This window comes from Polyodon spathula, chromosome 21, assembly GCF_017654505.1.
Source record: "Polyodon spathula isolate WHYD16114869_AA chromosome 21, ASM1765450v1, whole genome shotgun sequence".
In the NCBI taxonomy this organism is placed as follows: domain Eukaryota; kingdom Metazoa; phylum Chordata; class Actinopteri; order Acipenseriformes; family Polyodontidae; genus Polyodon; species Polyodon spathula.
This window is the reverse complement of record NC_054554.1, coordinates 17,041,701-17,185,879: the sequence shown is the minus strand read 5'-3', so window position 1 is coordinate 17,185,879 and position 144,179 is coordinate 17,041,701. Positions and strand designations below refer to the sequence as shown.

The following is a 144,179-nucleotide window of genomic DNA, read 5'->3' as shown; positions in this document are numbered from 1 at the left end:
CAAGAAAGGTTGTAGGAACCGGCCAGTCAGCCAAGGCTTTCAGCTTAGCAACCAGCAGTCTGATCTGGCCCCCCCTACTCAATACCCCAAATACTCCGACTCACTCTTCCCAATGGCACACTTCTTTGGGTTAGCAGTGAGCCCCGCCTCCCGCAAGGATTGCAGCACCACCGCCACCTTACACAGCTGACTCGGCCAGTCCTCACTGTGGATAACCACATCAGCTATGTAAGCAGCGGTGTACTGCTGATGGGGCCGCAAGATACGATCTGTCATCTGCTGGAAAGTGGCAGGTGCTCCGTGCAACCCAAAGGGCATGGTCCTAAATTGGTACAACCCGAAGGGAATCGAAAACGCCGTCCTCTCTCTAGATTCCGGAGTCAGGGGTATCTACCAGTACCCCTTCGTTAAATCCAGTGTCGTCATAAAATGAGCTGTGCCTAGACGCTCCAACAACTCATCTACCCGGGGCATCGAATAAGCGTCAAACTTTGATTTCTCATTGATTCGTTTGAAATCAATGCAAAATCGAGTTGACCCATCTGGCTTATCAACTAAAACCACCGGGTTGTTCCAGTCACTTTGGGACTCTTCTATTACCCCTAGTCTCAGCATTTCATCAATTTCCACTTTTATGCTCAGGTATACAATACGGCCTCTGGTGAACTAGCGCCCCCGGTTCAATATAAATGTGATGATGGGCTACTCGAGTCTGCCCCGGGATGGAAGAGAACACGTCAGGAAACTCTGCCACCAGACCATGCGCCTGACATTTCTGTGCCAGTGTCAGATTCTCCGCAATCTGTACCGATCCTTTTCTTGCCAACAGAGAAAGATCAGGTCCCAGGTCTGGGACATCATCTGCGTGCACCACTAACAACTCCTCTGGTTGCAACCAAGGCTTTAAGAGGTTGATATGATAAATGTGTCTTTCTCTCCGTCGCTCCGGCAGGCAGATCTCATAGTCCACCTTCCCAACCTGGCGTGTAACCTCAAAGGGTCCTTGCCACTTAGCCAAGAGCTTCGACTCGAAACTGGGTAATAATAGAAGTACCTTATCCCCCGGCTGAAATGTGCACAACCGGGCTCCTTGGTTGTACTGTGTCTCCTGTCTGTGCTCAGCCTGCTGCAAATTGTCATGCGCCCATTTCCCAACAGAGTCAAGATGTTTGCGCAGGTCCAACACATACCGGATGGCATTGGTCGAATTGTCCTGCTGCTCCTCCCACATCTCTCTGACCAGATCGAACACGCCCCGGGGTCTCTGCCCATACAACAGCTCGAATGGTGAAAACCCAGTGGAAGCCTGGGGTACCTCTCTGATTGCAAAGAGAAGGGGAGGAATCAGCTGATCCCAGTAACGCACAACACCACAAATAAACCTGCGCAACATGTTCTTAAGGGTCTAAACGAGGCAGTCTTCCCAGCGACAGCGAGTGGAAGCGAGTGGGAGAAGTACAGGCGTGGAAAAGTACAGAGCAGTTTCGAAGCAGAAAGGAGAAATTGCATCTTGAATTGCTTTAATCAGAAAACAGAGGACATTGGGGAAACACAGCAGCAGCTCAAAGTCAAACAGCCGCGTGTGTTTTTCTGATAACAAACAAGCTGAAACTCGGAGCAGCTGATTCAAATTCAGCGCCGTTTTGAGACACAGGCGAGGGGAGGAGCCAACAGCACAGCAGAACAACGCAGTTAAACGAGGCAGTCTTCCCAGCGACAGCGAGTGGAAGCGACAGCGAGTGGGAGAAGTACAGGCGTGGAAAAGTACAGAGCAGTTTCGAAGCAGTTTGAAAGCAGGCTGACGGCTGCAGAAGAAACTAAACTTCAAAAAAAAAAACCTCAACATGGTTTTCAAGCCAATAATCTGTGACACCTGCTTGATGTGGGAAATCCGAGAAAACCCAGCGGAGCTAAACCAAGTGTGCGTAAAGTGCCGCGCGATCCAGGATTTGCATAAACTAGTAAGTATGCTAGAAATGGAGCTGGAAGAAGCGAGACAGCAACAGGATCTTGAGGAACTGGCACACCCACAATTCATGGAAGTCTGCATCACCCCTAACAGACTGAAAGCCACCAGGGAGATAGAAGGTCAGAACAGCTGGGTTCAGGTAGGCAGAAGCAGGGAAAAAAAGAAACTTCGTCAAACACAACCACCAGAAATCAAAACAACCAACAGATTTGAGTCACTTCAGAATTTTGATGAGCAGAACCAACAACAAGAGAATGAAAGGAACAACATCCAGGACCCTATTGACAGTGGTGACCAGACAGCAAAAAGAAGGGAGGTCATGATTGTTGGGGACTCCATATTGAGAAACACAGCAAGTTCAGTTCGCAGTTTGGACCCCCTTACTACAACAGTGTGCTGCCTTCCGGGAGCCTCGGTCAAGCACATCACTGAGAACGTGGACAGGCTCCTAGAACGAACAGGAGACGACCCGGTAGTAGTATATACCATCTGTATAGACGGGATGGATTGCATTTAAATAACAAGGGAACTAGTCTACTCGGAGAAAAGATCCTCGAGCAGGTTCGGAAGCATTTAAACTAGAAAGGAAGGGGGGAGAAATAACAAAAAAAACAGAAGGGAGACCGCATCAACAACAACTCAGGTAAGACAACATTAAATGTCTAAATGCTAAAGTATCAGAAACAAAATTCTAGAACTTGAAGCTACTGCACTAACAGGTAACTATGATGTGATAGGTGTTACAGAAACGTGGTTATCTGAGAGTGATGGGGACGAATATAATATTTGTGGGTATACACTGTATAGGAAAGACAGGCAGGACAGAAGAGGAGGAGGGGTAGCGCTATACATAAGAAACAGTCTTGAAGACCAGGTGTTAAACCTGGACAAAGAAAATAAAACCGAATCAATATGGGTCAGAATAACGGACAAAAATTCAAAAGGCATAATAATAGGAGCATGCTATAGACCGCCAGATTCAGACGGTGAGCACAATAATCTGTTATACAATGACATTAGAAATGTGTGTAGCAAAGGAGAAGCCATACTAATGGGGGATTTCAACTTCCCCCAAATAAAATGGGAAAACCCGGTGGGTAGCGCGAAGGATGAAATAGAAATGGTGGAAATGACAAATGACTGCTTCCTAACACAATTTGTGAGGAACTGGCACACTAACACTACTGGTACTGGCATTCGAGGACATAATCCTACCTGCACCTGCGTCACCTGCTGGCCAATAGTCATACTCACATTGATCTTGGGATAGGAGCATACATCCCCATGAATAACATTTAATATGCACCCGTCCCAATATATGTTTGTGCCCCGGTGAGATTAGGATCTCCTGTACTAGAGACTGACCACACCTTTAATCCAGGAGAGCCTGGGTTTTTGCACCATCCACCGTCACAGGAATAACAAAACCTGTGTGCTGAAGTGACTGAGGTAATTGAAAGCACCTACCTGGTTGGCCAAGGTCACACTCCATCACGGGGCAGTCCCGGGCAAGTTGGCCCACCTCCCTACGCGTCCAACACCTTGGTGGGCTGGTTTCTCTCCTTGAAGCTTTGGCAACAGATGGAAACACTGGAGCCATAAAAGGGGCTCACCGATAAGGTGTCCACGCGAGGCCCAGGTCCGACACTGCAGCAGCTCGTGGGTAGCCCCACCCTGCCCCAGTTCCAGGGCCGGGAGCTCCTGCCGACACCCCCCAACCAAATCCTTGACTACCCCTTCCCCCCAGTCCCTTCGCCATCTCCGGGGCCAGTTGAGGGGATGATCCGGTAGCTGCACTCCTCGCAGGCAGACTCGCAGGCGTTGGCTCCGCTGCCTGCTACTGCTCTGCTAATTCGACCGCCCGGTCCAGAGTATCCGGTGCCTGACGCTGGACCCACAGCCGAGGTCTCAGGGCTAGACACTCCAAGAAGCACTCCACCACGATGATCTCCACCAGCCTGGCTTTGGTGTTCATGTCCTGGTTCAGCCAACCTAGGGCGTAATCTTTCAGGCAGTCGGCAATGGCTCATGAGCGCTCTCCTGCCGCAAACTGCTCATCCCGGAATTTTCTTCAGTACCCCTCGGGCGTGGTCCCCACGCAATTAAGGATGACCGCTTTCAGTGTGAGGTAATCAATCATGCTCTCCGGGGACAGCGTCCTCACCGCTGCTTGCGCCTCTCCCGTGAGCTGAGGCAGCAAGTAGCTAGCCCACTGCGCTGGAGCCCACTTGGCCGAGGTCGCCATGGCCTCAAACACCTTTAAGTAGGCTTCTGGTCGATCCTTGGCCGTCATTTTTGCTGGCCATTGCAACTGGGAGTCTGGAGCTGCTGGTCTAGCCGCCCCCTGCACTGCAGAGGTGAAAGATAGTCTGCTTCTTCTGTGGGTTCACTGCTTGGGGCAATGCCAGTGAATCCCACCTCTTACACCACTTTTGGAAGGGTGGTGGGTAATTCACTGACACAGGAGACAGACAGGTGGACTTGACAACACCACACAGGTGCCCAGTTTTATTTCACAGGTGTTTGTTTCTTTAACCTGCAGAGAGCACTGTTTGTCCGTGGTCTGCTTACCAGCTATGGTAAACAGAACCACGGGAATACCAAATGATGGTAAACAGTTCAGGGTGCAAGCGCACTAGCAGGTGCTTCAAACAATAATTCAAGAATAGAAGGCAAAAAGAAAAAGGTAAAATAAAACAGTAATAAAACTACAAAGAAAAGGTGCTGCACTTGGCAGTGATCTCCCGGTCACTGCGACTCGTGCGACCCAGATCACCGACCTACGCTACCGGCTAACTAGCCTGCTCTGTTACAATATTCCGGGGTCTGCCAAAGGGTTTCCCGCTCTCACTGTCTCGCTGTGAAACTCTCAGTTTCTTTTTCTTCCGGCTGGTTCTCGGTCCTGGACCAGCGCTTCCGCACTCTTGGCACGTCTAAAAGGGCAGACCTGAGGAAACAGAAGAGCATTATTTTATAGGGCTAACAATCTGCCAAAAACCCGCGTCCCAGCCATTCAGAGAGAGGGAAAGTTCACATACCCACTTTCCCATCTCCCCGTGTCACTGCCATGACTCACAGGAGGCTGTGGGACTACTGCTGCCCTCTTCCTGCAGCACTGTGAACACGCCAGCAGAGTGAGCACAGATCCCCCTGCTACTATATATATATATATATATATATATATATATATATATATATATATATATATATATATATATATATATTAGTGACTGTTCTGACACGTCCCTTTGTGCTATTATAAGTCTATTATTAGATCCTTTTGGATGGAAGGCCTCAGTTGCAAGGGTGGGAAGGCCTGTGGTTTTTTGATGGACTCAGATTCAATTAAAATGTGTGGGAATGAGAATTTAGAGATGGGAGCCCAACTGTGAGGCGAGTGAGTACAAATGGATTTTCCAGACAGTGATTTACGTGTAACAATTAAAATTTTATTTAATATTACACGAGGAAAAAAAGAAAAATAATAAAAAAAAGATGTGAGGGAGGGAGTGCGGGAGTAATCAAAAACAAAGGAACGGGAGCCTCTTAGTCCTCGTCGCGTTCTGCTTTAATCCAAAAATAAAACAAAAGGAATAAAAACAGAAAAGAACCAGTTAGTAAAGCCCCCGTTCGTGACACAGTCCACAACAACCAAGTACTCCTCCAGCCTGTTTCTCCCCGCCTCTATTCCTTAGGACCAACCCCGAACACAGTAGCACGTTCCCTTTAGTATGCAAACCCCGCCCCGGTAGTCAGTGGATCACCAATCCCAAACTGACAGGTATCCTTAATTTCACTTGACTCCAGTGGCTGGAATTTACATACTCGTACTTCCGCCCCTCACCAAGGTGCCGCCCCTTAAAAAGATGACTTTTGTCATGGTCACAAGACCTTGGTAAGGGAAATCCCGAGTTGGTTTGATGCCTTCTACTGTTGGGAGGCTGAATTGCAGACCGAAACCCCTTTGACTCATCACACCAACTAATAAGATTTAAGTTTTTGCAGGTATAAGACCCTGGTCACCCACACCTGTGATGTAAAACATTGGTTGCACAGGACTGTTGTGGTGTTTGCAGAGCCATTTCCAGCTGAGCCAGGAGGAGAATTTGAATCTTGCTGGGAACAAGCTGACTTATTGAATGTGGATTGGATGCTATAGAATGAAATGCATTGCTAATAGTAATGTTGTAGGATTCTGTATTTTCGAAATACTCAATTTATCAATTTAAATACTCAATTTAAACCAATTTAAATATTAAACTGCAGCTGTATAAAATGTAATTGTAGTGATCGCATATTCAATTAAAAAAAAAAAAAAAACGTGCCAGTTTTGCCTTGGGAGTAACTTTAAATCAACAATGATGCATTCACTATCACATTGTCTTTCTGGAGACACCAGAAGATTCAATCAACTAATGTTTCCTACTGCTTAAGAGCGGGGTCTTGTATCAGAATCTTCTAGTGGGAGACCCCTTGAAGAGGAAGAAGATGACTTATTTGTTTTTATATATAGCAAAGATGTTTCCCAGATAAGTACTCCCTCAACAACAAGCAACAAAGCTGAGCTGGAGATGCTTCATTTTCTTAAAGACCAAAGGAAGGATGTGGCATCTTTAGAGCAATTCTTTTTCATAAAGAAGCAGTTTATATGCTTTAATACCATTCTTCCTTCCTCTGCTCCTGTTGAGAGGCTTGTCTCTTTTGCTGGCTTGATTTTCAGCCCCCAAAGAAATTGACTGTTAAATGACCTCTTCCAGAAACTTGTTTTGCTGAAGGAGAACTGACAGAGAACTATACAGTGTCACACATCAATCTAATACATCAATGTGTACTGAAAACTATACTAATATTAGACATTAAATAAATACTGTTTGAATATTCAAAGGTTTTTTCTTCCTATAGAATTACTCCCCCTACCCCCTACTAAAACTTTCTGGTGTTGAAAATTGTTATTTATTTTAAAACTGCATCTTGACAGCAAACAAATAAAGGTGCTTGGAACAGTAACTGTCTCTGAAGAGTCCTTTATCAAAATGCTGAATCTCTCACATATTCCCTAAAGAGCAAATTTGAAGGGTTACTCTTCTAACAACCCTCCAAAAGCATTCCAAAATGTTCAGGTTCAGGCCTTATTATCTAATGGGGGGGGGGGGGTGGCGAACTATATAAAAAAAATAATAATCTGTTTTGTTTATTAAATGTATTTTGTAATTTCAAATAGTATTTTCCAATAAAATACATTTCCCGAGTATTTTGCCCAACCCTGAGTACACGTTATAAATAATTTAAAGTTAAGCTGTTATACAAGTAAAATAATTATTGTTGAAAGAACATATTACAAGTTTATTATAACAGAAGAGTTGATCTGCTTGACATATGATGTTGACTACACACACGTGATATGTATGCTTATAATATATATATATATAATATAGATATATATTATATATATATATATATATATATATATATATATATATATATACAGTCAAACCCATTTACAATGTACCTGGGATATAACGTACACACTGATATAAAGAACCAGTATCATGGAACTGAATAAAATCATATTAAATCCTGTTTAAATTCTCCTTTTAGTACGTACTCTGATAGTGCAAACTTCCTGTTATTACACACGCACCGCAATGGCACGCAGTGGTCTGTGCTGCGTATGTTGCTACTCATAGGCCAACATCTTGCAGCTTAAACTTGACCTTGCTTTCTATTACTCTAATTTATGCAGTATTATCATGGCCAGTGCTAAACAATCATCAACTTCGCTTAAGGACAAACTGTACATTATTGGAGAAATCTTAAAGGGACGAAAGCAGTCAGAATGATATTGTCAAAGAGCTCAAGTTTAAAAAGCAGCAGTCGCTGAGGCAATCGTCTAAGGCACTGTCCACACTAGAGCAAAAAAATCAACAACTAAGTTTAAAACTCATTTACCTGAACCCTAGCCCATCAGTATTAAAGCGTCCAGATTGCCATACTAAGACTAGGTTAGTTAACCTAGTTGTTTTTGAAAAAACACTTTGCTGGATGACTGTACCTCAGAAACCACTGTAATGTATACACGTTCTTCTTTCTTTTTCCCCCCTCGTTACCTACCAATGGAATATGACAAGAATAAATATTGTGTATTTTAATTCGACTTGTTTTCTTTATTCTCGTATCATATAAACAGGGGGATATGGCAACATACTACCACAAAGCACTAGGGGAAATCGGACTCGAACACGGGTCACTTCCAGATTACAGTTAAACCAGTTTAAAAATGAGTAAGTTTCAAACTTGGTTATTGAACTCAGTTATGAACCGTGTTTAGTATGATGCAAATTGATTTAAGCATCGTTGAACAGGTTCTCTTTCAATTCGGAGATTGCCACCAAACATCGTTATGGGATACACTCCTGCCTATTGGTAGATGTCACTAAGCACCTATATCAAAGCTGTCGATAGGCCCCCCCCCCTCAGTGACCTCCTCGGTCCCACCTCCTGAGGGTACTTAACCATCTCGCAGGGGGAGGAACATCCTCTTTCGCTTCTCACATTTGTATGGTAAGACCTCTGTGTTGCATTGAGCCCTCTTTTCTTCTAAAAAGTCATACGTAAGCTACTGCTAGTTCCCATGCACTTTGTGCTGAAAGCCGGCCTCAATGCTTTTCCCGGAATCAGTAGTTTAAAAATGTGTAGCTTTTTTATTCTATTTCTGACTATTAGCGCCTGCGCATGTCAGGCTGCTTCTTTCTGTCTGTCCGTCTTAGTACAGTAAGTATTATTGTTAAGACTGTGTTTTTCACCCTTTCTTACTTCGGAGAGCGCTGTTACTCCACGGGGCCGGGCTTGCCTTGTGCCCGTTGTCGAGTTCACCCACCGGCCATCTGCGGGCCATTGTAAATCTTAGCTTTAGTCATTACTTTTGGGGATTTAAAAAAAACTTCAAATGAGACCATGTTGTGGTCTGAGTTTGGCAGTGGTTCTCTGACCTCTGTTTTAGTTATTCTATCTTCGTTTTTTGAAAAGACTAACAAGGCATGCCTCCCCTCTAGTCGGTGCCTTGACAAATTGTGTTAGGATGCAGTCATTTGTCATTTCCACCATTTCTATTTCATCCTTCGCGCTACCCACTGGGTTTTCCCATTTTATTTAGGGGAAGTTGAAATCCCCCATTAGTATGGCTTCTCCTTTGCTACACGCATTTCTAATGTCATTGTATAACAGATTATTGTGCTCACCGTCTGAATCTGGCGGTCTATAGCATGCTCCTATTATTATGCCCTTTGAATTTTTGTCCGTTATTCTGACCCATATTGATTCGGTTTTATTTTCTTTGTCCAGGTTTAACACCTGGGCTTCAAGACTGTTTCTTATGTATAGCGCTACCCCTCCTCCTCTTCTGTCCTGCCTGTCTTTCCTATACAGTGTATACCCACAAATATTATATTCGTCCCCATCACTCTCAGACAACCACATTTCTGTAACACCTATCACATCATAGTTACCTGTTAGTGCAGTAGCTTCAAGTTCTAGAATTTTATTTCTGATACTTCTAGCATTTAGATAAATACATTTAATGGTTGTCTTACCTGAGTTGTTGTTCTTGTTTTGATGCGGTCTCCCTTCTGTTTTTTTGTTGATTTCTCCCCCCTTCCTTTCTAGTTTAAATGCTTCTGAACCTGCTCGAGGATCTTTTCTCCGAGTAGACTGGTTCCCTTGTTATTTAAATGCAGTCCATCCCGTCTATACAGATAGTCCTCGTTGTAGAATGTGGTCCAATGATCAAGATAGGTGAAGCATTCCCGTGTGCACCACATCTTCAGCCATGCGTTTTGATTAATTATTTCCAGCTGTCCATATGGTCCTTTGCAAGGTGCCGGTAGTATACCAAACAATATCACAGTTTTCTCTTTTAATTTCCTTCCTAGCTCTCTGAATTTGTTTTGCAGGGATTTTGGTCTGTCTCTTCCAGTGTTGTTTGTACCGATGTGGACGACTACTACCGGGTCGTCTCCTGTTCGTTCTAGGAGCCTGTCCACATTCTCAGTGATGTGCTTGACCGAGGCTCCCGGAAGGCAGCACACTGTTGTAGTAAGGGGGTCCAAACTACGAATTGAACTTGCTGTGTTTCTCAATATGGAGTCCCCAACAATCATGACCTCCCTTCTTTTTGCTGTCTGGTCACCACTGTCAATGGGATCCTGGATGTTGTTCCTTTCATTCTCTTGTTGTTGGTTCTGCTCATCAAAATTCTGAAGTGACTCAAATCTGTTCGTTGTTTTGATTTCTGGTGGTTGTGTTTGACGAAGTTTTGTTTTTTTCCCTGCTTCTGCCTACTTGAACCCAGCTGTTCTGACCTTCTATCTCCCTGGTGGCTTTCAGTCTGTTAGGGGTGATGCAGACTTGAATTGTGGGTGTGCCAGTTCCTCAAGATCCTGTTGCTGACTCACTTCTTCCAGCTCCATTTCTAGCATACTTACTAGTTTATGCAAATCCTGGATCGCGCGGCACTTTACGCACACTTGGTTTAGCTCCTCTGGGTTTTCTCGGATTTCCCACATCAAGCAGGTGTCACAGATTACTGGCTTGGAGACCATGTTGAGGGTTTTTTAAATTGAGTTTCTTCTGCAGTTGTCAACCTTCTTTCAAACTGCTTCTAAACTGCTCTGTACTTTTCCACGCCTGTACTTCTCCCACTCGCTGTTGGTGGGAAGACACCCTCGTTTAACTTTTCAGCCCTGCGTACTCACCTTGAAAAAGTCGCGTGGGGGTGTTCTTCGTCCCCCTCAGCGGGCCCCTCCCACTCATGCCTCCCCTGTGCTCAGGTGTCCATTTCGACCTGCAGCCGCTCCCCGTCGCCTCCAGCTAGACTGGTGAAAAAGTCCCGGCAGGCGTGGGATATTATGGACATGAAAGCTCAGATCGGTCGTATCATGGAGATTTTGGAGAGGCAGGCCGAACAGGGCTTCGGCCGTGGACCCCTGTGTTGCCTACCACCCACCCCCTGAGCTGGTCACAATCTCTGTGCCACCCGTTGTTTCCTCCAGGGGAGTACAGGGCGAGCGGATTTACTGGGCTCTCTGCTCAGAGGAGGACGTGCTTTCCATCGCTGCCTCGTGGGGGGAGTCCACGTTCTCTTCGGATATGGAGGTCGAGGCGGAGCCTGAATTCCAGGCTGATATGGCTTCTAGTTCAGAGGCTGCCACTGACAGGGTCTGTGCCGGTGCTTATGGGGCGTGCGGCAGTGTACTTACAGGTCCCTTGGACAGCACAAACAGAGCCACGCCATTCCGTCTTTCGACCACATGACGTGGCTCCGCGAGCTCAACCCTTCCCAGCGTTCCCTGATTTTATGGAGGAGGTGCATTCCTCTTGGAACCACCCTGCTACAGTGCCGGCACAATTGAGACATAGTTCTCCTCTGGCCTGGCTGGAAGGGGTGGAGAAGCTGGGCCTGGACGGGTTTCTCCCTGTGGACTCCACCATTGCGGTCTTGGTTAAGGCTCCGCCGGTGGGAGATATGCCCAAGGACCCTGTGTGCCCGAGCCTGCAGTGCACATCCGTAGAGCCTATGTGGCAGGAGCTCGGAGTACCTGCCTAGCGAACACGTCCAGCATGCTCACTGTATACCTGGACAGAGTTTTGCATGATGCCCCTCTACCAGAGCCAGTGGCCATGGAACTGCGACTGCTGTCGCACACTTTGCTCCAGATCTCTGGCCTGCAGGGTCAGACCCTGGGCCAGATCCTGGCAGGCCTAGTGGTCGCGCGCAGGTGCCTGACACTAATAAGGCTGGTGGCCTCAGACCCCATTCCACAACAGCTGCACTACTGGTGCACTTGCACCTCTAATGTGTGGGTGCTTGCAACCGTACAATATGGTTACGCGCTTCAGTTTCATTTGGGACCCCCTCCTTTTCGCGACATCACGACTACCTTCGTGATGGATCCGCTTTAGGCCTCGGTGCTCCAGACCGAAGTGGCAGCCTTGCGGGGCAAGCACACCATTCGTCTCGTAGATCCTACCTTTCTCAGAGAGTGTTTCTACTTTCTTGTACCGAAGTGGGATGGTGGCTTTCGCCCCATCCTGGACTTGCGGTTTCTAAACCGGTTTCTAAAACATCGTCACATACTCCAGTCTGTCTGGCTGGGCGACTGGTTCACCACGGCGGACTTATGGGACGTGTATTTTCACGTTCCCATTCGTCCACAGCACAGGAAATACCTCTGCTTCATCTTTGCAACGCGTACGAGTTTTCTGTGCTGCGTTCGGCCTCCCAAGCTCCCCATACGTTTTCAAAGTGCGTAGACACTATCCTCACCACCTTGCAGCTGCAAGGAGTCAGAGTGATGAATTACCTTGATGACTGATTGATCTGTACCCAGTCGTGGGAGGGAGCGGTGGCCCACACGACGCTAGTGACGGAGCATCTACTGAGGCTGGGCCTCACCATCAATGATACCATGATTCGGCTGACGCCTGCACAGTGCATAACATATGTGGGGCCCCGGCTGGACTCCACCACGATGCGCACATACCTGTCAGACGACAGGTGGTAGCTTTACAACACCACCTCTCCCTGTTTCAGCAGGGATCGAAGGTGTCCCTTGTTTTGTGCCAACAACTTCTGGGTCTGAGGGCAGCAGCAGTATCGAGCTGGGTTTATTACGCTACAGGTGTGGCTCAGTGCTTTCAGGTTGCATCCCAAATGTGACAGGCATCGTCGGCTGACAGTGTGTCTTGTGTACGGCGGCCCTGCGCTGGTAGAGGATTCCCTCTCACCTGCGTCAAGGAGTCCATATGGGGGCAATTTACACCCGACAGACGCCTCCACCTCGGGTTGGGGCACGGTCTGCGAAGCCAGATTAGTCAATGGCCCCTGGTCGGGCCGCCGGACATCCCTGCATATCAGCATGTTGGAGCTGCAAGGGGTGTTCCTTGCCATCCAGTACTTCCTACCCGTGTTGCGGAACACGGGTAGGAATCCGCACAGACAATACTTCAGTGGTGGCATAGGTCAACCACCAGGGTGGCCTTCGGTCCTTGGGATTACCGTCTAGCCTTCAGGCTGCTGATTGAAGGGTTGCTGAGGCTTGCTGTCGATTCGGGTGACGCATGTTCCAGGTATGGAGATTCGGGAGGCGGACCTCCTCTAGAGGGAGACCCCGCACCCATCAGAGTGGCGGTTCCACCCTCAGGTGGTGGAGTGCATTTGGGAATGTTTCGGGAAGGCGCTGCGGCGGTCCACTCGGCGTTGATGCCTTAGCCCTCATATGGCCCAGAGTGCTCCTTTATGAGTTCCAGCCTCTGCCATTGCTCCCATTCTTTCTCAAAAAGGTCCAGTCGGAGAAGGCTTCAGTTCACCTAGTGGCCCCCAAGTGGGCCAGGAGAATCCCAGTCGGGGGAGAAACACATTCCAGGCGGGCAGGCATCGGCTATGGGTCTCGACCCTGAAAGGAACCGTTGGTCAGCGTTAGGGCTGTCAGACGCGGTCTTGGGTACACTGCAGATTGCTAGGGAGCATTCCACTTGGTCATTGTATGCCTATAAGTGGAAACATTTTCAAGATTGGTGCCGTACTAACGGTCATGATCCAATCTCCAGTACCATGCCTGCCATCTTGCAGTTTCTGCAAGATTTGCTTGAGGCTGGTCAATCACCTTCCAATCTGAACGTTTACCTAGCGGCTCTTTCTGCTTGCCATGCCCCTGTTGACTCAATGTCCCTGGGCATGCCTCGAAGTAAGAAAGGGTGAAAAACACAGTCTTAACAATAATACTTACTGTACTAAGACGGACAGACAGAAAGAAGCAGCCTGACATGCGCAGGCGCTGATAGTCAGAAATAGAATAAAAAAGCTACACATTTTTAAACTACTGATTCCAGGAAAAGCATTGGGCCGGCTTTCAGCACAAAGTGCAGGGGAACTAGCAGTAGCTTACGTATGACTTTTTAGAAGAAAAGAGGGCTCAATGCAACACAGAGGTCTTACCATACAAATGTGAGAAGCGAAAGAGGATGTTCATCCCCCTGCAAGATGGTTAAGTACCCTCAGGAGGTGGGACTGAGGAGGTCACTGAGGGGAGGGGGCCTATCGGCAGCTTTGATATAGGAGCTCAGTGACACCTGCCAAAAGGCAGGAGTGTATCTCATAACGATGTTTGGTGGCCATCTTCTTTTTCAGGTAACCTGGTTTACAGTAGGTAAACTAACATTCTGAACCCTTAACTCGGTTCTAAAATGTTAATGTGGCCAGGGCCTAAAAACTTCTTGAAGTGGCGTATAGGCAATGATTGTACCTGATTGTACTGTACCTGAACTGGCAGTTTGTATGGTTATGTTCATTGATTTGTATATTATTATTATTATTATTATTATTATTATTATTATTATTATTATTATTATTATTAGTATTATTATTATTATCAGTTTTATTATTTCTATAATTTAGTATTACTGTACTGTATTTACTTATTCGTTTGTTTATTTTACTAATTACAGTACAGTATTATTCAGTACATTAATTACATGTATTTTGTTATTTTTTATAATTCATTTAGCTGACCATCTTTATCCAATTACTGTATTAAATAATTAAAATTCTGAATATTACACACTGTATAGTAATATACACTGTCTCTCAAAAGTATTCACCCCCCCCTTTGGACTTTTCCACATTTTATTGTGTTACAACATGGAATCAAATTGGATTTATGTAATAACCTGAGATCCAAGATGCAATAGTATAACTTTAATCACAGTGTCTTTACTAGAACAATCTCTGTTGAAACCTACACATTAGAGTTCTCTAACTAAGGACTTTCTTGACAACCCCCCCCCACTGGTATCCTAGGAGAGGGTAAGTATATAGGGCGCTACTGACCTCTAGTGGCATAACTTGAACTGCATTATATACATAAGCATTCACATTACTACATTCCCCCCCCCCCCCCCCCCCCTTAAGATTTCAGCTTCTCTAAAATTTGGAAACAGTTAAACACAGTTATAAACAAAATGTAACACTAATACACTAAATGTCTCTGAACTATTGCTGTAACAACAACTACACACAATTGTAATCCTTAACTGTACATAAACATTTAATTTCAAAACTTTTTTTCTCATTTTTTTATTTACAAATCAAAGTCCTTCAGGTAACCAGGCTTTTTGACAGTTCTTTGGGAACGATACACAACTTGTGCCATGCTTTGATTGTCCCTGCCCACCTTTGGGGAACTCCCAGTTTGTTCCTCTGTTTTCAAAGCAAGCTGCTCTGAGACAGTGTCCGCATTGCTTGGAACAAGTTCATCTGGCATGGTTACTCTAGCTGGTGGTTGTAGAACCTCTGCAGGTGTGTCCTGCACAATATCCTCTGACCCAATGGTGTTGTCCTGTTGTCTAGACAGGATCTGAGCTATGTGTCTGCGTACTATTCTGCCATCTCCCAGCATTACCTTGAAAGATACAGAACCAGTCACTGTTGCAATGACTCCTGGTATCCACTTGGGACCGTAACTGAAGTTTCTTGTCATCACAGAGTCTCTGTCTCCAAAACTCCTCCCCTTTGTGTGCTTGTCGTGGTGTTCCTTTTGTTTATTCTGCTTAAGTTCCACTTTCCTCTTTAAATCGGGATGCACTAAATCAAGCGTAGACCGAAGTTTCCTCCCTAGTAGCATCTATGCTGGAGAGAGTCCTGTGGTAGTTTGCGGTGTTAACCTATAGTTGACTAGTACTCTTGACACTTTAGTTGACATACTTCCTTCTCCCGCTTTCTTCATCATCGTCTTGAATATTTGAACGGCTCGTTCTGCGAGACAGTTGGAAGACGCATGAAACAGGGTTGATGTAACATGGACAATGCCATTTTTGTTCATGAATTCCTTGAACTCTGAGCTGACAAAACAGGTGCCGTTATCAGAAACTACCATTTCTGGTAATCTGTGATTGCTAAAACTTTTTTGCAAACAGTCAATTGTAACAGCTGATGTTGCTGAAGTTACCAGGTAAACATCCATCCATTTGGAATGAGCATCTATGAGTATCAAAAACATCTGCCCCATAAATGGTCCTGCATAATCTAGGTGTAATCGCTTCCAGGGTCTGTCTGGCCACTCCCAGGGATGTAACGGGGCTGTGGCTGGTACTTTCCGGTGTTCCTGACACTTGCTACATGCCTTTACCCGTGTCTCTATCTCCTCATCTAGTTTGGGCCACCAGAAATAACTTCTGGCCAGAGCCTTCATGCGCAAAACCCCTGGACGGCACTGATGCAGCTGTTCCAACACAGCCTGTCGTCCTCGCTGTCATGTCATGTGCCCCCCACAAGACACAACCATCTTGCACACTCAATTCTGTCTTCCTAGCAGAATAAGGTGTAAAATCTGTTCCTTCCCCCTGCTGTGGACACCCCTTAAAACGTGCTCTCTCACCCTAGACAGTATGGAATTTTTACCTGTCCACACTCTCACCTCCTCTGCAGTCACCATCGCTATGTCTTCCATCATCAGCACCCTGTCTTCCAGACCTGTGGATTGGGAAGTGTCCGGCAGTGGCACACGACTCAAGGTGTCTGTGTTGCTGTGGTCCTTACCCGCCTTGTAGTCTATCACGTACTCATACGCCCGCAGTGTCACAGACCACCTCTGGATCCTCGGTGACACCATCTGTGGAACAACCTTCATTTCGTTGAAGAGTGAAAGAAGTGGTTTATGATCTGTGCATATGGTGACCTTTCAGAGATACTTGTGAAACCGTTGCACCGAAAATCACAGCCCGTCCCTCTTTATCCAGCTGAGAGTAATTTCGTTCAGCTGATGTGAGTGTTCTTGACATAAAACCTGTGGGTCTCTCCCACCCATCTGGCATGAGGTGTGAAAGTACTGCACCTACTCTGTAGGGGGAGGCGTCACAGGACAGAATCAGCTCTTTCTCACTGTTGTAATGCACAAGTATATCTGTGGATTGCATGAGCTTTTTAGATTTCTCAAAAGCAGCCTCCTGCTCTTTTTTCCATTGCCATTTTGTGTCTTTTCTCAACAATTTGTGCAGTGGAGCCAACAGTGTTGACAGGTTAGGTAAAAACCTGTTATAATAGTTCAACAGTCCTAAGTAAGCCTTAAGCTCTGTTATGTTGGTAGGTGCAGGTGCATTTTGGATAGCTTGTACCTTGTTCTTAAGTGGGTGTAGTCCTGTGGCATCCACTTTGTGACCAAGAAACTCAGCCTCACTTCCCAGAAAGGTACACTGACTTCTCTTTAGCCGTAGGCCTGCCTCCTCCACTCTCTGAAGTACCTCGCTTAGCATCTGCAGGTGCTCCTGATCATTCTTGACCGTCACCATGATGTCGTCCAAGTAAATGGTTACATGGGGAATTCCCTGCAGCAAACCCTCCATAATTTTCTGAAAGATAGCTGGACTGGATGAAACCCCGAAAGGAAGACGGTTTACAATAAATAACCCTTTGTGTGTGTTTATAGTTACATACTTTTTTGATTCCTCATCCAATATTACCTGTTGATAGGTATGACTCATGTCTAATTTGTTGAATTTTGCCCCTCCTGAGAGCTTTGCAAGAAGATCTTCAATTCTGGGAATGGGATACTGTTCCAGTTTGGATACCAGATTTACAGTAAGTTTGTAATCTCCGCATATCCTCACAGAGTTATCAAGCTTTAACACTGGGACTATGGGAGCTGCCCACTCAGAGAATTTCACTGGTTCAATTATTTTGTCTCTCAAGAGGTGGTCCAGCTCAGCCTCCACCTTCGGTTTCATAGCACAAGGCACAGGTCTTGGCTTAAAGAACCTTGGTGTTGCCTCTTTGTCAACATATATTTTAGCCGGTGGGCCTCGCAATGTCCCCAATTCCTCTTTGAATACATTCTAATGCACACACCCTGGAGTGTTGTTTTGTCTCTACCTATCTGGTTTACAGTGCCCCAGTTTAATTCCAACTCCTTAATCCAACCACGGCCCAGTAGTCCTTTGGTCCCAGTTTGGTCCTTTGCCAGACACTACTACTACTACTGCAGCACCCAATATTTTCACTCTTTCACCTGTATAGATTCTGAGATGCAGGGAACATGTCTTTAGCTCAGGTACTTTTGCCCCATTCCTTAGTTTTGAGTACCCTGTTTCATTCATAATTGTAACACTGGACCCCGTGTCAACCTCAAATTGCACATCCTACTTGTTGACATTTAACTGTAAGGTGATAGGCGCTACCTTGGGAATGCTTGTCTCTGTTATGTTATTCATAGTGAACACGTCTTCACCGTCACTTGCATCTGTTTCAGAATTTTCGCTAATGTGATGAGCCCCATGTTTTTTTTTTTACTTTTCTCTGCTTTTGTTTTCCTCCCCCTCTAGGTTTTGTTTTCTCCACAGGTGAGTTCGCCTTGCACGCTTTCCTGATGTGCCCCTTTTTTCCGCATCTGTGACACATTTCTTTAAGAAAACGACAGTCATTCACCATGTGCTCACCACCGCATCTACAACATGCCCTCATAGTTCCGCCAGTTCGTGGTTCCCTCCACGTTTTTAGCTTTTGCACTGTAGCCTGGCTAGCATGTTTACAGTTAGCACCATTGCTTCCTTTGCTTTGCCATTGTAAATCCTGAACGTCTTTGTTCGCTGTCTCCAATGCCTGAGCAAGCTTCAATGCTTTTTCAAATGTTAACTCGGTTTCTGCTAACAGCCTGCGCTGAATACGATCATCGTCTATACCACAGACTAGCCTGTCCCGTAACATTTCCTTTAACCTCCATAGTTGCAATGTTGAGTCAGTTCTCGTAGTACTGCCACATATTCAGTCACACTCTCATTTGCCTGTTTGTTTCTCGAGTTAAATTTAAAGCGTTGAACTATTTCGCTCGGCTTTAGGTTGTAGTGCGTTTTCAACAGTTCGACTAAATAGTCAAACGATTTGTCCCCTGGCTTATCTGGGCTTAACAAATTTCTCATCAGACTATATGTTTGGCTTCCCACCGAACTTAAGAGAATCGCCCTTTTTTTATTGCCGTTATCAATCTCATTTGCTTGAAAAAAATGCGACAGCACTTTATTCCTCCCATGTCTGTAGTTGACTATCAAATGGCGTGGTTGTTCCTACCGTGGCAGCCATGTTCCGTTGTCTGTGAATGCTCTCGCTAACGTTAGCAGATTGTGCCGAAGCTATGCAGCTACACTTATCTCCTCTCCTTCGTTGTCTCTGTTTTCAACGACCTAAGACAAATTGTCTGATTTCCTCATCGCCATATGTAATAACCCGAGATCCAAGATGCAAGAGTATAACTTTAATCAAAGTGTCTTTAATAGAACAATATGTGTTGAAACCTACACATTAGTGTACTCTAACTAAGGACTTAGCGATTGTTGGCCACTGTTATTATTGACTGCATTAGAAAAAACTACTCGCACCATAATGCAATTTCGCGCCAAAGGGATTGAATTTTACACTGCAGTGTCAATCAATACAGAGCCGCAATCAGGATGGAGAATCGCCTGCACATCTCGCCGTTAACAGACGTCGTTATAAGAACATAGAACATAAGAAAGTTTAAGGATAAGTTCCGCCCAGAACGGGGGTGTCTTGGTCTCTTTTTCTCTTGGTTTTACGTTGGGTGGACGTTGTGACTGTGAGGGAGAAAGAAGTAAAACAAGGGAGACTACGCAGATGGCCCCTGGTTTTATGAAGACGAGTCAGTGAGTTAAGAAAAAAAAAAAAAACATTCGCGTTTCAACATAGTATAGCTTCAACAGTATGCGTTAGAATTGCAAACGCCGGTTAATTTTATTAAGACTAACATCGTGACTGGCTTAAATGGAATGAATTACAAGCTTGGACTGAAGCAAGCCAAGTGAGCTCGCGTGACAGCCTGTCTAGGATAATTCCAGTTACTGGCGCATACTCTAAAGAGGCCTGTCTGTGTGTGCTGAAGGCATCGTACTGACGTTTTCTGCGACCTGCCTGTGCATTTTCTTTTTCCGGAACGCCGTGTCTTCTGTCTGCTTCTATCCACAACATCTACGAAGGAGATTTGTGAGTAGCAAATAAATAAATAAAATAAAAAGTCCTCCTTATGACTGAAAAAGAAAATACCACGAAGTGGGTGAAATCAATTGGTTAATGTTAACGTGCACTAATGGAAAATAAATAATACAATGACAGAATGGGCCCCAACGAGTTATGCTAGCTCTATATAGAACAAAAGGAACGAAGTTTACACGAGTTTGCATTGCATTGGACTTGCTTTTGTTTTCTTTGTGAATGATATATGGTATGTAATGTGTTATGTATGTATGTTATTGTTTAATTTAGGGGAATCTGGGGTTATTTTGAAGTGTTGGTAATATCTAAGAACACTACCAGATATTTAAGTATTAAATGCGATAGTGCTCTTTGACATTAAGTTGGGTCTATTATTTTTTTCCTCATGTACAATCAACTCTGCGTTTCACTGGAGTTGTGAGTGTATTTAACTGTTTAAATATATTGCTGCATATTACTGCTGTAAAAAGAAAAAAGGGGGCATATATTTAAATTTCCTGGGAGATACTAAAGTGGCACATTGGTTTAAAGTGTACAGTATTATCCAGGTGGAGGCACCACACCATAGTCGTTGATATTCATTCTTGAAGATATCTGCATAAAGAATAGGGCAATACCAGTCAGCTCAACACCAACCACTGGGAACCAGGATCTTCTTGTATGCATACTACTGTAAACCCCAACTCAGTATCGGCTACTCAGACAAGTAAATACGTTCTAAATATTGCTTGGTTTGCTCTGGTAGCTCAGAGTGACCAGAGTGGGGTTCCGCTTCTTTGAAAGATTGCTCAAGCTCCATCAAGTTGGATGGTGACCTTTGGTGAACAGCAATTTTCAATTCTTTCCACATATTCTCAATTGGATTGAGAAACGGGCTTTGACTGGGCCACTCCAGGACATTGACCTTTTTTGTTTTTAAGCCACTCCAGTGTGGCTTTGGTTGTATGTTTGGGGTCATTGTCCTGCTGGAAGATGAATCTTCTCCCAAGTCACAGGTCTCTTGCAGACTTCAGCAGGTTTTCCTCCAGGATTTCTCTGTACTTTGCTGCATCAGTACATTTTACCCTCTATCTTCACAAGCTTTCCAGGTCCTGATGCAGAGAAGCATCTGCATAGCATGATGCTGCCACCACCATGCTTCACAGTAGGAATGGTGTTCTCAGGATGATGTGCAGTGTTAGGCTTGCCCCAAACATAGCTCTTAATGTTGAGGCCAAAAAGCTCTATTTTGGTCTCATCAGACCGTAGAATCTACTTCCACTTGGTCTTAGAGTCTCCCACATGCCTTCTGGCAAACACTAACTGAGATTTGATGTGAGTTTTTTTCAACAATGGCTTTCTTTTTGCCACTCTCCCATAAAGGCCAGTTTTGTGACACATCAGGGCTATTGTTGCTGTATGCACAGTGTCTCCCAGCTCAGCTGTGGAAGACTGTAACTCCTTTAGAGTTGCCATAGGCCTCTGGTGGCCTCCCTGACTAGTGTACTTCTTGCCCGGATACTGTTTTTGAGGACGGCCTATTCTAGACAGATTCATAGTTGTGCCATATTCTCTCCATTTGTTAATAATGGACTTTACTGTGGTCAGGGGATATTTAATGCCTTGGAAATGTTCTTATGTCCTACACTTGATTGGTGCTTTTGAAGAACCTTATTCCGGATTTGCTTTGAATGTTCCTTCGTCTTCATGTTGTAGTTTTTGTTAGGAAATGTACTAACCAACTGTGGGACCTCCCAGAGACAAGTATTTAACCTGAAATCATGTGAAACACCTTAACTGCACACAGGTGGACTCCAATCGACTAATTATGTGACTTCTAAAGACAATTGGTTGCACCAGAGCTTATCTAGGTGTGTCATAACAAAGGGGGTGAATATTTATGCAATCAATTATTTTCAGTTTTATATTTGTAATAAATGTAGAACATTTTGTTGATATTATTTTTTACTTTGACATTATGGACTTTTTATTGTGGATCAGTTGCAAAAACTCCTAATTAAATCCATTTTGATTCCATGTTGTAACACAATAAAATGTGGAAAAGTCCAAGGGGGGTGAATACTTTTGAGAGCTACTGTACAATACTAGTTACATGTTACATTGTTTTATATTGTTTCTTCTGTAATACACCTTTATACTACATACATTTTTTATGTACATCAATCAATTAGTACTGTACTAGGTTTTTGTGCTGATTTGGTGGCTATATTGCACGTACCTGGTTGTTACATACCTCGGTTATAACATACTGTTTTTACGGTCCCAAGGCAGTATGTTGTATCAGAGTTTCACTATATATATATATATATATATATATATATATATATATATATATATATATATATATATATATATATATATATATATATATATTCTTTTGAAAAGTCCAGTATAGCAGTAAAAAAAATAAGAGTCTGTGTAAAGACATCGCACTGGCTTGAGGTCACGCTGATCAAAAAACAGCTGTGAAATGAGCTGGGCTTTCCCTTATTTAAGAAGCTGCTGGTGCAGAAGCCTGTAACCTTGACAGATGCAGACATCTCATTTAATTAGCTTGAGACTCCAAACAGTGAGGAATAGCGGGGCAAACAGAGAAGCTAAGGTGTCCAGATTTTTATTAAATAATACTCAAAAGATTTAAACAAGCACAAAACAAAAGGGCACAAGGGCCAAACAAAGAAATAGTAAAAAAAATAGTATGCTGGTTGTGAACAATTTGTTTTGTTCCTTTTTTCCCCCAGACTTACGTCTCTCCTCTCACAGTCCACCTTGAGCGGAGACAGCTGCAGGCTTTTATATTCTGGCCATAGTGTGCACGAGATTAAATATGGGTGCGTGACTGTCAGCTAGTTAAATAATCAGTAGCTGATCAGTCATGCATCCTCACAAGGATTTTTAAAATAAAAACAATAACCTGGCAGATGACGTCTCGCTCGTCCGGCCAAACAATACGTAATAATAATAATAACAAATAACAATGTCGGACAGCTTTTGCAGTCCCATTTATACATAAATCAAAACAATAGTAAACAAAGAGGCGGGACACTCCACCACAACCTGTTATACACAATGAGATATAAATCATCAAACTAAGGTAAGCTAATTCTTCTTCCTTTTCCGTTTCTTACTTTATAGTTTATAATAGTGTGTAGTGACTTTTCAAACAGAAAAGCTAAATAACTGGACATCTACTAATCATGTGATTCCACATGTTGGTCACCGTCAAAATAAACCAGGGAATGCAAACAGTTTGATATCCACACCATTTATATTAAACTATTTATGTTTTAAAACAGCAGGTATCGCACAAAAAAAAAAAAAAAAAAAAAATTACTGTTGTTTGAACTTGCAACATGAAGTCCTTGAAGAACACAAGGCCTTAGCCCGCTGCACCACTGTGCTGTTGTTGAAATGCGTTCATTTTTTAAGCTTACGTCTACGGAAGAGCCCTAGGGTAATGCGAGAGAAAAAAAAATCCCAAAAATGTCACCTTTTAAAGTCTAAATTTTGCCTTATTAAAGTCGAAATTCCAATTTTAAAAACACGAAATTCCAACATTCTACACTAGACCACGAGCTGTTCATGCGCAACTTCAAAGATCCACCAACTGTCACTCAGGGAAGCATTTTATGATGACTTGTCATCGAAATGGCTGATGATAGTGACATTATTGATTTTCTACAGGGTCGTGGACTTCAAGAAGAGTTACTTGGTGTTCTGCAGGAACAAAAGGTGAGTTCTGTTTGAATGTTTAATGGTTAAAGAAAAACACGTTCTTTAAACAATTCTCTTGTGTATTTATTCATGAGCTCTGAACAATAAACACGAGGGGAAAGAATGTGTCAAATGTCAAAGTGGATATGAGAATGGCAGTGAAGAAGCCAATTTGCTTGAAAACATTAAAAGTAGACAGGACATTTCCATCAATGGATTTAAAAAGTCTGGAATTAATGATGCGATCAGAAAACAGAGGCAGTGTAAGTTACTGCACCTGCTACTGTAGTAGGACTGTTCTTTTATGTTAAGAATTTTTATGTTTTTTTTTTTTTTTTTACAAGGGTCAAGATTTGGCCTAATTTTCATTAGTGCAATTGCTTGATATATAAAAAGGAATTTTATTCCAGTCTTGTGATAAGAATAGTGCAAATCAAATTTATGGGGAAAAGGGGCTTACCATCCTTTCACCTGTTGTGTGAAACGTTTTTCGTTAATCAATTCATGTAATTTTAGACTGAATTGTCTCTTACTTTTCAGATTGACAGGCATGTCGTGATGTTAAGGAGGTAGAACTAGAAAAGTATTGTTGCTAAAGAGTGCAGCAAAACATGAGATCATGCAGGAGGGAAAGTCCCTTTTCTTCTCAGATGGAAAGTCCAGTAAAGGACATGAATCCCTGTTTGAATTTGAGGTGTGGGATTTTAAGCAGAATTCTCTAGACATAGATGCTACCGTTGGTTCTATGGATGAAGCTGTCAAGCTTCCCAAGTTAAGATTTTACATCACTACTGTGCTAAAAAGAAGCCCGGTGCTGGATAGTGGAACTGAAGTGCCTACAAGTGCCTCTAGTTCTGATGGACCTCTTCCTTATATCACCTGAAGGGGTAACAGAAAATGAAACTGAAAATGTTGCAGGCAAACTCCTGAAGAAACAAGGAGTGAACTGCCACACTGTAGCTCAGACACTGTAGCGTTAGCAACAGTTTCAGCAGGATTTACTGAAGAATATCCACCATACAGTGCTAACCACAGTGACATTAGCTTTGGTCCTGTGTTAGGGACTAAAGAAGACCTAAACGAAACATTAATGTATTTGCCAGAACAGATTCCCTCTAGTCCTCCTGATCGAGAGAGTGTTAAGGCAATAAGAATGTGAACTGTCTAAATGACATGATAGCTGAATTTGCAGACCCAGACATGTTGTATTGGCCACTGGATATCAAACGTATACTTTCCAACAACACAGGAGCAGCAGGAAGTGGATCTGGGGTATTTAGAGATGTCATTAGCAATTTTTGGCATGATGTTTTTGACCATTGTACCCTTGGAGCAGCATTAAAAGTACCATACATCAGACATGACTTCACTGCAGAAACATGGAGGGCTATTGGCAGAATTTTTGTAAAGGTTACCAAGATTGTGGTTACTTCAAAACTTGCATTCCCTTTCATTGAAGAGGTACTTTATGGCGCTGTGTACAGTGATCTGACTGCACATTTTCTTCAGTTTGTTAGCTATTCAGAGCGAGAAATTATCAGTCAATCTTTAGATTCTGATACAATCTTTCCTCTGTTGATATTGATGACCTCCTTGAAATTCTTGATACCCATGGATGTCGGCAAGCAGTGCCTGAGAAGAACTTTAATGCACATAGGATCAAGGTTTCTTACTGTTTTCTGATCATTTTTCAATTTGTAAAATTTATAAAATCGAACGAAATGGCAAGCAGTGTTCCAAAGCATCCCAAAAGAGTCGATTCAGTCTTTTTGAAGTTTTGGAGGAGACAGATAATAGTGAAAGTGATGGCGAAAATTACTTTCTGGGTTGGAGAGTGCTGATTCAACGCATTTGAAGATGGATTGGAGCTTATTCAGGATTTGTAAGTATATGGATCCACACTACTATTATTATTCTTATTATTGATATTATTATTATTATTATTATTATTATTATTATTCGTAATTTTCAATATGCATTTTTACTGTAAATGATATTAGAAAATGCAACCATATGACTCTCAAGGGGCACATAAAAATAACATTTTTTAAAATAATTTTTATTGCATAGTAAAGAGCAACACCATGTCTCATCTATGTTGTGCTGCTGTATACGGTCACTGATCTCTATGATGCAATACAAGTTGCAAGAAGTAATTGTTGCTTCCCGTCTGTCTTTATTATTTTCTCATTGATGTTCATTGATTTAGATTATTGCATTTTTTATATTTCATCTAGAGACAGTGTAGTTTTCTTAGCCTTTCTAACTTCCTTTTTGATAAGTCAAAAAGGAAGTTAGAAGGCCAAGAGAGAAATAGAAATGAACATTGCTAAGGGGGCTAAAAGCAATTCCAAAATGTTTTTCCAATATTACAGCAGCAAGAGAACATTCAAAGAGAAGGTTAAATGTCTAAGAGATACAAATGGCAAAATCGTAGATGAAGAAAAAAAATAGCAAATATATTAAATGATTACTTTTCACAAGTTTTTACAAAGGAGGATATGGACAACATGCCCCAAATGTCATCCAGTTCCTATCCAGTTTTAAATAACTTTAGCATAACCGAGGCAGGAGTGTTAAAGGGACTAGGAGCTCTTAAAATAAACAAATCCCCTGGGCCAGATGAGATCCTCCCAATAGTACTCAAAGAAATTAAAGAAGTTATTTACAAACCGCTAACCAAGATCATACAACAGTCTCTTGACACAGGGGTGGTACCGACAGACTGGAAAATTGCAAACGTAATACCGATCCACAAAAAGGGAAACAAAACTGAACCAGGTAACTACAGACCAGTAAGCCTGACTTCTATTATATGCAAACTTATGGAAACTATAATAAGATCCAAAATGGAAAATTACCTATATGGTAACAGGGTACTGGGAGACAGTCAACATGGTTTTAGGAAAGGGAGATCGTGCCTAACTAACTTGCTTGATTTTTTTGAGGATGCAACATCCATAATGGATAATTGCAAAGCATATGACATGGTTTATTTAGATTTCCAGAAAGCTTTTGACAAAGTCCCGCACAAAAGATTAATTCTCAAACTGAACGCAGTTGGGATTCAAGGAAACACATGTACATGGATTAGGGAGTGGTTAACATGTAGAAAACAGAAAGTACTGATTAGAGGAAAAACCTCAGAATGGAGTGTGGTAACCAGCGGTGTACCACAGGGATCAGTATTAGGTCCTCTGCTATTCCTAATCTACATTAATGATTTAGATTCTGGTATAGTAAGCAAACTTGTTAAATTTGCAGATGACACAAAAGTAGGAGGAGTGGCAAACACTGTTGCAGCAGCAAAGGTCATTCAAAATGATCTAGACAAGATTCAGAACTGGGCAGACACATGGCAAATGACATTTAATAGAGAAAAGTGTAAGGTACTGCACGCAGGAAATAAAAATGCACATTATAAATATCATATGGGAGATATTGAAATTGGAGAAGGAATCTATGAAAAAGACCTAGGAGTTTTTGTTGACTCAGAAATGTCTTCATCTAGGCAATGTGGGGAAGCTATAAAAAAGGCTAACAAGATGCTCGGATACATTGTGAAAAGTGTTGAATTTAAATCAAGGGAAGTAATGTTAAAACTGTACAATGCACTAGTAAGACCTCATCTTGAATATTGTGTTCAGTTCTGGTCACCTCGCTATAAAAAAGATATTGCTGCTCTAGAAAGAGTGCAAAGAAGAGCGACCAGAATTATTCCGGGCTTAAAAGGCATGTCATATGCAGACAGGCTAAAAGAATTGAATCTGTTCAGTCTTGAACAAAGAAGACTATGTGGCGACCTAATTCAAGCATTCAAAATTCTAAAAGGTATTGACAGTGTCGACCCAAGGGACTTTTTCAGTCTGAAAAAAGAAACAAGGACCAGGGGTCACAAATGGAGTTTAGAAAAAGGGGCATTCAGAACAGAAAATAGGAGACACTTTTTTACACAGAGAATTGTGAGGGTCTGGAATCAACTCCCCAGTAATGTTGTTGAAGCTGACACCCTGGGATCCTTCAAGAAGCTGCTTGATGAGATTTTGGGAACAATAAGCTACTAACAACCAAACGAGCAAGATGGGCCGAATGGCCTCCTCTCGTTTGTAAACTTTCTTATGTTCTTATGTTCTTATTGAGATAATGCTTCATTCCTCCTGAAAAGTGATGAAATTAAAAGCTATTTTATCATGTATACTTGCATGCCTTTGGTATATCATAGAATAAAGCAAAGAAGCTGTGCAAAGAGATGAATTATTGTTTATTCTACAAAGATATTCTGAAATGGCCTGGACACATTTGTTGGTACCCCTTAGAAAAGATAATAAATAATTGGATTATAGTGATATTTCAAACTAATTAGTTTCTTTAATTAGTATCACACATGTCTCCAATCTTGTGATCAGTCATTCAGCCTATTTAAATGGAGAAAAGTAGTCACTGTGCTGTTTGGTATCATTGTGTGCACCACACTGAACATGGATCAGAGAAAGCAAAGGAAAGAGTTGTCTGAGGAGATCAGAAAGAAAATAATAGACAAGCATAGTAAAGGTAAAGGCTACAAGACCATCTCCAAGCAGCTTGATGTTCCTGTGACAACAGTTGCAAATATTATTAAGAAGTTTAAGGTGCATGGAACTGTAGCCAACCACCCTGGGTGCGGCTGCAAGAGGAAAATCAACCCCAGATTGAACAGAAGAATAGTGCGAATGGTAGAAAAAGAACCAAGGATAACTGCCAAAGAGATCCAAGGTGAAGGTACGTCAGTTTCTGATCGCACCATCCGTCACTTTTTGAGCGAAAGTGGGCTCCATGGAAGAAGACCCGGGAGGACTCCACTTTTGAAAGAAAAACATAAAAAAGCCAGACTGGAATTTGCTAAAATGCATATTGACAAGCCTCAATCCTTCTGGTAGAGTGTCCTTTGAACAGATGAGTCAAAACTGGAGCTTTTTGGCAAGTCACATCAGCTTTATGTTCACAGACGAAAAAATGAAATTTTCAAAGAAAAGAACACCATACCTACAGTGAAACATGGAGTAGACTCGGTTATGTTTTGGGGCTGCTTTGCTGCGCCTGGCACAGGGTGCCTTGAATCTGTGCAGGGCACAATGAAATCTCAAGACTATCAAGGCATTCTGGAGAGAAACGTACTGCCCAGTGTCAGAAAGCTCTGTCTCAGTCGCAGGTCATGGGTCCTCCAACAGGATAATGACCCAAAACACACAGCTAAAAGCACCCAAGAATAGATAAGAACAAAACATTGGACTATTCTGAAGTGGCCTTCTACGAGTCCTGATCTGAATCCTATTGAACATCTATGGAAAGAGCTGAAACTTGCAGTCTGGAGAAGGCACCCATCAAACCTGAGACAGCTGAAGCAGTTTGCTCAGGAAGAGTGGGCCACACTACCTGCTAACAGGTGCAGAAGTCTCATTGAGAGCTACAGAAAACATTTGATTGCAGTGATTGCCTCTAAAGGTTGTGCAACAAAATATTAGGTTAGCGGTCAATCATTTTTGTTCTTGCCATTTCATTTGTTTTATTATTTACAATATTATGTTGAATAAAAAATCAAAAGCAAAGTCTATTAAATATGGAATAAACTGGTGGATTCCAATTACTTTTGTCAGTTTCAAGTTATTTCAGAGAAAATTGTGCATTCTTTGTTTTTTGTGGAGGGGTACCAACAAATTTGAGCACGTCTGTAAGTGGGGTTTTGAGTCATGTAGTGGCAAATTATTGTTTAGTGATTTTATTTTAGTTCAGTCTCCCACCCCTGTAGCTGTGTGTGCCTTCATGTCCAGGTCACTTTTATATATGCTTTCACTGGTCAGAGCACAAACAAACCTGGTGTCTGTGATGTCCGTGAGACATTATACAAAGGAGCCAGCTATTTTCTACAGCAGTATCGGTGCTGTGTTTTAGTGGCGGAGGTCCCGGGCTTGTGGCTCACCCTGTGTGATGCGCCTCCCTGCGTTACCAGAGATTGATACAATATTTTGACTTAATATGACCAAAATAGGTCAAAAGTGCTGCAAACATTACATGTTACCATTTTGGTTTGTCTTTACTTTTTTTTCCAGAGAAAATAGCAAATATTTATTTGAATAAGTTTTGACAGCACAAATTTTAATATGTCCTTGTTAGATTTGAAAAGCACCATAGTATTTTTGCCCTATAGGAGCTTGCATTTAAAAATAAAATATGCTTCCCTTTCAATGGAATGACAACCATTACCAAATGGGAAGAGCCCTCTCTGACCTTCAATCACTGAGCATATATAAAAAGCTGCTTATCAGGGCCCTGCTGTGAGGAAGAAGTCCCCCGTCCCCCCCTCCTGCTCAAGAGGGTCATCCTCACAGTAGCTTATCTCCATTTTCTCTCTCACTTCACTGAGACAGGTCACAGATTGCTTTGTGCTTACTTGTGCTTACTTGTCCGAAACTGGCTTAATTTGTTGGTTCTAACTGCAAACTTAAAACATACATGGTAAAATTAGCACTTTCGAGCATTGCTAGAGAGTGTTTTTGCCTTATTCTCACGTTAGTTTACTGACTAGAACTGGTTTTGGCCCCTCTGAGATTGGCAAGTGGCCATTACTCTCCTTACCACTACCTTGTGTAGTTGTTTTTCACACCGTGTTTGAGCTGTTGTGGTGCTGTAGGGTGACCCAGTGTCGTCGCGGCGTTTTCCTTTATGCCGATTTACTTGGCCTCAGTGACCTAAAAAAAAAAAAAAAACAGCTCGGGCCAACACGCCCCTCTCAAGCCTCTGGCTTTCCAAGCATGGCTGCGCTTGTCCTTGGAGCCGACGCAGATCGACTCAGCTACATCAGCCCGGCATCGACCGCGTTTGTAACACCCTTTGAGCACCTACCCCGGCTCCGATTGATTCAGCACCGGTGAGAACATCTTCGGCGCCGAGTACAGCTCAGCACTGACCGCTCTCCCGATTGTCACCGACCTCGGCACCGATTGACTCGGCACCTACAGTGCTCTCTTCAATACTGATCTCGGCATCGACTGCTCAGCACCGACCGCGCTCTCCCTCGGCGCTAACCTCCACTCCGATTGACTCGGCACCCAGTACTCAGCACCGACCACGCTTCCTCGCCATTACACTCGGCACTGATTGCCAGCCAGCTCCGCCTGCACTCCACGCCATGTCAGTGCACTCCACTGGGTCCTCCGCTGGGTTTCACCAGTGTAACTAGTGCGCGGCGAAGCTGCCCAGACATGATGAGCACTCATCCTGCCCCAGATGCTTGGGGCTAGACCATGTGGCCAAAGCACTGGCGGAGGAGTTGGACTGCTCTCCATGCAGGAAGTTCTCCAAAAGAACTAAACGCAGGAGAGATGCCCTCTCCCCAATGAAGTCTCTCTCCCCGAGCCAAGGAAGAATGAAATTCGTGGTCCAGGGCCCTTCACAAAGGTCCTCTAAGACCACCCACCCCCCCACCACTGTGACCAGGGAGCTCCCCCACACACCTGGGTCACCTTCCCCTTCTCCACCACCGGTGCAGAGGCGTAGACACCTCTCAAGGAAAGCGAGATGGTCATTGCCGAGGCGGTAATGCTCGAGAGGGGCATTCACCAGGGAACAGGCCGTCACCGCGCAGGTACTGCTCTCCTTCCCCGCGCAGACGCAGACGATCCCCATCGGAGTCGCCTCAGAGGCACCCAAGCTCGTCTGAGCGGAGTTTTCAGGAGCTGGTGGAGACTTTGAGGGCTCAACAGACAATGCTAGAGACCCTACTCAAAGCACAGGGTAGACTGGCTCCTACCACTGGGCAGCCCCAACTTCCCCAGTCTCACTCCCCATCCCCAGCACCTAGACATCCTAGACCAGGCGAGCTGTCCTTCATAGCGTCAAGGTCAAACTTGTCTGACCCAGCCTGACGCTGCCTGACCCACCTTGTCTGACGCAGAGGGAAGAGTTCCGGGCCCTTATGCAGCGTGCAGCTGCAGCCACGGACATTCCTTGGCTGACAGAATAGGAGGGAAAGGGGAACCGCACATGCTTTGCCCAGTTCGGGCTCTGCGCTGTTACCTGGATAAGACTGCATCCTGGAGAAGTCCAACCAGCTGTTTGTCTGTTATGAGGCCCGCTCTAGAGGTCAGACCCTATCGAAGCAACGTCTAGCGCACTGGGTGGCAGATGCTATATGCTTGCCGGGGGACATTATGGCCCATTCTACCAGGGGCCAGGCAACTTCGTAGGCTTTCCTTCATGGCGCCTCCTTGGATGAGCTCTGCAATGCTGCTTCATGGAGATGTAGTCAGACATTTGCATGTTTTTACCGCCTTGATCTTGCTGACCTCTGATTTCGAAAGAAAATAGCGATATGCTACTGTGAGGATGACCCTCTTGAGCAAGATGTGGGAGGGACTTCCTCCTCACAGCAGGGCCCCGATAGGGCAGCTTTTTTATATATGCTCAGTGATTGACGGTCAGAGAGGGCTCTTCTCATTTGGTAATGGTTTATTCTCTTTCAGGGAACCATGGTTATGGTAATAACTTAACGTTTTTCTCCTTTTCATTCTTTGTTCATTCATAACTGTGGTAGATTAGGTGGAGGGTCAGGCAACACTGGTACCAATCTATTTAACTGTTAAGTCTTTAATTGTTTGTTAATTGTTAAATCATTATGGAATATAAAAAAAAAAATCCTGTTTGTGTAGACTGTGTACAGCCGGAGTTATAGCCATGTATTCAGAGAAGATACTGTGTTTTAATTGGAACAGCATAAAAAAAAGTCGAATTTACTTTTTTTCTGTAACCTGGGCAAGGGTTCAGAGTAAAAAGAAACGGTCACGCTTTATTTTAAGAGTCGTTTGTTTTGTTTATTGTTAAACGTTATTAATATTGAGCTGGTGTTAGACATTAAAATCTGTATGAACCAATGTAACAGGCAGTAACAGGCACTTGGAAACTAATCCAATAAATTCAAATTTTTTATTGTTTGTTTTTACTGCTCTTTATTAATTAATTTACTTATTTATGCTCATGTAGCTATTACTTGCTTGTATTGCTTTTCAGTATTTTCATTTCTGTATTCTTAAATGTTTTTATTTTATTTTATTTCTCTTGTTCAGCACTGAGGCAATTTTTTTGTGAAAGGTGCTATATAAAAATAAAGATTGACTGATTAATTGATTGATTATGGGGATAGTTTTATTATAATCCTTGTCTTGTTTCCAAACGTTAAGGATAGATTTTATCATTTAAAATCTCTTGCTTTTTAAAAATATTTTATGTAATCCTTTGTTATGTTATTTTAATGTTCTTAAGTTAAATCAATTAAATGATGCTTATATGATCTTATTTAAAAAAAAAAAGTTATATTAATATTTGTAAATTTTAAATTAAACTTACGAATATGTATTGTATGTACTTCTAATTCAATGTATATATAAATTTTTCAACAGATGTGTAAATAAAAAAAATATTCATAGAAGCAAGTAGGTAACAAGTACGTAACAAGTGGGGGGGGGGGGTGGCGCTCCCGAGTGGCGCTCCGCACAGATGTGCCCTACAGCCTGGAGATTGCAAGTTCAAATCCAGGCTATGTCACTTTGTCACCGACCGTGACCGGGAGTTCCTAGGGGGTGGCTCTCAATTGGCTGAGCACTGCCTGGGGGGAGGGAGGGCTAGGTTGGCCAGGATGTCCTCAGCTCACAGCGCACCAGCAACCCCTGTGCTCTGGCCTGGCGCCTGCAGGCTTGCCTGTAAGTCGCCCAGGGCTGCGTTGTCCTCTGATGCGGTAGCTCTGAGGTGGCTGCATGGTTAATCTGCAGTGTGCAAAGAAGAGGTCGGCTGACGGCACACACTTTGGAAGACAACGTGTGCTCGTCTTTGCCCTCTTGAGTCAGCACAGGGGTGGTAGTGGTGAGCTGAGCCTAAAAAATAATTGGACATGACTAAATTGGGGAGAAAATAATAAAAAATAATTGGTGACAACTAAATTTTCAAAAATAAATAAATAAAAGATTTTTAACAGCAAGATTATTAATGCATATGGGTATTTTTAAAAGTGTTACAAGCCTAAAATATGTTCATGTTTGCTAAAAAAAGCTCAACTTGGGTGGCTAAGAATGTATTTTCCTTCCTTGTTGTTTTCCAGTTAAGTAGAAGTCCAGAGTATTGAAATGTGACTAATTGGCTTGTTAATGAACCTGAAAATCAATTGTTGTTTCAATTAAATCAGAGAAGGGGTTGAAACAATTTGAGTGCCGAGTGCCAGGCCACTAAAGAGCTAGGGTCCTGGAAGGTATCCTAGGACAATGCTGTGAGTGTTCTTAGGCTCTACTGCGCTAAAAATGCTGTTCTCAGTGTGCCGGACATTCTGAACTGTTTTATTATAGACTACAACGGAATGTCAACGGAAGTTTTAAATGAGTTCATAAAAAATGCATATATTTATTTAATATTTATTTGAAATATTATATTACTACTTCAAAACAACAGCAGCAACAAAACATTTTGTATTAGTCAAGAATAATTGTAAAATGTATGACATTATCGAATGACACTTGCTGTTAGATCTCCCTCCCGACCTGAGTGGGTATTAGATAAAGGGAGCAGAGTACCCTGGACTAAAAGGGACGACACTTTATTTCCGTGGGTAGGTGTAAGTCATCCGGCTAGAAAGGGGACTGAGCTACAGTACCCAAACTCAATGACCCGAACAGGAAACTGCATGGCATCCGTGGACTGGAGAAGCTGATGCGCTTGTTAACCAAGGGGTCATGAGGGAGGGTATAAAATAGGGGTGTAGCAAAGTAATCTGTTCCTTTGTAAATGGTAAGACAAACAACCTAAAAGGAGTCCCTGCATTTAAAATAAACAGGGAGTGTTCTGTTAGTCTGTCTTGTAAACGTTGTTTGTTTGTTTTCAAGATTACTAGCACGATCCAGAGCTGCAGCCACAGGCCAGCATTAAACCCGGACACCTGCACTTCACTTTCCACTAGGAACTGTCTTTTCAAGACAAGCCTTAATTCACACACTGTAGGAACTGTGTCTGTGTCTTTATGTTTTGTGTGGATGATAACTGGACTTTTGGTTGCGGGTACATGCCGCTGTATCACTTCCATCATTTATTATTTACAGGTATTCACCATAAGGCTCTGGACATTGTAAACCATTTTTATTAACACCCTTGCACCTGTTTCTAATTGTCTTTGTGATGTGTACCTGCATTGCACTCACCTGTATCTACTCACTACTTTGCCACACGTGGTGTCACAGTGGGATGGACTACACAGCACTGTCGGTGCTGCTGGATCAGCTGGACAGCAAATGGGAGTCTGTGGAGAGATGGAGAGAGGAGCGGTACACGACTCTGAGTGAGAGACTCGGGCTGGCGATACCGCCCACAACAGCAGCAGCAGCAGCAGCACGTTATGGTGGCCACAACAATGAGGACACATAAAATTATGGTGGAGGATGACCGAGAAGCATACCTGGTAGCATTTGAGCGGCTGGCTACCACTGGGTCATGGCCCCAACAGTTCTGGGCAAGTCAATTGGGACCCTACCTGATTGGTGAAGCACAAGCAACATAGCAGGCTGTCACAAAGACGGCCAGATTGGGGAACATCAAACCAGAAACAGGAACCAGGAAATATGCAGCTGTACCGAGTCTCGATTGCTAATCAATCACTCATGGAGTCGCAGTACAACTGCACTTGAATTAATAAAGTGCAATTCCTCGTGCTCACATATTATTATTTTTTACTTGCTCGTGAAGTGCTGTGCAATTCTCATGCCTAAATACAAATATACACACTTGTGTTACACAGACCAGTTTATATCCCGTGTACCAATGACTATACACCAACATTAACACACAACACAAAATACACGCAGGGGCGGGCACTTTGCCACACAGGCAATGACTGATGACGACGCTGATCAATATGACCTGGTAAAACTGGCCATTCTCCACTGTCTCACTATAACAGAGGAACCCCATCATGTGAGGCTCAGGGAGTACAAAAGGTCCTCAAATACACGCCCCTGGGTGGTTGCACAAAAGCTGTGTGACCACATGGTACACTGGCTCATCCCCTCGCTAAAAGCAAGTGCACAGATGGGGGAGGCCATTGTAATAGAGCAGTTTTGCCATGTGGTCGGTGCTGAGATCCAAGCATGGTATGGCGCCACACCCTGACACACTGGACCAAGCTGTGAAGCTGGCAGAGGACTTTGAGGACTGCCTAGTGTCAAACCAGTCTGGGCTACTCACCGCTCCAGTTCAGTGGAGCATCCTAGCACCATCTCCTCTCTCTGCTCCACCATTAGGACCAGGTCAACGACCTCCTAGACCACTGGTCTAATCTTCCATGGAGATTAAGGTTGTCCCCCAGCTGGTGTAGAGGTGCTTCCCCTGCCCCGTTGCATCAACAGCTGCGGAACAAATATCTAACCCCTGTGCCCTCCTTTCTCGCTACCTGTTCTAGTGTCCCGCTGCTTTGATTATTTTGTTGTTGTTGTTATTATATTGTGTTTATGTGCAGTCGGTCGAGCAACGACTGTCTTATTTACTGTTTGAGACCGGCAAAAAGCCGGTCTTTGTATTGTGTAGTCGGGTAATCGGGTTAAAACCCCTTCCCTAATACCCTTGTGGGAATGTGGCTGGAGCCTTAAGGTAATTATTATATCAAATTAGGTAATTAAGGCTCCAGCCACAGACTATAAAAAGACGCAGTTCAAGCTCATTAGGGGTAGAGTGTTAGAGGAGAGACGTAAGTCTGTGGAAAAGTATTAAAACTGCAAACAATTGCTATACGTGCTGGCTAAAAACTTGTTTATTTGTTTAGCCAACGTGCCTTTTTGTTTATGTTTGTTTAAATCTTCTATTTTCTATTATTATTTAATAAATCACTGTGTCCCTGTGCCTCAGTTTCACCCACCATTCCTTGTTTTGGAGTCTAAAAGCCACCCTTTCACATACCCCTAAAGATTCTTATAAATAAAATCAAACAAAATTAAAATTGCATTAAATTCTACTTTTTTAAGTACATCTCAGTCTTAAGGAACTGTATTGTGGCCTTACATGGCTTCTTGTTTCACTAGGGGTATAAAAATGAGGTAACATGCATGTAAAGTCCATTTGTCTTCCATTACCATGGGGAAAGGCAAAGAACTCACAAATGAAGAAACAAATGGTTGTTGACCTTCATAAAGAAGTAGATTGGTTGTTGGCCATCATAAGAAGAAGTAGATTGGAGTAAAATAGAGAAAACATCCACAGAAAAAGGATGGCTGTTCTTCAAAAATGTAGTATCAAAAATGTAGTATTACAAATGTAGTATTACATCCCTAAAGTAGACAAATCTAAATGTAAAACTAAATTGCCAAAATAGTTTAATAGATCAATTAAAAAAAATATTCAGTGAAAAAAGGCACTTTACAGAGTGTTTGAAAGGGACCAAAAACAAAGTACACAGAAATAGTACATGGAACTGCAAACGCAAGTCAAAAAGGAAGTTAGAAAGGCCAAGAGAGAAATAGAAATGAACATTGCTAAGGGGGCTAAAACCAATTCCAAAATGTTTTTCCAATATTCTAACAGCAAGAGAACATTCAAAGAGGAGGTTAAATCGCAAAATCATAGATGAAGAAAAAAAATAGCAAATATATTAAATGATTACTTTTCACAAGTTTTTACAAAGGAGGATACGGACAACATGCCCCACATGTCAACCTGTTCCTATTTAATTTTAAATAACTTTAGCATAAGTGAGGCAGAAGTGTTAAAGAGACTAGGAGCTCTTAAAATAAACAAATCCCCTGGGCCGAGATCCTCCCAATAGTACTCAAAGAAATGAAAGAAGTAATTTACAAACTGCTAACCAAGATCATGCAACAGTCTCTTGAAACAGCGGTTGTACCGACAGACTGGAAAATCGCAAACATAATACCGATCCACAAAAAGGGAAACAAAACTGAACCAGGTAACTACAGACCAGTAAGCCTGACTTCTATTATATGCAAACTTATGGAAACTATAATAAGATCCAAAATGGAAAATTACCTATATGGTAACAGGGTCCTGGGAGATTGTCAACATGGTTTTAGGAAAGGGAGATCGTGTCTAACTAACTTGCTTGATTTTTTTGAGGATGCAACATCGATAATGGATAATTGCAAAGCATATGACATGGTTTATTTAGATTTCCAGAAAGCTTTTGACAAAGTCCCGCACAAAAGATTAATTCTCAAACTGAACGCAGTTGGGATTCAAGGAAACACATGTACATGGATTAGGGAGTGGTTAACATGTAGAAAACAGAAAGTACTGATTAGAGGAAAAACCTCAGAATAGAGTGTGGTAACCAGCGGGATCAGTATTAGGTCCTCTGCTATTCCTAATCTACATTAATGATTTAGATTCTGATATAATAAGCAAACTTGTTAAATTTGCAGACGACACAAAAGTAGGAGGAGTGGCAAACACTGTTGCAGCAGCAAAGGTCATTCAAAATGATCTAGACAAGATTCAGAACTGGGCAGACATAGTAAATGACATTGTGGCAGAGCACAGCTCTGCTCTTTAGAAATTGGCAGGGATGGGGTTAAATTCCCCTACCTGCCAGGGTTCATTGTGTTCAGGTGGCTGGGGTTGATTAGATGATTAGTTTAATTAACGATCAATCAGCACCCAGCCACCTGACATAAAAGGAGGCCTCTGCTTCCCATTAAAGAAGACGGAGCTGAGGAAGCAAGTTGGGTTTTTGGGTTTTTGGTTGTTTGGAAAGTTTGAATCCAGTGAAGGCATTGCCCAGCCTGGAAATTGTTATTTTTGTAAGTTTTTGTTTTTTTGTCTTTTTGGGTTTAAATTGCTTTGTTTTGGCCCTTGTGCCCTTTCATTTTTGTGTTTATTTATAATAAAATAGTTATTTTTTTGAACTGCAGTCTGTCTTTGGGCCTCTATCCACTCGCCAGCCTGCCACAGACATTTAATAGAGAAAAGTGTAAGTTACTGCACGCAGAAAATAAAAATGTGCATTATAAATATCATATGGGAGATACTGAAATTAAAGAAGGAATCTATGAAAAAGACCTAGGAGTTTTTGTTGACTCAGAAATGTCTTCATCTAGACAATGTGGGGAAGCTATAAAAAAGGCCAACAAGATGCTCGGGAACATTGTGAAAAGTGTTGAATTTAAATCAGGGGAAGTAATTTTAAAACTGTACAATGCATTAGTAAGACCCCATCTTGAATATTGTGTTCAGTTCTGGTCATCTCACTATAAAAGGATATTGCTGCTCTAAAAAGAGTGCAAAGAAGAGCGACCAGAATTATTCTGGGTTTAAAAGGCACAAATGGAGATTAGGGGCATTCAGAACAGAACATAGGAGGCACTTTTTTACACAGAGAATTGTGAGGGTCTGGAACTAACTCCCCAGTAATGTTGTTGAAGCTGACACCCTGGGATCCTTCAAGAAGCTGCTTAATGAGATTCTGGGATCAATAAGCTACTAACAACCAAAAAAGCAAGATGGGCTGAATGGCCTCCTCTCATTTATAATCTTTCTTATGTTCTTAAATCAGGTAATAGGCACAAAAAATAGCTAAAAACCTAAATATACTATTAGGGCAATAATTAAGAAGTTCAAAACCAGTGGAACAGTGCATCTTGCCCTCATGTAAAGTGAGGAAGATGGTTCAGGAGGCAAAGAAAAATCCAAGGGCCACAGTTGGAGAATTACAGAACTTGGTTAATTCTTGGGGTCACCAAGTCTCCAAATCTACAATTAGATGCCACCTCCATGCCAATAGCCTATTTGGAAATGTTGCCAGAAAAAAGCCTTTATTGAGAGCAACTAACAAATGTAAGCGTAGAGTTTGCTAAACAGCATTGGTACTTGGATTGGAACCGGGTGCTATGGTCAGATGAGACGAAAATAGAGCTCTTTGGCCACGCACACCAGCAGTGAGTTTGGCATCGAAAGAAGGATGTGCATGCAGAAAAGAACTTCATACCTACTGTAAAATATGGTGGTGGATCTTTGATTTTATGGGGCTGTTTTGCTTCCACTGGTCCTGGGGACCTTGTTAAGGTCAACGGCATCATGAAACTTGGTTGCCTCTGGCAGGAGGCTGAAATGTGGCTGCAAGTGGATCTTCCAGCAAGACAATGACAACAAACACACATCAAAATCCACAAAGAAATGGTTAATTGACCACAAAATCAACATTTTGCAATGGCCATCTCAGTCTCCGGACTTGAATCCCATTGAAAACCTCTGGTTTGAAATGAAAAGGGCAGTCTGTAAGTGCAGAACGAAGGAGATCAAGGATCTGGAAAGATTCTGTATGATGGAATGGTCTAAGATCTCTTCCAACGTATTCTCCAATCTCATAAAAAATTATAGACAAAGGCTCAGTGCCATTATCCTTTGAAGGGGAGGGTGCACAAAGTATTGAAAACAAGGGTGCCAGTAATTGTGACACTTAATTTTTTTGGAAATAAATTTATAATTTGAGAAATACGTAATTTTGGTTGATTCCCTTGAATCATTAATAAAGTACAATATATTCCACATGTTGCAAAATCACAATATAGCTCATTACCTGTGTTGTTTATTTTATACAGCCTTTTTCCTCATCTTTATCAAGGTTGCCAATAAATTTGGCGGTACCTGTGTTTATATAATCAATAACCTGATAGTTCCCCCACAGTAAAAGCACAGCAAAGTGTAATAAAGCACAGTGAAAGCAGTGGTAAGCATTGTAAAGCACAGAGGTGTGATAAAGCAAATTAATAAACATGGCAAACCAGAGTAATCTATGTTAAATGTATAGTATATAAATATAGGGGAAAAACTGCAAAATTGCAAAAGTGCATCACTATTGAGCCTTCCTGTGGTTTTGTGGGCATGTTGATGGAATACTGAAGACGGGAGGTCCCACCTAATGACCCCTGTGAAGTGCCTCTCCCAGCCCATTCTATACGGCTGCCATGGTGCTAGTGAGGCTGCAAATAAGCGGATCCCTAGAGCCAGCATTACAAGTCAGCCAACAACACCAGGCCAATAGGAAATCCACAGTACCTGGAGGAACAGCGGTGAAGGCTCTTATATTACAAGGAAGTTACGTCTTGGTTGGTTCATCATTTTATCTTGATGAAAGCCGAGTCCAATTGTGGCAATGTTGCCCCGACCCTGTGTGTATTTTGTGTTGTATATTTTGTGTTAATGTTGGTGTATAGTCATTGGTACACAGGATATAAATGGGTCTGTGAAACACAAGTTATTAATTCATGTGCAGTTGTATCGAGACTCCAATTGAATGATTGATTAACAATCGAGTCTCGGTACAGCTGCATAAAAGCTACATGTTTTCACTCACTCAGGGTTGTGTGTTTGGTGAGTGGAGAACAGGGGTGATGATAATAATAATAATAATAATAATAAATAATAATAATAATAATAATAATAATAATAATAATAATAATAGTTAAATATCAGCTCACCGTGTTTATCTGTGTAGTCCGTTCCTGTGTGTTTTGTCTTTACAACCTTTTATTTTCTGTCTGTTTCATTATTAAACGCTGAGCGAAACCAATCGCTCAGCTTCACCAAACTCCACCCCTCTGTTGTTTATTTCCTGGTTCCTGGTTTCTGGTCTGACGTCACCCACTGCAGCCGTCTTTGTGACACGTGTTGTCATCATGGGATTACCAGCACCTCCTAGACGCACACCAGAGCAGGAACCGCAGTTTTTTTGGAAATTAAAAAAAAAGGAAGGTTGGAGAGATGGCTGCATTGACCCAGAGGAGCTCCTCGGCAGCCTGGAGGACCAAGGTTGGTGCTTCACCTGCAGGGTGTATGGGCACGTGGTGACTGTCTGCCCCTTCCAAGAGGAGGAGGAGGAACCGGCTCAGGAGAGGAAGGTGAGGAGAAGGAGTGGCAGGAAAAAGCTGCAGCAGCAACTGCAGCAACAGGAGGAGGAGGTCGGGGATGACAGTTGGAAAGTTTTTTTAAAGAACCTTGTGGCAGAGTTGCGCCCCAGCTACGGGGTGTATGGGCACATGTTGGCTATCTGCCCCAGGCAATATACAGAGGGGGAGGAGCCTGTGCGCCCAGCGTCCAGACAGGGGGACAGTGAGCGTCCAGCGCCCAGACAGGGGGGACCGCGGGAATCCAAAGCCCAAGGGACAGCTGTTTCCACCTCCATCAGCAGAGGAAGAATGCCTGTTGGGTCCCCATCCACCAGCAGAGGATGAATGCCTGCTGGGTCCCTGTCCACCAGCAGAGGATGAATGCCTGCTGGGTCCTTTTCCACCAGCGGAGGATGAATGCCTGCTGGTACCACTTCCCCCACCATCATGAGGAGAGGAGCTGGAGCTGCCTCTGCCTCCATCACTATCAGGGGGAGAGGAGCAGGAGCTGCCTCTCCCTTCACCAGAAGGACCAGAACTAGATGCTTGTGGTCCTCAGCAGCCCTTGGGGAAGCATGGGGAAGAACCGCCCGGCCGCAGTGGCCGAAAAGTGGGCCAAAACCCGCATCTCAGCTTGTCCTAACTCCCCATACATCTTCGCCCAAGGATGCCTGCCTCGCTTCGCCCAAGGATGCCTGCCTGGCATCGCCTGGGGTTGCCAGCCGCTTCGCATCGTCTAGGGTTGCCTGCTGCTTCTCATCACCTGGGGTTGCCTGCCACTCCCCGTCACCTGGGGCTGCCGGCTCTGCTTCGTCTGGGGTCACCGGAACTGCTTCACCAAGGGCCGCCGTCAGTTCTGCTTGGCCGCAGGGGTCAATGTGGCCTGTTGCCCTGTCCCTGTGTGCATTTTGTGTTGTATGTTGCGTGTTGTGTGTTAATGTTGGTGTATAGTCATTGGTACACAGGATATAAATGGGTCTGTGGAACACGAGTTGTTTTAAATGTATGTTTGTATTTAGGCACGAAGATTGCACAGCACTTCACGTGCAGGTAAAATGTAATAATATGCGAGCACGGGGAATTGCACTTCATTAATTCATGTGCAGTTGTACCGAGACTCCAATTGAATGATTGATTAGCAATCGAGTCTCGGTACAGCTGCATAAAAGCTGTATGTTTTCACTCACTCAGACAAAACATAATAATAATAATAATAAAATATCAGCTCGCCATGTTTGTTGTCTGTGTAGTCCATTTTGTTTGTCTCTCTATTTTGGCGAAAGTGCTGTGTCCTGTATGTTTTGTCTTTACAACCTTTTATTTTCTGACTATTTCATTATTAAATGCTGAGCGAAACCAATTGCTGAGTTTCACCAAACTCCACTGCTCTGTTGTTTATTTCCTGGTTCCTGGTTTTCTGGTCTGATGTCACCCACTGCAGCCGTCTTTGTGACACCAATATTAGCAAGAAGTACATAACAGCGCCTTTCATGTAATGAAAATCAAAAAACTGAATTAGTAAAAAAAGGAAACTTCACAAACTTATTTCCTGCACAGCCTCTGGTGAATGTGATTTAGTAGAACTGTGTCCACTGGCTTGACAAGCCATTTAAGCAGGTAGCATGTAGACAATTTAAGCAGCTAACTCTATCCTTCTACTACAAACTTTAGTATGTTATTAAACTGCCTAGGTGGGAGAATCATTCCCATGGTGTATAACCTATTGACAGTGCTATGACAGATGAATCAGTCCCATGGTCTACACCGTATTGACAGTGTTATGGCAGGTGTTTCTAATATTGTGTTCAGTCCTTTTCATGTTTGTTTTCATACCCAGCATAGTGTGGAAGGGAGAATAGCTTCAGGTGACTGAGTCGGGCCAGATATGTTATGATGTTTAAGAAAATGTTAGAACTGAAATATTTACAACCTCCTGAAATATAAATTATATTCAGCTAACAAGGGAATCATGAACCATAAATTAACAAGAGACAGTTTAACATGTAGAGATTGTGGAAGGCTGTGAAGTCTGCTTTTAATTAAAATGACTGCCTCTGATCAAAATCAAAAGTTATCTAATACTTGGTAACATTCCCTGAGGACCTTCACCCTCTTCCTAACATACATCAGGCTTTGATACTGTAGTCTGACACACAGACTGATACAAAGACTGACACTCACTCTCAGACACTCACGCACACAGACAAACACACCCACAGACAGACACACACATACACTCGCACACTCAGAGGCACACACACACACACACACACACACACACACACACACACACACACACACACACACACACACACACACATTCACTCACTGCTAGCTGTAGTTGTGTTGAGTTTTCTCTGCTTTCCTCAATGATTCATATTAAGCCCCTCCCTCCCCCTCTGCATCATATTGCAGTGCTGCTGTACCTACCACCCTCTCTCTCCCTATCTCCTTCCCCTAGCTCTCTCTCCTTTCCCCTGCTCCCTCATATATTAACAACCCCCTTTGGTTTGCATTCTGAAATCATGGGTGCTGTTCTACAAAATGATTTATATACTTTTATTTATAATATAACGAAAACACAAACTTAAAAGGAAACAAAATACAAACAGAAAAGTGAAACAATAGAACCAGGACTTAGAGGGGAGGATATAAATTGCACTGGAAAACTTTTTTTGCTTTCACTGCAAAACTTTAAAGCAAGAGGCTTTTAAATGAAGACCCCATTTCTAATCTTTCGAATACAAATGATTTTTTATTTGGTAACTACTGACCGATTATTTATGTCTAATTAACCGGTTATCTTCATTAACTAATTGATTGCTAATGTGTTGGGATGGATACAAGTTTGCCAGTGTCGTGGTCCTCGTTTCAGCACAGGCTACTTTGTCCTTTTGTGGAGCCTTTTCAACTGGCAGCATTGACCTGTTATTTGAATTTTCTCTCTAACTATATTGCTACCATGATTTCCTCTAATTTTGTCAACCACAAAAGGTTTAGTCTCAATGTAATGTAACGGGTTCTGATTTACTAAATTTTAAAAAAAGGTACTTAATGGGTTAAATGAGCCAAGTAAATAAGATGGGTGGTATCGAATAAATACCCCCCCCCCCCTCCTTTTTTTTTAATGGCCTTTAAATCTAACTTCCTGTCCAGAATTGGAACTTGTTTTGCATGAAATGCTGACTGGTCCGATATATTGAAAGACAAAAAATAATGACCAACAAGGACACTATTGTCAACAACTGGAAACAGAAAAGTTAAAACCCTGACAATAAATAAAGAACTAGAATAACGGAATCGGCCTTGTTTTTCTTTGTTGTGAAACCAAACGGAAAATAGTTGCATCTCACTCACATACATCTCTCCCCTCTCCTCCATTTTGGGGAGGAAAAAAGATCGTGACGTCAGCAGGCTTTATCGCCTCAATGCCAATGAGAAAAGCAGAGAGAGAGAGAGCGATTGAGATTGCTAGTGCGTGAGACCACAAGGAAAAAAAAGACATTCCTGTCTAAAGACACACCTCTTTGCCGTATCCCCCTAAAGACTCTCCTGCAGACCGGTCAGTGCATGTCCTCTTTCCCAAAGAGCATGAATTCTTTGTTTGGGTCGCTCGCTTCCTCAGACGGGTTTGGGGCTGACGGGCTCATCTTTGAGCACGCCAGCCTAGATTTCTTTTCGCCGGGCGCCGGGGGGGTCGAGTTAGAGTCTCTGCAGCAAAATCTTAACTTCAACAACATCAATATAAACGCCGCCGCCATCAACCACTGCAACGGACCTGGTTTCCAACCGGCCATGGCCCTGAGAAACGACCTGGGATCCAACATCAGCGTCCTGAAGACCTTGAATCTGCGGTTCCGCTGCTTCCTGGCGAAGGTCCACGAACTGGAGCGGCGTAATAAGATCCTGGAGAAACAGCTGCAGCAGGCGCTGGACGACAACAGAGGCAAGCAGAGGAAACCGCTGACCCGGGATCAAGGGATCCAGACTGGCTTCGTCGGGCCCGTCCAGGGCCGAACCGGCTTTGTATCGTCCAGCTCGGCCGCCAGTAACACCAGTCAAGGTACTGGGGGATACCGTATTGGGACTAGTACTTTGTTCACCCCTGCGCTGACGTCAGTCCTAGCGCTAGATTCGAATTGCGCTCAGGTCAACAACAGTTCCAATGGCTCGACTCAAACCGGCAGCGGCTCCAATTCGCCTCGTTTTATGCCGGGGACTATCTGGTCTTACAACCACACCCGAAAACTTGGCGCCGGTTTGGAGGCCCGCTATACCGGGCCCGGTGTCTCCTGGGTCCACCCGGACGGAGTCGGGGTTCAGATCGACACCATCACTCCTGAGATACGAGCGCTTTACAACGTGCTGGCAAAGGTGAAACGAGAGAGGGACGAATACAAACGCAGGTAAAATTTATTTACTTATTCATTCAAACATATAATTTCGCATAAAACATATACAGGTGTTGTCGCACACCAGTATCAAGGTTGGGTCAAATTGCTGTTTTTAAATTTCAATTCCCATTCCTTCCAGATTGGATATTTTAGAGACATAGTAATTGTTGTGAAACTCATTTTAACAGAATGCGAATTGCAAATCTGATCAATGCTGTATTGGTATTGATTAAAACGTAATTGACCCCCGCCCTGATCAGTATTGCTACCCTGTGCGTTTTAGCTACTGAAAAGACATTTGGATTGTGTTATAAAGAGCGGGTTCGGGTCGCTGTCCTGGTGTAGGGGTGCTGAAACCAGGACGTTCTGGGACTGTGGATCTCGGAGTTTTATTTTTAATCCGTGTATACTGCTCAGCTGGATTTGGCACGAGGAGAGGTGGAGGGGTCCATACTGTCAGAATGGTTAATTTTTTGTAACCCAAATTTAAAGAAGTGCCAAGCAATCAAGATTATATTGTAGTGTCAAACTGAGCAGGATTGTGAGGCTCTGTCTGTCTGGCTGCAGCTTTAATAAAACAAAACTTTAAGAATGTAGTAAGGGAACACGAAGAATGAATACTAATTATTATATATATATTATATAATATTATATATAGGTGGTATACGATGTTTCCTATATATATATATATATATATATATATATCTCTCAGTGACCTACTGGAGTATTGGGCTGGTAATAAGCAGTGTAACAGTCTTCAGCTACAGCTGGAAGCATGCCTGTGCTACACATGTAATGCACTGTATACAGGCAGCAACAGATAGGGAACCAGGGCCAACAATCATTCATTGTTGCATCTGTAGGTTGCGTGTCAGTTGGTGAGTGTATGTGTCTCTCACCATTTTCACACAGAAATGCAGACACTATGCCGTCTCTGAAACGTTTTAACGAGTGTGCAAAACACCCTTTCACACAGAATGAAATTGCGCAATCTGTGCCGGTGTAATACAGTCGTAAACATTTCACACAGCAAAAGCGCTTATAGAGGGTTATTATCGGCAGATCGTGCGAGTACAACTTTCAAACCTCTTGTGCAATCTGAAACACTGACAAGGCCTAACACATGCAGGCAGTGCTTAATTTGTAAAGAAAGATGTGCCGGGGCGGAAGCAATGACAATAATACCAACCCTAAGAAGCCCATATTCAAAATCATAACATGTTTATTTGAAACAGTATTGTATGTACTTGTATTAGATGTTTACAATCACATATTCTACATCATATATAAGGAGCAGTGTATGCAGAGAAATTAATTAAAGTAACCGCAAGACAAATAATAATAAATAAAAAAAGCCTGTACACATGTTTTATTATGGGTATGCATTTAAATGGTTTAAAAAACAAAATACGCACCCCAACAACATTGGTTTGACCCACGTTCTATGTTATTAGCGATGTGTATGCAACAGAAGCTGCTGGTAGATTACACAAACAATTAATTAACCTTAGACTAAGGTAGTTGTTAACTTAGAATGTTTTTATTCTCTATTAGTTAAATTGTATTCATTGAAAAAAGCAAGAGAACCAGATCATTATTATTTTTGTTATTTTGGTTTAATATAATATATCAGGCTAATGTTCCTGTTGAAGTAGACTACAATGTATATTTTTTTCATTAAAAAGGTTGCCGTTGTTCTTTGTTGAAATTAATGTTCAGTTTTCATATTTTGTTGTTTACTACTCAATCAATGAAACCAAGTAGTGTAAGAAGTTGCTTGTATTGTTCATAATGTTTTTCAAATCAAGTAAGCTTATTTGTGTATAAAAAACAACAGTAGAGTTGCAGCCAGTGTTATCTTATTTCAAGACACTCAAGCTGAAATCGTAAAGTAATTTAAAGCAGGCTACAAATGTGGCAGCGGGCTGGCTCTCTTTAGCATGCGCAGGAACTTGCAGACTAAATACAACTGCGTTGATATTTTAAAAAGAAAGCAATGAGATTTTTAACTAGAGATACCGGTGTTATGACTCTGCATGCCCAGAGGATAGTGACGCTATAGTGACTCGCTCTCTCTGTCTCTCTTTGTATCTGTGTCTGTGTGTGTGTCAGTGTAGTAATACAGTAGCCTTGTCTCCAGCTCATCCCATCAGTACAGCAGCTAAACTAACAGAGAGAGAGAGAGAATTGCAAAAACAATTTTAATTAGTGTAAACCAAATTTATAAAACCTGAAACACTCCTGTCTGGACCATTGGGACACAAACAGTAAAACACAAAACAAACTAGAGTGCTATCGGACCCTAAATAGAAATTACACCCTGGCAGAATACCTGGTAACTGTCAAACACAAAGCAGAGGCAGATCCTGACCAAATACCGACTTAGTTACCACCACCTGGCCATTGAAAAAGTCTGACACAGGCAAACCTGGCTGGCAGGGAGAACAGGCTCTGTGGTCACTGCGGGACAGGAGAAGTAAAGACAGAGATTCCCTTACTAACACACTGAAAAATATAAAAAACATAAGGGACATTTTATTCCCCAAATTCAGCAATTTAGAATTCCCCAAAATGCATGATACCCAGAATCTGTCAATCCTTCTGGGGGAAGACTAACACACAGCCAGACTGCTTGGTCTATACGTGGCAATATGTCATAACCTGAGGATGAACACAGTCACCCTAGAGAGAGAAAAGAGAGAAGGAGGGATTCTGTTTAATATAGAGGGAGGGAGGGGGGTACTGTTTAACATAGAGGAAGGAGGGATGGCTGCATTCCGATCTGCACGCAGCGCTGCATTCAGATCTGCACTCCAGAACAGAAGAGGTTCAGCCCATCAGTGCTTACCCTATTTCTAGCTGTTGATTGATCTCAAAACTTTGCCAAGTTGGATCTTAAATAATCCCAGTGATTAGGTAACCCTCAGCAACCCATCCCATCCCCTCACCACTTTGCCTTTTCTTCTTCCCTCAGTCCCTTTCATTTCCAATTATGTGCCTTCTGGTCCTGATTTCTGTGTTGTCCCTGAAGTATTGGTTAAGGTGCACTCAGTCAGTAAGGCTGGCCGAATATAGTAGTCATTTCTTCAGTCTTGTCCATGTACAGTTATATGCTGAATGCATGCAATCTTTCATATGTTTCTAAGTGTTTTGTGCTCCCTCTAATCAGATTGAAAGTGTATTTATCTGTGCTGTGTGAGGTCTGTCATGCAAAGAGGTCAAGAGAAAGCACACTGATTAGAAGGAGCCAGCGAACTCTTAGAAACAATTACATCTAAATAAGAAACAGGCGAAAGACTCATATTAAGGTATTTAAAAAGTTTCAGGGAATGAAACAGAACCCCCCCCCCCCATTCCAATTAATTCAGGACTCTTTCCATGTGTTTTATGTCCTCCTGCGTTTTGAGATAATTGCCATGCAGAGCTGAGTTTTATATAACTGTTCAGAGAGAGAGACAGAAAGAAAGAGAGAAAGAAAGAAAGAGAGAAAGAGAAAGAGAAGAGAGAGAGAAAACGAGCTGCACTGTTTATTGTTAAATTACACTGGGGGGGGGGGGGGGGGGGGCGGTTGTTATTAAAGCTGCAGAGAGCCAGACAGAGCTCCACTTCAGTTGTAAACATGTATTGTCATTTAAAACATGATATCTGGTACTACACTTGTTTAAATGCCGTTTGCAAGCCATGCTTTCAGATCGTGTCGCACTTCCTGGTCATCTGGAGGATAAAATTGTCCCAACTCCATCAATGTCTTCCCTGTCAATAACCAACCAGCTGCTTTCTTATTGACCTTGCATGCTTTTAGTCAGTAACAGTCTTTGACCTGTAAGAAATGACCTATGAAGTACCAGGGTAACAGATTTCATGGAAATGGGATGGAAGCTGAGAACTTTCATTAAACATAAAGCAACATGTTTTAAAAGAAAAATACCTGCTGTAACATCTCTTTCAGAAGCGCACATTGTAAACCTGTGTAGCAAAACAAGTAAGATTTATGGAACTGCTTTTAGGGATGCTATGTGAATCATCGTTGGCGAAGTTGCTGCTGCTGCAGTGTGCATTCTCTGTATGTGATTCACGTGAGGTGCAGGTGAGGACATGTTGTGTCTCCGTGCCTGGAGCTGAGCCTCCGCAGTCAGGAATCCAACCCCAGTACAGTGTCCTGTGGGGGTGGGGTTGGGGGAGTTCTTTGTACAGTGTCCTGCAGGGGGGGGTCTCAGTACGTTGTCCTGGGGGGGTGGGTCTCAGTACACTGTCTGTACATTGGCTCCCAATAGGATACAGGATGGACTTTAAGATCATTCTCCTCACGTACAAGTCGCTCCACGGCACTGCACCAGGATATCTGCGCGACTTGTTTCATGTGTACTCTCCTGTTCATACTCTCCCGTCTTCCAACTCCTGGTTATCTTCGACCACCTAAAACTAAGCTTCTGTCCATGGGAGACAGAGCTTTCTGCAGTGCTACTCCACGTCTCTGGAATTCACTGCCCAGCTGTCTCAAAACAATCTTTTAAACTGGAATTCAAGGATCTGTGTTAATGCTGTTCCTTATTTTGTTGAATGTATTTTTATCACTATTTTATCTTGCCCTTTCGTCTTGTGTCTTGTCTTGTCTCAGCTATGTAAGTGCTTTGGGTTTTGAAAAGCATTATATAAATTTAAATGTATTGTTATTATTACTACAGAGTCCTGCAGGGGAAGGGGCTCTCAGTGCAGTCCTGCAGGGGAAGGGGCTCTCAATGCAGTCCTGCAGGGGAAGGGGCTCTCAGTGCAGAGTCGTGCAGGGGAAGGGGGGCTCAGTGCAGAGTCCTGCAGGGGAAGGGGTTCTCATTGCAGAGTCCTGCAGGGGAAGGGGCTCTCAGTGCAGAGTCGTGCAGGGGAAGGGGCTCTCAGTGCAGAGTCCTGCAGGGGAAGGGGCTCTCAGTGCAGAGTCCTGCAGGGGAAGGGGCTCTCAGTGCAGAGTCCTGCAGGGGAAGGGGGTCTCGGTGCAGAGTCCGACAGGGGAAGGGGGTCTCAGTAAAGTGTTCTGCAGGGGAAGGGGCTCTCAGTACAGTGTTCTGCAGGGGAAGGGGGTCTTAGTACAGTGTTCTGCAGGGAAAGGGGGTCTCAGTACAGTATCCTGTGCAGGAGGTGTGTCAGTACACTGTCCTGCAAGGGAGGTCTCAGTACAATGTCCTGCAGGGAGGGGGGTCCTCAGTAGTGTCCAGCAGGGGAGGTCTCAGTACAATATCCTGCAGGGAGGGGGGTCCTCAGTAGTGTCCAGCAGGGGAGGTCTCAGTACAGTGTCCTGCAGGGAAGGGGGGTCCTCAGTAGTGTCCAGCAGGGGAGGTCTCAGTACAGTGTCCTGCAGGAAAGGGGGGGTCCTCAGTAGTGTCCAGCAGGGGAGGTCTCAGTACAATGTCCTGCAGGGAGGGGGGTCCTCAATAGTGTCCAAGCAGGGGAGGTCTCAGAACAATGTCCTGCAGGGGTGGCTGTCAGTACATGAAAGAAATAAAAAATGCAAGAGGAAACTCGCTGGGAACTTTAAGCAGACTTAAGCACAATTGAGAAATATTGTAGTTCCAGGGGTATAATTAAGACTCCTATTGAACAGCAGCTTTACTCATTCCAGGTTTTACTAGCTTGATTAGCCCCAGTGTGTATAGATAACAAGCTCAGGTGTGTCTTATTAAACTCAGAGTAAAACCAGGAGTGGATCAAACTGCTACAGTATGCAATGGGCACCTTATTTCTATTCCTGTATTTCTATATGTATTTAGAGAAACGCTTTTTCAGTTGTTATGGTTTGGGCAGGACATTCTCTGCACAAGAGCACAGTCTCTCTCTCTCTGTCTCTCTCTCGGCTGATCAGAACTTGTTTCACAAAGCTGCGCCACCTTTTGGACCTGCGGCAGGGCTTCTGGCTGAGCACAGAGAGACTGAGTGTAGAGCTGGGGATGCACTCCTTGTGTGCAGATGCAGCACCAAGCTCTGCTCACTGTACTCACTGACACGCCCTGGAGGGCTGGGCTGGGAGAAGAAGAGAACATAGCGCCTGCTTGGAACAGCTTGTATAAACCTCCCTCAATAAAAGAGCTGGCGATCTGCAGTGGGGGTGTTGCATACTGTTGTGGCTGTTAATTCTTTTATTAGTATTATTAACCCCATTGGGCCTGATTCCTGTCCGTTCTGTGCTCAGAGAGGGACCGTGTTTCATTGTTTCAGTACATGCTCCCATTTAGCTCCCATGTTTAATCTTTTGGCTAGTCTTTTTTCTGGTATTAATCTGATTTTTAACACCACAGTTTTTATTTTCAGAACCAGTTACAGGAAAAAAACAAAAATCACAGGCCAGCATGCAAACTTCCTGGTAGGCCTGGCTAAAACAGGAATTTACAAGAGTAGAAAAAAGTAGTGAAGCAGGGCTCTACATTTTTAGTTTTTTTTACTACTGGCCCCTTGGTCCGCTGAGGTAGTGTTTTTACTGGCCTAGATAAAATTTTAACTGACCATGTATATATGGAAAGTATGGAAAGTACACCCCTTTGATTTTGTTGTGTCAGTGCCTCAGAATTTCGTGCATTAAATGAGGATTTTTTTCCACTTATCTACACACCATACTCTGCACTGTTAATGGGGAAAAAAGTTTTTATTGACAAAAAAGATATATCTTAAATACAAAACTGAAGATCATAATTGGATAAGTCTCAGGGGATTAGATTAGACTCAGGGAGTCTTAAGAGTCTGGGGATCCACCAAACTACAGTCAGAGCCATATTGTCCAAATGGAGAAAGTTGGGAACAGTAATGAGTCTTCTCAGAAGTGGCCGTCCTGCCAAAATCTCTCCAAAAGCAAGGCATAAAGTCATCCAGGAAGTCATAAAGAACCCTAGAACAACATCAAGGGATCTGCAGGCCTCTCTCGCCTCGGCTGTTCATGACTCCACCATCAGAAAGGCACTGGGCAAAAATAGGATTCATGGCAGAGTAGTAAGGCGGAAACCACTGCTCACTAAAAAGAACATGAATGCTCGTCTCAAGTTTGCCAAAAAGCACCTGGATGATCCTCATGAGTTCTGGAACAATGTTCTATGGACAGAGAAGTCAAAAGTGGAACTTTCTGGCCAACATGGGCCCCGTTTATGTCTGGCGAAAACCAAACACTGTATTCCACAAAAAAAGAACCTCATACCAATGGTCAAGCATGGTGGTGGTAGTGTCATGATTTGGGGATGCTTTGCTGCATCAGGACCTGGACGACTTGCTGTCATTGAAGGAACTATGCATTCTGCTCTGTATCAGAGAATTCTGTAGGAAAATTTCAGGCCATCTGTCCATAAGCTGGAGCTGAAGTGCAGCTGGGTCATGCAGCAAGACAATGATCCGAAACACACAAGCAAGTCTACATCACAATGGTTGAAGAACAAGAAATTAAATGTTTTGGAATGGTCTAGTCAAAGTCCAGACCTCAACCCCATTGAGATGTTGTAGCAGGACCTGAAACAAGTAGTTTATGATCAAAAACCCACAAATGTCACTAAGTTCTGCATGAAGGAGTGGGCCAAAATTCCTCCATGGCACTGTGAGAGACTGACCAATAACTACAGGAAGCGTTTGGTTGCAATTATTGCTGCTAAAGGTGGCTTAACCAGTTATTGAGTGGGCGATTACTTTTTCACACAGGGGTGTTGGGTGTTGCATAACAGTACTAATATAATATATATATATTGTGACAAAGTGCCCGCCCCTGTGTATATTATCTGTTATGTTGCGTGTGGTTTGTTAAATGTTGGTGTATAGTCATTGGTACACGGGATATAAAAGGGTCTGTGTAACACGAGTGTTTAAAATGTATATTTGTGTTTAGGCACGGGATTGTACATCACTTCACGTACATTTAAAGTAGTTCATATGTGAGCACAAGGCTGCACATAATTAATTTACGTGCTGGGATTCAAGTGAATAATTAATTAGTAATTGAATCCCAGCACAACAGTATATATAGATGCACGTTTTACTCACTCGAGGTTGGGTGTTCGGTGAGTAGAGAACGGGAGAGAGAGGAGGAGAATTAGAATTAAATATCAATTGCTATTGCGTGCTGGTGGGACCAGCACAATACTTGTTTATTTATCTGCTCACCGTGTTTGTTAGTGTGTCTGTCCGTGCACCGTGTTTGTCTGTATAGTCCGTTTTGTATATCTATTTATTTTGGCGTAGAGTGCCGTGTCCTGTTTCTGTTTGTTCAGCCCTTTTATTTTGCAATAAGCAGGCGCCATCATCATTTCACTTCACTGTCCTGTCTTTGTGTTCATTCCTTTTCCTGGTTCTGATGCCGCCGTCTTTGTGACACGTGGTGTCAGCAGTGGGATTAATAGAGCCTTCAAGCGTCAGATCAGGAGAGGTGTTGTTGTATAAAACAAAAAAAACACACAAAAAAAATGGGATGGAAGGAGGATAAAGAAGTGAAGGACAGGGAGGAGGAGTGCCGCCTAAGGGCCAGACATCCACGGCGATGTAACAAGCCATCGCCGGGGTGCCTCCTCTGCGACCAGGACCATCTGTTCGCCAACTGTCCCTTCTGCTGCCCCTACCAAGAGGAAGAGGAGGAACTGGCCCAGGAGAGGAAGGGGAGGAGGAGGCAGAGAAGGGGAAAGGAGAAGAGGAAGGCAGAGCGTCAACCGTTCCAATATCCACCAGCAAAGAAAGTATGCCTGCTGATTTCGCCTCCAGAGCCAGAGAGAGAGGAGCCGTTGCTGCCCTCTCTGGCGCCAGAGGGAGAGGTCTCACCGCTGTCTCCAGAGCAGGAGGAACAGCTGCACCAGTCCCCTGTGACAAGGGTAGACTACACACCGGTCCCACCTCTGTTGCCAGGAGACTACACGCTGCTCCAACCTCCACCGCCAGGAGACTATACGCCTCCACCACCTCCACCGGCAGGCACAGAGCAGCAGGAGCTGCGTCTGCCTCCACCACCTCCACCGGCAGGCGCAGATCAGCAGGAGCTGCCTCTGCCTCCGCCACCTCCACCGGCAGGCGCAGAGCAGCAGGAGCTGCCTCTGCCTCCACCACCTCCATCGGCAGGAGCAGAGCAGCAGGAGCTGCCTCCGCCTCCTCCACCGCCAGGAGCAGAGCAGCAGGAGCTGCCTCTGCCTCCTCCACCAGCAGAGGGTGAATGACTGCTGGGTCCCCGTCCACCAGCAGAGGGTGAATGCCTGCTGGGTCCCCTTCCACCAGCAGAGGGTGAATGCCTGCTGGGTCCCTCTCCACCAGCAGAGGGTGAATGCCTGCTGGTATCATTTCCCCTACCAGCAGAGGGTAAATGCCTGCTGGGCCCCTTTCCACCAACAGAGGATGAATACGTGCTGGTATCACTTTCCCCACCAGCAGAGGATGATGCCTGCTGGTATCACTTCCCCCACCCTCACGAGGAGAGGAGCTGGAGCTGCCTCTGCCTCCATCACCATCAGGGGGAGAGGAGCAGGAGCTGTCTCTCCCTGTGCAAGAAAGACTACCAGGACTTGATGCTGGCATTCCTCAGCAGTCACTACATAGTCTGCTGAGGGGAGCACGGGGAAAAATGGCCCGGCCGCAGCGACTTCGAAGAGGGCCAGCACATCAGCTTGTCCTGACTCCCTGCCTCGCTTCTCCCAAGGTTGCCTGCCTCGCTTCTCCCAAGGTTGCCTGCCTCGCTTCTCCCAAGGTTGCCTGCCTCGCTTCGCCCAAGGATGCCTGTCACACCTCTCCCAAGGATCCCTGCCACTCTCCCAAGGATGCCTACCTGGCATCGCCTGGGGTTGCCAGCCACTCCGCATCACCTGGGGCTGCCTGTTGTGCCGCATCACAGCAGGAGGTACTGTGGCTGGAACCCCACAAAGGGGAGCTGCCGGCCATGAAGAAGGGAGAGGAGGTCTGGAGACCACCAACCCCAGTAGCAGTTTCACTGCCGGAGATCGGGGGGAAGGTCTGGAGACCTGCTCCCACTGCAACAGTTTCGCTGCCGGAAATCGTGGGGGAGGTCAGGAGACCTGCTCCCACTGCCGGAAGTACTGTGGTCAAAGCCCCACCAAGGGGAGCTGCCAGCTCCAAAGAAGGGGGGAGGTCAGGAGACCACCCCCCCCAAGCAGCCTTTCCGCTGCCAGGACTACCCTGGCAGGAGTATGCCACCCTGCTGTCAGCATTGCTGCTGACAGCCTTACGACCTTTGGGCCCCTTGAAGCCTCCGGTCCTGGCCCGGGACTTTGTGCTGGACTTTTGGGCTTTTAAGGGGGGAGGTGGCCATTGAGGCCATGTGTGCTTTGCACAGGGGTGGGGGTATATGTGACAAAGTGCCTGCCCCTGTGTATATTATCTGTTATGTTGCTTGTGGTTTGTTAAATGTTGGTGTATAGTAATTGGTACACGGGATATAAACGGGTCTGTGTAACACAAGTGTTTAAAATGTATATTTGTATTTAGGCACGAGGATTGCACAGCACTTCATGTGCAAGTAAAATGTAATATGTGAGCACGGGGAATTGCACTTTATTAATTCACATGCTGGGATTCAAGTGAATAATTAATTGGTAATTGAATCCCAGCACAACAGTATATATAGATGCACGTTTTACTCACTCGTGTTTGGGTGTTCGGTGAATGGAGAACGGGAGAGAGAGGAGGAGAATTAGAATATAATATTAATTGCTATTGCGTGCTGGTGGGACCAGCATGATACTTGTTTATTTATCTGCTCACCGTGTTTGTTAGTGTGTCTGTCCATGCACCGTGTTTGTCTGTATAGTCCGTTTTGTGTAACTATTTATTTTGGTTTAGAGTGCCGTGTTCTGTTTCTGTTTGTTCAACCCTTTTATTTTGCAATAAACCGGCGCAAGCAGGCGCCATCATCATTTCACTTCACTGTCCTGTCTTTGTGTTCATTCCTTCCTGGTTCTGACGCTGCCCACTTTGGCTGTCTTTGTGACATATATATATATATATATATATATATATATATATATATATATATATATATATTATAGGGATGAAACGATAGTAAATTTCCATGATACAAATAGTTGTGAGCCCACTCTTTCACGATACACCGATTACACTGTGTAACAAAAAAAAATAATTTTTTTGTTCCTGGGTAGTAAGTGTTATTTAATAATGGCTATTATTCCCCACAGACTTTGCTTTTGTGACCAGGACAGTGATATTTCAAAATATCACTATTTCCAATGGGAAAATGGGCAAATATGTGTCTTTTCGTTCACATAAAGTCACATCTTTCTACAAAAGATTTAGAAGTGAGTAGTTTTTCGAGATTTGCAATTATACTATAAATACAGTATAATTGTAAATCTCGAAAAACTACTCACTTCTAAATCTTTTGTAGTCATCTTTGTATTATTTTAGTATAAATACATGTTAATTTGTATTCATATGTTGTTTTTTTCTGACTTTATGTGAATGAAAAGACACACATTTGCCCATTTTCCCATTGGAAATAGTGATATTTTGAGATATCACTGTCCTGGTCACAAAAGCAAAGTTTGTGTGGAATAATAGCCATTTTCACAACAAATTGTCTTTTTTTCTCTGGGGGATATGGTCTGATACACAAAGAAGTTACAGACTTTAAAAAAGAGCAAGAATGCAAAAAAAATTATTAGCACACTGGTGGAAGAAAAATAATCTTAATGAAATTGTCCTTATATTACCATCATTAATAGTTGCAAAACATGATACCTTTTTTAAGTCTGTCAAAATGGGATTACAAGCTTTTTTCCTCATTCTGCTTTATTTACACATTTATTTGAATGTACTTATAAACAGTAGATAATTACAATATATGATACGTTTCTTATATTTCTTTCAATACATTTAAAGTACTTGCTTTACACACATACTGCTAACTATTCTCAATTATTTTTCAAATAGTCTGCAAAAAACATAAATAATTTTATACTATACAACCTGTAAGTATGGAATAGAGCAGTATGTGCAAGATGTTCTTTACGCATTTTCCTTTTTTATTGCTTTTTTTGTCTATTTCATTTATAATTTAAGAAAACACAATTCAATGTCATTATCAGCTTTACCCGAGGTAGCCTGTTTTTTCTGGTGGCAAGATAGCCTGTAATGAGTACATTTTAATGGACGTATTAAAATTATATACTGATATAATAGATAATTATTAGGGTAGGACCTCCTGACAGGGAGGGAGGCGCGATGGGGGGGGGGGGGGGGGGGGGGGGGGGGGGGAGCATGTTATTAAAGTGACCTTGCTTGTTGACTGCTGATGTCATTTAACTCCACCGGGTGCTACGTACAGAAGGGCATGTTTTTAAGTTGTTGCTGCTTTCGTGGTTGTGCTTTTGCCACTCTGCTGATTGGATGGTATTTCCCCGCTACCGGTAGATATTGTTTTGTAGTGAAAGTACACACTAGGGCTGTCAGTTAAGCCTTAACAATATCACAGTAAACTAATGTGATCCATATGTGTCTCCATCCATTTGCATTTCCTTCCATATAATGATGTAGATATCCTTCTGTCTGGTGTTAATGGCTGAAGTGTAATGCCGGCTCCAGGGATCAGCTTATTTGCCTCTCTGGTGCATCAGCACACACAACGGCTGCAATGCTGGCTCCGTGGATCAACCACAGTGCGGCCTCCCCAGCACATCAGCATGACAACCGTCTGGATTGAGCTAAGTAGGGTACATCTCTGGGGTTGTGGCAGAGCAAAGCTCTGCCCTTTTTAAATTGGCAAGGATGGGGTTAATTTCCCCTACCTGCCTGGGTTTATTATGTTCAGGTGGCTGGGGTTGATTAGTTGATTAGGTTAATTAACGATCAATCAGCGCCCAGCCACCTGACATAAAAGGAGGCCTCTGCTTCTCATTTGGGAAGAGGGAGTTGAGGAAGCAGGTTGGTGTTTGTTGGTTTTGGTTTGGTAAATTTGAATCCAGTGAAGGCATTGCCCAGCCTGGAAACCTTGTTTTTGTAAGTTTGTTTTTGTATTGGGGTTTTTTTGTGTTTAAATTGCTTTGTTTTGGCCCTTGTGCCCTTTTATTTTTGTGTATTTATAATAAAATAATTATTTTTTTGAACTACAGACTGTCTCTGGGCCTCTATCCACTCGCCAGCCTGCCACAGGGGTCTTCAAGTGGGCACCTTCCATGCTCAGTGTTTCGTCGACTTCAGATAAGTTCTTCACTGTGCGACGCAACTCTTGCCCACTGAATCCGACGTCTCTGATAAACCGGGTTGTAGAGTGTGCCACAAATCCTCGACAACCCACTTCCACTGGGTAAACCCGGACTCTCCATCCTCGCTGTTCCGCTTCAGTGGCTAGTTGAGCATACCGCAGTTTCTTCCTCTCGTACGCCTCATCTACAGCATCCTTCCATGGCACTGTTAACTCTACCAGGTGAACAAGGCGTGCTGATCCAGACCACAAGACAATATCTGGTCGAAAGTTAGTGGTGGCAATTTCAGGTGGAAAAATAAGCCGTTGACCAACATCTGCTAGCATTTTCCAGTCTCTGGCAGCTTCCAGTTGTCCTGGGCGTGGATTGGTTTTAACACCTTTTCTTGGTGGTTGCTCTCCTGGGCGGAGGAATGTTTTCTTTTGTGTGTAATGTTTTGATGGAACAGGTGGCAACTTATTGGTCAGGCTACGCTTGTCTTCCATTGCTAAGGCCAAGCATTGCAGCACCTGGTCATGGTGCCAAGTAAACCGACCTTGGCTAAGAGCCACTTTACATCCTGTCAAAATGTGCCTTAATGTTGCAGGTGATGAACACAAAGGACATGAGGGATCCTGTCCTACCCAGAGGTTTAGGTTCTGTGGTGATGGGAGAACATCATATGTTGACCTGATGAGGAAACTGATCTTGCTCTGTTCCATTGACCATAGGTCTTGCCAGCCAATCTTGCATTGTTCCACACTCTCCCATCTCATCCATTCTCCCTGCTTGGCCTGGGAAATGGCCTTTATACACCTCATCCTCTCCTCCTGCTTTTGCACCTCGTTGACTACCAGCTTCCTCCTTTGAGCTGGGGTTGCCTTGTGCCATGTAGGAGGTGCTGAACTGAGACCAAGACCCCCTTTTCCATGCTGAACTTGCCCCGTGATATCACCAATTCAAAGGGCAGCCTTTGCATCTTCCACAGCTTTCTTTGCCGCCCACTTTCTTCCAGTTTTCAACACAGGTGCTGCCTCCCTTACGCATTTGTCGCGTGACTCTACTAATGTCATTTCCAGTCTGACCTTGGCGCACTTAAATTCCTCGGTTAGAGCGGAGATTGGTAGCTGCAGTATTCCTTTACCATAAAGTCCCACTCTGCTGAGGCAGCGTGGAACTCCCAACCATTTCCTGATGTATGAACTGATTAAAGCTTCCAGCTTCTCTACTGTTGTCAAAGAAACCTACAGTACACAGTCAGTGGCCACAGCAACCTCATCAGTAGACCACACTGAAAGCACCAGAGTTTTAGTTTGCCTGGTACAGCGCAGCTGTCTATGCTCTTCAACCCTTCTACTGCTTGTTGTCTAACTTCTCCCACACGAACTGTGTCCTTTAGATCCCCGTCGTACCATCTCCCAAGACTCTTCACTGGCTTCTCAGAGACTGTTGGTATTGCCTCACCATTAATGAAGAATGTTTTATCTACTACTTTGCCTTTAATTATAGAGACTCCTTGATTTAGTGGACTTGAATTGCATTCGTGCCCATTCATTGTTATTGGTTAATTTGCCCAATAACTGATTAGTGCAGGCTACTGTTGTAGTCATGGTTGTCATGTCATCCATGTATACTCGAATTGGTGGTAGTCGCATTCCAGAAGCCGAGCGCTCTCCTCCTACTACCCATTTTGATGCCCTAATGATTACTTCCATTGCCATGGTAAAAGCCAGTGGAGAAATGGTGCATCCTGCCATTATTCCAACCTCTAGGCATTGCCATGTAGTGCTGAATTGTGAAGCTGAAAAACTAAATTGCAAATCTCCAAAGTAGGCTTTCACTAAATTTGTTATTGTCATCGGTACACTGAAAAAATCAAAAGCTGCCCAAAGAAGTTCATGTGGCACTGAACCATATGCATTAGCCAAATCCAGGAATGTCACATGGAGCTCCTTCCTCTCCTTTTTAGCTGGTTGAATTTGTCGCCAGATCACACTGATGTGTTCTAAGCATCCTGGGAAACCTGGAATGCCCGCTTTTTGTATTGAAGTGTCAATGAAGCAGTTCTTTAATAGGTAAGTTGACAATCTCTGAGCAATAATGCTGAAGAAAATTTAAGATTAATTGGGTACACAAAATATAATTGTTCGAGTAAATATCAATGATTGTACCATACATTTTTTGGTGCATTCCTCTTCCTGTGACATTGTCATTGTAATATCATTGCAGTTCAGTAAAAGCTTGTGCACAACAATTGAATGCGAGGGGTAATTACGCCTGGGTAGCGTCAGAAGAAAAAAAAGAAACACAACATTCGTAACAAGCCTAAAGCAAGTTTAACATGCTGCAGAAGTGTTACTAAAATATTTATTCGAAACAGATTACAGTACTTTGGAATGTAAGCTATATAAACTAGACACGAGTTTAAGAAAAACTTTTTTTTTTTTTTTAATTCAGTGACAGCTGCATCATCATGCATTGCATCTTGTTAATTCTGCACCACCTAACCTTCACTATCTGTGATACACAATGGGGAAATCCTGGCCTATAATAATATAATAATAATAATAATAATAATAATAATAATAATAATAATAACAACAACAACAAATTGATTTACTTACCACAAATTGCATACCTGCTATCTGATCCCAAATTGCGTTTAACATCACTAATCATTTATTTATTTATTTTTAACATTATTGAATATTGTTAAACATTCATAATGTAACACTGGAGTGGCTTACAAACAAAAAGGTCAATGTCCTGGAGTGATTCAGTCAAAGCCCGGACCTCAATCCAACTGTGGAAAGAGTTGAAAATTGCTGTTCACCAAAGCTCCACATCCAACTTGACGGAGCTTGAGCAATTTTGCAAAGAAGAATCGGCAAAAATTGCAGTGTCCAGATGTGCAAAGCTGGTAGAGACTTATCCAAATAGACTCATGGCTGTAATTGCTGTCAAAGGTGCCTCTACCAAATATTAACTCAAGGGGGTGAATACTTATGCAAGCAATTATTTTCTGTTTTATATTTGTAATTAATTTAGAACAATTTGTAGATTTTATTTTTCACTTTGATATTATGGACATTTTGTGTTGATCAGTGGCAAAAACTCCTAATTAAATCCATTTTGATTCCATGTTGTAACACAATAAAATGTGGAAAAGTCCCAAGGGGGGGTGAATACTTTGAGAGCCACTGTCTCTGACCTGTCTCTGTAAGGTCCCACAGTTGGGTAGTGCATTCAAAGCAAAGATACTACTATGAAGACCAAGGAGCTTTCAAAACAACTCCGGGATAAAGTTGTGGAAAGGCACAGATCAGGGGAGGGGTATTCAAAGATGTCAAAGGCATTGAATATCTATTGGAGAACAGTCAAGTCAATCATTAAGAAGTGGAAGGTATACGGCACAACCCAGAATCTGCTTAGAGTAGCCGGGTAAGAGGCCAATGACAACTCTGAAAGCCCTACAGAGTTCCATGGCTGAGAGGGGAGAAACTGTCCATGTGTCAACAATAGCTGAGGTACTTCACAAATCAGGCCTGTATATATGTAAAATCCCACTTGGAATTTGCAGAAAGGCATGTGGGAGACTAAAAAGATGTGGCAAAAGATTCTGTGGTCCGATGAAACGAAAATTGAACTATTTGGCCTAAATACAAAGCATTATGTCTGGAGCAAACCCAACACAGCACATCACCCAGGTAGCACCATCCCTACTGTGAAGCATGGTGGTGGCAGCATCATGCTATGGGGATGCTTTTCATCGGTAGGGACTGGGAAGCTTGTCAGGGTAGAGGGCAAAATGGATGGAGCTAAATACGGGCAAATCCTTGAGGAAAACTCGGGGGTGAATATTTATCTAACCAAGACATTTCAGTTTTTTGTTGTTTTTTTTTCATTAACTGTTTCACAATAAAAAATTCTCTTGCCTCTTGAAAGTGTTGAGTAAATCAAAGGAAAAAAAAATCCCATTTAAATGCATCAAGATTTCAGGTTGTAACACAACAAACTGTGAAAATGTCCAAGGGGGGTGAATACTTACTATAGGACCTGTGTGTGTCTATCTATCTATCTATCTGTCTATATCAGCTTGGGAAAATAACCTCCGATTGGTTAAACAGCATCACATGACCATGCGCATAGCGTATAGCATGGCTTGCATACTGTGCTTCACACTGAATAAATCACTACACACCACTACATTCTAAATTCCATGACAAACTGCCATTTTATTTGATATTAGTTATAAAACCACCCCAAAAATTGAATGGCATTTCACCTATTTCCTTTAATATATTTGGGGATGAAACTCCACATAACTGGTACAACATCAACTTTCTGACAGAAGTCCATCTGAAAATAAATAAAATAAGTGCACCAGTAAGAGTACACACAACAGTAGACGAGGAACAGCTAAATGAAATAGAAGAAAACAAAGACTGAAAAAAACACAAATAAAGTAAAACTATAACATGGGCTGGTTAATGTACTTAAAGAAAAAAACATATGGACATTCATTTTATGGAAAGAAGTCCAAAAAAATCTCAACAGCATAAAGGGAATTTTATGCCAGAGAAAGAAGTTTAACTGAGGACCAGTGTTCAGTCTCCAGTTTTATAAAGCTGAGCTGGACTAAATACATATTTTAACAGTAGAAGTTTTAACATCTCTGCTGACAGCGAGTTTAAAACAAGCAATAATGTATTCCTGTCAGTCAGGAAAACTCATAGATAAGCAGGTAACGACAAGGCCAGACACCACCCCCCCCGAATTACAGACCTGGGCTTTAAGAGTCTGCGGGAAACTAAGGTACTGTCCCCTGTTACTGCGGTCGGATTGGTATGTAAAGTTTGGTTCAATCATCAACTTAATCTGGTACGACGTGGACGCAAGGGTGTCTGACAACAAATGCTTATTTTGAAATCCAAAAGAATGAAAACATACTAGAATATGTGTGCCTCGCATATAACGAGTTCAAGATCCGGCTTCAGTCTCCATCACAGCTGCGCTCCTTACTTCCTTAGTGTCATTTGAAATTCCGCCCATCATCACAGCTTGTATTGAACACTCCAGTTTTTAGCAAGATTGCACTTTTGATGCAGAAAATCACAATAAACTAACGTGCAATTTATTTGTAATAAGCTAACAATTTGTTAAATTAAATTAAATTTGTGACTATATTACACTCCAGATGTATACACAAAAAGTTTCTGGTTTTGTCTTAATTTAAATGTGTTTTAATTATTTTAATCATTTTTCTTTCCACAAATGACGGTAGCCGTGTTATAAGCGGTATAAACCACTTCGGACTGTACGGTTCTGGTGGTATGTCTGGTGTTATCACCACCCCAGGTGTGGTATATATCATGGGAACCGCACGGCCCGTCCTGGTTTATACTATACTAATATTATATACTATAATACTATTATAATACTATACTAATATAAATTAGTAAATTATTATTTAAGTACAAAATTGTATCAGCGTGCTCAGCAAGTTAATAGCAGAGTAATGTATTAGGTTGTGCGTTGGCGCCATTCGAAAATAAAATAAACAATCTTATGGATTATTTGTTTAACCATTCTGATTGTGCAGGCTGTACCATGTTTAAATGGTACTGTTTTTTAAATCTGGCTTTTTGAACATTTTACATGTTTTGACGAGATGACAATATATAAGTAAAATGAGTTAGCATAAGCAATAAATTCACCTGATGTTTAATTTTTAAACTATTATTATGTTATTTTATATACTGTTATTTTTTGCTTCAAGGTTGCTACAGTGTCAGTAAATTAAAAAAATAAAAAATTAAAAAAAAACTCCCCTGTTTTTCACTGTGGAAATCTGGTAATTCTAAACTACAAGGACAGTGCGAGAAACTGAACTTCTGGTAGAAAACTTGGTCAGGCCGAACTCGACAAAACTCACAAAATACTAAAATGTATTCAATCTTCTCAAATTACTTTGTTTAATGACGACATTAAGAGAACCGTGCAGCATTGTGTAAACTGCATTTTCCTGCTGTAAGCATTCAAGAAATGTTCATTAAATTAGCAACGTACTCCCCCAGCGCTTTCTTCTACAGCAAATCTAAACATACTATATTAAAAACCGGAGCAATACAACAGTAGGCTCTGTGCACATCCTACTTCCGCATTCTCTTATACCTGCATAGTTTACTTCTAGTTAATGTCTGCTTGCGTTCGAATACAGTATTCGAGTCTGATTTATGACAGCTTGCGAAGTGTGCCATAGCCTTGTTTTATACGCGTTGCCTTGAGGACTTACCAAGGATCACAGTTAATGATGTCCATAGAATAGTTAAACTGTGCAGCAAAGCTCCATCAAACAGACTGGAAAAGGGTTTGAAAATGTACGTTTCCAGCTACCTTTGCAACTATGAGGGGGCGTGGTTTAAAATTTTCAGTCTTTGCATATCTGTAAAACTGTTGTGGTAAAATCGATATTTAATTAGGAAACTTGGTTAATGAGTAAGTTTATATTGTTGTTTATTTGTTAACATATAAAATATAATTATGACATTAAAATATGAAAAGTATTGTTGTACTCTTACTACATTGTGATTATGGAACTGTAAGTATTTTAGTTAAACTTGCTCTTAGGACTAAAGTAATTGTATATTTTACCTGCTCTTACTGTATAGTGAATCATGAAATAAATACATTTTGTGACAACCCTAACTCTGTTGCTCTGCTAAGAAAATAAATATGTGCTTTATCATGATGCATAACCAGTTGAAATTTAATACATTTGTTTATGATAAAATTAGTTAAGTGGCAAACTGTACAGCATTGTCAAATTATTGTAATGCTATGATGGTTTTATATTTTATTTCAAGCACTGTATTCCCTCAGACATAACGTCTATATTGTTGTCGTTAACCAGTATCAAACAAAGACAGGCTGACAGGTGAAATCAGTGTGAGGGCCAGTTGTTTCAGATCGATTTGAAGAAGAATGAGAAGCCACACAGTTTGAGTGTAGGATACAAATTAGTGTAGCTGCCCTTTCCTCTGCAGTGTAGTAGTCTCCATGCAGGTTGAGTTTTGCAGTGTGAGCCTGCCCTGCACACGATCACACAGCCCTGTGCACACTGAGGCAAAGCATAGCACTGAGCTGTGACTCAAATAACTAACTGGACAGTCAACAAGGTCCTCTATTTTATTTATTTTTTTGCCCCCTACACATTTTATTTCTTTGTGCTCCCCTTTTTCTTTTTCTCCCCTTTTCCTTTTTTCATTATTTCTCACTCCCCCTTTATCTCTTTCTTATGAATTCCCCCAACCTGTAGCAATATGTAGCAAACTAACACACAGAAACCAAGAAGGGATTCGATTATAGTGTTGAGGATTATTACAGCGAGACACTGCAGTTGTGAACAACAGTAGATGCTAAGATTGTCCTGCTGTATCGTTTGTGACAGCACAGGCTCTACACACTGAGGAGTGCGTATTGTGTGGCACTAATTTAATGAGGAACACCTCTCTGTAGGTTGTCTGTGTAAGGACTAAGGCCTAGGAAGAGACCTGGGTATGGGAATCTTTAGGATGGTAATGGGTGGTATTTGCGCAAGTGAACAAAGGTTATAGTTCAGAACTTGGGAAAAGTTTAGTTTAGCTCTCCTTGGAGGCTTTTGTTTTGTTGTGGTTTTTTATGTGTTTAAAATAAGCATACAGACACTGCCCCGTTTTACTACATCTGCTGTTGTGAGAGCTCATTTTACACGAGAAGACGGTGAAAAGCTCCCAAAAGTGGCAAGACAAACCCTGTTTTGCTGCACTCCTGTATTCCCATTCTCCTGCATTCCTGTATTCCCATCCTCCTACACACCTGTATTCCCATCCTCCTGCACTCCTGTATTCCTATCCTCCTGTATTCCCATCCTCCTGCACTCCTGTATTCCCATCCTCCTGTACTCCTATATTCCCATCATCCTGCACAGCTTTTAGGACTGCAACAAAGTACATTTTGACCTTTGAAGGTTCGGGAACACATTACCGAAGGAAGGTTCGAACCTTTGATGGTACTCATTTTACTAGTGATGTTACTATAGCTACCAGTTTATATTGAAAAATCCCATCCCTCTCCCCTCCCCCAGTGCTTTGGATAGCATACCCTGCTCCACACATGGCAGCGGTGCCATATAGAGTTGCTACATATAACGATTTGTTGGTGGATTTTGTATATTATACAAATAATACAACTTTTGTTAATATCAAAAAATCAAATTTTGCATTTGAGTGACATTTAATGTATGATTTTATAGTATTGACACATTGTCAAACAGTTTCTGTTAACAGTAAAAAACTAAAAACACACAATGTATCTGACAGACCTTCAAAGCTTTTAAAACAATCTTCCAGTCCCTGGCAAGTGAACAAACATTCAAGCCTTTCAAACACAACGCTAACTCCTGTATTCCCATTCAACTGTATTCCCATTCTGCTATACTCCTGTATTACCATTCTCCTGTATTCCCATTCTCCTGCACGTCTGTATTCCAATTGTACTGTATTCCCATTCTCCTGCACTCCTGTATTCCCATTCTCCTGCAGTCCTGTATTCCCATTCTCCTGTACTCCTGTATTCCCATTGTATTGTATTACCATTCTAATGCACTTCTGTATTCCCCTTTTCCTGCAAGCCTGTTTTCCCATTCTCCTGTACTCCCATTCTGCCACACTCCTGTATTCCCATTGTATTGTATTCCCATTCTCCTGCACGCCTGTATTCCTATTGTACTGTATTCCCATTCTCCTGGACTCCTTTATTCCCATTGTACTGTATTCCTGTATTCCGATTCTCCTGCATGCCTGTATTCCCATTCTGCCGCACTCCTGTATTCCCATTGTATTGTATTCCCATTCTTCTGCACGCCTGTATTCCAATTGTACTGTATTCTCATTCTCCTGCACTCCTTTATTCCCATTGTACTGTATTCCTGTATTCCCATTCTCCTGCGTGCCTGTATTCCCATTCTCCTGCACTCCTATATTCCCATTCTCCTGCACACCTGTATTCCCATTCTCCTGCACTCCTGTATTACTATTCTCCTGTATTCCCATTCTTCTGCACTCCTATATTACTATTCTCCTGTATTCCCATTCTCCTGCACTCCTGTATTCCCATTCTCCTGCACTCTTGTATTCCCATTCTCTTGTATTCCCATTCAAATGTATTCCCATTCTCCTGCACTCCTCTATTACCATTCTCCTCTATTCCCATTCTCCTGCACTCCTGTATTCCCATTCTACTGCACTCCTGTATTACTATTCTCCTGTATTCCCATTCTCTTGTATTCCCATTCAAATGTATTCCCATTCTCCTGTACTCTTGTATTCCCATTCAAATGTATTCCCATTCAAATGTATTCCCATTCTCCTGCACTCCTCTATTACCATTCTCCTGTATTCCCATTCTCCTGCACTCCTGTATTACTATTCTCCTGTATTACTATTCTCCGGTATTCCCATTCTCCTGCACTCCTGTATTCCCATTCTCCTGCACTCTTGTATTCCCATTCAAATGTATTCCCATTCTCCTGCACTCCTCTATTACCATTCTCCTGTATTCCCATTCTCCTGCATGCCTGTATTCCCATTCTCCTGTATCACTGTTCTCCTGTATTCCCATTCTCCTGCGCACCTGTTTACCCATTCTATTGTATTCCCATTCAACTGTATTATCATTCTCCTACACTCCTGTATTACCGTTCTCCTGTATTCCCATTCTCTTCTATTCCCATTAACTGTATTCCCATTCTCCTGCACTCCTGTATTCCCATTCTCCTGCACGCCTGTATTCTCATTGTACTATATTCCCATTCTCCAGCACTTCTGTATTCCCATTGTCCTGTATTCCCATTCCCCTGCACGCCTGTATTCCCATTGTACTGTATTACCATTCTCCTGCACGCCTGTATTCACATTCTACTGCACTCCTGTATTCCCATTGTACTGTATTCCCATTCTCATGCACTCCTGTATTCCCATTGTACTGTGTTACTATTCTACTGCACTCCTTTATTCCTAGATTGATACACACTTTGTATTCTTCCCTCTGTAGGGTCCTGGAAAGCTGGAACACAACGATTCATATCCGAGCGTAGATTGTTAAAGATGCTTATTGAACATAGTAGAGCTTTGGAGAGAATCACACACGGTTCAAGTGTAGGAAATTGCTCTATAATTATGTCCTTGAGCGACTGCTTTATACATATTGTTAGTACCGATCAGTAGTGACTACACAGTAAAAAAAATATGTGTATCCATCAGCATTCAGCATGCAGTTATGTTAGTAAATTCGCAGTAACTAGTAGCATTTTAACAGTTTGCATAAGTAACCTTGAACATTCTCCACAGGGGTTGCATCACTCAGTGCCGGCACTTCATCTATGTATCTTTTATTTAACCAGAACAGTTTTGCACACATTCCACACTTTGTAACCTTCTATTGTTCTTGCACTCTTTGTACTGGTAGTCAATTGCTGGTATTTTTCCTTCGTCTGTTCTTAGTCTCTTCTTTGCGCATGTGCAGCGCAATGAATGCAACACCTCCCAGTGAGATGTTAATTTATAACTGATTCCCCGGGCTATTGGGGTGCTCTCCAGCGTGGCTCAGGGAAGGGGGGACACTTTTAACTGCTGCACACCGCAGCAGTTAAAGGACAATAAAGTGCTAATGTGCGGTACTCTAGAATGCTATTGTGTGCATTTTAACACATCTAGAGACCCACTTGTACAATTGTGATTAAGTAAAACTTCAATTTTTGGGTCATTGTCATGCTGAAAGGTGAACTTCTGTCCCAGTTTCAGCTTTCTTGCAGAGGGCAGCAGGTTTTCCTCTTCTCTGTATAGTCATATATTTTTAGTATTATAGATCTATATCTATTATATTAAATATATAATATATTCTGTAGAGGACTATATATATATATATATGTATATATATGTGTATATATATATATGTATATATATATATATATATATAATATATATATATATATATAGCAGCAGTAAAGCACAGTGAGGTAGTAAAATATAGGCAGATATTGTAAAACGGAGAGTTTTGGTAAAGCATAGACAGACATTGTAAAACAGAGGTATGGTAAAGCATGACAAACCATGGTAAACTGTATTACATGCATAGTGAAACTGGAAAACTACAGTGAAAATGACCATGGTAAACCATTATAAAGGAAAGCTTTTGTGGATTTTTCTTGCTTCTGAATCACTAGCGGCTAGTGGATCATGCAGGGATGGAAATAAGACTCCCAATGTATGTAGTGTGACTAATTTCTAGGTTCTAGAGTTGAATAAGATACGCCTGAGTTTGTTACCTCTACACTGGGCAAATTGATCGCTAGTCCCGGGTTAGGGTGTGAATTGATCACTGGTCAAGGGTTAAGGTATGGATTGATCGCTGGTCCCGGGTTAGGGTGTGGATTGATCGCTGGTCCTGAGTTACGGTGTAGCTTGATTGCTGGTCCCGGGTTAGGGTGTGGATTGATCGCTGGTCCCGGGTTAAGGTGTGGATTGATCACTAGTTCCGGGTTAGGGTGTGGATTGATCGCTAGTCCCGGGTTAGGGTGTGGATTGCTCGCTGGTCCAGGGTTAAGGTGTGGACTGATTCCTGGTCTTGGGTTACAGTTCAGGCTGCAGCTCTGGTTCACACCACCTGTGAGTATGTATTTCCAGCCCTTTCGAGGTTGATGAGTCACTGACAGCTCTATATCTCTGTCTCTCTCCTCAGATGGGAGGAAGAGTACACACTGAGGGTGCAAATGCAAGAGAGAGTCAACGAGCTACAGGAGGTAAAACACTGTCTGTGTGTGTCTGTCTCTGTGTTTCTCTGTCTCCTCCATCTGTGTGTGTCTCCTCTCTCTCTCTCTCTCTCTCTCTCTCTCTCTCTCTCTCTCTCTCTTTCTCGCTGTCTGTTTGTCTCCCCTCTCTCTGACAGCCAGTGACAAAGTGGTGAGTGAACACAGGCGAATGCAATGCACTGCGGAATAAGTAGACCAACAACGATATCCAGGTGCAAGGGTGTTTGTTTAGAATTACAATGTCCAGAGGCATTATGGCAAACACCAGTAAACAAGCAATAGTGAATGAAGTGATACAGCAGCATGTATCACTTTGTTTGTAAATCCTCGGGTTTGACCCAAAATCAAAAGTCCAGTCTTTATCTCACCCACAGAAAACACAGAAACAGTTTTTACAGTGAGTGAATCAAGTGCTCGTGGTGAAAAGAAAGTTCTCCATGAAAAGGGAAGTGCTGGTGTCTGGGTTTGGTGCTGGCCTGTGGCTACAGCTCCGGCTCGTGTTGGTAGTCTTTAAGAAAAACAGACAGTCAGTTTAAACTAGCAAACACAACACTCACGTTTTTGGTAACACAGGGTCTTCTTTTAGGTTGTTTTTAACCATTTACAGTGGAATAGATTACTTCAATACAACCACTAGTTATACCCTCCCTCATGACCCCTTGTTTAATGAGCGCATCTGCTTCTCCAATCCGCAGATGCCACGCCGTTTCCCCGTCCAGGTCATTGAGTTCGGGTACCGTAGCTCCACCCCTTTCCTAGCCAGCCGACATCCACCTACTCACGGGAATAAATTGTTATGCCTTTTACTCCAGGGTAGGTCGGGAGGCAGATCTAACACCAAGAATCATTCGATCTCTGTCACATATCCCACCGCTCAGAGTGGAGCCAAAGGAACACTCTGCTAAATCTACCTTTTCCATTCCACCCCCGTCCCGGGAAAAATAATCCTTATTTTGGTGGTCTTTAAATAAGGCCTCCCTTGCCTGCCAGGGCTTTAATAAATTTATATGATAAATTTATTTTTCATTATGGCTGTCTAATTTCATAAAGGTTCGAATGAATGCATTTTTATTGTAATGCTGCTGTTGCCTGTGCTGAGCAGATTTGAGATTGTCCTGTGCCAAACGACCGACCAAATCTAGGCGATCTCTAAGTAGGAGTTCATGCTGCACTACATTTTTGGAGAAGCCTTTGTGCTCCTCCCACCCCTCTCTCAACAGAGTGAGGATGCTGCGCAGCTGTCGGCCGTAAAGCTCAAAGGGGGAGAACCCTGTTGAACTCTGCAGCACCTCTTTCACTGCAAAAAGGAAGTAGGGAAAAAGCGAAGCACAATGTTTTTGCTCTTGATTTACAAATTGTCTCAGCATCTACTTCAAAGTCTGATTAAATCATTCCACCAAACCATCCATCTGTGGATGATAAATAGATGTCCTGATGAGATGTATTTTTAGTATTTTTGCATACTTGCTGTACGTATTGGACAAAAAGTTAGTTCCATGATCAGTCAACATCTCCTTGAGGATCCCTGCTCTAGCCATAAAAGAACTAGTTTTTTGGCTATCGCAACGGCACTAGTGGACATGAATAGAAGTGCCTCCGGGTATCGTGTTGCATAATCTACCATTACTAATATATGCGTTTACCCGGAGTCAGAAGGTAGCAAATGGCCGACTATGTCCACTGCGATGCGTTCAAAGGGAGTGGAAGTAATTGGCAGTGGGACCAAAGGGGTGTGGCGCACTCAGCCTGGCGCTACTCGCTGGCAGTCTGGGCATGTGGCTACATATTTTGACACATCTTTATGAAGTCAATACCCAATAAAATCGAGCCAATATTTGCTCCCTTGTCTTGTCAGCTTCGAGGTGTCCCACAAAAGGGATATCATGCGCCAGCCTCATGACCTCCAGCCGACAAGACAGGGGAACCAATAATTGTGTTACAGGCTGCCCTGTGCCCGTGGCAAGGTTTACCCTATTCAGTAATTGCCCCTTGATAATGAAATGTGGAAATACTGTTAACAATACTGGAACACTTGTTCCAGCGCTTCAACATCCTTACCTTCAATAGACCAGACCTGCTCCCAAGTGAACACTAGTGAGAGGTCATTATTTTAGCCCCACACCATGTTCGTGCTTGAGTGCCACATGTCCGGTAAACTGGGCAGGGCAGGAATAGCATCTGCCCTTGATGGTCCAGTAACCTTGCCCTCCCAGTCACACTGCGTTCCCACCCCCTTTGAGTGACGTTTGTTACCATTGTACCAGGCTCCCACCAGACCCCAGCCTTGTCTCATTAATGCTCCCTCCCATTTCTGCATCCTCCTTTCTTCATTTGTTTTTCTCAGGCAGAACAGGGGAGAAAACATTTCTGTTTGAAAGGGAAAAACATTACCAGTCATTTCCCTTTAGTTTTTGTCTGCAACGTTTATGTGTGTGGTCAAGACTGCCATTAATTTTAACAATTCTTTATAGTTTTGACCAGTCTCGACCCAGAATAATTGGGTGGTAGCCTTTTCGCCACCCCAACTACCAGGTGACATTTTATCGGACCGACTGCTAAGTATACTTTGACTATGAGATATGTTATCGTGTCTCCATGGATACAGGAGATAGCCACCTGACCTTGTGGCTGCCACAGCACACCGCCCAAGAAACGTTCTAATTAAAGTTTGACCACACCCTGTGTTCATTAAATGTAAGGGTTTTCACATTTCCCAAAATTACATTGACAATACAAGGCCCCTCCCGACTATTTTCCCCTCGCTTACCCGCATGCTGCCACGTCACACCCCATGGCAGATGGGCATGACTTTGCCTGATGTCCCTACTGGTGGCACCTAAAACAGGTAGGAGGGCACATTGGTTAAGTATCTGTCCCTTTGCTGGTATACCATCGGGGCAGGGGTAGCACCTCTACCCCAGCTGGGGGACAACTTTGGTCTCCATGGAGGGGAGGCAAGGTTGCCCATTGGGGCCGGCGGTCTAGGAGGTTGTTGACCCAGTTCCAGTGGTGGGGGTGGGGCTCAGATGCTCCTCTGTACTGGAGCGGTGAGTAGCTGGACTGGGCTGACACCAGGGAGTCCTCGAAGTTCTCAGAGTTTCACTGCCTGATCCAGGGTGTCGGGGCTGTGGCGCCATATCAACGCTTGGGTCTCGGCACCGACCATTTGGCAAAACTCTTAACTCTTGTTAATGAGTTCGGCTACCGTAGCTTCGCCCTATTTCTAGCTGGCTGACTTCCACCGACCCATGGGAATAAATTGTCATGCCTTTTAGTCCAGGCTACTCTGTTCCTTTTACACAGGGCCCTCATAGGTCAGGAGTGAGATCTAACACCAAGAATCATTCGATCTCTGTTACACAGCCCTATTTCTGTTCTCTGTGACAGTCTTGTTTCTGTTCTGTCTCTGACTGCCCTGTTTCTGTTCTGTCCTCTCTCTGACTGCCCTGTTTTTGTTCTCTCTCCTCTCTCTGACTGTCCTGTTTCTTTTCTCTTTCTCTGCAGGATGCTCAGGAGTCGGAAGCCTGTCAGGAGGAACTGGCTTTCAAAGTGCAGCAGCTGAAATCTGAGCTGGTCCTGTTCAAGGGGCTAATGAGCAATGTGAGCGTCCATTATTGAGCTCTCTATCCATCCCTCCATCCATCCATCCATCCATCTATCTATCCATCCATTCTTCCTTCCATCCATCCACCCCAAGGGCGCTGGAACTAGGGGTGCTGGGGGAGCGGCAGCACCCCTTTGGCTTTGCATGTCTTCTATTATATACAGGGGTTACAGTTTTGTTCCATGGCTTTCAGCACCCCCACTTTAAAAATTGCTCCAGTGCCACTCATCCATTCATGCATCCATTACTGAGCTATCCCTCCATCTATCCTCCATCCATCCCTCCCTCCCTCCATCCAGTCATGCATTCATTTCATATCTGAACTCTGAGATTCTAGACCACAGACCAGACTTGTAGTCGAGTCCTCAAATCTCAAGTCCATCAGTGTCCAAGTCCTGAGTCTGAGTCTGAGTCAGTCATGAGTCTTGAAGCAAACTCAAATCAATTTTCCTTCAAATAGTGGTAGTAGTAGGGGAGCAGTTTACTTAATGGATGTTGACTGATATCCCCCAGGAAAAATGCACAAATAATACAAAATAAAAAAAAAATGAAAAAAATGTTTTCAATTTATTTTTTTTACCTAGATTATTCTATTTGCATGCCTTTTTGAACTTGTCTGTCACTATCTTTTTTTCTTTTGCAATTGGAATTGGAATACTGTTTGAATGTACCTAAAGTTTGTAAATCAAGTTTGTGGAAGTTGTTTTTCACTTTGATAGAAGCCGTGATTGGGACTAATGGAGCCAGTGCAGTGTTACAGTGGTACATCGTCAGATGTTATGGTATGCATAACAAAACTTGACTCCTGTAAAGTCAGCAAGTGATACGATGTCAGATTGCAAATGGTGTCCTGTCAGATTTTGGTACAGGTGCAATCAGTTGCGGTCTGATGGGTGTTTTCCTATTAATATATTAAGTCTGTTTGGGATACAACAGGGTGATGTTGTGACTTGTCTTTTTGTTGTTGTGTGTTTTCAGGAGAAATGAAGACACTGTTTGCTCTTTTAAAGTGGGTATGTGAAGTTAGGTTTATAGATCGTCCCACTGTGGAAAAATGTACAAACGATTCAGGCCAGCTCGCAAGCCTGTGTAGCTGCTACTGAATACTGTGTGATAGCTGATGTTATCGCTTCAGCAAAGAAACTTCTTTAAAACTGTGTTTATTTCAGTTATAGGTGCAGTTTTCCAGTCCATATTATTCTTTGTTTGTGCTGACCAATCATTAAAAACTGACAGCCCAAGCGGTTACTTTTTTAGTATTATAGCAATACTAAATTATTGCTGTCAGTTCCGTTACCTCGAGGAATGTATGGACATTGGAGTCACCAAACAAATTCAGATTTGCATGGAGGAAGTGTATTATAGGCTTGGAATGCTTATCAGCCAGTCAGGATGCAGATATCCCCAAATCCATGTTATAGTCTAGTTTATCTGTTTGGCATACATTTTGCTATGAGAGCTGGACAAGACTGTCATAATCTAAGAGTTGAATTTAGTAGTCGGCTTCAGTTGGACAAGGACTCATTTGGATATTTTTTTAAAATACAAAGACGACTTAACTAAGACTAAACAGAGGTGGGCTACAGAAAACTGCAGTGCAGAGGTAATTCTCACCAACTGACTGCAAAACCATGTCCGAGGTGTGTATATTTAAAACAAAAAAAAATAGATAACTATAACAAAAGATCATAATCACTGCAAAGAAGAAAAGCCATTCTTTGATGACAACAAATGTATTTTTACAATATTTCATCATTTTTAAAAAAAAATTATTGTTTTTTACTGTTGTAATCTCGTTACCGTAATGCATTAGCTATCTTACGTAATTGTTAATTGCTTAATACATGCATTTCACTGATGCATCAAATGCATCTTGTTAAGAATTTTTCATAATTTACATAAATCTATGGTTTGTAAAGGGCACTTTTTTTTTTTTTAAGAAAAACATGGTGTCCGAAAAAAATTCTCATTACGGTAACAATAGCTAATGTTCCCCTGAGATTCCTTGAAGCATTTAAATCAGGGATCTCAAACTCAATTTACCTGGGGGCCAATGTCAATCTTGAAATCCTCCTGGGGGGGCAGTAACATCATGGGAGATGGAATTCAGAAAAAAATAAATCTTTCAAAAACAAAGTCCTGAATTAAATGAAATTCAACAGCCTTTACAATTTACTAAATTGAACTTTTCACAATGGTGGTTTTCCCAAAGGTTTTTAGCGTTTCCCAGACACTTGGTAACAGTTAAGAACATAAGAACATAAGAAAATTTACAAACGAGAGGAGGCCATTCGGCCCATCTTGCTCGTTTGGTTGTTAGTAGCTTATTGATCCCAAAATCTCATCAAGCAACTTCTTGAAGGATCCCAGGGTGTCAGCTTCAACAACATTACTGGGGAGTTGATTCCAGACCCTCACAATTCTCTGTGTAAAAAAGTGCCTCCTATGTTCTGTTCTGAATGCCCCTTTGTCTAATCTCCATTTGTGAACCCTGGTCCTTGTTTCTTTTTTCAGGCTGAAAATGTCCCTTGGGTCGACACTGCCAATACCTTTTAGAATTTTGAATGCTTGAATTAGGTCGCCACGTAGTCTTCTTTGTTCAAGACTGAACAGATTCAATTCTTTTAGCCTGTCTGCATATGACATGCCTTTTAAGCCCGGAATAATTCTGGTCGCTCTTCTTTGCACTCTTTCTAGAGCAGCAATATCTTTTTTATAGCGAGGTGACCAGAACTACACACAATATTCAAGATGAGGTCTTACTAGTGCATTGTACAGTTTTAACATTACTTCCCTTGATTTAAATTAGCCTTTTTTATAGCTTCCCCACATTGTCTAGATGAAGACATTTCTGAGTCAACAAAAACTCCTAGGTCTTTTTCATAGATTCCTTCTCCAATTTCAGTATCTCCCATATGATATTTATAATGTACATTTTTATTTCCTGCGTGCAGTACCTTACACTTTTCTCTATTAAATGTCATTTGCCATGTGTCTGCCCAGTTCTGAATCTTGTCTAGATCATTTTGAATGACCTTTGCTGCTGCAACAATGTTTGCCACTCCTCCTACTTTTGTGTCGTCTGCAAATTTAACAAGTTTGCTTACTATACCAGAATCTAAATCATTAATGTAGATTAGGAATAGCAGAGGACCTAATGCTGATCCCTGTGGTACACCACTGGTTACCACACTCCATTCTGAGGTTTTTCCTCTAATAAGTACTTTCTGTTTTCTACATGTTAACCACTCCCTAATCCATGTACATGTGTTTCCTTGAATCCCAACTGCATTCAGTTTGAGAATTAATCTTTTGTGTGGGACTTTGTCAAAAGCTTTCTGGAAATCTAAATAAACCATGTCATATGCTTTGCAATTATCCATTATCGATGTTGCATCCTCAAAAAAATCAAGCAAGTTAGTTAGACACGATCTCCCTTTCCTAAAACCATGTTGACTGTCTCCCAGGACCCTGTTACCATATAGGTAATTTTCCATTTTGGATCTTATTATAGTTTCCATAAGTTTGCATATAATAGAAGTCAGGCTTACTGGTCTGTAGTTACCTGGTTCAGTTTTGTTTCCCTTTTTGTGGATCGGTATTACGTTTGCAATTTTCCAGTCTGTCGGTACCACCCCTGTGTCAAGAGACTGCTGCATGATCTTGGTTAGCGGTTTGTAAATTACTTCTTTCATTTCTTTGAGTACTACTGGGAGGATCTCATCTGGCCCAGGGGATTTGTTTATTTTAAGAGCTCCTAGTCCCTTTAACACTTCTGCCTCAGTTATGCTAAAGTTATTTAAAACTGGATAGGAACTGGATGACATGTGGGGCATGTTGTCAGTATCTTCCTTTGTAAAAACTTGTGAAAAGTAATCATTTAACATATTTGCTATTTTTTTTTCTTCCTCTACGATTTTGCCATTTGTATCTCTTAAACATTTAATCTCCTCTTTGAATGTTCTCTTGCTGTTGTAATATTGGAAAAACATTTTGGAATTGGTTTTAGCTCCCTTAGCAATGTTCATTTCTATTTCTCTCTTGGCCTTTCTAACTTCCTTTTTGACTTGCGTTTGCAGTTCTGTGTACTCTTTCTGCGTACTTTCTTTTTGGTCCTTTTTTAATGCTCTGTAAAGTGCCTTTTTTCGCTGAATATTTTTTTTAATTGATCTATTAAACCATTTTGGCAATTTAGTTTTACATTTAGATTTGTCTACTTTAGGGATATAATTGTTTTGCGCCTCTAGTACTACATTTTTGAAGAACAACCATCCTTCTTCTGTGGGTGTTTTCTCTATTTTACTCCAATCTACTTCTGTTAGTCTCTGTTTCATACCTTCATAGTTTGCTTTTCTAAAATTGTAAACCTTAGCTTTAGTCTTTACTTTTGGGGATTTAAAAAACACTTCAAATGAGACCATGTTGTGGTCTGAGTTTGCCAGTGGTTCTCTGACCTCTGTTTTAGTTATTCTATCTTCGTTATTTGAAAAGACTAAATCAAGGCATGCCTCCCCTCTAGTGGGTGCCTTCACAAATTGTGTTAGGAAGCAGTCATTTGTCATTTCCACCATTTCTATTTCATCCTTCGCGCTACCCACCGGGTTTTCCCATTTTATTTGGGGGAAGTTGAAATCCCCCATTAGTATGGCTTCTCCTTTGCTACACACATTTCTAATGTCATTGTATAACAGATTATTGTGCTCACCGTCTGAATCTGGCGGTCTATAGCATGCTCCTATTATTATGCCTTTTGAATTTTTGTCTGTTATTCTGACCCATATTGATTCGGTTTTATTTTCTTTGTCCAGGTTTAACACCTGGGCTTCAAGACTGTTTCTTATGTATAGCGCTACCCCTCCTCCTCTTCTGTCCTGCCTGTCTTTCCTATACAGTGTATACCCACAAATATTATATTCGTCCCCATCACTCTCAGACAACCAAGTTTCTGTAACACCTATCACATCATAGTTACCTGTTAGTGCAGTAGCTTCAAGTTCTAGAATTTTGTTTCTGATACTTCTAGCATTTAGATAAATACATTTAATGGTTGTCTTACCTGAGTTGTTGTTCTTGTTTTGATGCGGTCTCCCTTCTGTTTTTTTGTTGATTTCTCCCCCCTTCCTTTCTAGTTTAAATGCTTCCGAACCTGCTCGAGGATCTTTTCTCCGAGTAGACTAGTTCCCTTGTTATTTAAATGCAGTCCATCCCGTCTATACAGATAGTCCTCGTTGTAGAATGTGGTCCAATGATCAAGATAGGTGAAGCCTTCCCGTGTGCACCACGTCTTCAGCCATTCGTTTTGATTAATTATTTCCAGCTGTCCATATGGTCCTTTGCAAGGTGCGGGTAGTATACCAGAAAATACCACAGTTTTGGTTTTCTCTTTTAATTTCCTTCCTAGCTCTCTGAATTTGTTTTGCAGGGATTTTGGTCTGTCTCTTCCAATGTTGTTTGTACCGATGTGGACGACTACTACCGGGTCGTCTCCTGTTCGTTCTAGGAGCCTGTCCACGTTCTCAGTGATGTGCTTGACCGAGGCTCCCGGAAGGCAGCACACTGTTGTAGTAAGGGGGTCCAAACTGCGAATTGAACTTGCTGTGTTTCTCAATATGGAGTCCCCAACAATCATGACCTCCCTTCTTTTTGCTGTCTGGTCACCACTGTCAATAGGGTCCTGGATGTTGTTCCTTTCATTCTCTTGTTGTTGGTTCTGCTCATCAAAATTCTGAAGTGACTCAAATCTGTTGGTTGTTTTGATTTCTGGTGGTTGTGTTTGAGGAAGTTTCTTTTTTTCCCTGCTTCTGCCTACCTGAACCCAGCTGTTCTGACCTTCTATCTCCCTGGTGGCTTTCAGTCTGTTAGGGGTGATGCAGACTTCCATGAATTGTGGGTGTGCCAGTTCCTCAAGATCCTGTTGCTGTCTCACTTCTTCCAGCTCCATTTCTAGCATACTTACTAGTTTATGCAAATCCTGGATCGCGCGGCACTTTACGCACACTTGGTTTAGCTCCGCTGGGTTTTCTCGGATTTCCCACATCAAGCAGGTGTCACAGATTACTGGCTTGAAGACCATGTTGAGGGTTTTTTTTTTTTTGAAGTTTAGTTTCTTCTGCAGCCGTCAGCCTGCTTTCAAACTGCTTCTAAACTGCTCTGTACTTTTCCACGCCTGTACTTCTCCCACTCGTTGTCGCTTCCACTCGCTCTCACTGGGAAGACTGCCTCGTTTAACTGCGTTGTTCTGCTGTGCTGTTGGCTCCTCCCCTCGCCCGTGTCTCAGAACGGCGCTGAATTTGAATCAGCTGCTCCGAGTTTCAGCTTGTTTTTTTATCAGAAAAACACACGCGGCTGTTTGACTTTGAGCTGCTGCTGTGTTTCCCCAATGTCCTCTGTTTTCTGATTAAAGCAATTCAAGATGCAATTTCTCCTTACTGCTTCTAAACTGCTCTGTACTTTTCCACGCCTGTACTTCTCCCACTCGCTGTCGCTTCCACTCGCTGTCGCTGGGAAGACTGCCTCGTTTAAGAATGAGAGTTCAGCTCTGTAAGTCTGTTGATGTTTGGCCTCAGTGATTCAGCAGTGGACCTTCAGGATGGCAGCAAGGTGTGCATCTCTTAGCCTTGAATGGAACTTGGACTTGTTTACGTTCAACTGGAAAAAGTTTCTCGCACATGTATGTCCTGCCAAACAGACAGATTCTTTTCTTGAACCTTTTGAAAACCTCTGGGAAGGTAGGGGGTAGCTGCTTGAAGAACTGTGCAAGACCTCCTTATGCTGCCTTTAATTTGTTCTTTAAAGGAGTGTTGCACTGCAAATCAGTTAGCACCATCTACAGATCATTTGGAGCTATTTCCACATCAAAAGAAAATGGGTCAGCGCACATTAAGAAGGTGTCTCTGTGCCTCCTGAAGTTGCAAACCACCAATCAAATTCCTCCAGACAACGCATCCGTCAATTATAGAAAAAACTGTACTGTCTTTACAAAATTGAAGGCTCTGCAACCTCTGATCATTCAGGCAAACTGCAATTGCCATGTGCTGCACAATACTGCAAAACACAGCATGAAATCACTTAGTTTGGACGTGGAAGGATTGGTCCTAAAAATCTTCAATGAATTTTCATGCAATGCAAAAAGACCGGAGCAGCTGAAGTCCTGCTTTGAATTTGTGCAGCAAGACTACCACAAAATGCTGTCACACGTACCCACACGATGGCTTATATTCTTTACCACTGTCAAAAGTCTCTTGCTGAATTGGCCACTAATCAAGGTGTACTTCCTTGAAGTTGGGGATTCAGAGTGTGACTAAGTTCGTGGGAGACCAGGAAAATGCAATCAGAGACTGACACTCCCAGAGTTGCTACATGTACTTTGTGCACTCTGTCATGGCAATCTTTCAGAAGGCAATTCTTGTTCTCGAGAAAGACAGTACCAATGCCGCAGAACTTTATGATATCATGAGACGTCCGGCTGCAGCTGACTGACCGAGAGAGAGACTGGTTCTTTGGACTCCAGGTAAACAGAGCTTTGCCACACTTAACTGTAGAAGTGCAGAGGAAGTTCTGTGACGAAATAAGTTTAGTGTACACCCGTGCAGTGGCTTACCTTGAGAAGTGGTTCTCTTTTGAAGATTCCCCTTTTAAAATATTTTCTTTACTAAACTTCTAGACTGTGCCATCATTGGATGATCTGATGAAGCTGGACGACCTTTTGAAAGCAAATTCTGCGGCAGGCATGAATGATAATCTGTACACTGAGTTCTGCGTCTTACACACCACTGCCCCAATGCTAATTGAGGATGACCCTCTCACAGGGCCTGTGGACAAATGATGTGTATTTCTCAAGAAAGTGGAATGCCCAACACTTCTGAGAATGGTTCAGCATGTCTTCTCAGTACCTTGCAGTAATGCGTTCTTAGAACGCTTGTTCATTGTTATGGGAAATCTGTGGACCGACGATAGAAATCGCCTCAGCATTGACGCAGTCAAAAATGAACTTTGCATTAGATGCAATCTGAAATACTAATGTCTTGAGTTTTTTGATGTCGTTATCCAGAACAAGAGGTTGCTGGAAGTGGCTAAATCAAACAAAAAATACAACTTCAAGAAATGAACTGGACTGTATAATGTAAATAGTTCAAAGTTCAGAAAAACGGAACGGTTCACATTTGGAGAGGGAGTAAAGGACAGCTAAGTTTAAGCTAAACTAAATTTATGTCCAGCTATAGTAGTTTAAGGTAAGGCAATTTATTATCTTTGTGTGTGTGTGTGTGTGTGTGTGTGTGTGTGTGTGTAGCCTATTTATTTATTTATTTATTTTGTGCTGGGTGGGGGGTGAGGCGTCCGTTATTTTCCTATCTCAAAGGAGGCAACCCTAGCCCAGCACGATTAATTGCATCTGACAGCTGACGAAAGATTTAATTTGCTGTTGTCTGACCACGCATTGTATTCAAGCTGAGCAACTTCTTTATGACATCAAAAGTATCGTTGACAAATATTGCTAGTTGTGCACTGTCAACCAAATCGGTACTCTCATCGAGTGCTACAGGGTATGCACTTAATGCCTTGCCTTTCTCACAGAGTTGTTCATCAATTAGCAAGCTCAATGATGCGTTGTACTACTGTGTTTGTGGAGAGGCTGATGTCACTGGATAGGCTTCTCTTTTCTGGGCACAATCTCAGAAACCTTCAGGATGCAAACTATAAGAAATTTACCATCGGTAACGGCTTCCCAGCTTTAGCGATCATTTCACTCACTGAATAACTTGACAAAACAGCGGCCCCTGATTTATTTTTTCCCCTTCTGAAAAACATTTTGCTGTAATGTTAGCCTCTTTCTGAGCTGCAAAGCAGTCTTCTCTCGTTCATCTCCCCTATATGTCATAATGATCTGCATGTTTTGTAGAATAGTGGCACTTGAGATTATATTCTTTTAAAACAGCAATTTTCTAATTGCAAATCAGACACGTTGCATTGCTGTTGAACTCAACGAAAAAATAATCAATGGTCCACTTCTCTGGAAATTGCCTATGTTTTTGATTGACTTTTCTCTTTGGCAGAGCCATTGTGCAGCCGTTTTGAATATAAGAGATTTAGATTGGGTTTTTTTTTGGTTAATGTTAATTCCTCGAAACGTTAGCCTTCCGTTGTTGTTTCCATGGTAATGCTGAGTGGTTCTGAATAACTTTGACGTTGACTCGATTTGCATACACAGTAGTACTGTAAAATTGAGGACAATGTAGATAAGTCTATCACTGTTAATTTCTATATTCACTTCAGAGCTGTATTATGTGATGCACAGATGTTTTGATAGTTGATCCTTTACTTTGTATTTTGAAACTCTGACAGAAAATGTAGGATCGAATAGTGCGGCTCTCTGCAGGCAAGTACAGCTGAATGTACAGCTTCATCAACCAATCTGACAATGAGCAATGTCTGCGCTGCGCCTTTAGAACATTCTGAGGTGGCGGGCCTGATGTAATGATATCAAAGACGATGCTTGGAGGGCTGGCAGGTGGCGCTAGGCTGGCCGGAAGTGGCCCGCAGGCCTTGAGTTTGAGACCCCTGATTTAAAGTTTTATTTACCCATGCATCAACAGGAAAAAGTTTCAAGATGGATACAAAGGTGAGCACATGTCCTTTGTCTTTTTCTTTTAAATTAAGTTTACCTGTCAACACGCTCAGCTGAACACAGAGGTTCTTACTGTACCACCTTGAGAAGGAAAAAGAGAAATGGCTTCCTCAGGATGACGTTTTTAACCTCTTGGTGGGTGGGACCGAGTGTGTCATTGGCAGCTCTGATATAGAGAGCTCAGACTACCTAGCCAATGGGCAGGGATATCCCATCACGTTGGTAGTCGTCTTCAGATTGAAAGGGAACTATAATTAATTACTAACTAAAAATAATACAAAGGGACTCTATAACTTTATGTCGCTTTGCACATTCTGACTTGTATGTTTTCCTTCATTGTTCTATTGCAAGTAAGAAATGTATCAAACACTGAACACAGCACTGTTAATAAAATGCACCCGATGTAATAAACAAAAACGTCAAAGTATGAGTATTGTGATGACTATTTGTGTTTATCAGAGCATTTATACTTCTAAAAAATGCAGAAACACTGTGCTTAACTGATACGACAAGTTGAAAACAGCAAAGATCATTAACAGCACAGAGCGCTCTCTAACACAATCGCCAGATGCCTGTTTCACATGTATATCATCCTGCAATCAAAACTGCACATGCATATAGTTGGAAAATGTGGATGTAATAGATTCTGTTTTTTTTTTTTTTTTTAAATTAGCGGTTAACACTGAGCAGCTAAACAAAGACTAAGATTAAATAAGTAGAGAATATATAATACAGTTAAAAAAAAAAATCAAGATCATTATTTTTCTGTTACTTTCATTTTTATTTGTGCATTTCTGAGTCGTCCTGCGTACCTAACGTAGTTGTTGAAAGGCAGAGATCAGGGGATGGATATAAAATAGGTCTTGAATATCCCTTGGAGAACAGTCAAGATGATTGTTAAGAAGTGGGAGGTGTATGGCACCAAGACCCTGCCTAGATCAGGCTGTCCCTCCAAACTAGTTTCTGCAGCTGTCAACCTGCTTTCAAACTGCTATTAAAGTGCTCTCACTTTTCCAGAAGCACTACTTACCATGCTGCCGCTGTTCACTGCCTTGCCTTTGTGTGAGCCTGGTGTCCATGCTTTGTTAGCTCTGCCCCCTTGTCTCAGAATGAGTTGAGTTTGAATGTGAAAGTAATCAGCTGGCCTGAGTTTCGGCTTGTTATCAGAAAAAGACCTGCAACAGCTGTTAGACATGCAGATGTTAGATACGCAGTTGTTAGATTTAGATTTGTCTTTTGAGGTTAACAAAATGAATGTAAGTTATCATAACAATATAGCTGAAGAGAAAATTAACATAACAGGTAGATGACAGTTATAAATGCACCAAAAATGACAAATGAGGACAATGTTCTCTATGTGTGGGTAACGGGCGTGCCCCCTCTGTCCTCTCAGAACATGTCAGAACTGGACTCCAAGATCCAGGAGAAGGCAATGAAGGTGGACATGGACATCTGCCGGCGCATCGACATCACGGCCAAGCTGTGTGACGTGGCGCAGCAGAGGAACGGCGAAGACATGATCAAGATGTTCCAGGTGAGAAATTGCAGCCATTTAGGCTCCACAGTGGAGCCAGCAGCCTGGGTTATGTATAGAGAGGTTAAAGGCAAGATGGCCAACACACAGCCACAGTTTCGTACTGTTCTCCTGTGTTAACAGCAGGGCTTTATAGCTGACAGCACAGTTTGTTATTTTAGCATTACAGTATAATCCCTTCTTCTTGGTGTCTGTGTTAGTTTACTACATTCTTTCAGAGTTTAGCTTCATTAAAGCTGCAGACAGACATTGCAATGTATATACTTAAGAAAGAAATCCGACCTTGTCACTTGTCAGATTGTTTGCCTTCCTCTTACTGAAGGCAGTTTTTCAGCTGTAGAGACACAAGCTTCCTCCTCCCTTGAAACCAGCTGGTCACGACATGTGTGTCCCTCTGTGAGCAACACAAAAACAGCAAAACACACTTGCACCAGTATATAGGAGGGTAGAAAAGAATTGATATGTAGGCTGTGATGGAATATTTAAATGTTTTAAGGTTTTAAGCAACAATGTGATATTTTCCCACTTTTGTCTGTCTGTCTCTCTCTCTCCCATCTATCTATCTCTCACCCCCTCCCTCTCTCTCCCACCCTCCCTCCATTGCTCTCCCTCCCCTCTGTCTCTATCCCCTTCTCTCTCCTCCCTCAATCCCCCTCTTGCTCTTTTTTGTCGCCCCTTTCTCTACTCTTCCTCCCTTCCTGTTTTCTCTTTCACTCTCAGTATGTAAGTTGGCCCTCATTTAAACTTTCTCTGCATATGACACAAACCCCCTATCTTTATTTATTTTTTCTTTCTTTCCATTAACACTGCCCTGCTACTGCATTGTTCATCTTTTTAAAATCCAATGTCTTTCTTGTCGCGGTCATTATTCTAAGTCAGGGCCCCCCCCCCCCCCCCCCCCCTTTCCTCCCCTCCCCCGCTCCTCTCCTCCCTCTCCCGCTCCTCTCCTCCCTCTCCCTCTCCTCATCTCTAGTCACTGCACTTGTCTCCTTTCAAGGTGGCCCCTTCCCCCTCTGGAATGGGCCGTCGCCCTGCAAGAGACAGGAAGCAGCAAGCCCCTGGCGATGAGGAGCCAGTCAGTGTGTCTGAGAGTGAGGTGGGCGGGGCCAGGGATGAGGAGGACAGCAGCACGGCCAATCAGATCAATGAGGAGATGCAGAGGATGCTCAATCAGCTGTGAGTCTGGATGCACCAGGGCATCATGGGGCATGTAGTTTGCAAGCACTGCTTCAAAACGTCATGTAGCTAAAATGACAAAAAACCAATTTGCGTTTTTCTAGACTTCACCCATTTCAGATTTTAGGTAGACTAAAACCAGTTTCCAGAAAGTGTGCTGCACTGCTATTTATTTACGATACTACTGTGTTCATATTGTATCTTACTAGTATTATTTGCTGTAAACTATACTGTATTTAAATGTTAAATCTTGCATTGTAACCCTGTACTGCCCTGTAACACCTGTAAGTCACCTTGGATAAATGTGTCTGCCCAATTAATAATAATAATAATAATAATAATAATAATAATAATAATAATAATAATAATAATAATAATAATAATGTTGAAAGAGAGATAGAATTGAAAAACTCCAAACAGCTCTATATCGTAAGGAGCATCAGGATCCAACGTGATACTCATCAATCACTAGAAATACTTCATGAAGAGGAAAAGTCATTGATAAACTCCCTGTTTTAATAATTAGCTCCAACGTTTCAGCTGATGCTTTCTTCAGATAGCCTGGTAGAAATAGCCAGGTAGAGTGATGTAGTTTAAGTTGGAAAGCTGCACAGTAACTTACAGATAAGTTATATGAGAGAGAGAGAAAGCACAACTTGGTATGTGCAATATCACTGTTGTTTAAATACAGTAGCACTCATTATACCTCAATAATTGGGTTAGAGCCCAGTGAAGTTGTGAAACAGGATCTCTTCATTAAATGAAATGCAGATGTGCCCGCTTTATATTGTGATTGCCGTGGAAGGAGAGTTCACTATAAAAAAACAGCTTCTGACTTTCGCTTGTGACAAGTGCGAGGGAAAACAGAGCAGTCTTTTAATGAGGCATAAAGTTCATGACAGAAAATCATTTTCTCTTGCACCTGTTAGACTCCATTGCTTTATTCATACTTTGTGTTGCTGTGAGAACCTTGCAATGAGTGGTTGCCATAGAGAAAGAAAACCATGCGAGAACCTGCACGATTGATTGGACATCAGGGTTCTACTGTACTTGCTTATTTTAAATTTCACTTTTTAAATTCAGTGTTTAGTTTCAGGTCATTGTAGCTTCATTAGAGCTCTCAGAACCATGTCTAAACTCTGTCTGGTCCACCGGGGTGTAACCATTAACCTATCCCCCCCTGCAACAGGGATCAGAGAAGCGCATCGGTGAGGGATACCACATGGAACAAATGTGATACTCCCATCATCTTGGGTAATGGTTCCACTCTGGTGTACCAGCTGTACTTAGACATGAGGTTGGACATGATTCTGAGAGCACTGTATGAGTGCTTTCCTGTAATCAGGTTCAACAGGACTCTGAGAGCACTGTATGAGTGCGTTCCTGTAATCAGCTTGGACAGGATTCTGAGAGCAATATTCCTCTGGTCCTCTGTTTCAGGAAGGAGTGTGATTTTGAGGATGATTGCGACAGCATGTTGTATTGTATTGTACTATACACATTGTGTTTTATAATCCTTCGGTCTGGTTTTAGGAGGGAGTGTGATTTTGAGGATGACTGCGACAGCGTGTTGTGTTATGTTGTATTGTATTGTACACCTTGTGTTTTATATTCCTCTGGTCCTCTGTTTCAGGAGAGAGTGTGATTTTGAGGATGACTGTGACAGAGTGATGTATTGTGTTGTGTTGTATTGTATTGTACACCTTGTGTTTTATATTCCTTGGGTCCGGTTTCAGGAGGGAGTGTGATTTTGAGGATGACTGTGACAGTGTGTTGTGTTGTGTTGTACACGTTGTGTTTTAAATTCCTCTGGTCTTGTTTCAGGAGGGAGTGTGATTTCGAGGAGGACTGCGACAGCCTCACCTGGGAGGAGACTGAGGAGACACTGCTGCTCTGGGAGGATTTCTCCGGCTACGCCATGGCAGCCGTCGAGGCACAGGGAGAGGTGAGAGAGGAGACGGGAGGGGTTTCTATAATGCATTTCACACAGGGAGAGAGAATGTGTCACACAAACATACACATTCACAAGGAGAGGATGCGAGAGGGGGCGGGGCAAACAGCACCTTCACACAGAAAACTTCACACACACATCACTGACAAGTGGCTTTGTAGCCTTCATTACTGCTCTAATCAATGGAGCAAGTAGAGCTAACATAGGATACAGTTTCACTGTATATACAGTCGCAGGCAAAAATATTTGGGCAGTTAAAAAAAAGACAAACCACAAAGACAGTGATTGCTATAATTTCTAATTGTTCAATTGAAGGATATAGATTAAAGTAGAGAGTCAGCTTTAATAAAAACACATTGTTACATAACATGCATAAAATGAAAAATCACATGCAAAAACTAATTTCATACTTTTACAAAAGTATTTGGGCAATCAGCATATTTCATATGAAACCCATTGCTTATGTTTGAATGATAATTGATGACAATTATAGAATAAATAAATACATAATAAAGTGCTAAAAGAATAAATTAGAAATTTGTGATTAAAAAAGCAACAAAAATGATTAACTGAAGAGTTCTGCAACTATCTCAAAATGGCAGTGATACAACTAAATGAAGAGGAGAAACTATCAGAAAAATAGCAGAAAGACTCGGTTCACCGAAAAGCACTGAGTGGCTACTATTGACAAACACAGGAGAACAGGAACAACTGCTACTAGCTTATAACGGTGTATTTTCCTAGGGCACAAATATTTAATTTATTTTTGTGTTTTAAACACAGCGCGTCTTTTGCTTGCATTACCTGCCCTTGTTTCTTCCCTGCACTCTGGCCTGACATCATAACATATCCATCCTGTCACACGTGGTGTCATCGTGGGATAAACCACAGCCTCCGACTTAGGACAGAGAGAAGGTGCTGCAGTATTTATTTATTTTTTTCTCTTTTTTATAATTATAACTTTTTGGACTGAGGAAGAAGAGGAAGGGGAAAAAGCAGCAGCAGCGAGGGGCTGGTCACAAGCCCCACCGTGTCTCTGGCAAGGTGGACATCTGCCTAACTTGCTTGACGGGGGAGGAGTAGTGTTTTGGTGTTGGCAAGGTGGGCCACGTGTCGCCCAACTGCTACCACTCTCCACCTCAGGAAGAGGAGGTGGAACCAGGGCTACAGCCACAAGAGGAGGTCAGCTGGGAAGCCCTCCTCCACAGCATGGGATTGCAGTTTTGCTGCTGCTTCTGTCGGGAGTTGGCATTTCCCAGAGAACTTCCCCCTCCCACCAGAGGAATGCCTACTGTGCCCACCCCCACTACAGCCCAAGAGGGAGGAGCCCGAACATCCAGCACCTGAGTGGGAGGAGCCCAAACGTCCTGCACCTGAGTGGAAGGAGCCCAAAAGTCCTGCACCTGAGTGGAAGGAGCCCAAACGTCCTGCACCTGAGTGGGAGGAGCCCAAACATCCTGCACCTGAGTGGGAGGAGCCCAAACGTCCTGCACCTGAGTGGGAGGAGCCCAAATGTCCTGCACCTGAGTGGGAGGAGCCCAAACGTCCACGCTCAAGAGGGGGGAGTCGGTGTGTCCACAGCCCAAGAGGGGGTAGGCTGAATGTCCACAGCCCAGGCCTCCACCAGCAGAGGGAGAATACCTGCTGATTCTGCCTCCACCAACATGGGAGGATTGCTTGCCACCCACCTCCACCAGCAGAGGGAGTATGCCTAATGGTTTACCCACTGCAGCCAAAAGGGGAGGAGCCCCTGCCGCCTTTGCCGCCAGAAAGGGAGGAGCCCCTGCCGCCTTCTCCAGGAAAAAGAGGAGCAGGAGCTGCCTATGTCTTCACCCCCACCAGAGGGAGAGCAGCAGGAGCTGCCTCTCCTTTCATCATTGGAGGTACCAGGGCAGGATGCTGCCGGACCTCAGCAGCCCCTGCATAGGTTGCTGAGGGGAGCATGGGGGGAAAACCGCAAGGTCGCAGCAGCTGCGAAGAGGGCCAACCCCAACACCACCGCTAGTCCTGGCTCCCCTCCCCTCCTGCCGTTGCCTCCCAAGGGTCCACTGTGGCCGTCGCCTCTTGAGGGAACGCTGCTGCCTGGGCATGCCACGCTCGCTCCACTCAGGGATACCATGTCTGGATCGCCTGGGGCTGCCTGAGTCTCCTTTTTATCCCCTAGGGTTGCTGAAGGTCCTGCTGCTTCTGGGGTTGCTGAGGGTCCCGCTTCGCCTGGGGTCTCTGCAAAAGTTTGAAAAGCAGGTTGACGGCTGCAGAAGAAACTAAACTTCAAAAAAAAAAAAAACCCTCAACATGGTCTTCACGCCAGTAATCTGTGACACCTGCTTGATGTGGGAAATCCGAGAAAACCCAGCGGAGCTAAACCAAGTGTGCGTAAAGTGCCGCGCGATCCAGGATTTGCATAAACTAGTAAGCATGCTAGAAATGGAGCTGGAAGAAGTGAGACAGCAACAAGATCTTGAGGAACTGGCACACCCACAATTCATGGAAGTCTGCATCACCCCTAACAGACTGAAAGCCACCAGGGAGATAGAAGGTCAGAACAGCTGGGTTCAGGTAGGCAGAAGCAGGGAAAAAAAGAAACTTCGTCAAACACCACCAGAAATCAAAACAACCAACAGATTTGAGTCACTTCAGAATTGTGATGAGCAGAACCAACAACAAGAGAATGAAAGGAACAACATCCAGGACCCTATTGACAGTGGTGACCAGACAGTAAAAAGAAGGGAGGTCATGATTGTTGGGGACTCCATATTGAGAAACACAGCAAGTTCAGTTCGCAGTTTGGACCCCCTTACTACAACAGTGTGCTGCCTTCCGGGAGCCTCGGTCAAGCACATCACTGAAAACGTGGACAGGCTCCTAGAACGAACAGGAGACGACCCGGTAGTAGTCGTCCACATCGGTACAAACAACATTGGAAGAGACAGACCAAAATCCCTGCAAAACAAATTCAGAGAGCTAGGAAGGAAATTAAAAGAGAAAACCAAAACTGTGGTATTTTCTGGTATACTACCCGCACCTTGCAAAGGACCATATGGACAGCTGGAAATAATAAATCAAAACCAATGGTTGAAGACGTGGTGCACACGGGAAGGCTTCACCTATCTTGATCATTGGACCACATTCTACAACGAGGACTATCTGTATAGACGGGATGGACTGCATTTAAATAACAAGGGAACTAGTCTACTCAGAGAAAAGATCCTCGAGCAGGTTCGGAAGCATTTAAACTAGAAAGGAAGGGGGGAGAAATCAACAAAAAAACAGAAGGGAGACCGCATCAAAACAAGAACAACAACTCAGGTAAGACAACCATTAAATGTATTTATCTAAATGCTAGAAGTATCAGAAACAAAATTCTAGAACTTGAAGCTACTGCACTAACAGGTAACTATGATGTGATAGGTGTTACAGAAACGTGGTTATCTGAGAGTGATGGGGACGAATATAATATTTGTGGGTATACACTGTATAGGAAAGACAGGCAGGACAGACGAGGAGGAGGGGTAGCGCTATACATAAGAAACAGTCTTGAAGCCCAGGTGTTAAACCTGGACAAAGAAAATAAAACCGAATCAATATGGGTCAGAATAACAGACAAAAATTCAAAAGGCATAATAATAGGAGCATGCTATAGACCGCCAGATTCAGATATCCCCCAAATAAAATGGGAAAACCCGGTGGGTAGCGCGAAGGATGAAATAGAAATGGTGGAAATGACAAATGACTGCTTCCTAACACAATTTGTGAAGGCACCCACTAGAGGGGAGGCATGCCTTGATTTAGTCTTTTCAAATAACGAAGATAGAATAACTAAAACAGAGGTCAGAGAACCACTGGCAAACTCAGACCACAACATGGTCTCATTTGAAGTGTTTTTTAAATCCTCAAAAGTAAAGACTAAAGCTAAGGTTTACAATTTTAGAAAAGCAAACTATGAAGGCATGAAACAGAGACTAACAGAAGTAGATTGGAGTAAAATAGAGAAAACACCCACAGAAGAAGGATGGTTGTTCTTCAAAAACGTAGTACTAGAGGCGCAAAACAATTATATCCCTAAAGTAGACAAATCTAAATGTAAAACTAAATTGCCAAAATGGTTTAATAGATCAATTAAAAAAAATATTCAGCGAAAAAAGGCACTTTACAGAGCATTAAAAAAGGACCAAAAAGAAAGTACACAGAAAGAGTACACAGAACTGCAAATGCAAGTCAAAAAGGAAGTTAGAAAGGCCAAGAGAGAAATAGAAATGAACATTGCTAAGGGAGCTAAAACCAATTCCAAAATGTTTTTCCAATATTACAACAGCAAAAGAACATTCAAAGAGGAGATTAAATGTTTAAGAGATACAAATGGCAAAATCGTAGAGGAAGAAAAAAAAATAGCAAATATGTTAAATGATTACTTTTCACAAGTTTTTACAAAGGAAGATACTGACAACATGCCCCACATGTCATCCAGTTCCTATCCAGTTTTAAATAACTTTAGCATAACTGAGGCAGAAGTGTTAAAGGGACTAGGAGCTCTTAAAATAAACAAATCCCCTGGGCCGGATGAGATCCTCCCAGTAGTACTCAAAGAAATGAAAGAAGTAATTTACAAACCGCTAACCAAGATCATGCAGCAGTCTCTTGACACAGGGGTGGTACTGACAGACTGGAAAATTGCAAACGTAATACCGATCCACAAAAAGGGAAACAAAACTGAACCAGGTAACTACAGACCAGTAAGCCTGACTTCTATTATATGCAAACTTATGGAAACTATAATAAGAGCCAAAATGGAAAATTACCTATATGGTAACAGGGTACTGGGAGACAGTCAACATGGTTTTAGGAAAGGGAGATCGTGCCTAACTAACTTGCTTGATTTTTTTGAGGATGCAACATCGATAATGGATAATTGCAAAGCATATGACATGGTTTATTTAGATTTCCAGAAAGCTTTTGACAAAGTCCCGCACAAAAGATTAATTCTCAAACTGAACGCAGTTGGGATTCAAGGAAACACATGTACATGGATTAGGGAGTGGTTAACATGTAGAAAACAGAAAGTACTGATTAGAGGAAAAACCTCAGAATGGAGTGTGGTAACCAGCGGTGTACCACAGGGATCAGTATTAGGTCCTCTGCTATTCCTAATCTACATTAATGATTTAGATTCTGGTATAGTAAGCAAACTTGTTAAATTTGCAGACGACACAAAAGTAGGAGGAGTGGCAAACACTGTTGCAGCAGCAAAGGTCATTCAAAATGATCTAGACAAGATTCAGAACTGGGCAGACACATGGCAAATGACATTTAATAGAGAAAAGTGTAAGGTACTGCACGCAGGAAATAAAAATGTACATTATAAATATCATATGGGAGATATTGAAATTGGAGAAGGAATCTATGAAAAAGACCTAGGAGTTTTTGTTGACTCAGAAATGTCTTCATCTAGGCAATGTGGGGAAGCTATAAAAAAGGCTAACAAGATACTCGGATACATTGTGAAAAGTGTTGAATTTAAATCAAGGGAAGTAATGTTAAAACTGTACAATGCACTTGTAAGACCTCATCTTGAATATTGTGTGCAGTTCTGGTCACCTCGCTATAAAAAAGATATTGCTGCTCTAGAAAGAGTGCAAAGAAGAGCGACCAGAATTATTCCGGGCTTAAAAGGCATGTCATATGCAGACAGGCTAAAAGAATTGAATCTGTTCAGTCTTGAACAAAGAAGACTACGTGGCGACCTAATTCAAGCATTTAAAATTCTAAAAGGTATGGATAGTGTCGACGCAAGGGACTTTTTCAGCCTGAAAAAAGAAACAAGGACCAGGGGTCACAAATGGAGTTTAGAAAAAGGGGCATTCAGAACAGAAAATAGGAGACACTTTTTTACACAGAGAATTGTGAGGGTCTGGAATCAACTCCCCAGTAATGTTGTTGAAGCTGACACCCTGGGATCCTTCAAGAAGCTGCTTGATGAGATTTTGGGATCAATAAGCTACTAACAACCAAACGAGCAAGATGTGCCGAATGGCCTCCTCTCGTTTGTAAACTTTCTTATGTTCTTATGTTCTTAAAAGCCGTGTTTTTTGTTACTGTTTTGACGGCGTAGCTGAAGTTTTTTGTTTTTTAGTGCAAAAGGTGGCCACTAATTTACCCAGGTGTTTTATATATATATATACACACACACACACACATACAGTACTGTGCAAAAGTTTTAGGCAGGTATGAAAAAATGCTGTAAAGTAAGAATGCTTTCAAAAATAGACATGTTAATAGTTTATATTTATCAATTAACAAAATGCAAAGTGAGTGAACAGAAGAAAAATCTAAATCAAATCCATATTTGGTGTGACCACCCTTTGCCTTCAAAACAGCATCAATTCTTCTAGGTACACTTGCACACAGTTTTGGAAGGAACTCGGCAGTTAGGTTGGCTCAAACATCTTGGAGAACTAACCACAGTTCTTCTATGGATTTAGGCAGCCTCAGTTGCTTCTCTCTCCATGTAATCCCAGATAGACTCGATGATGTTGAGATCAGGGCTCTGTGGGGGCCATACCATCACTTCCAGGACTCCTTGTTGTTCTTTACGCTGAAGATAGTTCTTAATGACTTTCGATGTATGTTTGTGGTCGTTGTCATGCTGCAGAATAAATTTGGGGCCAATCAGATGCCTCCCTGATGGTATTGCATGATGGATAAGTATCTGCCTGTACTTCTCAGCATTGAGGAGACCATTAATTCTGACCAAATCCCCAACTCCATTTGCAGAAATGCAGCCCCAAACTTGCAAGGAACCTCCACTATGCTTCACTGTTGCCTGCAGACACTCATTCGTGTACCGCTGTCCAGCCCTTCAGCGAACAAACTGCCTTCTGCTACAGCCAAATATTTCAAATTTTGACTCATCAGTCCAGAGCACCTGCTGCCATTTTTCTGCACCCCAGTTCCTGTGTTTTCGTGCATAGTTGAGTCACTTGGCCTTGTTTCCAGGTTGGAGGTATGGCCTTTTGGCCACAAGTCTTCCATGATGGCCATTTCTGAGCAGTCTTTTCCGGACAGTAGATGGGTGTACCAGGGTCCCACTGTTTTCTGCCAATTCTGAGCTGTTGGCACTGCTCGATTGCGAAGGAAAGTAAGCATGATGTATCTTTCATCTGCTGCAGTAAGTTTCCTTGGCTGACCACTGCGTCTACGGTCCTCAACGTTGCCCATTTCTTTGTGCTTCTTCAAAAGAGCTTGGACAGCACATCTGGAAACCCCTGTCTGCCTTGAAATTTCTGCCTGGCAGAGACCTTGCTGATGCAGTATAACTACCTTGTGTCTTGTTGCTGTGCTCAGTCTTGCCATGGTGTATGACTTTTGACAGTAAATTGGCTTGAGCAACCTGACCTTGTTAGCCGAGTTTGGCTGTTCCTCGCCCAGTTTTATTCCTCCTACACAGCTGTTTCTGTTTCAGTTAATGATTGTGTTTCAACCTACATATTGAATTGATGATCATTAGCACCTGTTTGGTATAATTGTTTAATCGTAAACCTGACTATATGTCTACAAAATCCCTGACTTTGTGCAAGTGTACCTAGAAGAATTGATGCTGTTTTGAAGGCAAAGGGTGGTCACACCAAATATGGATTTGATTTAGATTTTTCTTCTGTTCACTCACTTTGCATTTTGTTAATTGATAAATATAAACTATTAACATGTCTATTTTTGAAAGCATTCTTACTTTACAGCTTTTTTTCACACCTGCCTAAAACTTTTGCACAGTACTGTATGTGTGTGTGTGTGTATATATATATTATATATAATGTATGTTGCGCAATTAGTTATATATTGCACCCAATAAATAAATCTATAATATATGATTCGTCTCTAGCATACACAATCAAAATTACTGACAACTCAAGTAATAAAACATAATCAGAAAGACCATCAATTCAACTAGATCGTTATATTCATTGAAATGCCACTATAATTATCTTAGACTGTGCAATAAACATTAATGTCAAAAGCTCACCTATTACAAAACAAACAATAAAGCCTAATCAAACCCAATGTAATATATTTCATACAGAGCCAAGCATTCAATACAAGCAATTTGGAAGAAGCAACCACCTAACATATGTTAATTGTTGAGCACAGGGGTTTAAGAGTCTTTGAGAAAAGAAACCAGGGAAGGAAAGAGAAACGTATTTTCTCTACTGTTAAGTCTCTTCATTCCATACAACAAACAATCCGATCCTCTCTTGTTTTAGCCGGGGCAAGTAACAAAACCCGGTAGACTTGTTATTTATTTTCTTCTCCTTAATGTATAAGTAGAAAAAGCTCCAGTTCTATATCCCAATCTCACTCAAAGTTAGTTAATATAGTTCAAAGTCAATGTAACCATACTATCATCCTCTGGAAAAGAGAGAGAATAAAACATTCCTAGGCATTCTTTGTTCAAACCTGATTTCAGCAACCCAGTCGTCTCGAAATCCCAACGAAATCCAAACTGCAATCCACAGTAGTAGGCCAGTTTCTATTAACTAATTTAATTTACAAAGTTAAACTCTAGAAAACAACAGAACACAGCCACAGCTGATGCACTGTCCAACCGCCTTACCTTTAAACTATTTCTCCGCCCCCATCTTGCTCTGTGACTCAGAAACTCCAACTGCACACCTTCCTCCTGTTAATGCTGCCTACCGTGCCTAAAGAAAGTCTGCACCCCCTTGAACTTTTTCACATTTTGTTGTGTCAGAGCCTCAGTTTCAGGTATTTAAATGAGAATTTTTTTTCCACTTATCTATACACCATACTCCACACTGTTATGGGGAACAGTTTTTATTGAGAAAAATTATATATTAAAAATACAAAACTGAAAGGTCATAATTGGATAAGTTTCCACCCACCCTGAGTCAATACTTGGTGGAAGCACCTTTGGCAGCGATTACAGCTGTGAGTGTTGGGATAGGTCTGTACCAACTTTGCACACCTAGATTTGGCAATATTTGACCATTCCTCTTTACAAAACTGTTCAAGCTCTGTCAATTTGCTTGGGGAGCGTTGGTGGACAGCAATACTCGAGTCAATGCACAAATTTTCGATTGGATTTAGGTTGGGGCTCTGACTGGGCCACTCAAGGACATTTACCTTTTTGTTCCTTAGCCACTCCAGTGTAGCTTTGGCTGTTTGCTTTGGGTCGTTGTCATGCTGAAAGGTGAACTTCTGTCCCAGTTTCAGCTTTCTTGCAGAGGGCAGCAGGTTTTCCTCAAAGACTTCTGTGTACTTTGCTCCATTTATTTTCCCTTTTTTCCTGACAAGTTCCTGTGGCAATGTTGCCCCGCCCCTGTATGTATTTCAGTGTTGTGTGTTAATGTTGGTGTATCGTCATTGATACACGGGATATAAATGGGTCTGTGGAACACGAGTTGCTTAAAATATATATTTGTATTTAGGCACGAGGATTGCACAGCACTTCACGTGCAGATAAAATGAAATAATATGCGAGCACAGGGAATTGCACTTTCTTAATTCACGTGCAGTTGTACAGCGACTCCAATTGAATGACTGATTAGCAATCGAGTCTCGGTACAGCTGCATAAAAGCAGCATGTTTTCACCCACTCAGGGTTATGTGTTCGGTGAGTGGAGAACGGGATTGGAGACGGAGGTAATAATCGTAATAATAGTTAAAATATCAGCTCACCGTGTTTGTCTGTGTAGTCCGTTTTGTTTGTCTCTATTTTGGCGAATGTGCCGTGTCCTGTGTTTTTGTTTGTCTTTACAACCTTTTATTTTCTGCCTGTTTCATTATTAAACGCTGAGTGAAACCAATTGCTCAGCTTCACCAAACTCCACCTCTCTGTTGTTTATTTCCTGGTTCCTGGTTTCTGGTCTGACGTCACCCAGTGCAGCCATCTTTGTGAGAGTGCCCCAGTCGCTGCCGATGAGAAACATCCTGTAACAAAGTGCCCGCCCCTGTGTATATTATCTGTTATGTGTTGCGTGTGGTGTGTTTAAATGTTGGTGTATAGACATTGGTACACGGGATATAAACGGGTCTGTGTAACACGAGTGTTTAAAAATGTATATGTGTATTTAGGCACGAGGATTGCACAGCACTTCACGTGCAAGTAAAATGTAGTAATATGTGAGCACGGGGAATTGCACTTTATTAATTCACGTGCTGGGATTCAAGTGAATAATTAATTGGTAATTGAATCCCAGCACAATAGTATATGTAGATGCACGTTGTCACATACTGGCGGTTGGGTGTTCGGTGAGCGGAGAACGGGATTGGAGACGGAGGAAATTAGTAGTAATAATAATAATAATAATAATAAGAGAAAGTATCTGCTCACCGTGTTTGTCAGTGTCTGTCCGTGCACCGTTTTGTTAAGTTTAGTCTGTTTTTGTTTGTCTATTTATTCTGGCGTAGAGTGCCGTGCCCTGTGTTTTTCGTGTTTGTTTAAACCTTTTATTTTGTATTAAACCGACGCCAACAGGCGTCTTCATCATTTCATTTCATCCGTCCTGTGTTTTGTGTATTTCATTACTTTTCCTGGTTCTGACGCCGCCCACTTCGGCCGTCTCTGTGACACATCCCCATAACATGATGCTGCTACCAACGTGCTTCACAGTAGACATGGTGTTCTTTGGATGATGCGCTGTGTTAGGTTTTCACCAAACATAACGCTTTGCATTTAGGCCAAAAAGTTCCATTTTTGTTTCATCAGACCACAAAACTTTTTGCCACATGGCTACAGAATCTCCTGAGTGTTTTGCATACTTCAAACAGGATTCATGGTGGGCTTTCTTGAATAATGGCTTCCTTCTAAACACCCTACCATACAGGCCAGATTTGTGGAGTGCTTGGGATATTGTTGTCACATGCAGACTTTGACCAGTCTTGGCCATAAGAGCCTGTAGGTCTTGCAAAGTTGCCATTGGCTTCTTGGTAGCCTCTCTGATCAGTCTCCTTCTTGCTCGGTCATCCAGTTTGGTGGGACAGCCTGATCTAGGCAGGGTCTTGGTGGTACCATACACCTTCCACTTCCTAATAATCGTCTTGACCATGTTCCAAGGGATATTCAAGGCCTTTGATATGTTTTTATACCCATCCCCTGATCTGTGCCTTTCAACAACATTGTCCCAGAGTTCTTTTGAAAGCACCTTGGTGCTCATTGTGGAGTCTTTGCTTTGAAATGCACTACCCAGCAGAGAGAACCTACAGGAACTGCTGAATTTATCCTGAAATCATGTGTCTCCGTACAGTTTAACACAGATGGAGGCCACTTACCTTGGTGTGTGATTTTGAAGGCAATTTGTTACACCTGAGCTAATTTAGGATTGCTATTACAATGGGGTGGTAACTTATCCAGCCAAGTTATTTCAGTTTTTATTTTTAATTTTCTACAAATTTCTAGAATATTTTTTTCACTTGGAAGTTGTGGGGTAGGATGTGCAGATAATTGAAAAAAATATATATTTTAATGCATTTTAATTCCAGGCTGTAAGGCAACAAAAGGTGAACATAAAGGTGAACAAAAGGTGGTGTGGACTTTCTATAGACACTGTATATTCATGCTATCCTGCAAATCTTAATATACGTCATTGTGTCACTGCCTTTATTTTGCGATGTTTTTATTTTTACAGTTATTTATTTAAAGAATGCACAGCTAATATTTTATAGACCGACACATTTACCGATCGTCACAAGCTCCAGGTGTGGAAAACTGTGACAGAAATACAATAATTCTTAGTAGTAAATCTCACTCCTGACCTATGAGGATGCTAAGCAGCGAGAACAGAGTTCCCTGGACAGGCTGGCCTGACAGTTCTTTCCAAGGGTTCAAGAGAAGTCAGCCAGCTAGAAAGGGAGCGGAACTCCGTTGCAATAATTTGAGAGACCCAGTGATAAAGTACCGTGAGTGTTTTGTTTTGTTTATCTATAATTGTTTGTTATTATTAACTCGTCAAGGGCCAGCACAAAACCCAAAACAGCACTTCCCTTTTGCCATGAATAAACTGATATCACCCACCACGAGCACTGCAGCATGCATCCAGGACCGGTGACCATGTTTGTAAATTGTGGGAAAGATACATGTGTTTTGGGACGGCAACTCCTTTATTTACTTCCAGTGCATTACACATTGTTCTGTAGTGCCTGGAGTTATTATTTGGTCGTCAGACCAGAATTATAATTAATAAAACCCCTTTTCCAACTGGATTACAATTCTCTGTCTGTTCATTGTGCACTGCATTACTCCTGCACCTGTACACAATCAACCACTTTGCCACAAAGACCAAGAAAGATTTCTGAAAAATCTGGAAGAATCGTTCTAGCAGCCTGTCAGAATCCTCAGATTACTGCAAAAGATTTGACACAAGAATTTAGATAGGATGGTCAAGAAATTCATGAGTGAACAATTCAACAATACCTTACAAAAAATCAATGTCTATGTGTGAAAACCAAGATGTAAACCTTGTAATGATCACTCTGCACAACTGAGAAGCAATTGTACTGTCCTCCCTAAGGAGATACTACTGGCCCAATATCTGTAACTAACTAAGTCAGCAACAGCAGGGACGTCAGAGGTGTCAGTTTCACAGACGAACGGTTTATTGTTGTAAACTATAATGTAATAAATGAAATATAAGGACAGCAACTTATTACAGAGAACATTTAGTGGAAGGTACAGGTAAGTAAGAAAGTAAAGTGAACTAAACAAACATCCAAACAAAATAACACTAAAGTGAAATGAATGCAGTGTCTGGTGGGCCTCCAATAAACCCACACACACAAACACCACACCAATACAAACCCCCACACACACAAACACCACACCAATACAAACCCAACACACACACACAATATATATATATATTTATTTATTAGCAGATGCCCGTACGCAGGGTGACTTACAGTTGTTTTCAAAAAATACATATCAAGAATCCCATCTCAGTCCCCAGACCAGTATCCCATCGAGATGTTGTGGATTGACTTAGGGCTGCTGTTGCAAAAAGAAAACCAAAGTCGATTGCAGAACTCAAAGCTGTATGTGTTGAAGAATGGGAAAAAATATCTCTGGAAAAATGCCAGGAACTGGTTTCAAAATAAAAAGCGTGCAAGCTATAAAAGAAGCAAAGAGTGGGCACACAAAATACTAATCTGAGGATGTCCAAATACTTTTGACAAAGTATGAAATTAGTTTTTGCTGTTTACTAATTACTAATTACTAATTTGCTGTTTTATTATAAACCTCTAACTTATATATTTTAGTATAACAATTATAGAAACCACATTTTTTTGTTGTTTTTCTCATTTTAACTGCCCAAATACTTTTGTCTGTGACCTTTGTGTGTTATAAGGCTCCCGGTTATAACACCATGTCCCCAAATTCCCTATACTAGTGATTCATGCAATATTTCTACAGTAAATACAGTACCGGTGTTGTTCAAACTGTAAACAACTTCTCAGTCTTCCGTTTCTGTCTCTCCCTTTTGGTACAGTATTTGAACTGAAGAAAAGCTGCGCTGGCACTTTATAACACAGACATCTTATTCAGCATTCGTTTTATAACTAAATAAATATTAGGCCTATTATGTGGTTATCTTTCCTAATGTATTTCCTTTTTTACTGCGAGAGGAGCTGCAGCTTTCTCCGGGAGACAAGACGCTTCAACTTTTCCAGCAGCCAAGCCTGGGGCGAGCCTCTCTCCTTCTCGCATTTGGTTTGCTTGTCTGTTGCTTTGAACTGAACTCCCAACCGCTGTTTAGCCAGACAATTTATAGTTTAAAAACTGCTAATTAAAATGATTCACGAGTGGGAATGTGTGACAGAGATTGAATGACGCTTGGTGTTAGATCTCCCTCTCGACTTGAGCGAGTACTAGATAAAGGGACTAAAAGGCATGACGCTTTATTCCCATGGGTAGGTGGAAGTCGGCCGGCTAGAAAAGGAACTGAGCTACAGTACCCGAACTCAATGACCCTTGCGGGAAACGGCGTGGCATCCGCAGATTGGAGAAGCGGATGCGCTCATTAACCAAGGGGTCATGAGGGAGGGTATAAAATAGGGGTGTAGCAAAGTAATCTGTTCCTTTGTAAATGGTTAGAAAAACAACCCAAAAGGAGTCCCTGCATTTAAAAGAAACTGTGAGTGTTCTGTTAGTCTGTCTTGTAAACGTTGTTTGTTTCGTCTGTTTTCAAGATTACAAGCATGATCCGGAGCTGCATTTCACTTTCCACCACAAGCACTTAATTCAAGCACTGTAGGAACTGTGTCTGTTTTGTTTTTTGTCTTTTTGTTTTGTGTGGGTGATAAAACGTGGACTTTTGGTTGTGGGTCAAACACATGGGATTATACAAACTGAAGTGATACATGCTGCTGTATCACTTCCATCATTTATTATTTACAGGTATTCGCCATAAGGCTCTGGACATTGTAATCAATTTAAATTAACACCCTTGCACCTGTTCATAATTGTCTGTGTGATTTGCACCTGCACTGCACTCACCTGGATCTACTCACCAGTTTGTCATAGAATGTTACCTTTTTTTTTTTTTTTTATAAACAATTTAGCGATGATTACATGGTGCTTTATACGTGGTTAATTCACAGAAAGTTGCATTTTTGCCTCACTATATGTGCATTATAGAGAGGGAGTTATTTTATTTTGTATTTTAGTCAGGTGTGTGTTGTTATGTTTCCCACGGCGCCCCCCCCCCCCCCCGTTTTATAACGCTCTTTGGTTATAACGCTAATATTGTGTGTGTCCCGAGACCCGCCTGATAGCGAGGGAGCACTGTTTACTGTAGAAATATTGCATGAATCACTAGCATAAGGAATTGGGGGACAGCTCTTATAACTGAGAGCCTTATCGCGAGGGAGCACTGTGTATTTTATTTATATACACGCACACACACAAAGATTACAGATAATTGAAAAACAGAAAATAGCTCTCTATCTAAGGAGAACGAGGATCCAACAGGATACTCATCAATCACAACAAATACTTGTTTTAATTTTTTTTGTCCACTTTTTTAACTTTTAAATTGGATTTACCAGTGAGCAGGAGGATGATGGGAAATGCAGTTCTGAGAGGTCCATGTGGGTACATGGGAAGCCATCTTGAGGCAGGGCTGCAATTTAAAAGTTTTAAAAAGTGGTCAAAATGTAAAAAAAATTATAATTAAAAGAATACACACACCTTACATAAACAGTTGTAGCAACACATGAGAACCTATAACACAATAAAATAAAAAGGTCCTTATGTGCTCTTTAATGAAGAACAAAAGTTATGATAGACTGAAAACTGACTATTTCAATAATTATATATGATATGTATTTTTTTTTCAAACCTGATTTTAATATTAATGTGCACTTATTGTATTCCATGGTCTCCAGCAGGAGGAGAACCTGGAGAAAGTAATCCGAGACACAGAGTCCATGTTCAAGTCTCGGGAGCTCGAGTATCAGGAGACCATCGGGCAGATTGAGGTAAGCGCAGCGCAGCCTCCGGCCAGCAGGGGATAGGGCGGGGTGTGAGATGGGGTGGCGACAGGGTCCGGCGGGGCTGGGAAAGAGTCCCTCCTCCAGAGCAGCATCCGAGACACTGAGGTAAGAGATTCAAACCAGCATAAGGCAAAGCGCCTGCCTCTGTCTGCAAGCCCCACTCTCCTGTGCTTTGCAACTTCTGCCATGCTGGCTAGCATGAAGCCAGGCCAGTGCTGGGTCACACACACACACACACACCCTGAACCAGCCTGATCAAAACAGTACACACACACACACAGAAATGGAGCTGGTAGACATTAGAGTTAGAAGCAGTAAGAAGTAATTAAACCTGGAATTGCTTTAATCAGAAGATACATTAATTGGGAAATTAATTCAGCTTAAATTCTAACAATTAAAATTCAGAGCAGCTGACAAATTCAGCGCCATTCTGAAACAAGGGGTCTGGGCGGAGCTACAGCACAACAGAATACAAACAAAAGCCAGGCAATTCTTCCAGTGACAGCGTGGGAGCGACATCGTGTGAGAAGGGCATCATTTTAAACGTCAAGCAGTTAGCAGCTGAGTTCAGGTAGGCAGAAGCAGGGAAAAAAAGAAATGAGATTCATGGACACCACCGCTCCAGGACACTATTAACAGTGGTGGCCAGACAGCAAAAAGAAGGGAGGTCATGATTGTTGGGGACTCCGTATTGAGAAACACAGCAAGTTCTGTTCGCAGTTTGGACCCCCCTTACTACAACAGTGTGCTGCCTTCCAGGAGCCTTTGTCATGCACATCACTGAGAACGTGGACAGGCTCTAGAACAAACAGGAGACACCCAGTAGTAGTCATCCACATCGGTACAAACAACATTGGAAGAGACAGCCCAAAATCTCTGCTAAACAAATTCAGAGAGCTAGGAAGGAAATTAAAAGACAACACCAAAAATGTGTATTTTCTGGGATATTGCCGACACCTTGCAAAGGAGAATACGGACAAATGGAAATAATTAATCTAAACGCATGGTTGAAAATGCAGCGCACACAGGAAGGCTTCACCTTCCTTGAACATTGGACCACAGTCTACAACAAGGACTATCTATATATAGCCTGAATGGACTGCACTTGAATACAAAGGCAACCAATCTACTTCAAGAAAGGATCCTCTAGGATGTTCAAAAGCATTTAAACTAGAAAGAAAGGGGAGAAATCAACAAAAAAAAAAAACAGTAGGGAGACCACATTAAAACAAGGGCAACAACTTAGGTAAATATTTATCTAAATGTTAGAAGTCTCAAACAGAATGTTAGAACTTGAAGCTACTGCACTCGGATTCTGTGGTCCAATAAAACAAAAATTACTATTTGTCCTAAAAACTATTTGGCCTAAATGCAAAGCATTGTGTCTGGCGCAAACCCAATACAGCACATCACCCAGGTAACATCATCCCTACTGTGAAGGATGGTGGTGGCAGCATCATCCTATGGGGATGCTTTTCATCAGCAGGGACTGGGAAGCTTGTCAGGGTAGAGTGCAAAATGAATGGAGCTAAATACAGGCAAATCCTTGAGGAAAGCCTGCTTCAGTCTGCAAAAGACCTAAGACTGGGACAGATATTTATCTTTCAGCAGGACAAGGACCCCAAGCACACAGCCAAAGCGACACTGGAGTGGCTTGAAAACAATAAAGTAAATGTCCTAGAGTGGCCCCGTCAAAGCCCGGACTTGAATTTGATTGAGAACCTGTGGCAAGACTTGAAGATTGCTGTCCACCAATGCTCCCCATCCAATTTAACAGAGCTTGTACAATTTTGCCAAGAAGAATGGGCGAATATTGCACGATCCACATGTGCAAACCTGGTAGAGACATAGACCAAAAGACTCACAGCTGTAATTGCTGCAAAAGGTGGTTATACTCCAGGGGGGGTGAATACTTATCTAATGAAGATGTTTCAGTTTTGTTTTATTTTTCATTAACTGTTGTTTCACAATAGAAATTCTCTTGCCTCTTGAAAGTGTTGAGTAGGTTGTGTAAATCAAAGGGGAAAAAAATCCCATTTAAATGCATCAAGATTTCAAGTTGTACACAACAAACTGTGAAAACGTCCAAGGGGGGTGAATACTTACTATAGGCACTGTATAGTGAAAACTGTTGAATTTAAATCAAGGGAAGTAATGTTAAAACTTTACAATGCATTAGTAAGACCTCATCTAGAATATTGTGTTCAGTTCTGGTCACCTTGCTGCAAAAAGGATATTACTGCTCTACAAAATTATTCTGGGTTTAAAAGGCATTTTAAAAGGTATAGACTTTCTCAACCTGAAAAAGAAACAAGAACCAGGGGTCACAAATGGAGATTAAAGGGGCAGTCAGAACAGAAAATATGAGGCACTTTTTTACACCGAGAATTCTGAGGGTCTGGAACCAACTCCCCAGTAATATTGTTGAAGCTGACATCCTGAGATCCTTCAAGAAGCTCCTTCATGAGATTCTGGGATCAATAAACTACTAACAATCAAACGAGCAAGATGGGCCAAATGGCCTCCTCTTGTCTGTAAACTGCCTTATGCTCTTAACCAGCCTGGTCAGTGCTGGGTCTCTCACACATACACACACACACACACACACACTGTTTCAACTTCCTGGGAGCAGCACAGTATTGATCTGCATCATATTGTCCGTTGATCCTTTTAAGAAAGCTATCGCCAAAAACAAAACCTCATTCAGGCATTTCTTGTAGGTGCTTCCTGGATGACTTCAGTTAGAGCTGCACAAACCCATTATTCTGCTTTTCTTTGACTCTGCAGAGAACAGTGATCCACACAAATCCAAGCAGCTGTTTCTTCACTTGTTTCACTGGGAGTGGTAGATTAGCCTGATCAACAACCATCACCTGATTGTCAGCACCTGATTTCTGTGGAGAGTTCGGAGCCTGGTTTGAGTGATAGGTCAGGATTGAGTGACAGGTCTGGTTTGATTTGAGGAGTCTGTTTGATTGACAGCCTCTCTGCCTGTCTCTCCATCTCTCTCAGCTGGAACTCGCCACGGCAAAGAACGACATGAACCGGCACCTGCACGAGTACATGGAGATGTGCAGCATGAAGAGGGGGCTGGATGTGCAGATGGAGACCTGCAGGAGACTCATCACACAGTCCGGAGACAGGTGAGGGGAGACACTGAGCACACAGTCCAAGTACAGGTGAGGGGAGAGTCTGAGCACACAGTCCAGGGACAGGTGAGGGGAGAGACTGAGCACACAGTCCAGGGACAGGTGAGGGGAGACACTGAGCACACAGTCCGGAGACAGGTGAGGGGAGACACTGAGCACACAGTCCAGGGACAGGTGAGGGGAGAGACTGAGCACACAGTCCAGGGACAGGTGAGGGGAGAGACTGAGCACACAGTCCAGGGACAGGTGAGGGGAGACACTGAGCACACAGTCCGGAGACAGGTGAGGGGAGACACTGAGCACACAGTCCAGGGACAGGTGAGGGGAGAGACTGAGCACACAGTCCAGGGACAGGTGGGGTGGGAGGGTATGTGTCTGTATCTGTATTTGTACATTGAAGCATTACTATAGATCCTCTCTATAGTAACACTCTCTCTGTCGCGTGGAGGATTGTGGGATGGGGTTTGTGTGGAGTGAATGTTGTGTACTGTGCGTGAGTAAAACTTTTTCTTAAGTTATATTTTTTTGTACACATTTAGTTTTGTTTATTTATTTATTTTCTCTTGATTTGGAGCCGTCTTGGGTTCCTTATCGGGAGGTTTTGGGTCGCTGACCTGCAGGCACAGATTTAAGTGTATTCCAGACAGTTCAGTAACAGTGGAGGAGTGTTTGTTACCTGTCAGGGAAAAGATAGGACACAGAAATATAAAATCTGTTGCAATAGGCAATGAATAAGGGCATAGTTGTTTTTCTTAGTGTGAACTGTTGGTGAACAGGATTGTTAAAGAAGGTTTGTGGATCAAAGAATGTTTTGTCAGTGTCTTACCTTTAGCGTCCCCTGTTACTAAAGTTATCCTTTCAAATGTCCCGCCTTTCATTAAAGATGAGTTGATTACACTATGTAACACAATTTTTGTTCCTGGGTAGTAAGTATTATTTCCTAATTGCTTATGCCTCAAAAGTATAGAAAATGGCTATTCCCCACAAACTTTGCTTTTGTGACCAGGACAGTGATATTTCAAAATATCACTATTTCCAATGGGAAAATGGGCAAATGTGTGCCTTTTTGTTCACATAAAGTCAGAAAAAAACAACATATGAATCCAAATTAACATATATTTATACTAAAGTAATACAAAGATGACTACAAAAGATTTAGAAGTGAGTAGTTTTTCGAGATTTATAATTATACAGTATTTACAGCATTATTGTAAATCTCGAAAAACTACTCACTTCTAAATCTTTTGTAGTCATCTTTGTATTACTTTAGTATAAATACATGTTAATTTGGATTCATATGTTGTTTTTTTCTGACTTTATGTGAATGAAAAGACACACATTTTCCCATTTTCCCATTGGAAATAGTGATATTTTGAAATATCACTGTCCTGGTCACAAAATCAAAGTTTGTGGGGAATAATAGCCATGTTCTATACTTTTGAGGCATAAGCAATTAGGAAATAACACTTACTACCCAGGAACAAAAAAAAAAAAAAAAAATTGTTACACAGTGTTATTAATGAACGGCTACAATACGGAAAAATAATGTTCCCAATTAAACCCATTTTATTCAGGTGTAAAACCCCACATGTTAAGCATGTAATGTCTTTTAGGAGACAAGTTTTTGTATTATTGAATGACCCCAACTCGCCTATTAAATTTGCGTGGACTTTCAATATTGATGGTAGTAATTATATTATATTTGCAAGTACAGAATTAATTAAATGTTTTCATTATGGAGGACAAGGACTCCTTAGAAGAACTTGCACGCAAAAAATAATAATACTGAGCATGATAAGGCAAGAGAGCCAGCAAGTGGAGAGGACGGAGTCTCTGAGACATCACCGGGTGCTCACAAACACAGCTGCCAGCTCAGACATTGAGACCCAAGCCAGTACCTGGACTGAAGCGAGGGATCGCCGCAGAGGTTAAAGAAACAGTAGCTGAAACAATGAATACCCCAGGTGAGGCAGGTTTTCAACTGGTTGAAAAAAAGAAGAAAAGATGTTTGACCACCCCAGGAAAGGTAGCTGAAGAAGGTCTATCTGGGACTCTGAGACTCTCTCTCTTAAGGCAGCAGCACTGCTGCAGCTCAGAGCTCTGGGACAAGAGATCAAGACATAGCTGGATCTCAGCTTAGACCTGTGATAACCCTACGTTCAGGGAAGAAGGGTAACAGCGACGCTGCAGTTCAGTCCAGCGTTGAGACGGCCTCCAGACCGGAGGACCTGTTGCCGGATACAGTAGCTGTAGGTGACGCTGAGGAATCTAAAGAGGAGTCGGTGATATCAGAGGTGGATGATGGAGGAGAGCTCTCTGACTGCTCAGTGCTGCTCGATGAGGCTCTGCCCAACCCGTCTGGAAAGAATAAAATTTACCCTGTTGATACAATATCAGCATTTTTAGATAAAACCACAGGTAAAAGGGGAACTGAATTAGCGCAGTTCTTTCCTAATATCTTGCTGTTTATCCACTCTGCAAAAATAGCCATGAGAAAAGCCACGCTAAAGGAGCTAGACCAAAAGAAACAGTGTAGTTTAAAAAAATAAGTAATAAAAGTCGCTGAATGATAACAAACTGAAGATATATTAATGGATTATTTAATAAGACATTTCCATATGTTTTTTAGTTTGTTTTTGCTTTCCTTGTTTCCTAAGGAAACAAATCAAATAGCTACATGTAACAGGGGTTGATCTGTGCTGACTCTGCTGGTGTGTTCATAGTGCTGCAGGAAGAGGGCAGCAGTCATCCAACACCCGCCTATGGGTCACGACAGTGACACGGAGAGGTGGGAGAGGGAGGGTGTGGCTTTCCCGCTCTCTGAGTGGCCAAGAGGCAGGTCTTTGGGGAATTGTTAGCCCTATAAAATAATACACTGCTGTTCCCTCAGGTCTGCCTTTTTAGATGTGCTGTGTGTACGGAAGCGCTGTTCCGGGACTACGAACGGCCGGGAGAAATAGTGGTAGCGGGTAAACATTGGGCAGAACCCCAAAGTAATGTGTGTAATAGGCTGAGGGAGCCAGGCGTGTAGGGCACTGACCCGGGTCATGCGGGTAATGATGACTGGGGTAAAGCTGCAAAGTGCAGCACCTTTTGTTTGTAGTTTTATTACAGTGTTTTATTTTCCCTTTTTCTTTCGCCTTTTGTGTGTCTTTATTATTTGAGCACCTGTGAGTGCGTCTGCAACTGGCTTAAGTACCAGGATTGGTATTTCCGTGGTCCTGTCTATCATTGTTGACAGTCAGGCCATGGACAACTGCGCCCTCTGCGGGCTAAAACAAATCACTGACTAGAGTCAGTAAAGAAATAAAACCTGTGTGGTGTTTCAGTTACACCTGTCTGTCTCCCTTGTGTCAGTGAATTACCCACCACCCTTCCACACGTGGTGATAGAGGTGGGATTCACTGGCATTGCCCTACAAGCAGCCACCCAGTTTGCAGCCCTGATGGACCTCTTGCACCAGACCCTCACTGCTGCGGTGCAAGGGGAGGCTAGACCAGCAGCTTCAGAACCCCAGTTACAAAGGCCAACCAAAATCACGGCCGAGGATCGTCCTGAAGCCGCCTTGGAGTTGTTGGAGGCCATGGCGACCTCGGCCGGGTGGGCTCAAGCCCAGTGGGCTAGTTACCTCTTGTCTCAGCTGACGGGAGAGGCGCAAACAGCAGCGAGGACACTGTCCCCAGAGCGCATGCTGGATTATCCCACGTTAAAAGCGGCTATGGGTACAGAAGCAGGCACCTGCCACTCTGGACCGGGCGGTCTAGTTGGTGGAGCAGTACCAAGCAGCGGAGCCAATGCCGGCGAGACTGCCGGGAAGGAGTGTGGAAACCGGACCATCCCCTCCACTGGCCCCAGAGAGGATGAAGGGACTGGGGGGAAGGGGTAGTCAGCTATTTGGTCGAGGGGTGTTGGCGGGAGCTCCCGGCCCAGGAACTGGGGCAGGGTGGGGTTACCCACTGGCTGCTGCGGTGTCAGACCGGGGTCTCATGGGGCCACCTTATCGGCGAGCTCCTTTGATGGCTCCAGTGTACCCGCATTTTGATGAAGCCCTGATGTGAAAAATCGGTTCACCGAGGTGTTGAACGTGCCGGGAGGTGGGCCACATCGCACGGGATTGCCCCGTGATGGAGTGTGACCTCAGCCGACCAGGTAAGCATGTTCCATTACCTCAGTCACTTCAGCAGATGGGTTTTGTTATTCCTGTGACAGTGGATGGTACAAAAACCCGGGCTCTCCTGGATTCAGGGCGTGGTCAGTCAAAAACATGTACTGGGGCTGGTGCACATTAAATGTATTCATGGGGATGTACGCTCCTATCCCAAGATTAGTGTAAATATGATTATTGGCCAGCAGAGAACGCAGGTGCAGGTAGGATTATGTCTGCAATTGCCAGTACTGGTAATTCTGGGACGGGACTTCATGCAGTTCAAGGATTAGATGGCTGCCCTAACAGCCCCGTGTAGGTTCTATAGACATTGTCATCACAAATATATTGAAAATGTCATGGACTTTCTTATGTTATGTTCTTATGATATTATATTATCAGGAATCTACATTGAATGAACTTTAATCTAATTTGTCTAGCTTTGCCTAGAGGTAACAATCAACCTAACACCTTGAATGCACCAGACACACAGGAAACAAAAGGCTAATCAAACCTGTCTCCGTGATTTAATTAACCCATCTAGTGAGAGAGAGGTGGTTTAGCATAGAGTCTCAAAAGAGAGAAAAACAGCTTAAAAGGTTTAAGACAAATTTCACATCATATTGATTTAATACCACTATGAGTACAAGATGCAAGCGTTTTTATTCTTAAATTGCCTAACAAGAATAGAATAACCCAGGTAATAAATCCCTAAGAGAACTAAACTGTTTGCAATGTCTACCCAAAGTCTCAACCATCCATGTTTGGTGTCTAAAGAAATGTAATTTCTTATGGTAAAAATAACGGGAATTCAGAATAAAATCTGAATTATTTAGCAAAAGTTCTGCATGTTTTAAAAAGTTTCCCTTTTCCAGATTATGATAATAAACTAAATCAGACAGAGGAAGGGGAGAGCAATCAATCAAGATTGCAAGCCCATTCGCTACAAAATAGCCAATCGAAGCATGCAGCGGGAAATTCAAATAATCTTTGTTTGAAAAGTATAAAAACCCCTGCTTTAGCCCCAGCTCCTTGCCGCCCCAGACCTGCGATAGCCCCCTCTGCTATCCACTCAGACTCTAAGAAAGTAAAGACCGCACCTGGAGCCCTCAGCTCTCAGTATTTATCCATCAAGGTTGGGAGCCCTGACACTCGGAGAAACTCAAGGTAACGTATGCTGAAAGTGACTGCTTTTCAGGCTAGGTAACTGTACTCTTAAATATCAATTCAGGTATTGTGTGACCCCTTGTTGTGTCAGTATATAATAGTATTTCTTTGGTAAATTGTTGTTTTAATCCTTAGTTCTCATGGTAATGCTTTTAATGTGACATTAATTGTGTAACTGTTTTGTGTGATTTTCAAACTTATTTTGGTTGCATGCTTAATAAATACCATCTTTCTAAGAAGAGATTCCCAGTATTGAATCATTTGCTCATGTTGAACAAACACGATTTATGAACTTTGAACAGTCTAGAATGTGGTCTATTTTCGGCTTGTTGTAACGTGTAAATCCGCCATTGTTTTCAGAGAGCGATATTAAAAACGGGTTTGTACATTACAATAGTACCCACAGCTTTTATTGGAGGTCCCGCTGAGATCTTGACTATCGAAGGTATCTCTTTATCTCCTACAGTTTTTGGAGGTCCTTTAATTTATTGCTTTTAAGAATATATTAACTGCCTACAATAGTACCCACAACGACTTCCCTGTAGTTGAGAAGGAGGAAGTAATTGGTGAGATATTCCCCTTCCGTGACCCGGCTTTGTTTTGCCATCGATTTAGACCTCGAGAAACTAAACGGGAATGCCGGGCTGCTAAGAATTAGGGCTGGCAGTGTAGGGAGTCCGATTGGTTTCAAGTGGGGGTGATTGGCGAAGAGTCCGGGGGGGGCCATGGAGCCAGCACCGGGGTCTGGCTCTTCTGCCACCGCTCGCTGAAAGCCATGGGAGCTGATTTTTTTTAGCTCATTCCTGTGATTTCCAGCTCGAGCAAGGACGTGATGACGTGCTGGGCAGGCTCTTTGACCAAGCAGCTGTGGTTAATGGTCGGGTGGTCAAGCCCAGATGCGCCGCCATGTACCCCCACTTTGAAATTAATTGAGACCTTCTGTACCGTGTTGATAAATTACCCCAGACGGGGGAAGTGCGTCACCAGTTGCTCATTCCTCAGCCTTGTAAGCAGGATTTGTTTCAACTCGTTTTCGACTCCCTTCGGGTTATACCAATTCAGGACCATGCCCTTTGGGTTGCACGGAGCACCAGCCACTTTCCAGCGGATGATGGATTGCATCTTGCGGCCCCATCAGCAGTACGCTGCTGCTTACATAGATGACGTGGTTATCCACAGTGAGGATTGGCCGAGTCATCTGTGTAAGATAGCGGTGGTGCTGCAATATTTGGCGGGAGGCTGGACTCACTGCTAACCCAAAGAAATGTGCCATTGGGAAGAGTGAGTCGGGGTATTTGGGGTATCGAGTGGGGGAGGGGGGCAGATCAGGCCGCTGATTGCTAAGGTGAAAGCCTTGGTTGACTGGTTGGTTCCTACGACCAAAACCCAGGTGCGCTCTTTCTTGGGACTAGTGGGCTATTGTAGGAAGTTCATCCCAAGCTTCGCCACACTCGCTGCTCCCTTGACAGATGTCACCCAGAAGGCTGTACGGTTCACTGGAAGGGGTTGTGCCAGAGGGCCTTTCTCACTTTGAAACAGAGGCTGTATAGCGAGCCAGTGCTGTGCAGTCCAGATTTCGGCAAGAGGTTTACCCTGCAGACGGATGCGTCAGAGACAGGTCTCAGGGCAGTGTTGTCTCAGGAGGTTCGGGGAAGTGAGCACCCAGTCCTGTACATCAGCAGGAAACTCCTTTCCAGCGAGAAGAATTATAGCACCATCGAGAAGGAGTGTCTCGCGGTAAGGTGGGCAGTCGAGTCACTCCAGTACTACCTCCTTGGGCGACACTTCACCCTAGTTACAGATCATGCTCCTTTAGCATGGCTTCACCAAATGAAAGCTAGCAATGCCAGAATCACACGGTGGTACATGGCCCTGCAGCCGTATTTTTCTCTCAGGGAGGCATGGGGGTGTAGGATTTTCGAATGAACCAGTAGTGTCATTGTAATAGGGCGAGTAGCCCTGCAGAGTGTTTATTTTAGAACGGGGTCTTCCCCTCCTCCCCTGTGTTATTTTGTATTTGTTTATTGTTTAATGTTTGTTTATAGATGACGGCGATCCACCGTGTGTTTTGTTTGTTATTTTGTATGACGGCGCAGCCGTGCATTTTTGTGTTATTGTTTTAAAAATATATTTGTTTATAAATGACGGCGAACCGCTGTGCGTTTTGTTTTGCAGTGTGGATGGGAAGCCCCATCCACCTTATTAAAACCCGTGCAGAAGGTGGCCATCTCCCGAATTAATTAAGTGATTAATTTATTGCTAATCGGGAGATGGTCACCTGTATAAAAAGCCTGCAGCTCTCCATGTTCGAGGAGGTGTGTTCAGAAGTGGAGAATGGGAGAGCGAGAGGCGAGAAACGAGAAAGATATTTAAAAAAGAAAATAAGGATCAGTGAAGGCAGTTGCTCAGCCTGACCTTAGCGTTTATTTTTGTGTTCGTGAGTTATTTTGTTTAATTGTTTTATTTTTGCTCTGCGAGCAAGTGTTTATTTTTGTTCAAATATTTAATTAAATTTTTTGTTAATTAATAAAACGGCGCATGCGCCACTGCACCGTACCTCTGTTCTGGTTGTGCTTCCTTCTGGTCTGGGTCCCCGCAACGCCGTCTCTGTGACAGTCATTCTGAGGGGGAGGATATTTAGCAGGGGGAGATCTGTATTGAGTGCGCCCGCAACTGGCTTAAGTACCAGGATTGGTATTTCCGTGGTCCTGTCTATCATTGTTGATAGTCAGACCACGGGCAACAGGGACTCTGCGGGCTAAAACAAATCACTGACTAGAGTCAGTAAAGAAATAAAACTGGGCACCTGTGTGGTGTTTCAATTACAGCTGTCTGTCTCCCGTCTGTCAGTGAATTACCCACCACCCTTCCACACTACATTTAATGTAAATGGTTGTAGGAGTGTGACTAAAAAGAGCACATTTATTTAATTTTATCACAGGAGAGTGAATGTGATGTTTTTACAAGAAATGCATTTAGACAATGTGAATGAGAGTGAGTGGCTGAGCGAATGGAAGGGGCAGGGTATCTTCAGTCATGTGCTTTAAAGGTACTGATATTGTTTTTATTCATTTATGCACCAAATGAGGACAGGGGAAAAGTTTTGTTTTTTAAAACACTAAATCAGATTTTATCTAATTGTAGACCTGCACATATGATTTTAGTGGGGGGTGATTTTAATTGTACAGAAATCTTCTAAAGAACTGTCTGGTGTTTTAAAAGTACAAAGCATTGTTGATGTCTGGAGAATTTAAACACAGAGTAAACTTTATTATTATTATTATTATTATTATTATTATTATTATTATTATTATTATTATTATTATTTTTCATTTTAACTTGGGTTAAAATGAATAATAATCAGATAGACTAGATGGATTGTACTGTACTGCACTAAACAAAATCTTAATCATTGCTTCCCATTTGCCTGCCTTCTGCTGCTCCCTCAAAGTCATACTGGCATTGTAACACCAAATTATTGGAAGACAAACATTTTTTAGATTTTTTTTAAAGCATTCTGGGTCTCCTGGCAGCAGCAGAGTATGCGATATAGTAGTATACGACAGTGGTGTGACATTAGAAAAATACAAATTAAATTGAGACTAGAAACAATTACTCTCAATAGTGATGAAAACATTTTCCAGTCTCAGAGAGAAAAAAGAAACTCAGAGCAGCCTGCTGGAGGAAAGAGTGAAGGGTTTGACGTTAATATATTCATCACCAGTCATGCTGGTGTGTCGGCACTGAAAGACAGTCTGGAAATCTTTCAGAAAGCCTCATCGACTAAGGTGAACTGGGGGAAGTGCAGCAAATTCATGTCTGGAGTGCCGTGGAGCTGGCGCTCCTTCAGCCATTGCACTGGGGAAAGACTGGCATCAAAGTTCTGGGAGTCTATCTGGGAGGACGGCAGTATGAATCTAAGAACTGGGAGGACTTAAAAGAAAAGGTTAAGGGAAGGCTGCAGTGTTGGCGGTGGCTGATACCTCAGCTGTCATACAAGGGGAGAGTTCTTGTGATCAACAATCTGGTGGCCTCTATGCTATGGCACAGGCTGGTGTGCCTGGATCCTGCCCCAGGACTGATAAATGGGACACAGAGTCCTACTGGAGTTTTTTTGGTGTGGCCATCACTGGCTAAAGCCAGCCATCTTGTACCAGCCCCCTAGTGGAGGGGGTCAAGGGTTAGTAGATGTTCCAGTAGCTACTTTCCGGTTGCAAGCAGTGCAGCGACTGCTGTTCTTACCTGAGCTGAGACATCGCCTTCTCTTTCCTGCACAGAGTGAGGGGGCTGGGCTAGAATCAGCAACTGTTTTTAATAAATATATCTCAGCTAGAAACCAATGAACTCCCAGGTTTCTATAAGAACATGCTGAATGCCTGGCAAATGGTGAAGGTGGAGAGACTGGAGGATTATTTGACTGCAGGCACACTGCTGGAGGAGCCTATATTTTTTAACTCTTTGCTCTCTGCAGATGTTTTCCAATCTAGGGCATGGTACTCTAGCTTTGCAAAAGGGAGCAATGAAAAACTAAAAAACTTACTGCTGGTAAGCATTGAGAGGTGGAGAGAAGTGGAAAGCTTGGCCAGACAGCTGGGAGTTCACTCACTCAGAGTTCTAAAGAATGTTCTGAAAAAGCTCAGACACTCTTTCTCCCCTAGGGTTAGAGAGATGTTGAACCAGGCTCTGGGAGGCACTGATGAGCAAGAGTCGGCTTGCCTTTCCTTCCTAGTGTCCCCTGTTGTTCCTGAAAACCTTGGGGAAGGATTGTACAGCATTGAGAGACTGCAACAGCTTCCTGCACACTCTTTTGAAAAAGGAGCTGTACACACTCTGTGTTTTAAAGTGTGTCATGTGAGTGCCCTAAAGACACTGCCGACCCCAGGTGGAGAGCTCATGTGGACTGTGCAGACAGCACTGTTCCGGCTTGGAGGTCCTTATATAAACCGCCTTTGCCTAAGCGCTCAGGAGATCTACAGTGGCGCATTCTTCATTGCATCATAGCCACTGTGAGCCACGTCCACTGTGTTGACCCTGCGGTTAGTAAAGACTGTGTTTTTTTTGTGGAGAGGAAGAAACACTGTTTCATCTTTCTACTATATATATATATATATATATATATATATATATATATATATATATATATATATATATATATATATATATATATTCATATGAGCTTAACATGCAGCCTACAGCACTCAGTATTCCCAGGTGGTCTCCCATCCAAGTACTAACCAAGCCCAACATTGCTTTGCTTAAGCATTGCATTGTAAGTTCGATTTGAAGAGCTTTTTGCCGTCAAAGACTGTTGCCCAGGGGTCACTACAAGGAAGTTGCTCTTCTTGACCCCCAGTCTTTCTACTGACTGCAGATTGCTGGACCCTTGTTTAATGTTATTACTGAGTTGCTGAATTCTTTAAATGTGATTTTTCTAAAGAATTATTCATTTTTAACTTAGTCACAAGACACGATTTAAAAGTGTTAATGAATTTTATATTTGGCCAAGGAAAATTAGCAATCTGGAAAACCAGGAAAAACAAGCTGCAGGGGTCAGGAATTTATAACGCTACATTTATGTTGAAATTGTTGTTGAAAACAAGAATTCAAATTGATTTTGCTTATTTTTCTTTAGTCCATGACTTGCAGAGTTTTCAGCAGCGTTGGTGTGTGAATGAGGGATTGTGTGTGCTGGAGGAGGAGGAAGAGCTACAGTTGTTTGTGTGAAATGAAATTTATTTATATATATATATATATATATATATATATATATATATATATATCATATATTTATATATATATATATATCTGGATTAACCTTGTTTATCAGTAAAAAAAAAAAAGTGTTTAGTGTAAATTATTCTATTTTTTTATGTTTTTCCAAATATTTCAACAAAATCACACTTAGTCTAAAGTCTCTCTCTCTCTCTCTCTCTCTCTCTCTCTCTCTCTCTCTCACAGGAAGTCCCCTACTCCATTCGCAGACCCAGGAGCGAGCGAGGAGAGTGAGGATTCAGAGAAGGAGAGACCACCTGAAAACGAAGAGAAGAGATAGGAGAGAGAGAGAGGAATTAGGGAGAGGAGAGATGAGAGATCATCTCCCTCCCCTAACAGTGAAGAGAGGGATGAGAGAGTGCCAGAGGAAATAGTAGGGAGAAGTAGATAGATTATAAAGGGAGAGAAAGAGAGGGGGTGTGAGATGGAAGAGGGGAGAGGAGACACACTCCACACCCACCCCCTACCCCCCCCCCTCCTTTCTAATTAGAAGAGGGGGGTGAGAGTAAGGAACTGAATAAGAATGGCTAGAGATATCAAACAGAAAAGAGGAGTAAGAGGACAGGGAAGGAACAATAAAGGGAGAGAGTGAAAACGGGAAGAGAGAGGGGGTAAGATTCATACATCGGAAGGAAGTGTAATATTGTGTAAATATTTACTAATACTTTCAAGTAAACACTAGATTTACTTCAGCTGCCAGCACCTGACTTTGAATACAACAAAGTGTGGGGGCGGGGTGGGGGGTTTAAACTGGCGCCATGTTGGCTCTCGAGCCGACACAGCAGCGTCTATAAACCAAAGGGCACAGGGAGCCAACATGGCCGACACAGGGCTGCAGCTTCGCACCCCTTGTATAGTCTTTGTATAGGCTGTCAGTTATAACATAGTGCATATTAACAGGGATTTGTCATGTCAGAATTATTCATAGTCTTTTGCTATGAATTAGCTTAATTAAATGTGTAATTTGCACAGTGTTACTGTTGCACAGTACAGTAGAAGCTGTGTTATCTGATTTAATCGCTTCAAATGTGAAAATCTTGTATCTCGGAGGGAATTGTTACACTACATTGTTAAAGCATAATGCCCTGATGTAATAAAGCAACTGCAATGCCAGGCACAGCAGTGTGTCTATAAACATCAGAGTGTGGTGCTGCATGTATGCTGCGCACAGAACATCGGTTGCAATGATTGCAAAACAAAGCACGTTAATGCAGTACTTGGCCATTTACAAAACAGTATTCCAAAAGCAGTTCTTAACATACTTCCTCATTCTATCTGCAACTGAATCCATTCTGTCCTGCTGAGAGTTAACTGTTTTAGACCCATAATGAAATGTGCATTGATCAGTTTCAATCTGAACCGTTCAGCTGGTAGCAGCATGTGTGAATGACACAAGCCAGAGGTCCATCGGTTAATATAGGGTATGGGATCTTACAGGATCGGATACGACAGGTTCTACTGTATAAAGAAATCTCTCAGGAGTAAAATAAACCAGGCCGCCCCCCATCAACCTCTCTCCTGAACACAGTGGAGTCAACGCTGTCCTGTGCGGGGCGCATTGGTTTCTCAATAATAACCAACCATTTTGTTGTGTCTCAGTTTATTTATTGTCCTGGAAATATGTTGTTATTGTTGATCGCGTCTCTGAAATATTTAATGTCTTGTCGAGTGTGTCCTCTACGATTCTCACTGACGCACAAATAATCTAGATTGTGGGGAAGTTTATTAGCATTGTGCTGTGCACTGTAGCCTATAGGTGAAGCATTGTGCAACTCTGATATCCTTCCCCACACCTCACTCAGAAGCAGTATTCTTTGCTGCAATAGTTAGTAAGACTGTTGAATAATGATGTAACAGAAACATCAATAGAAAATCATACAAGACACATATATAAACAGGTATGAAATTAAATATTTTGAAGATACAGATGATATGCTAATGCAGGGCTGGAAATAAGACTCCTGCTTTATAGCAGTGTGATCCATTCCTGGTTTCGCTATGAGTTTATTGAGCTTGTTACCTACACACTGTGGCTGATCAAGCTTGTATTAAAACCTGGAATGGGTGACACTGCTGTGCAACAGGAGTCTTATTGTCATCCCTGTGATAAAGTGTCTGTAATGTGATTGTCAGAATAATATTTGTAGCTGATAAAGTGATTACTGGAAATGTCAACTGTGTGTAGCTTAAACATGACAGGTACAGGTAGGTACTTGTTGACATGTAGATCCGGTTTTAAAAGCCTGTGCAGGGCTGTAGCAGTTAAGTCCTGCTACCATACAATACGTTTTACAATACATGGGATTTGTATGATACGCAATCAGAGACAATGAACCTAAAGGAGTGCCAGGGTCTTTCTTACCTCTTATTAGCACTAGCAACATTATCGCTGTCCTCACCTTTAACGGGGTGCTAGCTATCTTTAAAATCCATTCTCTTACCTCTGATTAGCTTTATTAACAGTGTCACTGGTCCTCCCTTTAAAGGAGTACTGACCAATTTTTTAATCCATTCTCGTATCCCCCATTAAAGAACTGCAACATTATCACTGGCTCCCCTTTAAAGAAGTGCTAACCAAGGCTACATTTTAAAGACCAGAAGAGGCGAGAACTCTTAGAATGTCGGTTTTGCTGGTGGTATGTAATACTTAAACGTGCAAAGCTAAATATTGTGAATGCCAGGAGTAAATAATAAGTGAGTTTAAGAAACTGGTGCCATTTTGGTTTCTATTCAGACCTCGCCTATGTTAACAGTAGGTGATATGGAGCCAAAATGACAGACAACAGACTGCAGTTTCATAGACTTCTCTGCTCTGTAAACATGAGCAGTCCGTAGGTTTGGAAACAGGCCATTTTGTATGCAGAGCTGGGCCTGTTAAAGATAAGGGGAGTAGCCAAGACAGCGGACACAGGATCACAGTTTCACTGGTGAAGGTTTACAGAGCAGAGGGATTACTGCCTGACTGTATATTCAAATGTGCAAAGCTAGAGATAATGATGTCTTCGCCACAAACACAAGTTGAAATGTGTATAGCTTGGAATCACAGTAAAAGTACAACATTGTGTGTGTGTCTGGGTGTGCAAAAAAAAAAATACCTGTACAAATTGCAAATGTGTCAGACTATAAACTATGATATATACAACTATGGATATTGAAACTTAGGGGGAAACGCTGGTGCCACTGTACAAAATATAATAAAAGTATGGCTATTGAAACTCAGTGGAAGTGTCTGAATCATTGCTGGTGCCACTCAGCGTTGTAACCAGAGCTGACATTCTACCTAGGTCAAACTGAGGTTTCAAGCTGTAGCTGGCAGTATTTATATGACTGTTTGGTTTTTATTATTCAATCTCGAAATCTGTTACACGGCAAACCAACAGAGAAAATGAAGGAGTCTTTTGTACTTTATCAGAATTTTTACATGAGCATCAGCACTGATAATGCAAAATAACAACCGAGGACACGACCTCGGTACCCTCATAGCTAGTTATGGCCATGGTGCCACTGCACTGTAATATGTAAAACTGAAGATTTAAACTCAGGGGGACTGTCTGAATCATTGCTGGAGCCACTGCTGTCATTTTCAAGCCGCCTTACTTCAGGAATTCAGTCTTATCAGAAGCAGATGCAGTGGTTGAAACGGAGGGGTTAAGTTGTGTACTGGTGAATAATGATCTGTTATTAGACATGTAAGAAATGCAGTATTAGGAAAATGCAGGGGATGTAAAGTGCAGTATCTCATGAGAAGGGTTGAATGTCCACACACTTGTAACTAGAGCAGTGGAGCTGCTTATTCTGATTATATGTACAGGTAACAGTTCTGTAAAGCATGTAAAGACATACAGCACTACTTTGGATCAGGGTTATTAAAGGAGCCCTAACCAATGCTTTAAAATCGTCTATTATTTTGCTGATAATCTTTGTTGATTGATTTATTTTACAGTAATGCAGGATATGCAGCGGTGATGGCCGTATTCTTCGTTCCTTCATACTTCTGCAAGGAGCAAGCCTGTCCCAGTATATAAGTACACTGTTTACAAAGAATAGAACTCAACGACAGACTCATAAAAATGTTGTCAGACTCTTTTGAACTGAATCATCTTACTTATAAAAAACACAATTTAAATAGGAGTGAATAAGTTGGTATAAAAATGGCAGGTGAATCAGTACTATGGCAGATTAATCAATCCCATGGTATACAATACACCCTATTGAAAAGCTGTGGCTTCAAATCTTTTTTTCAGACACTGTTGCTTGCATGTAGATGATTAATAACTCTGACCACAAGAGGGAGTCTGAAGTTATCTGAAGACCAGCCTTGAAGCAGAGGAAAAGGCTAAAATGGAGGCGGGACTATGTAGTAACCTATAGGGATGTTGTGGACACAGAATGGCAGTTTCCACTAGTCGAGCCTGTACGATCTGCAGTGACCATTGTTTTCAGATTTACAAGTAGACAAGTTTACAATGCAGTCCAGGGACGGTCCCCCTGCAGTGCTATACAATGCATTAATGATACCCAGCTGTGTCTGAGCAGGGTGTATGTGTGAGCTGATCAAATCAAAGCTGTGAGTTTCATAACATCATGAAGGACATTGTCACTCTTCCTTTCAAAACCCCTTTATTCTACACAAAGAAATACACAACAAAAACTTCAGTACAGAAGTAATGTCAGGACAAAGCATCAGTTCCCTGCAGGGGGCAGGAGACCAGGGACAGGCAGTCCCTTCACCAGCCCTGCACAGCCAGCTGGACACATGAAATTCCTTTCATGCACAAATTATTGAAAATAGCACATTTTAAGTAGTTTTGGTGACATTTTTTTTTTCCTTGGCATTTTTTCCATTGCTGTTGGAATCAGAAGCTGGTCCACAGTGGCAGAATTGCTTGGTAAATGAGTTTGAAGAAGGCCACCAAACATCGTTATGGGATACATTCCTGCCTACTGGTAGGTGTCACTGAGCTCCTATGTCAAAGCTGCCGATAGGACCCCTCCCCCCAGTGACGTCCTCGGTCCCGCCTCCTGAGGGCACTTAACCGTCACACAGGGGAAGAATCGTCCTCTTTCGCTTCTCACACTGGTAACTCTGTGTTGCATTGAGCACTGTCTTCTTATAAAAAGTGTCGCATAAGCTACTACTAGTTCCCCTGCTCTTTGTGCTGAAAGCTGGCATCGCTGCTTTCCCTGAATCAGTAGCTTAAAAATTCGTAGTCTTTTTTTTCTGTTTCTGACTTTAAACACCTACACACTCAGCGTGTTTCTGTCTGTACGTCTTAGTACGGTAAGTATTCTTGTTAAGAATTGTGTGTGTTTTCACCCCTTCTTTCTTCGGAGTGCACTATTACTCCACGGGACTGGGCTTGCCTTGTTCCCGTTGTCAAGTTTGCCCACCAACCGCCTGCAGGCCATGGTTGGGCCTTGTTTTGATTGTAGCTGAACGCATACCCATACTCATGTAGAGCGCTACCTGCTCCGCTGTTGCCGGACACAGCTATATACTCCTCACCGAGGTTTTTCTCGTTGTTGTGTTGAGATGTAAACGGGCTGCGCAGGCCTTCACCTTGGTGTAGGTCGCTCAAATCAATAGACAGAGTGATCTCCCCCATCTGTCCTGTAATATTAAACTGTTTTTTGTATTTTAACACTCTGTGTGTAAGTCAATCGCCCGCCGCGGTTTCGGCCCTGTCCCCCTGTTGTACGTTACGTGCTGCTCAGGTGTGTGACCACGTGGTCAGGGTAGGCACCGCGCACAGCCCCGGTGTTTTTTAATACTGCTGTGCATAAGACTCTGCCCGTGCTCCTTCGGTACCACGATGTGCACGCTGCCCATTGTCTCACTGTACCGATACAGGCTAGCGCTGGTGCTGCACGGTACGAGGTGCACGTGGTGCCTGGCGCTGCACGGTACTCTGTGCAAGTGGTGGACATTATACCCGGTGCTCGGTGCATGCGGTGCGCACTGTATCTGGCGCTAGTGTGGGAATGCGGTGCTGCATGGTACACGTTGCACATAGTCCAGGCTAGACACCCTTCTCCAGCCACTATGCTGTGTTACTCTTTTTCTGTGTAACAACCTGCATCACTTGTGATTGCAGCCTACTTAAACCTCACAGCGCTAGTTGTTTGATGTTCCCTCTGCTATTGAAGTTTAAAAGAAAGAGACGCGAGATCCTCCATCGGACCCCGGCTCTGCCGTGCTCCACTGTAGAGTTGACTCTGCTGGACTGTCTCAGCTGCCTACTCAGCGCGCCATTTTAATTGGGTGTGTATATATGTATTTTCTATACGGCTTTCAGTTTAAAGTTTTGCTGCGCCCGTTGTTGTGTTGCATACGCCGGCTTGGTCAGCCCGTCTGTATGTGTATTCGTTTCTTACTGCCGTGCAGTTAGAAATAAGTAATAATAAGTGGGATTCCTCCACGGGAACCAAGCTCTGCTGTGTCCCGCTGTTGAGTCGAATCCGTCAGCTTGTTCGAGCACTCCCACTCTGCGCTACCGTGGTGACTTATTTTACCCTTGTGTGTGTGTATGTGTTTTTCTCTATTGCCTTGCAGTTTGAAAAGAAAAAGTAGTAGCAGCGAGATTCCTCTACTGAGACCTAGCTCTGCAGGGTCCCGCTGTTGAGTTGAATCAGCAGGTTTATTTTAACCTGCCTATTGGCGTGCTTGGTCACCCGCCTAGCATGGGGAATGCGTCACTTTGTTCCTGCATAACACGCCGCAGCTCCTTGAGCCTGTGCTCCACTCTGGCATATGTTATGCGCTGCCACGTGGTGTGACTGCACGCGGTCCAGGTTATTGCCGCTCTGCACCATGGTGCAGCACAGTGCGCTCCCCTGTACTGCTCTCCTGATTGCCTACCGCAGTCACTCAAGCTATGTATCCACCCCGGGTTGTGTTGACTTCATGTCCATGCCTCGGTGCTTTGGGCCACAGCATGTTGATAACACTCTGTTTCCCCAGTGCTCTGTGCACCAGTAGTGTTTTCTACCTCACTCACTGCCCTCGGTGCTTCTGCACCCTTGGGGCCTAAGTGCTTCAATACATGGCTGAGCCGTATAGTGACTTGTCAGGCTGTTGGCTCCTTACCCCTGCACGTTTCAAGTGCATTGGTGCCACCCTCACTCCATTGCGGCGGCAAGTGATCAGTGTAATGGAATGATCAGGAAGGAGCGGTGGCCCACACAGCTATTTGTGATGAAGCATCTGGTTGAGACTGGGTCTTCCCTTAATGATGCTAGAGCCAATTAATAGTAAGCTCACCTGTCGGATGACAGAGTAGCAGCTCTCCAGCACCAACTCTCCCTGTTTTGAAATGGATCGAGGGTGTCACTTGTGCCATAGCAATATCAGCATTTGGATGGGTTTACTGTGCATGTGCCCACTGCAAGCGTGGCTCAATGTGTTCAGGTTGCATCCCAAACGTGGCAGGCACCGTTGGCTGACAGTGTGTCTCGTGTGTTGACGACCCTGCGCTGGTTGAGGGTTCTCTCTCACCTGCGCCAAGGAGTCCGAATGGGGGTGGTTTATACCCGCAAGATAGTGACGACTGACGCCTCCAACTCGGGTTGGGGCACGGTCTGCGAAGGCAGAGGAGTCAGTGGACCCTGGTCGGGCCGCCGGATGTCCCTGCATATCAACATATTGGGGCTGCAAGTGGTGTTCCTTGCCCTCCAGTACTTCTTGCCCATGGTGGCATATGTCAACCACCAGGGTGGCCTTCGGTCCCCGGGGTTGCACTGCCTAGCCTTCAGGTTGCTGATTTGGGCCCAACAGAACTTGCTGTCCCTTCGGGCGACGCATGTTACAGGTGTGGGGAATCAAGCAGCGGACCTCCTCTTGAGGGCCCGATCCCTTCGGAGTGGCGGCTGCACCCTCAGGTGGTGGAGCGCATTTGGGAATGTTTTGGGAAGGCACAGGTTGATCTCTTCGCCTCGGTGTAGATGACACACTGCCCCCTATGGTAATCCCTCCACCGCTGAAACAGTCCAGGTTTACAGTAGGTAAACTAGCGTTATTGTGTTTGAACCAATTAAATCTGTGTCTTCTGCAGTCTTCAAGCCTGAGGCCCAACAGCATTGTGTTTAAGCATTGTGTTTAATCATTGTGTTTTAGTTGTTAGCAATGAAAGCGTGCAAATGCACTGACATCTTGTGCCTCCATGTCCATTGATCAGCGGTTTATCGATTCACTGCACTGCATTCTCTCTGTACATGCTATATCATGTTATAGTAAAGGTATTGCATGCATCGTGATACAAGACCAGAAGCATAGCACAGCTCATTGCACTTCCCTCCTGCAGCACTAAACTCAGACCCAGCCAGCCTTGCAGAGCCACACTCAAAGCACTCGCAGTACATATTATACAGCAACAGTCAACAGATTGAAAAAACATCTATTAATGCTAAGATATTTATGTAGTTCACTATTTTAGCATCCTTATAAAACAGTGTAATAAAGCACAGTAAAAGCATGGTAAAACATATATAAAAAACATACTAACCCTTTGTAACAAGGGAGGTCTGTGCTGACTGTTTGGTGCATGCATGGTACTTTAGGAAGGGGACAGCAGCCTCGTAGATCCGTCTGTCAGTCATGGCAGTGACACAGAGAGATGGGGAAGAGGGTGTGTCGCTTTCCCTCTCTCTGAGTGGCTAAGAGGTGGGCCTTGGGGGATTGCTGACCCTATAAGATAACACTCTGTTGTTCCCTCAGCCTGCCCCTCTAAAATGAAATGAGCCAGCTGGCAGAAGCTGTGCTGCTGTTCCGAGCACGGCTGGAGAAGAACGAGCACCACAGCAAATTATTAAAAAGAAAAGGATCTTTAGTAGAGATGAAAAACTTGGACAGAACCCCGAACAGTACACATGGGTTGAGGGAACGGGTGAGCGTAGGACATAGACTCTGGCTGTGTGGATAGCGATGGTCGGGGTGACGCTGCCAAGTGCAGCATCTTTATTTTGTAGTTTTATTACTGTTTTATTTTCCCTTTTTCTTTCGCATTTTGTTTTCATTATTCTTTAGGGGCACCCGTGAGTGCGCCAGTGTATACCTGTGTTGGTAATCCTGTGGTCCTGACTACCGTTGCCGGTATCCACGACACAGACAACATCGCCCTCTGCAGGTTAATAGAAAATAAAGACTAAAAGGAAAATAATGGGCACCTGTGTGGTGTTGCAAAGAAACCTTTTGTCTCTGTGTGTGTCAGTGAACTGCCCAGCACCCTTCCACACCCTTACAAAAGTTCTGCATAGTAAATGCATAGCAAAGTGTAATAAAGCACAATGGAAGCATTGTAAAGCACAGAGAGGTATGGTAAAGCATATTAACAAATTAAACACAGTAAACTAACCATTATAAAAGTTTCCGATGGTAAAAGTATAGTAACATGTAACATGAGAAATGTTTGTCTGCTACTTTTATTTGTATGGAATAATATGTTATTTGGTATTCTTGTGTGTAAACTTTACATGGGCTTGAAAACAACTTAGCAGAGAGAGAGAAAGAGGGAAAATTGTAAGCTTTACTTTGTCTGTTTGTTTGCAGACAGAGAGAATTAAAAACCTGCGGAGGGAGAGATGTTCCTCTGAGACCTCCCCCAGTCATAGAACCTGATCCTGGGACAGGACATTCTTTCTTTATTTCTTTTGGACCTGAAGCTTGTTGGGAGAGGGTCATGTGAATTGGAATTTTTCTATATAAATTCACATTTGCATTTGTTGACAAGGTGCACCCCTCCTCCAGGTATCCTCTGTGGGTTAGTTTGCTGTAGGCCTGGGTGTGCTCTTTGCTCAGCGCTCTGTGCTCTTTGCTCTGCACTCAGTGTACTGTGCTCTGCACTCTGCTCTCAGTGTTCTGCGCTCTGTGCTCTTCTTTCAGTGCTCTGATCTCAGTGTTCTGTGCTCTGTGCTTTGTGCTCTGCTTTCAGTGCTCTATGCTCTCAGTGCTCTGTGCTCTGTGCTCTGCTCTCAGTGCTCTGCACTCTGCGCTCTGTGCCTGTGCTCTGCGTTATGTGCTCTGCTCTCAGTGCTCTGCGCTCCTCTTTCAGTGCTCTGCACTCTGTGCTCTGCGCTCTGTGCTCTGCTCTCAGTGCTGCTCTCTGTGCTCTGTTCTCTGCTCCCAGCGCTCTGCACTCTGTGATCTGCACTCTGCTCTCAGTGCTCTGTGCTCAGCGCTCTGTGCTCTGCACTGTCAGTGCTCTGTGCTTTTCATTCTGTACTCTGTGCTCTGTGCTCTGCTCTCAGTGCTCTGCTCTCGGTGCTCTGCTCTCTGTGCTCTGCTCTCGGTGCTCTGTTTTCTGCTCTGCACTCTGTGCTTTGCTCTCGGTGCTCTGTGCTCTGCTCTGTTCTGCATGCTGTGCTCTGCTTTCAGTGCTCTGTGCTCTGCGCTCAGTGATGTGCTCTCAGTGCTCTGTGCTCTGCTCTCTGTGCTCTCCTCTCAGTGCTCTGTGCTTTGCACTCTGTGCTCTGCTCTCAGTGCTCTGTGCTCTGCTCTCAGTGCTCTGTGCTCTTTGCTCTGCTCTCAGTGCTCTGCTTTCAGTGCTCTGTGCTCTCTGCTCATCTCTCAGTGCTCTGTGCTCTGCTCTCTGTGCTCTGCTCTCAGTGCTGTTTTCTGCTCTGCGCTCTGTTCTCAGTGCTCTGCTCTGTGCTCTGCTCTCAGTGCTCTGTACTCTGCGCTCTGCTCTTTGTTCTGCACGCTGTGCTCTGCTCTCAGTGCTCTGTGCTCTTTACTCTCAGTGTTCTGTGCTCAACACTCTGTGCTCTGTACTGTCAGTGCTCTGCTGTCAGTGCTCTGTACTCTGCGCTCTGCTCTCTGTGCTGTATGCTCTGTGCTCTGCTCTCTGCACTCTGCTCTCAGTGCTTTGTTTTCTGCTCTGCTCTGCTATCAGTACTCTGTGCTCTGCGCTCAGTGATGTGCTCTCAGTTCTCTGTGCTCTGCTTTCAGTACTATGTGCTATGTGCTCTTTGCTCTGCTCTCAGTGCTCTGCTTTCAGTGCTCTGTGCTCTCTGCTCAGCTCTCAGTGCTCTGTGCTCTGTTCTCTATGCTCTGTTCTCAGTGTTCTGTGCTCAACACTCTGTGCTCTGTACTGTCAGTGCTCTGCTGTCAGTGCTCTGTACTCTGAGCTCTGCTCTCTGTGCTCTATACTCTATGCTCTGCTCTCAGTGCTTTGTGCTCTGCTCTCTGTGCTCTGCTCTCAGTGCTGTTTTCTGCTCTGCACTCTGTTCTCAGTGCTCTGTACTCTGCGCTCTGCTCTTTGTTCTGCACGCTGTGCTCTGCTCTCAGTGCTCTGTGCTCTTTGCTCTCAGTGTTCTGTGCTCAACACTCTGTGCTCTGTACTGTCAGTGCTCTGCTGTCAGTGCTCTGTACTCTGCTCTCTGTGCTGTATGCTCTGTGCTCTGCTCTCTGCACTCTGCTCTCAGTGCTCTGTTTTCTGCTCTGCTCTGCTCTCAGTGCTCTGTGCTCTGCGCTCAGTGATGTGCTCTCAGTTCTCTGTGCTCTGCTTTCAGTACTCTGTGCTATGTGCTCTGCTCTCTGTGCTCTCCTCTCAGTGCTCTGTGCTTTGCACTCTGTGCTCTGCTCTCAGTGCTCTGTGTTGTCTGTGCTCTGTGCTCTGCTCTCAGTGCTCTGTGTTGTCTGTGCTCTGTGGTGTGCGCTCAGTGCTGCGCTCTCAGTGCTCTGTGCTCTGCTCTCTGTGCTCTGCTTTCATTGGTCTGCGTTCTGTGCTCTGCGCTCTGCTTTCAGTGGTCTGCGTTCTGTGCTCTGCGCTCTGCTCTCAGTGCTCTGATCTCTGCTCTGTGCTCTGCACTCTGTGATCTGCACTCAACGCTCTGTGCTCTGTGCTTTGCGTTCTGCGCTCTGCTCACTGCACTCTGCTCTGTGCTCTGCGCTCTGCTCACTGCCCTCTGCGTTTTGCGTTCTACTCACTGTGCTCTGCTCTCTGCGTTCTGCACTCTGCTTACTGCACTCTCTGCTCTCTGCTGTTTGCTCTCTGCTCTCTTTTCCATGGTGGTGTTTCTAGGTTGTTGTGTTGCTGGTGCTGTCTGTGTTTGTGAGTTCAGTTTCTGAGGTGCTGCCCTGTATCGCTGTGCAGAGCTCAGTTTACACCAGCAGACCCTCTGCAGTGATACCACACTGTGCTAAATACTAAAATACTAATAAGCAATGTGTGGGTGGGTGCGTATGTATGTATGCATGTATGTATGTATGTATGTACGTATGTACAGTGCCTTGAAAAAGTATTCAGCCCTGTCACAAAGACGGTCGGAGTGGGGGACGTAAGACCAGAAACAGGAACCAGGAAATAAAAGACAGAGAGGTGCAGTTGGGTGGAGCTGAGTGCTTGCTTGAGCTCAACATTTAATGAAAGAACAGAACGGTAAATAAAAAAGCTGTAACAAACAAAAACACACAGGACACGGCATATTCGCCAAAACAAAATAGACTACACAGACAAACACGATGAGCAGATATTTTTAACGATTATTATTATTACTATGATTATTACCTCTGTCTCCAATCCCGTTCTCCACTCACCGAACACATAACCCGAGTGAGTGAAAACATGCTGCTTTTATACAGCTGTACCGAGACTCGATTGCAAATCAGTCATTCAATTGGAGTCGCGGTACAACTGCACGTGAATTAATAAAGTGCAATTCCCCGTGCTCACATATTATTATTTTTTACTTGCACGTGAAGTGCTGTGCAATCCTCGTTCCTTTATACAAATATACATTTTCGTCACAATTTAATATATTTCAAATTCTGAATCTGAGACTCATAAATGTGAAAAAGGGATGGGGGCTGAATACTTTTTCAAGGCACTGTATGTATGTATGTAAATAAGACTCCCATTGCATAGCAGTTTCACCAATTCCAGGTTTTACAACAAGCTCGATCAGCCACAGTGTACAGATAACAAGGTCAGGTATTTCTTGTTAAACTTGTAATAAACCCAGGAATGGATCAAACTGCTATGCAATGGGCGTCTTATTTCCATCCCTGTGTAAGTGTGTGTGTATCTACTGTATGTGTCTTGAGATAAATTGATATCTCAATAAAAACATGTTTTTGTTTTTCATTGTTAGACACAAGCACTATTAATTAGTGATCCCAGGGTATGGTTCATTTTCTCAGTGCTGAAAAGGTTCAATATTTTAGTATGAATAGATTTATTTTGAGTTTCTTCAGTGTTGCTGTATAAATGCAAACATGAGCGCCAAGCTTGAAAACACCACCACTGACTGCTGTGTGTTCGTATAGTACTTCAATACAGTAATACAAATAATTACTATATGCTTGGCCTTCAGGCTATAAAATGCAAGAAGGTAATGCACCCACTGCTACACTAGAACGTTCAATATATTACTCTCTACAGCTAAAATATAAATCCTATACCTTATAGCATGCGTCTATATAAACAAGATATTAAATTCAGATATATGCTTACATTCTAGTATATGGAAGTGTAGTATAGGATATATTGAAAAATAAGAACTAGCTTCAAAAGGCAGAAATTTGACTTTGACCAAACAGCAATCAGTTTTTCAGAGCTCCTCAGAGCATGGACCTCACAGCTTGTAGTTAGCTACAAGTTGCTCTACACTACACATTGGTTTTAATATGATTTTCCCTCCATTGAATACATCAGGAGTCCCAGTTAAATCTGATCATCAATCTGCTTTGCCACTTCCTATCTTTGAGTTAATTATATTTTCTAGAAGGATCCGATCAACTCTGTTTTCAGAATTAACTGAATGTGAGCTCGTTTCACTATCTTCCACTCCTCCTTTCCCTAAAAATGAGGTGAACTGGAGTTCACAGGGTCCTTGCTACCAAATACAATACAAGTATATGTGTATATATGAGATATGTTTTTAATATGTAACAGTAGCTCTATTTAATCATATTAACCTGGGTGAAAAATATATGTCCCTCGTACCCGCATATTATGTTACCTTTTCAGTGTTGTCAATGGGTCAGTTTAACTTCATATACAAATGTGTGTTAAATTGTAGAACAAAAACACAGTGGGAGTTTATCACAAGCCTTTGGATAAGCATATGGTGGTTAGGTAAGTTATTTCCATTTAAATTTAAGCTATAATAAAACATGTTAAATATAATAGTCTTATATTAACTTGTACCATGCTTGTACTAAAAAGGACTTATCTCTGTTTTTTAAGTTGCCTGCACCAGCAGGTTTCCACACACCTTGTTTAATTGCTAATGTTTAATTGCTACTGTTTTAATTAATATGAAACTCCGTTGTAAGCACTTTTCCAAATTCACAGTATGAAGTCATTTTTTGGCCGATTCAAGAGTCGCCTGGACCGATATCTTTTCAGATAATAGGAAAAAAAAGCATACATCCTAACTTTTATGACTAAGCTCTCATTATTTTCTTATAATATAATGAGATACATACTCTTGTCTTTCTTAAAGAACTTTTCGTTGGTTATTATTCGGTTTGCTCAACTAGCTGCTGAAGCGGAACAGCGAGGATGGAGAGTCCGAGTTTACCCAGTGGAGGTGGGTTGTCGAGGATTTGTGGCACACTCTACAACCTGGTTTCTCAGAGATGTCGGGTTCAGTGGCCAAGAGTTGTGTCGCACAGTGAAGAACTTATCTGAAGCAGCAGGAAGGAGCAGCAACTGGCTGTGGTTGAAACGGAAAGATTCTGGCTGGGGATCTCAAGCACAATAGAAAGAAAGCAACACTAATGTACGGGTAAGTAAGCTCCGTGGGCTGAACTGAGTGGGGTGATGCTGGGAGGCCAGAATCACTATTGAGTCCTCTTGAGGTGTGGTGGGCTAGTCGATGAAACACTGAGGACAGAAGGTGCCCACTTGAAGACCCCAGAGATGTACCCTACTTAGCTCAATCCTGCACTGTGGTTGATCCCCGGTGCCAGCATCACAGCCGTTACGTGTGCTGATGCCCTTGGGAGGCAAAATAAGCTGATCCCTGGAGCCAGCATTACATTTCAGCCATCAACACCAGACAGAAGGATATCTGCCTATCTACCTAAAGAAACTTAAATGGATGGAGATGCAGATGGACCACATTAGTTTACAGTAAAGCTACGTCTTTGTGCTTATCTTGCCGAAAGCCAAGTTCAAACGTGTAGCTAGTGTAGCTGGCAACAAGGGAAAGACCTTGTGACAGCATGGAGAGACAGCTGACAGGAGGAAAGAGATCCCATTGGAGCTGGCAAGGGTTAACTACCCTGGTCGGTGGTACCCAGCTCTGTTTTCAAAGGTAAACAGGATGCTGGAGACACCCACCCAAGGCTTCTAAGAAATTAAAATGAAAAATACCCCTAGTGTCTGCAAGAGCGGGGGTGGGAGATGACTCAACATTGGATAACACGGTTAACGACTTAGGAACGGAAAAGGATATGAGAATGGAGAATACTTCACAAAAGACTAGTTTGAGATCTGCAGTTAGCAAAGACATGGAACTCCAGGTTTGTGTCTGCGGCTGGAGCAAGGCGACAACGGTCAGGGGTTTGAAGATTCATCAAGGGAGAATGAAATGATTGAAGGAGAAGAGACAAGGGCCTCGCATTGATCAGTACTTCTTACGAAGTCAGTCAAGTCAGTTGAATGAAATCCAGTGACAGGAAGCAAATCACAGTTCACAGGATATCAGCACCCCTGTCATAGACATGAGGAGGGCTTGCGTGAGTACAGCTAGTGATGAACCTAATGATCCTTGCAAACCCGGTCAGACGAACCAGCTTAAGAGAAAAAAGAATCTCAACGGACACAAGCCTGGAGTTAAATGGCCAAGAGCTTGTTAGAAAACTGAGTGGGACAGTAAACAACTGTTTTACTTTGAAAAGCTTAAGTGGAACAGTTGAAAAGAAGCTGGAAAAATTTGGGGACGTCATCATCTACAAATGCATATGGTTCAGTGCCACATGAACTTCTTTGGGCAGCATTTGATTTTTTTCAGCGTACCGATGACAATAATGAATTTAGTGAAAGCTTTGGAGATTTGCAATTTAGTTTTTCAACTTCAGAATTCAACACGTCATGGCAATGCCTAGAAGTTGGAATAATTGCAGGATGTACCCTTTCTCCACTGGCTTTTACCATGGCAGTGGAAGTAATTATTAGGGCATCAAAATGGCCACTGACTGTGTATGAGGTTTCCTTGACAACAGTTGAGAAGCTGGAAGCTTTAATCAGTTCACACGTTAGGAAATGGTTAGGAGTTCTGCGCTGCCTCAGCAGTGTGGGACTTTACGGTAAAGGAATACTGCAGCTAAAAAAAAAAAAGCGCTTTGGTGCTCATGGTTGAGTCTTTGCTTTGAAATGCACTACCCAGCAGAGGAAACCTACAGGAACTGCTGAATTTATCCTGAAATCATGTGAATAACTACAATTTAACACAGGTGGAGGCCACTTAACTTGGTATATGATTTTGAAGGCGTTTGATTACATCTGAGCTAATTTACGGTTGCTATTACAAGAGGGGTAGACACTTGTCCAACCAAGTTATTTCAGTTTTTATTTTTAATTAATTTTTACAAATTCCTAGAATATTTTCTTCACTTGGAAGTTGTGGGGTAGGATGTGTAGATAAATGAAAAAAAAAACTATTTTAATGTATTTTAATTCCAGGCTATAAGGCAACAAAAGGTGAAAATTTTGAAATTGGTGTAGACTTTCTATAGGCACTGTATATCATAGGAACACATTAGAAAACAAAATCAGTGTGAAGTCTTTGGCATGTATTTATGTATTTAAGAGATGATTATCTGTTACTGTAACTTAAGTAATATGATGCCACCCTCCACATTAATCCCTCTCGATTCTACTCAGAGGAGTATTTAGTGAGTTGTCAGTAAAGTGCAGGGATTTCAATACTCTGCTAATGCTTAATGCTTCTTAAACATCCATCCTTGTCGATTTAAAACATCAAGCTTTAAGCACTGGAAATCCACTCTGATGAAGGACTGAGCTTCCTGTGGAAAACCCATCTTAACTGCTCTGTCCTCTCTGATCTCTCCCTTTCTCACTAATTGTTTTCGTATCCCTGAACAGATCTTCAAATACATGCAAACGATTTTAATGAGCGCACAAGCAAACACACCCCCAGATTCAAATGATCTCAATGACTAAATAATATCCTGATCAAGTTTCATGCCAACAGGACAAGCTGTTCTAGGGTGAACTGTCAAACTCTACAGTGTGTCAGAGACAGACAGGCAAGAAAGAATACCTGGATGTGATGTTTGTTCTCCATTCTAGCTCCATGTAAAAATGTAACACTTGGACACACCACAATCAAATGATGGGGAGTGTATGTATTGATACCAGCTCTAAAGCACACTCATTCTCTTTTCACTTGGTGAACTGCAATGAGCTGTGCTTCTGGTCTTCTATCACAATGCAAACCATACAACTCTTAAGAAACCATGTATAACGTATCACGTTTCATTGATATGTCAAATAACTATTCCTGCAATGGATTACTTTTCAAAAGTAACTACCCAACACTGCTGATATAGCCTGTAATGCCAGATTTACAGGACATTATATATAAATCACTGCATACAACCATATAATATCTCTTGCTTGTGTGACAGTTAGATGGGAGATATAGAAATGGAACATGGCGAAAGAGGTCAAACCAATCCAATAGATTCAATGTTGAGATATTCTTTCTTCCCATTCAGTATTAATCACATCAGACAGACAGCTGTGAAATGCGATTAACTGTCTCGTGTCTCATTTCCACGTCGATTCAGGATAGCAATCGGTATCTCCGCTTCCCTTCCTGAACAACGAGTATTGATGGGTGCTGTGAAACATCATGCACTTCATACTTTTTATAAAAACTATGAATGACAGAACAAGAGTAATGACAAGTGATGTGAGCGAGTGTACATGGAGAGCAATGAGTGACTGGCTGTGTTTACATGCAGGCTACGTCCCACTCCTGTGATTACATCTCCCAGCACAGCTGCCATCAGCAGGTTGAAAAGTAGCCCATGACTACCAGAATGTAATAGAAACAGCAGTGACATGTTCAATCATTTAATAAAAGGTTCTCCTAATAAAGTACATATTGATGTACATACATCTTTGTATAGCCCCAGAATGCAGTACTCTCCAACTTACATTGAGCAATGTTAATGCCAAAGTACATCATGATAGGATAAGTGGTTCTCCAGACATATGCAAAAATATAAGTGTGACACACAGCTGGGCTGATGTACAAATAGACACTCCCCCTCCATAATCACTCCCAGTACCCAATGCCAAACATTACATTTATGACAACAGGATAAGTGGTTTGCTGGGTGTGTGTATATATAATAGTCACGCAGAGAAGGGAAGCAGGATTCAAATCTTCAGAATGGAATGTAGAATTGAGCTATCTTCCAAATTAGAAGCAGAATTCTAAGACCATAAGAAAGTTTGTAAACAAGAGGAAGCCAGTCTGCCAATCTTGCTTGTTAGTAGCTTATTGATCCTAGAATCTCAATCAGCTTCTTTAAGGATCCCAGAGTGTCTGCATCAACAACATTATTGGGGAGTTAGTCCCAAACCCTCACAATTCTGTGCATTAAAAAATAAAAAATTCTTTTGAATGCCCCTTTGTTTAATCTAATCTCCATTTGCGACCCATGATCCTCATTTCTTTTGGCTCATGAAAAAGACCAGCTTGTTTTGTGTTCGACATTGCTAGTGCTAGAAGGAAGCCTCGATCAGTAGTTTTTTAAAAAAAAAAAAAAAAACCACACACCTCTAAGCTTAATTACTTAGACAGTACAAGTCTAGAATAACATGCTTCAAGCTTATGAACAGCCTGCATGTCTCCATAAGGTTCTGGAATCACCCTTCAAGTACATTTATTTAGCATTTGGCAGGGGTGTCCAATTTTAAGCGCTGTTTAAATATACCCCCCCCCCCCCCCCCCCCCCGGAGTAAAAGAGGTTTAATATTGAATAGCAGACACTCTGTACTGTATCTCCAGCCAAGCCCCACCCATTGTATCCCATATTTCACATACCTCTCCAGTTTCACTTTGACCAACAAACCAAAAAAAAAAAAAAAAAAAAAAAAAAAAAAAAAAAAAAGTGAATTCACACAGGGCTCTTATTGAATGGTGCAAGAATTGTTTAAACAGAGGCACGATTGAGATCTGACCCCTTATCAATTAACTAAATCAACTCAGGACTGTTCTGTGCCAGTGGAGACCATGATGAAATTAAAATATACCGAATGTACCAATATGTAAAGATTAACTATAGGGAGAATTCATGCTAAACTAGTAACCATTCTTTCAGAAGAAAGATTTGAATTACAAGGAGCTACGTCGTGCTATCGGTCTTGCATCACTTCAGGATTGCTCACAGGGGTGTTAAAGTAAATAGACGAAACAGCACCATGAAACTACAAAAAAAAAAACACACCATTTAATCTCACTGGAGGACTTTATTGTTCTTTCTACCAGATTGTTACACACTGAGGTTTGGGCTGTGACAGGGAGGATCTCAGAAAGGAGGCATGTTTTAAGTGATGTCACAGACAGGGCAGGAGTTCTATTCCTTTGAAGCCATGTAGACTATGAGGTCCACGACTCTGTTGCTGTACCCAAACTCATTGTCATACCTGCAGAGACAGACAGGGTCACAGCACTGCACAACCAGGGTCTGACGGATGGGGGGCAATGACAACACATCATTACAAAACTATAAAGCACTAGTTGGGACAGATTACCACAGTGGTCATGCTCAGCTGTGAATCTGGTTCAGAGATTTGTCTCAAGACAAACCGCTGGATATGTACAGTTACTACCTGTCATCCAAATAAAAGCTTAACACACTGGATACATTTACATATTTTTAAAAAGCCATGATTGGCATTGAAAATGGGTTCTATTTACTGAAGTAAGTGCTAAAACTCCTACTAAAGACCAATGTAGCAATACCAGGGATAATTCTTTCCCAGCAGGGGAAAGGTAGGAGATTGACTTTAAAGCATTCTTGGTTGGCACACTTGGGTGGGGGGGAGAAAGAAAAAGATCTGGGACTGAACTTAGTGCCCATGTTTCAGTAGTGCTACAGAATCAGTTGGAGGCACAACTCACCATGTGACAAGCTTGACAAAGTGGTCATTCAGGGCGATACCGGCCCCAGCATCAAAGATTGAGGAGCGGACATCTCCATTGAAGTCAGATGACACCACCTGAAGAGGAAACAGACATCTGAAAAACATTCTGCACCATTGTTAAATATATACACTGGGCTCCTTTGGAAGGTTGTGTTTTTCGTAAATAACTTTCCACCCAATTGGTAACAGAGCAATACAAAAGACTGCACATCATCTTCCTTCCTGAATGGAGACCAAGGTGTATTCTGAACCGGCACCAACCTGGTCTTCTGTGTATCCCAGAATTCCCTTCATGGGCCCTTCAGCTGCTGCCTTGACAACCTTCTTGATGTCATCATATTTGGCCTAGCAGGGAAACAATCCATCAGTAACAGCAGCAACGATGTCAAAGTATTAGGTAGTATTGCTGGACATCCTGAGACAGCCCTAGTTAAGAGTGAGCTTCAATACCCTGCCTGACACTAGCCATACAAGACACACTAGCGCACTATACAGTTTCCACAATGTCTCGTCTAATTGGAGAGGTACCACACTTTATAAAAAGACCACCCAACGAAAGCTTTGCAGTTTTGATGCATTATACTAGAATTAGACAAGTCTTTGTCCCCAGTGTGGCACTTACTGGTTTCTCAAGACGGCAGGTCAGATCCACAACAGAGACATTGGGAGTGGGAACACGGAAAGCCATTCCAGTCAGCTTGCTGAAGAGACAGAGGGGTAGTCAGGACTGACTTTAGGGGACAGTCTCTGCTGTACAAACAAGCAAACACCGCAGAATGTGGGGGAAGGAAGAAATAGACAGACCACACCAAACAAACTAGACTTTGCTTCATAAAATTGGCAGACTTCTGGTCACAAACATTTTAATCTGTGTGTTGAGAGCTCAGTGCTGGGGTGACCACTTGTGCTACCAACAGAGCTCAGCAATGCGTGGGAAGGGGTGATCTGGTACAGAAAGTGTTTTTGGTACTTACCCGTTTGTTTGCTAGTTATTACAGACCCAGTGAGCTTAGGGAAAACAGCGAGTGTGTTCAGTATTTCTGGTACAAACTATCAGCGTATAGATGTGGAGTACTGATGCAATGTGTATTACTGACCCGTTGAGCTCAGGGATGACCTTGGATACAGCCTTTGCGGCGCCGGTGCTGGCTGGAATGATGTTCTGGTGCGCACCTCTGCCATCTCTCCACAGCTTACCAGAGGGGCCATCCACAGTCTTCTGCGTGGCTGTGTAGGCGTGGACTGTGGTCTAGGACACAGAGACACTTTCAAAACAAGGCAGAACTAGAGGCAGGCAGAGAAATATTCAGTCAAGACAGCTGGGGAATCCAAAACCACTGTGCAGAAAACGTCCAATTCAGACAAGGCTTGTGCGGCGTTAGTGCTCCCTTACGTTAATTTGATCTGGAAAGCAAAGTGATCAAACACTAAGAGGGTCTGAAGTATGATCTCACTGATCTGCAAGACTTAATGTGGCAGTTCATACAAATTAACAGCACGTTGAGGTCCATTCTGATTAAACACACTTGTTGTCAAGGATCAAATGCTTCCCTAAAATGTTCTAATCACCTGCAGTGCTGGAGTTGCTTACACAGGGTCACTCACATTGCAGCTGATGCCTCTCAAGAATGTGCCTTCATAAAACAGAATCCAGATGAGCTGCGCTTACCATGAGACCCTCAACAATGGTGAAGTTGTCATTGATCACTTTAGCCAGGGGAGCCAGGCAGTTAGTGGTGCAAGAGGCATTGCTGAAACCAGGGAGAAAAGGAGAGATCAATAAAACAGATTACAGGATTCAAATACAAGATGGAGCAATTACTGAATGACTAATATCGATTTTCAATAGGGTTGGACAAAGTTTGTTTTCTCAATTTGGAAAAAGACACTTCAAAAAGAGGCTGTGGCAATTAAATCATGTTTAAAGCATTCTGTAAAATCTGTTGAAAGCCTTTTGTTCTGGCATCAAAGTGGATTGAAGTCCTGCTCTCATGGTTTTTACCTGACAATCTTGAGCGACTTGTTGTAAGTCTCATGATTGACACCGACCACAAACATGGGGGCGTCAGCACTAGGGGCTGAGATGATAACACGCTTAGCACCGCCCTTCAGATGAGTCTGAGGATTCCAGACACAAGACAGTCAGTCTCTCTGCTTACACAACTCGACAATGACAAGAAAACATAGCATAGAGGCAGCTATTCAGACCAGTGCTAGTCTTGGTCTTCAGTTGTCAAGCTGGGTCTTTAAGATCCCAGTGATTGAAATCCTGAGGCAGGCAAATTCAGAATACTGTATTTAAAGCAGTCAATTAATTAGTTTGATTAAAACCAACTGAATGAACAGTACTGGATACAACATAGTGTTTGATCCCCATCAGAACGCATTAACAGCAGCTGCACTTGTTTTGCAAGTGTGCACTGAACTGGGAGGAATACTTACAGAAGCCTTCTCCATGGTGGTGAAAACGCCAGTGGATTCCACTACATAGTCAGCACCAGCATCGCCCCATCTGATGTTGGCTGGGTCACGCCTAAAAACAGTATCCTCTACATGAGCCCATTAGACCTTCAATCGTTTGAAATAAATATTGGCTATTTGTTATTCTTGAATGTCGGGCCAGTGCCAGGCATGGTAAGTGTTGGTTATCATGCAATTGTGATCAAAGCAATAAATGAATCAGGTGGAGCAAGATAAATTGAAGCCTGACATGTTTCCTTGGAGTAGCCAGCTGCTTCAAGCAAATCAAACAATTGTTGCCAAGTTAGATTTGGTACTGCTTTATTTCGTGTCATACTATGGAGTTCATTTCGTGAACTGTACTTGCATGGGATATGTATTGACCAATACCATGCATGTCAAGTCTGATGCTTGGTAGTTTCCTGCTCCAGTTAAAAAAAAAAAAAAAAAAAAAAAAAAAAGAAAAGCTACCTACATGATCATGTAAAGCTATGAATACCCTATTCAAAACATGATTTTGAAAGGCAAATCATGTTACATTTAGGTAGCATGGATAGCTTACAGAATTTCATTAATGCTACATACCCAACTTTGTATGTAGTTACTGGACCACAAAATTAAAGTCAAATACAGAAGCAGTCTAACAATACATACACATGCATCTATTGACTTGCATATCAAGTACTTAAGTACACCCCACACAGCGTTCCACTAGTCTTTGCATCTGAACGGTGTTCGTTGGCTTGTGTACTCACTCCTGGAAGACGGTCACTGCTTTCCCATTGATGACCAACTTGCCACCCTCAGCCTTCACATCTCCCTTGAAGGGGCCGTGAGTGGAGTCATACTTGAACATGTAGACCTGGGAGACAGAGCGGCAGCATCACACCGACAGCAGCTGCATACACCACACTCAAACTTTACAATAAAAATCAAGCACTTGAGACGGTCAGCAACCCTACTGCATTCACTTCAATGCACACCATTTTCTTGGTCCTTGCATGCAGGTTTCCATTTACAATCAACACATTGAGATTGCTGTATGGTTTTTATACATAACTGTTCTACTTTGGGAAGAACAAAGTAGAAAGCTACAAACTTTAGAAGCCTTGGTCAAGTTATAACAGTTCAATATCAAACACTTGTGCTCCTGCCCAATAGCCTGTGGAGATGCATTGTCCTGGTTACAGTGCAGTCAGCCAATTTATTTTCTGGGCGTCTGAAAGTTTACAAACGAGAGGAGGCCATTCGGCCCATTTGCTCGTTTGGTTGTTAGTAGCTTATTGATCCCAAAATCTCATCAAGCAGCTTCTTGAAGGATCCCAGGGTGTCAGCTTCAACAACATTACTGGGGAGTTGATTCCAGACCCTCACAATTCTCTCTGTGTAAAAAAGTGTCTCCTATTTTCTGTTCTGAATGCCCCTTTTTCTAAACTCCATTTGTGACCCCTGGTCCTTGTTTCTTTTTTCAGGCTGAAAAAGTCCCTTGCGTCGACACTGTCAATACCTTTTAGAATTTTGAATGCTTGAATTAGGTCGCCACGTAGTCTTCTTTGTTCAAGACTGAACAGATTCAATTCTTTTAGCCTGTCTGCATATGACATGCCTTTTAAGCCCGGAATAATTCTGGTCGCTCTTCTTTGCACTCTTTCTAGAGCAGCAGTTCCCTTGATTTAAATTCAACACTTTTCACAATGTATGCAGCGTGTAAAAAAAGCGCCTCCTATTTTCTAAACATCTCCATTTGTGACCCCTGGTCCTGTTTCTTTTTTCAGGCTGAAAAAGTACCTTGGGTCGACACTACCTTTTAGAATTTTGAATGCTTGATGTCTCACCATTTATTCAACACTTTTCACTATATATAATAGCTTCCCCACATTGTCTAGATGAAGACATTTCTGAGTCAACAAAAACTCCCTAGGTCTTTTTCATAGATTCCTTCTCCAATTTCAATATCTCCCATATGATATTTATAATGTACATTTTTATTTCCTGCGTGCAGTACCTTACACTTCTCTATTAAATGTCATTTGCCATGTCTGCCCAGTTCCGAATGCTAGATCATTTTGAATGACCTTTGCTGCTGCAACAGTGTTTGCCACTCCTACTTTTGTGTCGTCTGCAAATTTAACAAGTTTGCTTACTATACCAGAATCTAAATCATTAATGTAGATTAGGAATAGCAGAGGACCTAATACTGATCCCTGTGGTACACCGCTGGTTACCACACTCCATTCTGAGGTTTTTCCTCTAATCAGTACTTTCTGTTTTCTACATGTTAACCACTCCCTAATCCATGTACATGTGTTTCCTTGAATCCCAACTGCGTTCAGTTTGAGAATTAATCTTTTGTGCGGGACTTTGTCAAAAGCTTTCTGGAAATCTAAATAAACCATGTCATATGCTTTGCAATTATCCATTATCGATGTTGCATCCTCAAAAAAATCAAGCAAGTTAGTTAGACACGATCTCCCTTTCCTAAAACCATGTTGACTGTCTCCCAGTACCCTGTTACCATATAGGTAATTTTCCATTTTGGATCTTATTATAGTTTCCATAAGTTTGCATATAATAGAAGTCAGGCTTACTGGTCTGTAGTTACCTGGTTCAGTTTTGTTTCCCTTTTTGTGGATCGGTATTTGCAATTTTCCAGTCTGTCGGTACCACCCCTGTGTCAAGAGACTGCTTGCATGATCTTGGTTAGCGGTTTGTAAATTACTTCTTTCATTTCTTTGAGTACTACTGGGAGGATCTCATCCGGCCCAGGGGATTTGTTTATTTTAAGAGCTCCTAGTCCCTTTAACACTTCTGCCTCAGTTATGCTAAAGTTATTTAAAACTGGATAGGAACTGGATGACATGTGGGGCATGTTGTCAGTATCTTCCTTTGTAAAAACTTGTGAAAAGTAATCATTTAATATATTTGCTTTTTTTTTTTCTTCCTCTATG

General features: G+C 42.8%; 2 protein-coding genes across 7 annotated transcripts in view; one reads left to right on the top strand and one right to left on the bottom strand.

Moving 5' to 3' along the window:
* Positions 1-44,897: 44,897 nt before the first annotated feature.
* LOC121296734 (non-homologous end joining factor IFFO1-like) lies at positions 44,898-119,071 on the top strand. 6 transcript variants are annotated; one of them, XM_041222523.1, is made up of 10 exons: positions 44,899-46,035; positions 70,950-71,010; positions 74,524-74,619; positions 85,642-85,782; positions 86,503-86,505; positions 86,756-86,958; positions 88,783-88,903; positions 104,306-104,395; positions 107,423-107,553; positions 118,829-119,071. In XM_041222523.1, exons 1-10 carry the CDS (start codon positions 45,200-45,202, stop codon positions 118,920-118,922), a joined length of 1,776 nt encoding a protein of 591 aa, XP_041078457.1. In that variant the 5' UTR covers positions 44,899-45,199; the 3' UTR covers positions 118,923-119,071. The 6 variants fall into 6 exon arrangements, with proteins under 6 accessions (XP_041078461.1, XP_041078457.1, XP_041078456.1 ...); XM_041222521.1 differs by having other exon boundaries at positions 44,905-46,035; positions 104,303-104,395; XM_041222525.1 differs by having other exon boundaries at positions 44,909-46,035; positions 86,780-86,958; positions 104,303-104,395.
* A 19,002-nt stretch (positions 119,072-138,073) lies between these two features.
* Positions 138,074-144,179, bottom strand: part of gapdh (glyceraldehyde-3-phosphate dehydrogenase) — a 12,166-nt gene continuing 6,060 nt past the window's right edge. The window contains exons 4-12 of the mRNA XM_041222109.1: positions 141,987-142,093; positions 141,214-141,304; positions 140,774-140,889; positions 140,441-140,522; positions 139,869-140,020; positions 139,394-139,472; positions 139,033-139,116; positions 138,749-138,846; positions 138,074-138,270 (exon numbers count right to left, since the gene is read on the bottom strand). Coding sequence (XP_041078043.1) covers positions 138,201-138,270; positions 138,749-138,846; positions 139,033-139,116; positions 139,394-139,472; positions 139,869-140,020; positions 140,441-140,522; positions 140,774-140,889; positions 141,214-141,304; positions 141,987-142,093 — 879 coding nt within the window. The 3' untranslated portion in view covers positions 138,074-138,200. The remainder of the gene's footprint in view (positions 138,271-138,748; positions 138,847-139,032; positions 139,117-139,393; positions 139,473-139,868; positions 140,021-140,440; positions 140,523-140,773; positions 140,890-141,213; positions 141,305-141,986; positions 142,094-144,179) is intronic.

Excerpts from the sequence above, each read along its gene's own strand:
- LOC121296734 (XM_041222521.1), top strand. The coding sequence starts at position 45,200 with ATGTCCTCTTTCCCAAAGAGCATGAATTCTTTGTTTGGGTCGCTCGCT. Across the intron at positions 46,036-70,949 it reads AGGGACGAATACAAACGCAG|ATGGGAGGAAGAGTACACAC; the intron begins GTAAAATTTATT and ends CTCTCTCCTCAG. Across the intron at positions 107,554-118,828 it reads ATCACACAGTCCGGAGACAG|GAAGTCCCCTACTCCATTCG; the intron begins GTGAGGGGAGAC and ends TCTCTCTCACAG.